Below are 125,997 nucleotides of genomic sequence, written 5' to 3'. Positions count from 1 at the left end.
TACTGTGTTCAAAGTTACAGTAAAATAGAAAAAGTTTGGTAGATTAACAAGTTTTAGATTTAATTTCATTAAATGTTTTTTTGTTATTCATTTCAGCCAAAGTAAAAAGGAATTCATCAATTTGTAATTCACAATGTTCAATTCCTTGTCAGAAAATCTCATACGAATCGCAAATTAGTTATTCGTCGCTATCGTCTTATATGGCTAAAACCATATCGGCTAGATACAGTCATGAAGAAACTCTGGTCTCCGACTATCAGACTTCAATGGACGCCATTCATCGGGTCGACCCGAAAATAAAAACCCAAGACCTAAAGATAATCGCAAAATTCAACAACGATTTGGTTGATACCAAATCACATATAAATGCTTTGTCGACGTTTCTGAAAGCTAATATTGATGTGGTCGACAATGCGTCAATAGATGTATACAATGCATTTTACACCATTGTGGAAGAATTGGAAAAAACCAAGAAAAACTATTTGAAAGTATCAGCGGTTGATCGAATTGAACCGATGATTCTAACTCCGTTAGCCGAATTCAGACAAGCCTTAAAGTTAGAAGTTCGTCCGCATTTAGATATAATGCGAGATTACCTGTTGTCGAGGTCAAAACCGAAAGATGACTACATTGCGAGCGCCGGTGAAGTTTACGAAATTTTCGATCGAGTTTCCGACGTTCAATATCGAGTTTATTACGAATTCTTCGACGTCTATTTGAGTTTGAAAGAAGAGAACGAGAAACCAGACGACGATACCGAAGATCCTCTGAGACGTTTTCCAGCGACGATTCTATCCGACGAACTCGGAAAGATAAAAGACACTTTAGACCAACTTTTGTTAAGGAGCGACGATATCGCTTGGGCGGCAGACAATACAATTCAACAAATCCAGAATTTCGACTCTAAACCACCGACCGCGTACGAATGGACAGAGTTTGAAAATTCGATTCAAAACTACACGAAATACGCGAGCGATATCGGCGAAACCGCTTTAAACCTTTACGATCAACTCGGGAATATTCTTACCAAAGTGCAAAACATGGTGGCTAAAACTAACACTCATCAATTGTCTATAGACTTCGCCTACACTAAATTGACAAATGCTCTAGAAGAAATTCAACCCGATCAATCGAGTGATATCGATCTGAAAAAGATGATGGACGACGCGGACAAAAACTTCTTACGACCTTTTCAAAATGTAACCAATAACGGTCACGTCATAGGGAGAATGACAGACGTTCTAAAAGTTTGCAATCATAGTATGTTTTACGTCGATGACCTGCTGTGGATTTTGGGTGAATTTTCATCTAACGATTTCCCGAAAATCTCGTCGGCATTCGTGGAACTAGAAAAGTAACGTATACACGATTGGTAGAACACTATATCCGTGTTGACGCGATGAGGAGAGAATCCCACAATGATAATAAAAAGTCCGAAAATGAAACTTCGAGATAGTAGTTTATTTCAACGTTTCGACTATATCCTAATAGTCATCTTCAGGAATAATGAAGATGACTATTATTCCTGAAGATGACTATTAGGATATAGTCGAAACGTTGAAATAAACTACTATCTCGAAGTTTCATTTTCGGACTTTTTATTATCATTGTGGGATTCTCTCCTCATAACGTATACAATTTCATAAAATATAAATTATTAGTTATCAATATATATATATAATATGATAATATGAGCGTTTTTTAATTGTAAAAATGTTTATCATAGAATCGCACGTGGTGTGTCTCCCGTTTGCGTGAACAAATGAATTTATAATTTCTAATAAAGAAATTTTTTCAAATTAATTTATTATTTTTCTCTACAGAACTTTTCAATCGGCGTTCGAGTATGTGGCTCAGAATGTTCAATCAACATTTCCGTCGACGAGTGACCCAGTGACGAAGATTATACCGACGATAACGACTAACATGATCACGTTGCGGCAACAAACCGAAGATGCTTTGAAGATCGACCTGGAACTGAAAGAATACCACAGAAAAAGTGTCGAATCGAAAAACAAACTGATGGAACACATGCTAAAGTTTGAAAACTCGATACAAATTGATGACACTTTCATTCAGTAAGCAATAGTTTGTATCTTTATTTTCATCTTATACACTTCATGCTCATTTTTAGTTTCATAACGTCTTCGTCATCTTCATCATCATCATCTTCGATATCATCATCGTCGTCGTCATCGTCATGTTTTGTATATTTTTGTCATTCTTCTTCTTCGCGGTAGCAACGGGCCTGTAGATTTTCTCAGGGGGAGGAGACGGGTTACTGAGAGTGGTTCATCTGAGGGTGGGCACGCGTACAGGCTACACATTTCATAAGGAGGTGGGCTACAGCCTGTCTGAGGGGTGCAGCCGGTTGCGCCTCTTTCATCCCCCACAGATTCATTTTCTAGTTCTATCATGAACTCTTTATAGCAGATTAAGACCTGTCTGATTTTTTCCTAAATTCAACTTTCAGGAACAACTTTGTTTATGTGAACGTATTCTTTAGAACGATGGAAATTCAGAAATTGTCGAAATCGGAAGCGTACTCTTGGTTCTCATTGGTTTGTAAGTAACAAGAACAAATAAACATTTCTTTCTTAATCTAAATTAGGTTTAGTTAATACATCACCAATCAGTGATTGATATCATCTCAAGGTTGTTATCCATATATGAAATACATGACCAATCAGTGATTTATACCAACTCGAGATTGTTAAATCTATATTTGGTTCATGTTTCATGGATTATTGAAATGAATTTATTTTACGATTCAATTCAGTTTTCATTAGAACTATATTCGAGTAATAAACCATTGGATAAAGAGAATCCCAAACTCAGAAAAGGAAAACGAGACCTAAAAGGTTTTGTTTAGTTAATGATTCATTTTCCATCTTTTGATTATATTAGATATTTTCATGAATATTGAGATAGGAAAGTATCCGATATTCCTGAAGATAACTATGATAAAGTAAAAACGTCAAAATGTTATATTTGTGTAATGTTTGATGTTGTATTGTACAGGTGATATTGGTGGAACTGCCGGATTGTATCTCGGTGCGTCTTTACTGGCGCTCGTAGAAGTTTTATTTTTCGTCGGGAATCAAGTGATCAATTCATTCACGCGAACCGGAAACAAACAGAACGAAGTTAACCAACATCCGGAGGATGACGTCATCAGTAAAACACCGGTAGTCGCATTCAAAACTTAACAATAGCGGAAATGGTGAACTTCCTCCCGGTTCAGGACTCCGTTCAAGAGGCCAGGCATCAGCTCCACAGTTCTGAATGCAGTTAAGGTTTGGTATTTCATTTAAAGCACTGGCAATGAGCTAACGGTATCTGGTCAAACTATGGGATCAGAACTATGGAACTGGAATCACGTTGGATACACATTTTAACAGTCAATGAGAATCAAACCAAACCTAGCTTCGTGGAACTGAGTCCTGTGGGTCAAAATCATGACTATTCTAACTATCTAAAAATGAATTAAAATTTCTCAGATTTGCGGAACTGACTGGTTCCTGTTCAACCCTTAAATTCCGTCCTGGCATCAGTGCTGATGTATTTAAATGTTAATCTTACGTTTATTTGAGATTAAATCTGTCCCTGGCTATTCATAATGATTTCAATTTTAGGATATGAATGTAACTCAATGTGTCTGTCTAATCGAGGTCTGTACGGATGTTATATACGTTCATTTCAAAGAATTCAAATATTGTAATATCATTAACATCATGGATCAATTATTCAGTATTCCGAATGATTAGTCTCCCGTTCATCTATAGACTCGAAATTATGACCACTCCCTAATCAAGGGATGGATCTTATTCAGATACTAAGCGATTTGATAATGATTTTACCGTGATGACAATAAATGATTTATAACAACCCCTAGTCCATTATCATTCGGGTTCAATTGAACTTCGACTCGATTGAAATCCATCATATCAGGAACATTATCAATGATTAAAATGTCACAATCCGCTGAAAGTATAAATAGTAACAGGTCGTACTCTGACCGCTGATAGGAACAGTAGTAGCCCGTACTCTGACCGCCGATAGTAGGAACAGTAGTAGCCCGTACTCTGACCGCTGATAGTAGGAACAGTAGTAGCCCGTACTCTGACCGCCGATAGTAACAGTTGTAGCCCGTACTCTGACCGCCGATAGGAACAGTAGTAGCCCGTACTCTGACCGCCGATAGTAACAGCAGTAGCCCGTACTCTGACCGCTGATAGGAACAGTAGTAGCCCGTACTCTGACCGCTGATAGTAACAGTAGTAGCCCGTACTCTGACCGCTGATAGTAACAGTAGTAGCCCGTACTCTGACCGCCGATAGTAACAGTAGTAGCCCGTACTCTAACTGCTGATAGGAACAGCAGTAGCCCGTACTCTAACCGCTGATAGGAACAGCAGTAGCCCGTACTCTAACCGCTGATAGGAACAGTAGTAGCCCGTACTCTAACCGCTGATAGTGGGAACAGTAGTAGCCCGTACTCTGACCGCTGATAGGAACAGTAGTAGCCCGTACTCTAACCGCTGATAGGAACAGTAGTAGCCCGTACTCTAACCGCTGATAGGAACAGTAGTAGCCCGTACTCTAACCGCTGATAGGAACAGTAGTAGCCCGTACTCTGACCGCTGATAGGAACAGTAGTAGCCCGTACTCTAACCGCTGATAGGAACAGTAGTAGCCCGTACTCTAACCGCTGATAGGAACAGTAGTAGCCCGTACTCTAACCGCTGATAGGAACAGTAGTAGCCCGTACTCTAACTGCTGATAGGAACAGTAGTAGCCCGTACTCTAACCGCTGATAGTGGGAACAGTAGTAGCCCGTACTCTGAACGACTGTCTGACACACGTCGCTGCCTTCCACTGTTTCACACTCCGTACGCCTGAGTCCGGCTTTTATAAATCTTGAAATAGGGAATTGTTCATTCTTATTATTTTTATTGATTGATCGTTTCAGATTCGATTTGAAATGTTGTATCCCTTATTAACCCGTAATCGGTCTCTCCTGTCGGGAGCGGAACAGCGGGTTTGATTTCGAAATAGGGACCATTGTCCTTCTTATCTATTTGCTGATTTGCTTGGTACACCGGCCGGAAACAAAACAGAGGGTTTGATTTTGAAATCGTAAAGCAAAATGCAGATATAGTTGTGTGATCGGTCCTTTTAATTAGAATGCTAGAAACATTTCGGGTGGTTCCTACCGCCCTTCTTTATTCTTAATCATATGTGTTTCTAGTATTTTAAATAAACTTGTTTAAGTCTCAAAAATTGTGAAATTTTATATTCATTGTGTTATCATGGATATCGTGATCTTTCAGATGATTCTCTTTGTTTTGGCTTCCTTTTACAATATCACTATAATTTGTTAACTCACACTTTTTCATATTCATATACATGAAAACCAAATATAATTCAATAGATGTTTTTTAGATAATACTTTATTTCGACTATGACGTAAAGCGATAACATAAAACCTTAAATGTTGACCATCTGAGTACATCTTATTTTTCTATATTTTTGTAACTCTGAAAAGTTTATGAATTTTCTGTCGAGTCTCGAAACATTAAAACATATTCATGTATTTATATTTCATATGTTCTTTAATAAACGGTTGTTTCAGACTTTTTTGTTGTTCGAATTATTACGCGTTTGCGAATAATGACATCAACGTCATCCACTGATCAAGCCATTGATGACACACTCTAAGATTCTGTATTGTTGCAAAGTTTATACAAAGTCTCTGCACATTCCGAAATGTTTCGTTGAGCTAATAGTTTATTAAGCTTTTCAACTATATCTTAATAGTCATCTTCAGGAATACTATTGTTGTCCTCATTATAACCATTGATGAAACACGCTGAGCCTGTGCTGTAAAGATGATATAAAATCCCTGCACATGAAGAAGAATTGAAAAAAGTTCGAAATGTTTCCTTGAGTTGATCATTCTTCGACATTTAGACTGTATCCTTTAAGTCCTCTTCGGGAATACAGTATTCCTGTCGGGTGCGTTGTGTGGAATCTTATAGCATCCACTGCAAAATTCTCATTGACCGCGCAATAACAAAAAACACTTTAATTGTTTTCGTATAAGGATTTATTTCTATAAGCCAACATTCATTCATTTATCCATTCATCCATAAAAACAACCACTTACACCGTTCGTATTTCCCATAAATACAAAATTATGCGTTTGCAAATAGTCTCAATAAATTACTCTAATAATAGTCTCTTACAAATTACTCTTTTTTCAAAATCATCTAAACATATGATATGTAGATTAGTTTAGAAGATGGGGTGGTGACACGGGAATATTTTTTAATTAAACACAATTGAAACCTAAAAATAAATGACTATTGCTCCAAAATGATTGTCAATGATGGATAAGATTGTCAATTTGACTTGTGTCTGAAGTCGATTTAGTGAGAGATTACGCTATCATGTTTGAATACCAGAAATTTGAAAGTTAATAAAACTGAACCATTTTATAAAGACCAACAAAGAAACAACTGTTGCTATGAATGTTTGTCGAAAGATTTATCATACGTCACTTTGGCGTGTGTCTAAAGTTTGATAGATTTTTAAATGAGATTTAATCATTTCTTAAGTTTACTATAGTATGAAAGTTAATGTAGAGACCTAAAAGAAACGATTGTCAGTTGCTTCAGCTAATGATTGTCAACAAAAACAGATTGTCATATGTCAGTTCGACATGTGTCTTAAGTTGATTAACATGAAAATTAGATATAATTATTCGTTTAAAAAACAAGAGGCCTAAAAAGAAACGAGACGTGTAGCTTTTAATGATTGTCAATACATTGACCTCGACCTGCGTCTAAAATTAATTCGAATTCAACATGAACTCGATTATCATGAACTAAAAAGACCAGAAATTGATAGGAGACTATCTTAGGGTGAATTGCACCCACGTTTTGAGAGAGAACGTCCTAAGGTTCCGTCGTTGATATAGTAGGATAACCTGCTATTTATGAGGTGTAGCAGAGTTCAGTTAGACTACTGAGATTCTATATTCCAGATTGATTCATCTGGGCTCGATGTAAACGAGATTGTTTCATGTGAATGTGGACAATATTCACAACATGTCGAAAGATAGTTGAACTAATTTACATGACGATGCCTCGGTCACGATGGAGGCAGCAGTTTTTTTTTAAATTTTAGATGACAAAAATAGACTCAGGAACATTTTTTTAAAAACAGATCTAGATTGATAGCAGATTTTCGATGGACATAAGCACCATAGAACATCTTCAGGGATCTAGCATTTATAACTCTAACTTTACAATACTTTGAGATGGCACAAACTTTACAAATTTTGTAAAGAACAAAATTCACGTTTTAACATTAAACGATTTATAGTTGAAATGAAATAATTCTGTTTCACAGAACGAACTGATTATTGTCTCTATTTCCTCAGAGCATCATCAGTTGTCGGTCGTGGTTACGTTTCATGACGTCAGCCAACATTCGATTCTGCCGAAAATTAGACGATTCGTATATACTACCGTACATATTGTCCGAATCTAGGCCACTAGGTGACGCCGAAGCCCGACACGACAGCCGATCTGAAACAGAACGTGAGAACCCCGCAGGTGCCCGGTCACCACCCGAGCGTTGGCGCTGATTTCGGCTGATTTCGGGTTTTTCCGTGGCAGATTGATTTCGGGAGGAAATCCGGTTGGTCACGTCTCTGCTGTAATAAGCGTCCATATTTACAGCGTTATAACAATCACTGCGGTTACTGGACGACGACGCGCTGCTATAGTTACTAGAATTTAAACTCTCCAATGAGCACCAACTGACCGTCTTTTTATGTCGATGACACGCGCCGTTCACGTGATGAACAGGAGGACGGCGACTCGCATTTTTTGGCACGAGGATCATCGCCTGTGAAATGTTCATTCCTCTCTGAGACCGACGGCGCTGATCCCCTTTTAAAGTTACGTTACAACCTTTGCAACATTTGTAATTATCATTTTGTCGGCTTCGTTTATCGTTGCAGTTTTGACAGTATTCCTGCGCGTCGCTGTCGACTGACCCGTATTCATCCGGGTACTCGCTACAGCTCGAACCGCCTCCGTCGATCGAACGCTTCAGTTCGCGCTCGAGTTGGAAGTTTTTCTCGGCTTTTATCAGATAATACTCGTATTCCTTCTCGCTGAGAATATTGTGCATTTCGGCATCGCTGAGATCGTATTCGCTGAACGAGAAATCGCTTTCCGAGCCCCTCCCGCGACGCATCGAAGTTTTATTCGTATTGCACTCATTAACCCCGCGTAGTAACTCGTTGGATCGTTGATAAATATCGTCGATTTGAAGTTCTTCGTTGCAGACCGCGTCGGTGCAGTTACCCGCGTGTCCGCAAGTAGGCGCTGTAGTCGCCGCCTTGACGGAACTCGCCGAATGCGACCGAACGCCGCATCGTAGACGACCGGACGCGGGATTGAGAATGGCGTCGGTTGACTTCCGGCGAGCTGGTTTCCGGTTTTCGATTGGACTCTGATTGTCCCGTTGTTTAGAAGCAGTGACGGCGATCCCGTGACGCTTTCTGTTCGATTGTTTCATATTCTGTCGCATCCACGACGGAATCGCGTTATATAAACTATTGCACTGATCATAGGTGGCGCCAGCGGTATTACTACTGATCCCGCTATCGGACGCGTCCGCTAAAAATACAGAATCGTCATCTTCCTCTTCCGGAAGTGAATTTCTACGTCCGCTTCCGGCGATTGGTACTACGAGGTAAGGCCCGACCGCGGCCGCTTGAGAAACGTCCGCATTCTCGAGAAAAACCTCCGCGGGGTCTTCGACGTCCTCGGGCAGTATCTCTTCGTAAATGTGGTGTTCTTTCATACGAAATCCGTATTCGTCGCTAGCTCCGCCTGGTGGCAGTGCCGGTAACTGCCGTACGATTTTCGGCGGTTTTTTCGTTTTTTCTTTGAACCATTTTATAACGTTGTTCATCGTCGTCATTTTCGTCAAAACTAGAATGATACAAACATATATGTTCAGTTATTACTTCGGTCAACGTTGGTACAAGCAATGCTTTATGTGTATATATGAAAGAGCATCTGGTAAATTGGAAGTAAAGTGGAAAACTGCTGTGTACGGAGTTACAAATCTTACGGAGGTAAAGGTTATGAATATAAACGACCCACAGGGCGCTGCGTGTTTGAGGGGTAATATCAATGACCCACAAGAGGGTTATATATTGCAATAAGCCGGGGATAAATAAAATTATGAGATTATCTGATCTGATATCAACTGACGCACTTATTGTTTTTAAACAGTCGAGTGATGTCAGAGGTAAGGGCGTGTTTATGTATATATCGGAAGGATCTATGTTGTATATATCGACATATTTCAACACTCAGTAGATTTACAGAGAACCTGAAAATATTCGATTAATTCATAAACGCGAAGAATACGTAATGAGTTGTAGGCTCTCTTCTAGAATGTATAATGTTTATAAGTACTCTCAATAATTCTTAGAAGTGAGGTACAACGTACAGAGTGCTTCAACATGTGGAAATAGTGAATATTGTTTGCGCGGAGTAGTTTTTTTTTTTATTCAATTAATCGATCAATCTACGTCATCGTTATACGACTCGAGATCAATTTGATAGCTGTTTTACACACAATAACAATATCGAATTGACTTAATTGAACTCGTGAAATTGGGCGGGAACCGTGCAACCGGGTTCTGAGTTAACTCTCATAGGTAAAACTAGTTCATTCTGGAATCAAATAATATGAATCCACAACTGGGGAACTGGAGCCAGGTTCCACAGTTGTGAGTTAGGATTTGACTAAGAGTTAACCTACAACAGTGGAACTGGATCCAGGGTCCTTATTTAGGAAATTCAACTTTATTGACGACCTATTTGCCAAATTTGAAAGCTTTATACAATAAAACCAACTCCGACAAATTTGAAATGTAATTATTTTCGTACCACTTATACATATTTTTACTATCCTCAACTCAAACGTCGATCACCTCGGACTAATCTTTTGTGTCCGAATTAGGCTAGGGTTTCTGTATCCCCAATGTATATTCCACATTTTCAAACTTAGACACAAAGTTCACTTGAACCCTATAACTTATAACCTATATCCCACGTTAATCCCACACATATCCTATGTCCTAAATCCTAATTCCGATATCCCATGTTAATCCCGCGCATACCCTATATCCGAAATCCGAAATCCTATCACACGTTAATTCATCTATTCAACCCACGTAAAAATACCAGTCGTGATACAATTCCACGACGAGTTATTTCTCTCAATTACCCGATGGAATTTTATATTGAATCGAGACTTAATGACTTCTAATAAACTGATTTCTAACAGTCGCCGCCGAAAGAGAGCGCGTTCAAATCGGCGGCACCCGAGCGTTCGACTGGTTCTACAAGTGTCATTAACTAAACCACAACATTCCGTCATCAATAACACCGCCGATCACTCTCGGGAAATGACTGTCGTGTATTTAGAAAAACCGACGGTCGTAAAGAAATCCGAATAATTAATGTTTTATACCAAAGGTACCGTCGCACCGTGTGTCCACTGAAGTGGAGGTTCTATGCGGACACGAGAGAGTGACTGTGACAGTAGAATAGCCCATCCCTCAAACGTGGAGAATTGATAATATGATTAAATACTGCTTTGAAAGGTTAAAAACTAAATTGAAAACACGACAACAGAGAAAATATGATAAATGATACAATCATGAGAAGATTTATTTAAAAAAACGTCAACGTTTGCAATAATGATGGCTGTGTTAGTGTCAACAGCCGAAATATTGAGGTTTCATTTTAGCAAATTCTATCGTATGATATCGTATTGTGGGAATTCTTAATTTATCTACAGCTTACACGGGATAGAGTGCTTTATTCGACTACTGGCTCCTCGCAAACATGTCTCCGTCTCTTGTCTCCGTATTCGACTGCGTCGAGCGCGTCGAGCATTGCAATGACAGCAGTACCGAGTGTGACGACGAGTAGGGCTACCGTTACGCGGGAGCCCACGCCGCGCGCGCTGTGTGGCGGTCACTTTTATCTCGCGGTGGACGTCCATGTGCTGTTCACACACAGCTGAACGCCTACCGAGAACCGCCGCCATTAATTACTGTCGGCACCTTTGAATTAGGATCGTAAATGTGGATTGTGGACGGAACAGTCCGGTCGGTCCCTGACACGAAAACAATCCGCCTTATATATTTATTATTTGTATAACGGGATGATATGCGCGCAGCCTGTCATATCTATTATTACATAACAGCGCACAAATTGTCAACGACATTTAATTCCCACGATACTTTAAACGGGTTTAATAACGGAAAAAGCGTTTTGACACTTAATGTTTACTGATCCTAAAAACAAAGTCATTAAAATGCGCGTGAATACATATACATAGACGTATGTTCTGATTGTATCTGTACATTTCTTAGTAAGAATTAACGACACAAAATGTATTTGACACATTTAAACATATGTTCAACGATTCTTTGCCTTCAACGATTATATATTTCTAATTCGAGAACAATGGATACCGTTCTATCGATCGAGCATTTTAAGGTTATGGCTGATTTCCAAGGTCCGAAACTATTTTCATTCAGCGTAAATTAAAAATGAGGGGGGAGGGAATGCAGTGGACATGTGAATAATCTCGTGGGAGCAATGATTTCACTCTGCGAGGCAGCATGTCTGTCACAGTTTCACTGGTCGTATTAAGACCGATTAGATGTGTATAATGTGGTCAAAAGATGGAGCGCAATATTTCCCAAAAAATTGATCCTAGTCAAAGAATCTAGTGCACCCGAGTCAGTTGGAGCGAAGATCGTTTATCGTCACATAAATTGGAGTCAGGAAATGTTGAATATGTTGTCAGCAGGCCAAGCGATCATCCAAATCAATCAATCAATTAACTCCAACTCACAAGTGTGGAACTAGATCCTGAGTTCAGAGTTTACCCTGACTTTAAAACGCGGAACTGGAGGACCCTGAATCAAAGAAAGTTTGATGATGTTTGTAGAATGGCCCGTCCACTCGGAAGTGGAGAATCGATACTAAGTTTAAAACCCATTGTATACCACTAAAAATCAACTTTATATAGTAGGTTTTAAACTTATTAATGCCTGATGATAATCAGATATATCAGATATATGTATTTAGGTAGATATGACTGGTAGAGACGATAAAACTGGTACAAACTGAATAGTTCATGTGAAGTCTCATAACGTCAGACGTATACAGTTTCATGAAGTTCACATAGCAACTGAGAACATCCATTCCATCGAATATCATTAATACCCGTTTTCGGGGAGACATATTTCAGCGAATTTATGTCGTTCGAACCGGACAAAACTGTTTGCTAAAATTTCCACTTAATTCGAATAGAAATATCCACTCGACTGACCTGAATATATACGGCGCACAACCGCAATCACGTATTCCATTTCTTCAGAACAGAATGAAACCTAATCTTTGTATTTGTCCACATGTAAATACTGCGGAAATATTCTAATGCGATAAAATTCCTTTATTTCAATGGTTTTTATGGCTGTGCTTATAATCTTAACATTTCATTTTGACGATTGCTTTTTAAACCCTTATTTCGGAGTTCATTCGCTGTATATATGAAATTCAAACAATCTGGAGAAGTAAACATTCGGCAGTTTGAACACGAGCGACAAGAAAGGCAGGGCCAGCCCCAGTCATAGATGGTTCCTGATTTCATCGGTTCAAAATAACGGTTTACACAAGTAAAAACAATCTACAGACGAAAATCTAGCGAGTCGCCTAGAATTTGGATACGGTTTCACCCATTGAGGTCCGTTTCACGATTCAGAGGCGATGATGTGAACCCGAATCCAGACTTTCAATAAAACTGAAATCTCGACTCGTTGCCTGAAAGTGTCCTTAGAGTTCAAATTGCTTTGTTCGTGTCTCAAGTTCGATGGTATAGGATCATATTATGCACTGATTTACACTGTAAACAATGATAGAATGTCGATACTCGTCCAGAAATATCACATATAGCGACCCCGTATAGAGTGCCACATGTCGGAATAATAATAATAATCATAATTGAATTGTTATTTCTCGACGGAGTTGCATGCGTGCGACTATTTCATAAAGGTCATTGAGTCCGTCTCACTCGCCTGCCGCAGCAAGACGCAGCAAGCGATCACAAGGAAAATACATCAACATAAAAACCATAATAAGCATCTTTGAAATAGGAAATCTTCCTCTTTGATTGATCGTCTTAGATTTTTTATATTCCTTGCAAGCCCACTATATTAGGAGATGACGAAACACACATGTATCTCACAGTCTTTGGGGTGAACAGTTGACGAGTTGAACTATCATGAAATACGTTAAAACCTGGGCGAACATTTCTCACAGTCTTTGAGTTGAACGATGAAAAATGAAATTCATTACATCCGCCTAGGACAAATATCGAATGGAAATATTCAAAGGGTTGAATAATTCGGATTAATAATCCATCTTTCCCGGTAATTTATAAACAAATTCGATTCCTATGAAAACGCCAAACGAAATAGAAATTCAAATTCCACGTTGATCTCTTATGCCTTAGTGAAGACTGACATATTGAAAGTACACACATAACCAGCTCAGTTATATTCCATATACGAAGTGTCACCTGATAAATCTATATTTACTTTCATATGTCTGTAAATGTCTGAAATATATGAAGTAACATCTGTTTATCTTCATATAACGACTATTACTGGTAGTTACGTTTATAACATAACTCAATTGGAGTTTCTATCTATAAACTAGTAACTTAGATACTTAACCCGCTTTAGTCTGCGAAAAAAAATGCATAAACCTAAGCACAATATTGCGACATTCAAAAAACCTTACACAAAATGGTCTCAACCCAAAACATGATGATTTTGCGACATTTAAAAACCTTAAGTTTCCTACCAAAAAAAACACAGCGAAATACATGTACATATATGCATTCATAGCTACGTTATTAGAATGTGAAATTGTGTATTTAGAAATAACACGGCATTAAAAGAACAGAATATATATATATATACTGATAACTTTTTGATAATTTGATAATTAATAACTTGATAATAAATAATGTTGATTATTTTTTCTTTCATTCCTATTTCCTTGATGAATTTAAGATATCATCAAAGATCGTTCACGAAACTGATAGAATAATGAATATAACATATATATTAAATTTCCACTGGGAATAAAACATCACTGTTTGTTCATCATCAGAAAGAATGAGCTGATAAACAAACATAATCAATATCATCATGGGATATCTACGCTGCGTCACTTATATCATGTTCAATTTCATCACTTTTCGCAGAGAATTATTCCTACCTGATATCTTAACATATATTACCGCATGAAATATGATATCCTGAATTGTCAGTGACTTGAAGCGGATAGATTTCCACGATCGCAGCCGCCAGCGACAGCACTGAATCCGAACGTCAACACAACCTGTGGCAATCTCCCGAGTGACGTTCGAGACGCGAACAACGTCTCTGAAGAGTACAGTCCGCACTATACCGGTCTCACCGGATATGACGTCATTTGGAACAGCGCGCGTAGTAGAGAAGATTTTATTACTCTTCAATGCGGTAATTAAACTCTGTTCTATTACAACAGAGGTGTATAGCCAATAAAATCTGGTTATTAGTTCCAGGTTAACAAACACTACTCATCGTGTATGTATTCATGTACGTACACTTTAACTCGAGTATTCCGATCTATTTAATGTTAGATTTTACTTAGAAACCGATGTGAACTCGCACACAAAGAAATAAAGGAAATGTTATCTTTATGCAGCATATTCCTGAAGACTATTATATGGAAATGGTAGAAATGTCGAGTTATGGTTTTAAACTCTTTATTCTTAGTGTGCAAGGATTTCATTTCATCTTTACAACACTGACGCAGAATAATTCGTCAATGGTTATAATGAGGACAACATCAGTATATTCCTGAATATGGCTATTAGGATAAAGTCGAAATGTTGATCAAACTACACCCGCTCAAGGAAACATTTCAGTAACTTTTTATTCTTAGTGTGGAGCGATTGCATAGTATCTTTACAGGACTCAGGATGTTTCAGTAATGGTTAACCCTGAATGAATGTCTAATGACGTCACTCATTCCCCGTCGCTGGTGAATAAAATCTATCAAAGATACGTCAGTCTAATCTCGTATTCTCCATCTTCTTTTATATGAGATAATTATCCCCGTCTCGGAGATGATAATATAGTCGGTGTAACCGAATAACGACGTTATTCACAATATTACTTATCACTTAATGACACTCTGATGTTCAGAGCGGATTATCATTTTTTTCTTATCATTTCAATCGATAGAAATAAACGCAGTTCCAAAGTGGCGGTTTCCAAGCTTATGAGAGGCGTGCAAACCCCGGCAAGCGAGGATGGCTTATACGCGTTGGCTAAAACCTCTGTATAGAATCAGAAGATTGCAGGTTCGAGTCCTGTCGCGGACGATTAACGTTAAATTTACGTACTTCGATTTCCGATTTCCAAATCAAACCCCCTGTTTCGCTCCCGGCAGGTGTCGTGGGTTTGTAAGGGACACCAAAACAGAAAATCAAACGAAATCTACCAATCAAATAAATAACAGGGTCAATCCCTATTTTAAGATCAAAAACCTCTGTATAACGATTTTCTGTATGCGTTTGAAGCCGATATTGTATGAAATAATGATTAATATATAAGAATCGGGTTGATCGAGTATGAGAGTCGATTGATCGATAGAATCTGATATCCGTTAACATACTAATATACTTCATCGTATTTACTCACACATAAGTGGACTTATGATGTGAAATCGAAACAAGATACGAACTTAAAAAAAATAAACCTATAAAACACGGCTTGAATGATTATGAATTCTCAATACACAAAGGATGATTTTTTTCTTGTATCATGATACATCGCCTATTCTCTGTTACATTAATTATGTTAAAATTCCCTTCTAAACTGCTCCATCATTATTTTTGGTTTTTTTTTCTATTCTCCATGTCTCTTGTTTGTCCTGTCCACTTTATTGAAAATTTCAATCCAATGATGTATATGTTGAACATTAAGGATCAATAAAGTTATTTTGAATTTGAATTTGAATTTGTTCATTTCACAGTGATCAGGACTAATCGACCACTCTGTTCAGCATTACAGCCTCATGCCTTGAACATGCCCTAGTTTATGCGTCCATGTTCTGAACGAGTCCTTTCTATTGGTTTCGATTAGACAACTGTCTGTCTAATCAGATTCAAGATTTCTGACAGTCTCCAAATTGAAGTAGTTGTAGTACGATAACCGCACTCAAACGTGGTGAACAGATGATAAGATAAAAAACCCACTATTTACAAATTAAAAGAAATCTAAAATCGAGAATTTATTTATTGAAACAATCTAAACCTGACGATGATCTCTAGGGTGAGATCGAAACGTCGTGTTTTTACATTTTAGATTGTTTCAATAAATAAATTCTCGATTTTAGATTTCTTTTAATGTGTAAGTAGTGGGGGTTTTTTTTAATCTTTTAAGTAGTTGTATTAATATTCATTAGATATATAGACCTACATCTCGTTGTCTGAGTTTCACGGATTTATAACTGTATAATTTCCTACCTCTTCAGGAACGAATAAGTCACGTTCTTGTAACAACTAATATCCGCGCGCTCTCTTGTCTATATGAATACTGTTTACTGTAGATACACGTGCCTAATTAACACGTATTACATACACACCCACTGATTCCATCGTGAATACGACACACGGAGTTTTAGTGATAATTATCCCTAGTGAATTAGTGCTTTCATCCCCCCGAGGGTATTCCGTACACGTAAACCCCAAATAGTTATATTTCTACTAATTCCGCGCCATGTTGCGGATTATGGATGTAATTAGCGGCGGATAGCGCGCCTCAACGATCTGTATTAAACATTTATGAGTTATCTCAAAGGTGACAATATGTTTAAAGGGCGGGGTTCTGCTGTTACTGGTTTACGTAATACAAAGGAAGCCATTAAAGCCATTTCATCGCATATCGTTATATAGTCTTGGGTCGAGTTACAAAGTTCGAGGTTTGAATCGGCTTCGGGGTAAAAGAATAATTGAACCACAAAATTCTCCTTGACAAATCTATTTTTAACGTTACACTAACAAAGATGATGGTTAATACCTACATTTCGACTCGTTTGGGAGTATTTGTTTAGAATATACAATTTCTAGTCTCCTTAATGACACTTTCGTGTTATTAAGATAAAATCCCACTATTTACACATTAAAAGAATTTAAAAACCAGAATTTATTTATTTATTTTAGGTGTCACCTGACGATGATCTCTAGGGTGAGATCGAAACGTCGTGTCTTTTAAATATTTTAGATTTAATAAATAAATTCTTGTTTTGAAATTCTTTTAATCTGTAAATAGTGGGATTTTATCTTATTATCCGTTCACCACGTTTGAGTGTGGTCATCGTTCTATTTCGTGTTATTGTTCCACAGTTTACTAATCTTAGATCCCGAACTGTGGAACTGAGATCTTACTCAGTAGTACCGAGGTCCGTTGACTGACGTCACGCCAAGTACGTATTCTTGAACGCCGATCTACAGAAAGTTTGAAATCTTGATAATTGCACGTAAAAACATGCAAGATTACATTAACTATCGCTAAAGTGTCGGTTACCGCCCGAAAATACACATTCTAACGTGCTTTATCGAAATTAATGAGAGCCCATAAATGCAACGTACTTAATTGACTTCTTAAAATACGTGTCCAAGGCAGAGTTCTGATTCGTGAACTTTCAATTGAATCATCGAAAAACACTTGAAACGATGATAATCTGTTCGATTGATGTGATGTATGAAATAGGCCCTCGGAGATAACGGGATGGTGCCGGAGTTGCCGAGCGGGTCATAAGTGGGCAATACACCCATTGAGCGAAGCCCCGCACAAAGAATCCTAATAATATACCCGCACTCATTTAGCACGAACAAGTTTACACATATAGGTGATGTAATTGAACTATAGGGCGGTTTAATAGCGTCGAGATTGACTCGTTTAATCCGTTAATTATACAATAAAAAGTCTTCCAATTATTGTCGGTTAATTGTGTCGATGTTGAACGCCTTCCCCGGTGAGCGAGTCGTTGTCATGCGCACTAGGAGACCGTTAACATCGCGTCCGGTTTCGCGAAAACAACGATCAATTCAAATTATCAAATTATCGAATCGTTCAATTATCGAATTATCGTCGATATTTCAAATTTAGAGATTTTAAAATCGATCGTTAGAAAGTAGAACCAGTGTTACTATGGACTATGAATACTTGGATATTTTCGCTATCGATATAGATTTTCGTTTTAGAAAAATGTTTCACATCCGAAACGAAGATATAAGATTTTGAACAATTGAAGTTTTTAATAAAGAAATTTCAATTTTTCTGACAGTTTCAAGATTTTTCTAAAATATAATCTCCAAATCAACATTCATTTTACTGTTTCTTTGAAGATCTCGAAACTAACAGACAAATAAATTTTGATTAACGAAATATCATCAATTGTCGTATCAAATGTTCATTGTATTCTACAATGAGAACTGACATCAGTTCATCTGTCAAACATATAAAAACAAATGATGCGTAAATGTCTAATACTCGAGTAAAGTACCTTTCAAAACACAGCTTTAAAATCATGTTAAAGCTCGTTGTGATCACAGGATCCTAATAATAACAGGATTATAAATATACTACAATTTATTCAGCCACTAATTCTCTGAGAGATTATTACAGCGTTTTGAGACCGTGGGAAAAACGCACCTATTGTTTCACAGCCGAACCCCTAACCGCTGTCCAAACGACAGCTGTGACAGCGGAGTAATTAGGTCACGGTCATCGTGGAGCTATTGGAATATTCAAAACTTGTAGATATGATAGATATTTGGAATTCACCGATGTTGACGACTTATTGCCTATTTCCCATGTAGTACAACTGTTAATCACGATTTGTTTTCCGATTTCTATTATTCTAAGCTCTTATCAAGGGTGCCCTAATCGTTTTGACAAGTATAATATTTGCCCTCTACAGTCAACGACGTCCGAAGAATGCGATTTAACATTTTGATAGCCCTTGACTCGATAAGGCCCCACACAATAACTGGTAATAGCGGGAAATACTTCGCACATGTGTCACATAACCCACATAACAAGACACATTTGACGCGTTCCTAAAATGCTTCTAGTGTGGAATCGAAATTCAACAAACATTTTAGTTTCCATGGATAAAAGCTGTCCATATAATACGATTAAAGAAAACCACGATTGTAAAGAAAAAATGAGCACGGTATTTGACGTTTAGACACCAATCTGTAAGCCATTTTAAACTAAGAGAGTCGTGATGTTTAGACTCAATTCAATGAGCCATTTGAAAAAAAACTTAGAGAGTAGTGCTAAAATTCAATTCTTTGAAAAAAAAATTGAAAATGGTACAACTATGATAATTATTACTCAGTCACAAATTGCTGTTATGTTTAGTCGATGCATGTTTCGTGCCGTTAAAAATCTTGTCACCGTGATGGATATGACGTTTACCCTAAAGCCCTAATACCGAGAGTCACAAAACCATAAAAGGTTTCTTGTTTACAATAATTTAGAAATGATGAATCATAATCATTCATAATTTTAAAACTTACCGGCTTCAATATTTCGATGTTCAGAACAGAATGCAATGAAAGACTTATGATAAAATCCTGTCGTGTTTCTGATGAACAAGTGACGATAGTTCCTTCGATCGTCTGTCGTCTGCACCGAGTTTCACTCAAACTGCGCATGCGTCGTACCGACACCGCGTATTCACTGCGCATGCGTCAGGCGTTTTGAAGATTATTTTTTCGGGAACGAAGATTGTCTGACGCGGTGTCATCAAACTCTTAGAGCAGATTGCGCTGCGGATTATAGGGAATCTTAATCCACGGGACGCCTAACAAATACCTGTAGAGATAATCCGTCGACTCTATACAGAAATTCACCTAATTCTAATCCCGTCGTTTAAAACGCAAGATAACAGATCGTTCTGTGTGATAACTGATTACGTAACAATATACAAGCTAATAAATCATCAATTTCGGATTTATGTCAATTCTGTTATGCGTAGAACAGTTGAACAGGTGGTCTGAATTTTAAAACTATCTAAAACAGGGTTGTTCAGTGTTTACGGAATCTCAATTTGCCTAAACTATTGTATCATTCATAATTGGCATTAATTTATCCGATGAAGCTTCTATACACTGGTAGTGAAACGAGTAATACCTAATAACATCTACACGGTACCTGTTTACTCATTTACCTGATGAAACTATCTTAGCACTAGCAGCGAAAGCTTGTCATTTCACACAAAAATCAGTCTTCACGTTTACTGAATATTGCAACCTCTCTACAACTCCCAACATATCTTAATGACGCTTATTAAATGATTTAACCGAAAATGAACCAAATCCATCAAAACTTTACCGAATGTCACTCTATTGGGCACTCTATGCATTCGTTAAAGTTGATTACGAAGTAATTCGCCGTGTGTAGTGACTTTATGACGCTAAGCACCAGTAGTTGACACTATTAAGTGTACTTTTTGTATAACACCAGAAAATCATTAAACAACTACAGTACATCAAATATTAACTGGTGTAATCACGAGTGAGGGTACGCCCGGTCTTTAAATACCTAACCTTAACACTTTACTAGGGCATGAAGTGTCTATCTATGGTACTAGAAATATACAAATCGTGTAAATATAGATTATATTCGGTACGAAAATGAATTTTGTCAATCTTTGTTTGTTTAACATGTAACATGTGACTTGTTTAAAGGGAAAGACTCTGGAGTATCGAGCCAGACTGCTGAAAATATCTATAATTTTCGGTGTATTGCGAAGTCTTTTTATATTTGTGGATTGAAGTGAATTAACGGCTCTATAGACCTAATTGACGAACAGTAAGGGGACGAAGTGGCGTGAATTCGCGATACAGAGAAGTTGACTATCGGCAAATACTGCTAACAAGATGTCACAAAAATTCTCATATAAACGTTAATTCACAACCGCATTGAAAAGATTAGTTGTTAAATATCTGCGCACGTCATAGAATGCCACAGCCCGTGGGCTTACAGTCAATCTATACAATCCTCTAAATACAACAAATATTATTAAATCTAACCCCAGGCCTGGTGCGGCTATTGTAACAGAATCTTTGACTTTTACTTGTCATCCATATCCCTCAGCTGCTCACCACCAGCGGCTAAGGAAGTCTTATTATAACATTTCTAATCGTCGAGACAATAGTCTCATTAAATCTACGTCCACTCGTTATCTGAGATCTGTTTGATGTTTATTAAATTGTCACTGATTGCGATGTGACAGTTTCGCAGCGACCCGAACTGTGGTTAGATTCCCATTTCCGTGTTCACCGCACACGTCAAACAATATCATCATAGTGTGAATTTCATCCGTATGATCATTTATGTGCTGACATCATCCTGGGTCAACCTAACACATTCTCTTCCTTCAGATATTCATGATAACCTGGAAAACTGCTTATTTTCATGGATTTTAAGAAAAATTTTAAGTCATTAGTGGAGCATTGTACTAATGACTTGTTATTGATTATTATAATCCAGACTATTCTTTTAGTAAATCATGTGTAGAATTCAAATTGAGTTCTACATCAGTCGAATTATCGCGGGAACTCTATCAACAAGAATCAGCCTCGGATTGTCCCCGACACTGCACCCAATCTAAACAATTTTGTAACGGGGACAATGAACTCCGAGGTCACCTTAACGCGGGCACACGAGCACCCATACAACCGACATTAAAACTAAACAAACCTTTCCGTGGCGAACCTTTCAACTAAAACAACCTCTCTCCACCCAATCGACCTTTACAAAGAAAGTCAAACACGTCACATCCTTCGCAATATTTACCAAAGTTTAATATTTGACCTGGTTATTTATTAGTTCTGTAAGAGATGGTGGCATAGCCGGTTATAATGGCAATTTACAGGCGTATTAACCATTGATGAAACACTGAGTCCGAGTTGAAAATATAATACAAAACCCCACAAACAGAATGAAAAATAGAGTCCAAAATGACGAGAGAAATCCCACAATGATTCAGTCGAAGATGAAAAATTCTTGAATAGAAGTGTATATAATTTGAGCAACGTTTTGGCTAAACACAATTAGACTCAGAGTCAAAAATGTTTCCTTGATTGGATAGCTCATCATTTTGTTATATCACCAGTGCTCCTAAAGGTAACTCATATTCAGAGCAATGAAATAAACTAAAATTCGCTCAGGGAAACATTTGGAAGTTCATTCCTCATTTCTATTGTGGAATTTTATTTTATCAAATTACTGTATATTTGGATCCGTGTCTAGTTTTTCTGGCTCAGTAATTTACTACGATTTCTGTGGGAGATTACATTCGAATACAACTCGTCGCTTTATCATAGATCGGTTTATCTCGAGCCTTCAGGGGTAAATTGAGTCAATTAGTCAATGTTGGTTGTTTATACGTAAAAACTGTATGATGCTAGAACAATTGCAATTCGGAGGAAATAAACCGCAGTTTAGAGTTTATCGGATATAGCACCTTGACAACAGCCGTAGCTTATACATTAATAAAAGAAATTTCATTTGCCAAATGCATCGACAAAAAACACCATCTCGTGAGTGAAAAATACCGGTAACAATAAATGCCAATGATGGAATAGAACGGAAGAAAGATTTGTGAATGAATACCAACGATAGATAAAATGTGTTCATGGTGAAAATTCATCATTGTCATTAAAACCTATAGAATATATATATACACGAATTCAAAAGAAAACAATTCATTTATCAGCATTTTCAAATTTGAATTTCAAATTTGTATATAATTGGTTTAAATCGTATCATTATCCGTTTTTCACGTCTGAGTGTATTGGATATTAACTATTTATCAGGGTAGAGTTCACGCCAGATCCTGAAGATAATTTCTCATAGATCATCGACTTGATAAAACGATGGAAGTGCCATTGATGGTCTCGAGTTGACTCGAGTCAATGATGATATCGATATAAATTCTAACATTCATTACTGTTTCTCTCTGAGAAAACATTCAGATAAATAAACTCTGAAATATCATCAAAATATTCGAGAATACATCAGATTATTACTCAACCTACCTCGTATTTATTTGCTTGGTAAAAGCTGTGAGTTCAAACTGTCTATCTATCTCACGCGGTTATATCCGAGCTCTGGATTGAGAAATGCTTTCCCAGTAAATATATAATGTACCAGGCTCCGGCTTACAAAACTAATATCAATCTTAATCCTCGTAATCCAAACGACAGACGTTTTATGAAGATAACTTCAGCCGTTTTATGATAATGTAAACAATCCGAACAATGAACCCTATACACAAATAGTTAAAGAACAATATGAATAATGTTTGAAATTACGTAACCGGATGAACACAAGATTCGATACCTCGAGTTATAAATCTGATAATATGTTAATTGATTTATTATATTAATTCCTCGTTAATTAATCAGTATAGACTGAACTCGCAGAAATCATTTCATTGTTTCTTGTCATTTGTGGATTCTTCAATGTCTACGAATACAATACAATATCTGATCGAATGGCGTCTGATATTTAACGCTTATTTAGCCTCAATTTACCGGGCGCCGAGAATTTGTGAGCTGGAATTTATTGATTATTGGGTGAAAATGTCAGATAATTCACGATCATAAAATTCCTTTCAATTTTCTTGTATGTGATTGACGATATCAAAAAGTTACGAGACTCCAACTCAAACTGCAATAAACAACTGAACTTGCAAAACTAAAAGTTCTAATAAGATAAAATCCCACTATTTACAGATTAAAAGAATTTAAAAACCAGAATTTATTTATTAAATCTAAAATATTTAAAAGACACGACGTTTCGATCTCACCCTAGAGATCATCGTCAGTGTGAGAAATAGACTAAAAACAGGGGTATATATACAGAGGAGGACAGGTTAATTGAGTAAATTGGTGAGTGAGTAAATAATTAGTGTTTAGTACTTTTAAATATTTTAGATTTAATAAATAAATTCTGGTTTTTAAATTCTTTTAATCTGTAAATAGTGGGATTTTATCTTATTATCCGTTCACCACGTTTGAGTGTGGTCATCGTTCTACTAAAAGTTCTAATTCTATAATTTTTTTGTTTGTTTTTCCATTACGAAAACTGGGGTTTTTCATGAAATGTTCCTAAATATCAACATTAGATCGACACAAAATTGTTTTTAGTTTAGAACTGAAAAGAAACGAGTCGTCTCTCAATGCATAAAGATGCCATCTTTCCATGACAGTATAAACTATTGAAAACTGTCAATCTTGATATATTTTTCCTTAAATTTTTCTACACATGACTTGGTTACTTACTTTATTACTCTATTGTGCGGAGAAGAGATCGTCACTTACAAATAGCAGAACTTTTCGTTCCTTGTCGCTGTTATCCCATGTAGTCATGATTACACCAATCCTATCAAAACTCAACTCTCACTGGTGGCCGGACATTGAGAATTCCTTTACAACTATTTCTAATAACTTCGAAAACATGGTTCACACTCTTCATAGCGGACCTTGAATAAAATATCTCAGTATTTTCTCCGAAATAGAGAAAAACGCGTTAGACATCTTGCTTTTAGAGTATATACATATTTAACTTGGCTTCAAGACAACCGCACGAAAAATCAACAACGAGCAATTACAACTCGTTAAAATACAGTCGTTTATTTATCTAACCCCTCGAGGGAGGTCGCATATTCTTTGCTATACATGTATTACAAGAATTTGATCGCAAACTTAAATTCATTAAGAATTAGTTTGCTGTATAGAGAAATTCGACGACAATTTTCAGTCTTTTGTTCTGATATTTCCGTCGACTTCATCCCCACTTTTACAGATTTTTAAAGAACATTTCTAAGCAAAATATATTTCTCCAATTCCATTCATATTAGTTTTCTGGCCTTTTGGTTATCGTGGAAATAAAGGATAAAAGAAATTTAGAGAGTGGGGCAGTAATAAGAGAATATTGAGTGACCAGGGTTGTAATTAAGAAATTAACAAAATGTACAAAACCCCAAAAAACTCCGATCCGAATCCCGACTAGGCACCGGCCGCGAGACCATGCGAATACGAATACGAATACAAATACGAATATTTATTACACCGTGAGGTGCTGCCGCTATGTTTATCGATAGCGGAGTTTTCATACACTAACAGGAACATACCCTGGCAGTCAATGTGTGCTGCTTCACTGCCTTTGATGTAACTATATCAAGAACCGACTGTAGTGACATTCTTTCGCGCTTTATAACGAAAGATCTGGATGATTTATGTATTTCTGATAAGAAAAGCTTAAATTGGTGAACAACCTTGCTATCATGAAAATCAAGGATAAGCGATGAATCTGTTCACATTAGTGTATGAAAAATCCGCTAAAGATGAACGTAGTGGCAGCACTGTACGGTGCAGTGGGCAGTGAGTTGAACTTGCCAGGGTCGACTTATGTTAGTGTATGAAAAATCCGCAAACGATGAGCATAGCGGCAGCACCTTACGGTAATGATTTACCCATATACCTCCAATAGTATGTATATAATAAATAGTATGGTGTAAATAACGTTTGTTGTGTTTTAAAATACTATAATTTCCTGCATTATGAGAATGCCGGTTTGCTAGCGTATCTACTTAACACCCGTATTGCTCGGGTTAGTTTTACTATCAACGGGTGGCGCTGTATGTAAATTTCACATAAATCAACGACTTTCGGCTATTAGCGGTATAAAAGCCCAATCAATGTCAAAGATGGCAGTACCCATGAAGCAATAGTGCAGTGGAGAGCTCCAACGGCTGAAACTGGAATTCTCCTATTTTCTCTGTCAGTTATCCGATATGGACCCTCCTTTTTGTGAGACATATGTATTAATGTGTAATATATTCATTTCTGCAGTCAAAAATATGTTTTAGGCCCTCCTCTACGAGAAATTAAGCTTTTTAGTTGGTATTTCCTTCAAAATTTGAATCTTTGAATGACATAGAGGGAGGAGTTATCCAGTGAATTAGTGTAGCTCACAGAGCACATTAACAGTAATTTGATACCTATAGTCATCAGTATACATAAACAAAACATAGCCTCATTCATTGTACCAAGGCAACATCAAAACTTTTTCTATGGTCAATGGATCAGTCTGAAATTTCGTACACTTGTTTAGCTATCTACCATCAATGTTGTGTCCTAATTTCATCGAAATCGGATAAAAATTGACGATTTTCAAAAAATTTGAAATGTCTCTAAAATTTTTAATCTTGGCCCTATCTCTACAAAAAAAGATCGCTAGCATCAGTTTTTCATTCCCACTATGACTAGATTATTTAAAATTAGTTTAGAACTTGATATGAAAACTTTTATGAATTTGTCAAATTTTACTGTGTGTGACCTGCTTTTCTGTTGTGAGCCAACCTCGCTCACTCAAAACATTTTAAACAAGATACTGTAAAAGTGGGACGGCCGATCTCAAGTGTTTGCCACCCGGTTAACTAGCATCCATACTCCTCGACCACTTGAAAACATCATAGTCAATTACGGTAGTAGTGAAAATAAAAAGATACAGTACAAAGATACAGTACGGTGTGAAAGACGGGTGTTAGTCACCTTGTGATTTAATTGTTTTTCATGCATCGATTAATTAATCTTATTATAACTTATTTGTAGGCGCATCCCGCAAACATTTTCTATTCGTTGAGTTTTCAAACGCAGTACTGTTCAGATGATTCGAGTCAAGTAGTAAAAAAGTTTATGTATTAGCATTACTATGCAGTGAAAATAACGCACTGCGGCAAGTGAGGTGCTGTGATCCAGACGTGTAACCCATTTATGGGTAATAAATTTCCATCATATCAACGCCATTCAAAACCAGTAGCAAAACTTTCTGCTGGTTTCTAGAAATAGCAATACGACGACAAGCACTTTCGAATTCGACCACGATATTTGAGAAGTTTCACTGGTGGTCAGTGATGGTCAATTTATGAATTTTAATGGCGAATCCTTTCTAGTTTCACACCAAAAGCGGTACCGGTATATCGTTCTTTCAAGAAGTTTCAATTGGTCAGTGGTGGTCAGTGATGGTCAATTTATGAATTTTCAATGGCGAATCCTTTCTAGTTTGACACCATAACGCGGTATATCGTTTTCATATTCGAGAAGTTTGAATTGGTCATTGGTGGTCAGTGATGAATTTGCAATGATGATTCCTTAGTAGTTTGAAAACAAACATTACATGATAAATTTCCGAAATTCGAAGTCAAGTGTTCAGACTCGGGGATATCTCAATTGGTCAGTTACTGACCATCATGGTGTCACCATTGTGGTCTATAGCTCAAATGAAACATGTGGAACCGACGAAGGGGCCCAAAAGCGTTAAGTCATTTCCTGGAGTGACGTGATCCAAAAATGCCCTAACTGGAAAAGGCAGTCTCTCAATTGGATGAAACCAAATCGGACAGGACAATTAAAATTTGGGAAGGCCACCACAGGTAGTGGTCTTTCTACGAAGCCCACGCGGTGAGCGTATTAGTACCACGAAGTAATAAGCATCGTTGTAAGCACCAGCCATTAACCACTTGAAACTGCCAGATCAAACATCATACCGCATCCCCGCAAAGAGGGGTGGTTCAGCAAACCGGGGTTTTCATTAGCCTCTCTAGACTACCCCGCCAGTACGGGTAGCCGAGCAAACCGGAAAACTCATAATGGTTTTTTTTGTAATTGTGTAAATATTATTTTTCTATGGAAATGGTTGGAGTGTAAATAAATTCCTAATTAGATTTGTTTTTCATTACGTCAGACGGAAGGATTCCGCTCTACGATTAGCCCCACATCTCTGGTCCCAAATCCTGGATAGGCCCGCCTAAGTTTCTTCGTTTCCTATCTCATTAAACCTTCAGTTGAATTTCACTAAATTATCTTAAGCTTTAACTCAGGCACCGCCACGCGTAAACTTTATTGCCAAAGAAGAATACTTTTATGACAAATACATAATTAACAAAATTTAGTATTCTATCAAATCCCAATGTCTCGAAATTTCGAGACACCGAAACCCCAACAGATAATACGGTAACTGTCCAGACTATAGGAAAGACATATGTACAAAATACATGTTTATATTTCTATTATCATATTCTTTATTCGAGCGATTAAAACTAGAAAAATATGAAAATGAAATACATGGTCGGTTTAGACTACAAAGCGACAAAAACCATGATAAGATATAATAATTTCAAGTATATCGTCACAATCCACGTTACATTACCCACAGGATGCTTCACGAATTGTTAATACACGTCATATTGGCCGTCAATTAATCGTGACGTTTTTATTTCTGAAAGCGGGTCCTATTCTTCGTTCACAAGTCAGTGAATTTTACTAGAATCTAGTAGAAACAACTTTCAGTCTATTCCATTGTCAACCGGGGTGAAACATTTTCATCAGTCCCAACAGCTCGAGTCCCAGCGAGTTCATTGATTCTCAACTCGGTGAAATATTTACAGCGGTCTCATCGTTACTTCCTTGATTGTCATCTCGGTGAAATATTTACAGCGGTCCTAGTGGCGCAGAGGGCAGGAAAGGCGCAATCTACTGATGGTTCGCATATAACTTATTATCGTAAATATATTTATCAGTTTGAGTTTTACATGGCGATCACCTGGGTCTTTCTCACAACATAGTCCGGATGTTGGTTAACTTCGTTCGGTTTGTTTCCGGCTCGCGTGAATGAATTGATCACTTGATTCCCGACGAAAAATAAAACCTCAACGAGCGCCAGTAAAGACGCACCGAGATACAATCCGGCAGTTCCACCAATATCACCTGTTCAATACAACATCAAATATTACTCAAATATAACATAGAAAATCACAAACTCAGCAAAGTAAAACAAGAAAGAAATGGTTTATTTTAGTTAATGGTTATATATCGGATACTTTTCAATATTCATCTCAATATTCATGAAAATATCTGATATAATCAAAAGGTGGAAAATGAATCATTAACTTAACAAAACCTTTTTGGTCTCGTTTTCCTTTTTTGAGTTTGGGATTCTCTTTATCCAATGGTTTATTACTCGAATATAGTTCTAATGAAAACTGAATTGAATCGTAAAATAGATTAATTTCAATAAACCATGAAACATGAATCAAATATGTATTCAACAATCGGAAGTTAACTTCAATCACTGATTGGTCATGCATTTCATATATAGATAACAACGTAGAGATGATATCAATCACTGATTGGTGTATATTTACTAAACCTAATAGAAAAGAAAGAAATGTTTATTTGTTCTTGTTACTTACAAACCAATGAGAACCAAGAGTACGCTTTCGATTTCGACAATTTCTGAATTTCCATCGTTCTTAAGAATACGTTCACATAAACAAAATTGTTCCTGAAAGTTGAATTGAGGAAGAAATGAGACAGGTCTTAATCAAGAGAAAACTAGTAGATTTTAATTTTGTTGCTTTTTGAAATATCCCCAACTCTCGCTTACTGGATGAAGGAGTCATCGATTTGTATCGATTCGTTGAATTCTGCCATGTGTTCAATCAGTTTAATTCTTGATTCAGTTACTTTTCTGTGCTTTGACTTCAGCTCACGAGCCATTTCGATAACGCGTTTAGATTGGGCTTTGGTTTTGCTAACGTGGCTTTCTATTGTCGGCATGATTCGAGTTACTATTTCACTTGTTGATGGAAATGTCGAAAGTACTTTATCATTCAAGTATACATCAGCGGATTGAAAAGCCCTGTATCAAAGATTCAGTAGCTGATAAACGTTAAATGAAAGAATAATGATCTTGATTTTCTAACCTTAGGATTTTTTAATTCAAAATTGCCGAAAGCCAGAAAACAGCATTGTTACATGGGAAAAATGAAACTCAAGTGAATACAAATTTTAATATACGTTACTTTTTAAGTTCCTGATAGGCCGAGGTGATTTTAGGAAAGTCATTCGTTAAGAATGCGTTCAGATCCCACAGCAAGTCATCAATATAATACATATTCTCACACGCTTCTAGAACGTCTGTCATTCTACCTATGACGTCACCGTTGTTGGTAACATCTTGAAAAGGTCGCATGAAGTTTTTGTCCGCTTTGTCCATCGTTATTTTCAGATCGATATCAATATCAATGGGTAGATCGGGTTGACTTGGTTGAATCTCTTCTAGAGCATTCAGCAATTTAGTGTAGGCGAAGTCTATAGCTAACTGATGAGTGTTAGTTTTAGCCACCATGTTTTGCACTTTGGTAAGAATATTCCCGAGTTGATCGTAAAGGTTTAAAGCTGTTTCGCCGATATCGCTCGCGTATTTCGTGTAGTTTTGAATCGAATTTTCAAACTCTGTCCATTCGTACGCGGTCGGTGGTTGAGAGTCGAAAGCCTGGATTTTCTCAGTAGTTGTCTTTGAACCCGCGGCCATAGCGTCAGTCCTATCCGATAGTTGGTCCAGAGTTTCTTTAATCTTTCCAAGTTCGTCAGATAATAACTGAGCAGGAAAACGCCTCATGGGGTCGGCGTCTTCTGATTTTCCGTTTTCTTCCACCAAATTCAAATAGACGTCATTGAATTCATTATAAACTCGGAGTTGAACGTCGGAAACTCGTTCAAAAATATCGAATACATTTTCGGAGCTCTCCAGATATTCATCTCTCGTTCCTGTTTGTGATAGCAAATAATCTCGCATCACATCTAACAGCACTGGAACTTCTAACTTTAAGGCTTGTCTGAATTCGGCTAACGGAGTTAGAATCATCGGTTCAACTCGATCAACCGCTGATACTTTCATATAGTTTTTCTTGGTTGTTTCCAATTCGTCGACTATGGTCCATAACGCGTCATAAACATCAATTGACGCATCAACGACTCTATCATATTTACCTTTCAAAAATGTTACCAAATCATTTATCTGTGATTTAACGCAGACCAAATCGTTATTGAATTGTGAGATTATCTCAAGGTCTTGGGTTTTTATTTTCGGGTCGACCCGATGAATGGCGTCCATTGAAGTCTGATAGTCGGAGACCAGAGTTTCTTCATGACTGTATTTAGCCGATATTGTTTTAGCCATATAAGACGATAGCGACGAATAACTGATTTGCGATTCGTATGAGATTTTCTGACAAGGAATTGAACATTGTGAATTACAAATTGATGAATTCCGTTTTACTTCGGCTGAAATGAATAACAAAAAAAACATTTAATGAAATTAAATCTAAAACTTGTTAATCTACCAAACTTTTTCTATTTTACTGTAACTTTGAACACAGTGATGTTAATGCAAATCATATAGTAACTATGTCCGAAGTTCCGTGTACAAATGTATCTGTTCTGATAGTAAAACATAGCGATGATTACAATTAGTGATTCATGGTGAAATTGTTATGGAGATTCAAAAGAAGTTTAACAGACTGACAGAATATTGATTTTGTGTATTCTACTAAAATCGTTCTATTTTTACTGTGTCGTTGCTAAGTACATAACACAAATCGTTTAGTTTCACTTTGCACGCGATTTATAAATCTGATCTGATGGTTATTCAGCGATTCATGGAGATACGTTACGGAGGTTCAAGTGTAGCTTTACATAGTTGAACAGATAGAAATATGAATAAATGTTTGAATGAATAAAGCGTACACAGTTCTAGTTGCATACAGTCACGGTTTTTGATCATGCTACAATAAGGCAATCCATCGAATAGATTTTGTTCCGCGTAATAAGGCAAACACTGACAAACATCGGCAGCTTTTCTAATGTGACATTGTCTTAAACACGTTTCCAACGGAGCGACGCCATGTTTACAAGTACCGTGAGGATATGGCAGTTCAGTCGTCTGAAAAATCAATTTATGTTTTTCTTGTTTTGACTTCCCATCACACGTTTAAGTATTCTAAACTAGATTTAAGACCAGTCTAAGACTATCTAAGTTCTATAGCCAATCTAACAACTTAAGATCCGCTTTAAGAGATTGCACAACTTTGCGCGATTGTGCAACTGGCCCCAGATGATAGACAGCACTTCTAAAGGAATTCTCAAAACAAATGACGATTTCATTCTTCAAGTTTTTAAAAACAAATCACTTTCAATAACAATGTTAAGTTCATCCTTACCTGTAGTGTATTGATACCAATAACGGCCATCATTTTTGCCGGCACAAAAAGTCCCAGGTTTTTGACTCGAGGAACTTCGTTTTTATCGTGAACAAGAACTCGTAATCCTGATGACTTGTGTTCACCGCTCATTGTCTGATACGTTTCCATATTTATCAATAATCTCAATCCGAATGCGATACCTAATGAATATTCATTAAACTTCATTTAGCATTTTTCTATTTGCATATCTATTAGATAGATTAGTGTTTTATCATTTGTTCTTTCTATTATGGCTACCCTCTATCGTTAGTAAAGTGCTGATGGGCTGTGGCCGAATGGTCAGCGCGCTAGACTCGTCCTTCCTTGCATGTGCGAATTTTATAAAAATCTATCAATTCCATGTACTTCCTATTTTGCCACCTTTTTATCTTTACTCTCATTTTATCCGTAATTGATTCTAAATGAGATAATATTCCTCGTTTTTTAGAAGCCCTCATCGGACGTTGTTGAGGGTTAGGATTGTTGTCATCGCATCACATCGGGTTCGAATCCCACGTATAGTAAATATTTTTTCTAGCTTTGACTTGGCGAATTCTGACACAGTTTTACGGGTATACGTTCTATAAGAATACACAAAGAAGATCCTCTTTGTGTATTTTTGGTTATATCAATATTGATTTTTCACCTGTGATTCCCTTTCGAAATAAACATTTTTGTTCTTGATATTCAAATTTCTAAAACCTACCCGTTCCGTATGAGGAAACGTTTCGTGATTGGTCGATGTTAAAACTGTAACACAAGCCGTAATCAGTGAATATTGCTGTGAAATTATTCGTATCTAAATATTCAGATTGAAACGACGCTTCTTTGATTGAATCTTTCATTCTGTGGCTCATGTTTAACATCAAATAACGTAAATCCATTTGTACGACAGTCGATGATGAAGAGTTGTAGGTTTCATCGCTGTAAAATCCTGATATCTGTTCATAAAACCCGGCCGCCTCTACATCAGATAACCTTTAAACGAAGACAGTTTTATAGGTTTTAATTCTTAAAAAATCGTGAGGAAAATCATAGTCTATTTTATTTACAATTTTATCATAAAATCTACTTGTAACAAATCGAATCAATGTTTTGAATTGTATCGTTTTGATAAAGTCAATGAATTATTCGCCGATGAAAATTCAAAAAGATTTCTGACACTAATATCGTTGATAGATATTTCCTGTTCGCTAACGTTCTGAGTCTACAGTTCTACATTTTACTAATTATTTTACCTAATTCAACATTCGTAAAAGAAATAAAGTGGCTACCTGAAAGTGTTAGTGTTACAGATAGTAACAGCAGGGAATGAGAGTTCTCCTGTTTCTGGTTTTCCCACTGTTATATCAGAAGTTACAGGCCACGACAGATAATACGTGGTACGGTCATATATCTGATAACAAAGCACGCCAGTCATACCCAAAAATAAAATCAACCAAATCAACCTGAAATATATTACAATTAGAATAGATACTTTACAATCATCCGAACAACATGTCGCAGTTCTACAATTCATGGTTCGTGAAGATTTGAATACCCGGAATCAGTGGTTCAAAGGTTCAAAGGTTAAAGTTAATTGATTTGATATTAAACCAACCCGAAATATGGACAGGGTTTTCTAGATACGGTCATAAACAATGAACTCTGATGTAATTCATGCGTCTTTATTCTCACTAAGGACCAAGTCCCTCAGAAATAGAAAAGCCGTCTGTGCCCGAGTAGAAATCAAAAATGATGCCTTTTTTCTCCGCAGCGGCCGGGTCATTTTTGTAAATATGATAGAATTAGTAATCAGGGTCCAGTTCCACAGTTCTGAGTTAAGATTTGACTCTGGGTTAAAACATTGAAAATGAACTAACCTTAACTCAGAGTTAACTTTAACTCACAACTGTGGAACTGGGTCCAGTTCAATTCTAGCTTCCGGGTCTGTTGGTAGAATTGATCACAATTTCAAAAAAGGTAATGTATGTACAGGGTAGATAGGTGGCCTGCCGCGTCAAGTTTTAAACTCAGCAGAGCGCAGAAACAAGGAATCATATTATAAAAGCCTCAATGGGAATGTGTCTATATGTAAGATATAAGACCGATCGTCCGTGGAGCACCTTATAAATTTCCTTTTGAGTCGGTTATTATTGAGCTGTTGATTGCCAGCAGCAGCTCAGGGGTTGCAGTATCAACAATAGGATAATAGAGGGCGCGAAATCTTAATTATATAGTGTTATAAGTTTTACTTGTTTAAATATTGAACTTTTCAGGAATGATTACTATTTCTATGACAGTTCCTTCTAAACCCGAATTCAACGCTGTACAAAATATTGTTGTAGAATATTATCCTCATAACTAAAATACAAATCATCGAATCCCAAAATTATGAATATTTCGAGTGGTTTCTATCCGCGTCAGTCTAAAATGAAATGTGAAGCGGAACAGAATTATGAATTTCGGGTTAATTTTTATTTCATTTTACATCGAAGAAATATGGTAGCGAGCGTCCGAATATTTCTACTTTTAATAACCTAATTACTAATTATCAGACGAATGACTTGGATTTCACGTTTTCTTATCGCATCACAAATATTTATAAGTGATTTAGAAATACAAAGTACATGAATCTAGAAAAATGACGGCATCGATATACAATCCAAGTCCGATAAATATGCCATTCATAAGATTCCATTGCTCGCATCTAAGTTTGGGTATAGCGTCTTCTTTTATTGGCCCAGCAGTTTCGTTCATTAACATCGAACCAGTTAATAAAAAATATACACCTAATTTAAGATCACTTACCTAGCGCTGAAGTAGGTTGGAGAATGAGCTACTTACCTAGTGAAGTAGGTTGGCGAATGCGCGATGTATTTCACTCCGTGGAAGTTTGTTTCATTAGCGAAATCAAGAGCCGCCGTTTTTAAACTCTCTTTCTCTTTCGCGTCTTGTTTTTCAGCCATTATTTCAAGTTATTGAAAATAGTTGAGAATAAAAGTTGTTTTAACGATTCAAACTCACTTTTCCTTTTAAGATTTACCCCCGAAAACTCATGCGAAGTCCGCAGAACGGAGCGGTTATAATATCAACTAAATCCTCCTTAATAAAAACTATTCCCGATTTATGACGACTGATCGCGATGGTTTAAAAAGGACTGTGACACAATGATGCAATTTTAATCAATCCAAACTGCAGGCGCACAAACGTTCAAACCCCGTGAGTCTGCTGTAACACGCGATATCAACAACTGGTAGCCATGAAACTGTATCGGCTGAAAGAACGATTTTTTCCATAAAACATTTACTAATTCACAATATTCATAAGGGATGTGTATAATAAAATAAAGCCATTATCAGATGCTGTCCCGGTATCAATAAATATCTATAATATTTTGCATGTAAACACACATTAGCGTCAATTCAGCAACCAATTAAATTGAATAACTCATATTCTGCACTAACGCATCTACCATTTGCGTTGACGTTGAAATCCACGTCTGTTCTGTTTCAGCTCTCCGTCACCGCTCCGGGGATTTATAGACTGTTCTCTGTATGTGTATTGTAGATTAGATTATATTTTTTGGTTTAATTAACGTGTAATAGGAAAACAGGACACTTAAGTAAAGTTCTTAGTTTCAGTTAATGAAACATGGGATCTGTTCGGGAAGGTATATAGGTTAACAAAGTTGGATATCAACTCCCTGTTTCGCTCCCGGCAGGTGTGGTAGGTTTGTAAGGGACACCAAATCAAAACATCAAACGAAATCTACCAATTAAATAAATAGAAGGGTCAATCCCTATTTTAAGATTTAGAAAAAGTTGAATACGAACTCGTTGTTTCGCTCCCGGCAGGTGTGGTAGGTTTGTAAGGGACACAGCATTCAAATCAAATCAAAATTAATTGAACAATTGCATGGACAAGTACATGGACAGTTCATATTTTCAGATAAAGAAAGTTAGATGTTTGACTTGAATTGTTCTGCAGTCTTAGTCTCAGTGTGCTCATAATCTGATAATCATTGATAGTTTTAACCGAGATGTGAGTTATGACTCTCTAGTTTATACAGTCGGTAAAAAGCCAGTTTTCAATATTGGGTGGATAAGAGTGTAAGGAATCCTGATCGCTTCGTTTAAATATGAACTGTAAAATGAATTCAACTAATCGTTTTTTAGAGTTCTTGCTATAAGAGAATGTCCTGCTAGACTAGTAGTGATCCCGACAGAATGGTCCATTTCATGCTTGCCTGGTCAGAGACGAGATATTGTCGAGAACTGGAAGAAGGGTAACAGGATCATTTTATCCGGTTATACGTATATCACTGCTTGAAGTGAAGATGCAGCTTTTATTGGGCCTGTATTTTTTCCTATTCATTTGGTTTCCTTTTTCGATCAACATATATCCAATACAATGAACAGATTCTAAAATAAATCAAAACAAACTCAATTTGTTTAAATGTTATGTGTGTTTATTCTGTGGGATGCAATACGTATACACGTTAATCAAAACAATAATCATTTTATATGATTTCAGCAAAACATTATAATTTCTGAACTAGTAAATCAAGTAAATACATTGCAAGCAAAATAAGCAAATATCGATAATTCATGGATACATATGTGAAACTTAATTAGAATCCAATTTCTATATCTTTTCGCCTTTGCGTATTGAAATACGACAGTAGACTCGAGGCCCTTCTCGAACAAGACGGGTAAATATCTACCAGCCAGGTTCTCCGTACAGAGACAGCGTTTTGAACGATAGAATTCAAACATTACGAGAGCGAACACAATAAGTCAATATCATTTTTAAAACATCATTTACATAAATTTAAATCTAAAATTTCGAATGAAATGTACAAACAAGTCTAATCATTTCACTTACAGGAGAAATTCTACCCTTAGTAAAATGCAGCGGCGTTTTATTAAAGACGATTTAAAAATCCCACACCAAGAACGTAAATAAAATGCGAAGTAGTTGTTGAAATAAGATGAATAGATGTAGTTCACTTAATCCCAATAGTCATCTTCAAGAATACAAGATAGTCAAAATCTTGAATAACCTGCTAGCTCAAGGAAATAATTCCGAACCTAGTTTTTCTTAGTTTGAATTTATGTTGTCATTTCAACACGGACTACGAAATTGAATTTAAGGAATATAAAATTTGCTACTCAGTCGGTTTAACAAAGTAGAAAAGCTTTCTCAAAGATGACATAAACACAGGCATCTGTTTGTCTCCTTTAGCTGTTCTATGCTCGGCGACCCTCCTGTTCACTGTTGTCAGTATGTCCGATACATGACGATGTTTATTTTCCTTCAAAACTTCCACAAACTTCTGAATGAACCAAGTTCCCTGGTTTCTGTCTCGAAGACTATAATAATCTAGAAATAAACAAAGCAACTCTCAATTCCGAAAAAATTAATTTCCTGAAATTATTATAATCATTCTTGTGTACGGAAGCGTCCCGGGGATATCTATTTCAAAAAGATTTTCGAGGTTAATTCCGAGTTTGTAACTAGGAATAAACTAGTTTTCTCAGTTAAATGTGATTTTCGAGGTTGGAGGTTTATTCCTAGTTACAAACTCGGAATTAACCTCGAAAATCGCATTTAACTAAGAAAACTAGTTTATTATGAGTTACAAACTCTTTGAACAAAAATTTTTCTTGATATCCCCAGGACGCTTCCATAATGTATACTGTCTACCTCCAATATACCGCCCACTTTGGTGCTGAACGATTTTGGCGGTATGTATTTATATTTATATTGAGATGTACATTGAGAATACCTAGCGGTGGGCGGGACTGGCGGTAAATGGGAGGGCTGTATATAGGGGATTGACTTATGTATTTACTAATTCTCTGGGAGTAAGCAGTCAGAAAATCAGCTTCATCGGGAATGGATAGCGGCATTTCATCATGAATTTCATCAGTTGCGCATTCACTATCTTTTTCAGTGGCTTCAAGCATATCCTTTCTACCGCGACAAGCTTGAACTAGAATCATCTTCGGTTTGCCTAAAATTACAATCATCATCATCATCACTCCCATGAGCTGAGTAAAATGAAAAAAAAACCTTAGTTAATAATAATATAGTGTATTTACTATTCATAAAAGTAATTAGATACTTAATAATTGTATGAACCTATATACTTTTGATATACACGCATTTTTGAAACCCAATTAGATATGAGAAGGATCTATTTGATTCAATAGCATTTGGTTACTGTTGTGTAGCAGCGTCTAATGTGGAAATTATAAAATTTTCAACCAGAAATTGGCAGCAAAGATTTTATTCTGACCTGTCATGCTTCTTAATTTGGAACATGTCAATTTTTCTTCTAATTCAGCAATGGTAAGTCTAGCACAGACCGTTTCTTCTTTTTTACCATCTACGGGGGTTTTTTCAACCGTCATTATTCCTTCCTGCAAAAATTATCAAACCTTTTTATAATAAGAATATCTGCAGCAATGATTTTAGAATTTATGTGAAAACGTCAAAATCATTGGTTTTTGCTTTAAAACTGGAAACTTCACTATTGCGGGTTTTTTTGACGCCTTATAAAACGTTACCATTATGAAACCTGAACAATGTTAACCATTCAGCGTCATTTTACAAACGACAACCGTAAATCGATGTGCAAAACGTCACAGGTTTATGTGTACACAAACAAGCTATCTGGCAAAATATTATTGACAGAGATGTAGAATGGCTTCCTGTGATTATATGATGACCTATATTTGAACGTCGAAATGTTATATTGCATTGAATATCATTAGAAGACGTATTGTTATAGTAAAGGATGTATGATTATATCAGAAGCGGCAGACATGAATAGAAATGAAATGATAAGTAAATCAGATTATTCGGTTAAATGGCGGATGTATACACGATGCGGGAGTCTGATATAAAAGTCAGACCCTGACATGGGGAAACTGGCGGAATGACGAAGCTATATATGATGTGTGTAGGGCCGGCGTGAATTTCATCAGCGGCTACAAGTGGTAAATATGAAAATGTGTAAACATATAATTTCAAAATTCAAATGTTTTAGAAAATATGTTCGATATTAGGCGTATGCAGGTTTCAGAGATTAGCAATTTATGATAGCATAGCTGTCATATACGGCTCCGCATCCTCTGATGGCAGGCCTTTTTATGAACCAGCAAAATCGAAATAGATTAGCTATATAGATTATATAGCCGATTAGTGTCAATTAGCATAACCGGGTATGTTGGTTGATAAAAACGCCAGGTAGAAATTATTCAATTATGGCCTACTCAGCAGCGACTTCTACCGAGAACACCATATCGGTCGGATTAGATAATCGGCATACTTGCTCGCCGAGCGAGTATGCTGAGTATGCTAATCGATTATGATAACCAATGTTCATAAAAATGACGGATTATGACATAATCCATGCTCATAAAAACGTTTTGCATACTCGAATATACTAATCGAGTGTTCATAAAAAGGCCTGTGTAGGTGAAAATTCAATTCAATTTTTTATTGATCCTTATTACATTGAAATTCTGGGATAAAATTCCCAAATTCAATAAATACAATTTTAAACAAGAAAATAAAACGTACAAGACACACGGGTAATTCATACAGAATAACATAAACAAGTTATTTTAAATGACAATGTATACTTCAACCCAGACTCAAGACTAGGGTCGATCGAGTGACAGCCAAACCCGGGGACCGGGCCGGCTGGCTAGGCCACACGATATGCTCGAAGTCATGATGAAGCAGACATCAGAATGCTCTTTCCTCAACCATGGATGCAATGAAGTAGCAGACCAGCTTAGAGGCATAAGTAAATGAAGTTGGTCGCAAGTTATCAATTATTGACAAAAAATTAAACCACTACTAGAGTCGAAGACCTGTATCATCTACCCAATCGCCAAACCTCATAATTCCCCAAATTTCTTAAAACTTCGAATTTCAAATTTGCAATTCCACATTAGCTATTCCCAGAAATTCTACATTTTTTCGCAGGCGTCAAATAATTTATTAAGATTAATTTTCTTGTTTACATTTGTATTAGTCAAGACAGTCACTTGTTTATGGGAACCAAAATAGACAGACATGTTACAGACACATGTATAAAAACTACATGTATTTACCTTATTAGAATTACATGTACTTACCTCATCACCATGACTAAGAATGAACAAAATAAATGAATCATACGATCCTTCTTCGAGTTTTGTTTTCATTTCATCGATCTTTTTAAGCGCTGCATCTCTTGATTGATCCTGTGCTTTTATTACTTCGTACTTCAATTCATTCTCAAACAGGTCTACTATATCACTTTCATCTTTTTCGGTACCTGTTGTAAATCGATTTTCTATAAAATGCTGTCGGTTTTGAGACGTTTTGCGCAAGAGCATATCGCCTACTGGTACAGTCCTTAGGCTCAAATATGTATTTTCCAAAATAAAGCGGAAATAAAAAAGTAAACATACACATGTGTTCTGTGTGCTCATCATTATCATATATAATGATAATGATAATAATAATAATTTTTTCTTTTATAGGGCAGTACTATGAAAATAAGCACTGTACAATGTTTACCATAGAATGAGGACAATATAGAAAAAAATGAACAGTAAGAAAGGCACAATTTATAATGAGATCATGGGAAATAGGTGCGTTTAAAAAGATATGTTTTAAGATTTGATTAAGAACATTCGAGTGTGAGACTAGATTTAACTGAAAATATATAAATGTAATCAAGAATAGAGAATCCATTATTATTTTTATCATCATCATCATCATCATCATCATCATCATTTATATTATAATTATCATCATCATTTTTATGATAAAATCACTGTTATAATGATAAATATTTACCTGTACGATTTACGGTAAACTGGTTGATAATCAAAACTAAACCGCGTTTAGATCCTTCATTAAACTTGTAACACTCCTGATTTTGATCTCGGTGGCGATGGCATTCGATATCAAATCCTAAGACAAATATTAGTTATTTTCAAACATAAAAACGTTAACAAATGATCATCCAAATTATATTCAAGCTCAAATGTTGAACTCACGTTTTGGTCCTACAGATTTGGAATCATTCAAACCCATCAATGGTTCATTACCTGTTTGACCTGAAAAAAGAAGAGATAACTTCTATGATGATTCACAGCTTACCCTATCACAAGTGAAAAAAACCGAAACCTATTGTGGTTTCTAAAAATAGAATCTCACACCAAGAATGAAACAAAACGTCTTGAGCTAGTGTAGTTTATTCAACATTTCGACCATATCTTAGTAGTCATCTTTAGGTCAGGGGTGGATCAAAGGACTCTTCTGAAGTGTTGTGACGAATTAGGACATTTTTGTCATCATAAAGGCGTATTTTGAAGCAAATATCATTGGTTTTGAAAATTCGTGGACGGGTTTGATGCATTTTACTAGTTTATTCTTGGAGTAATCATTTGACAACTTCGAATGTGGAATGATTTTTCCAAGGTTTATTTTATGTTATTCTTTATTTATTTATTCGATGTTAAAAAAGCAAATATTCCCGGTAAATCAGACATGATCAGATCGCTACAGCATCAAATTGAAACCAGTTGTAACATCATTCGTTTCGATGTTCTTTCCGGATCAGATCAAATCAAATAAAAATTATAAGCATTCATAATACATTGTTTTTAATGTACAGCATTTTTTCCTCTACTGCAGCTTACACAATATTTTCTTTTCTCCATTAGAGAGCTTGTTTAGAACTCTCTTTTCTCCATTAGAGAGCTTGTTTAGAACTATCTTTTCTCCATTAGAGAGCTTGTTTAGAACTATCTTTTCTCCATTAGAAAGCTTGTTTAGAACTCTCCCATTAGAGAGCTTGTTTAGAACTCTCTTTTCTCCATTAGAGAGCTTGTTTAGAACTATCTTTTCTCCATTAGAGAGCTTGTTTAGAACTCTCTTTTCTCCATTAGAAAGCTTGTTTAGAACTCTCCCATTAGAGAGCTTGTTTAGAACTCTCTTTTAGAAATCTCTTTTCTCCATTAGAGAGCTTGTTTAGAACTCTCTTTTAGAACTATCTTTTCTCCATTAGAGAGCTTGTTCAGAACTCTCTTTTAGAACTATCTTTTCTCCATTAGAGAGCTTGTTCAGAACTCTCTTTTCGCCATTAGAAAGCTTGTTTAGAACTATCTTTTCTCCATTAGAGAGCTTGTTTAGAACTATCTTTTCTCCATTAGAGAGCTTGTTTAGAACTCTCTTTTCTCCATTAGAGAGCTTGTTTAGAACTATCTTTTCTCCATTAGAGAGCTTGTTTAGAACTATCTTTTCTCCATTAGAGAGCTTGTTTAGAACTCTCTTTTCTCCATTAGAAAGCTTGTTTAGAACTCTCCCATTAGAGAGCTTGTTTAGAACTATCTTTTAGAACTATCTTTTCTCCATTAGAGAGCTTGTTCAGAACTCTCTTTTCTCCATTAGAAAGCTTGTTTAGAACTATCTTTTCTCCATTAGAGAGCTTGTTTAGAACTATCTTTTCTCCATTAGAGAGCTTGTTTAGAACTCTCTTTTCTCCATTAGAAAGCTTGTTTAGAACTCTCCCATTAGAGAGCTTGTTTAGAACTATCTTTTAGAACTATCTTTTCTCCATTAGAGAGCTTGTTCAGAACTCTCTTTTCTCCATTAGAAAGCTTGTTTACAACTCTATCTAATGTTCAAAGTTTGGGCCCATTTAAACAAATCTATCTTTCTGGTGTCAAAATTATGATTAAGTAGTTCCCAGAAAACAATTACTTTTCATAGAAAACTTCGATGCGGAAAACCAGAACAATTATGTTTGATAGACAACTCTACCTTCCAGGAAAAACCTGAGAGTAAATTTACAATTTTTGAGAGAACTAAATTTTTGTGAGATGATTTATGATAGGGAAGTTAGTAATATTTAAGAGCTTTATATTTTTGCGAACATGATTTAGGATAAGGGAAATTAACAGTTTTTGACAGAATATCTGAAATATTTGATTTTTTGGTGAATGAACACCAGTATGATAGATCTAGTTTTTTATATGTATAATTACATACCTATAATGCGACGATGACCGCGTCGTCAAACCAGTAAACATTTAACAGGTTAGACATTACATATATAACCACTGTGTTTTAATGATTATTATTATAAATCGAATCAACTCTGAGATTTTTCTTCGAACTGATTGTTTATAACATGGATTAAAAAAGCAAGGATGAACTATGGCGCTAACTTTTCAACTATCAGGCACGAATCTAGGCAATAATGGGTAGCTCCCCAACGCAGGACATCCATATCTCTGCAGTGCTTTCGTATCCAAACCGGGAAATATCTCGTGGAATTATTGAATTCTATCGCCAAAACGTTTTATTAACTACGCTATTTCGCGTTGCACGTTTAAAAACAACTTGTAATTATTACAAGTTGTTTTTAAACGTGCAACGCGTCATATTTGCTAATTCTGACAATTTTGAAGCATGTCTAACAGATCGCGAATGGTTTGGGATTCAGATCTCCCCTCACCATATAAGATTAGAATGTACTTAAACCTAATAATGATAATTCAAAAACGAAATTTATCTATCAAAAATTAAAATCAGAAATTCGAAAAGACATATTTTAGGCTCCCGTTGATCTTTTTTAACGATACCAAATATATCATGGCTGCTTACAAAAAGTTGTGATCGTCTATCAAAAAAGTATTTTTTTCTTTTCCGTTGGAGATATTTCTAAACGGACCATTGGAGATTTCCGGGAGGAACCGAGATGACGTGAAATAACAGGGCGTTTTGATTGAATTATTTTCCATTTTAATGACTGCAGAAATAAACTTTCTGCCGATTCGTTATACGTTTACAAACCGGTCTTTCACTGTACGAACGTATTCATGTAAATACCATATTTAGTTGTAAGAAAATTTGTCTGAAAAATTAAGGCTATTGTTCTCACCTGTTGTTCTGGTAATGCCGCTGCGGTCGCCATCAGTAGACACTCCCTCTTCACTATTTCTATGTTTTTGCAGGTGACTATCCACAATCTGTGCTAACTTAACCAAACCGCATTCTTTCATGTGTGTCTTCAGGGTTTCGAAGTCGTTGCGTTCTTCTGAAATGATGCCTTTGTCAGCAAGTATTTTTCGCAGCTCAGACATATTCGGACATGTGTCGATATCGTGCACGGTTAGCCCTAATTGAACTTCTCCGGGCCCAGCTCGAAATGAATCTCTCAATTTTTTAAAATCATCATCAGTAGCTGCATTATGCAAATCTCTCCAAAGCTCGTTGTATTTTCGCATCGTTAAGATTAACTACAATCTGACATGGAACGCCTCTCGGAGTCGAACTGTCAAGAAACCAAGTAAACTGCGCTTTTATATTCAAACGCTAAACGGAAAGCTAGACTGGTTGCCTGTTGAAATTATTGCTTTCGCAGTCACAAGTCCATCCTCGCTTGCCAGGGGTATCACTCCCGAACTCGCTTCCACCAGCTGTTCGGGGAACAGCTTTAGCGTAGTGGGTTCGAATCCCTTGACGGGTGAAGTGTCACAAGTCATGAACATAGAGACTGGCAACCAGTCTAAGAAGTAAATCTCTTAAACCGCCATGTGCTGCCCCTTGGTTAATCGATAGCGGTGACAGTCTGAACTAAGTTATTACTCGCATGCCACTGCTTAGCAATAAGTGTACCTACGTAGGAGTTCAAGTAATCCAAATATCCATAGAAGAACTGTATAACATAGAACGGACGTTAATATATAACAGAAGTTATCATCAATAATCATCAATCGGATGAAGCTAAATTCATATCTATCGTATCGTATCATATGTACAATGGTGTTGAGACCAAAATTTGTCCTCCAAAACAAATTTATACACATTATTTTCCTAAAATGGTACATGTACATGTGTCATGAACTTGTGCAATGTTGGTACTTTTTATCTTATTCTTATTTTATTTTGCAGTACCAAAGACTCAGATAAGAACCCCTGTGGTGAATATTTTTGAAGAAAATGTATACATGGGTTTCTTTTACCCTTTCTCTTTGAAGAACATCTCGAAATCATTATCGGCAAATCAAGTCTGTAAATAAGATAAAATCCCACTATTTACAGATTAAAAGAATTTAAAAACCAGAATTTATTTATTCAATCTAAAATGTATAAAAGACACGACGTGTCTTTTACATATTTTAGATTGAATAAATAAATTTCTGGTTTTTAAGTTCTTTTAATCTGTAAATAGTGGGATTTTATCTTATTATCCGTTCACCACGTTTGAGTGTGGTTATCGTTCTATCAAGTCTGTAAATATTTGACTTATGCGTCACTAATTCTCGCTCTAAACGAATTTCCGTGTTTTCAAACATCAAAAAACATAAACAACGTAACATAAAATGCCAATAAATAATATGAAAATGGGACATATTTGGTAATTTAGATAACTGGCAAAAACCCGGTGGAAACCACGAGTCTTATCGTTCATTGTCGGCAAATAAAGTTTGTGGGTAAATATTTGACTTATATGAAACCCTTATCGGTCTGAACGAAGGCATTTCCGTGTTTTTTTCAACAAACAAACAAAACATAGATAAAGTTTGAATAACGTAATGTTCGAAAATAAAACTTGAAAAACGGTCAAATGACCTCATGGCATATCTTACGTCATCACGTGCTTGAAATACACATAAAATGTCAATAGATAATATGAAAATATGACATATTTGGTGGTAATTTAGATAACTGACCCACCCAGTGGAAACCACGGCGTTTTAAAGTCCGAATGAATGAATAACATGGTCAATCCAATCCATATTTCAGGTTTTAAAAAAAAATCAATGAGAAAGAAATATCATTTTTTGCCTCAGTTAATATGAAACATCTATACCTGGATCAGGCGAGAAGTCTAAACTACTTGAAAGTAACGGGAGGAATTGAGCAACTAAAAACGGGAGATAATAATACTCGCTGAGTCTTGATGTATTAATGAATGAATTATAAACAGTAATTTTGAATGTTGTTGATAAACAACAAAAATGAAAGTGTTTGTTTAAATGTGCTTCGTACTAATCATGCAATGAGAGGTTCTAATAAATGATATTATTTTGGAGAAACTTTCTGCTCGTGTAGTTTCATGTTTTGTGTATTGCATTTGAAATTATACAAGGGATTAGAACTAGGTCTAAATAGAAGGGAAGATTTCCAATTTAATAAATGAATTTTTACATGCAATATATTTCTATCATCGATCTATCAGTTCACGTTATTCCTGGGGTTTTTGGTTTCCTTTGTAACGTGGTTAGCTTCCTCATCAGGGGTCGTAAATCGACTAGAGAAGAGACGAAAAGAGAAATCGACCGCGGACACAATATTCATTTGGTCTTTTCCAGTTTTATGATCAACATAAATCCAATAAAATCAACGGGCTCTAAAATAAATCAAAAAACAAACTCAACAATTCTTGTTTAAATGCGACCTGTAATGTGTGTTTATTGAAGGGATATACATAACTAGAATAGCAATACGCGAAATCAATAAAATAATCATTTTATAAAATTCTATCAAAACAATCTAAATTCTAAATTAGCACATTTTGTAAATAAATTGTAAGCAAAATAAGCATATATGAATAATTCATGAAAACATACGTGGAATTTATTTAGAATCCAATTCCAAGATTTCTTTCGCCTTTGCGTAATATATATATGTATAGAAAGCAGCTGATTCTGAGACATTAATATAGTTTTAACAGTGGATTTAAGAACAGGCTATAAAACGTGACAGTAGAATCGAGGAGTTCCTCCAACAAAATGAGTAGGGCTAAAAATAATACATCGATAAATGATACATGCTAAAAATGATACATTCTCCTGATCGAGCGGGTCATTTTGTAAACTGTAATAAAATAAGTAATCAGTTCATTTCTATAACTGCCGGGTCTGTTATTGTTAACTTGATCATGATTTTAAAAATTCATGTACAGGGTAGATAGGCGGCCGGGCGGGTCAGAGAAACAATGTATCAATTACTTTTATTCTAAAAATCTACCAGCTAAGATTAGTTCATCATACAGAGACGGGGAGAAAGCGTTTTGAACGATAGAATTCAAACATTACAAGAGAGAACACAATAATTCAATCTCATTTTTAAAACATCATAATCATTATAGAATTCATATTTGTAAGTGTAACATCAACTCTTCATGCAGGTATTCAAAACATCTTTCAAAACTATAAATTTTTCATTATATTGTATGTTATAGTCATAAGGTTTACGAAAATAGATATATTACATGTCGTATTGTATCAAAAATCAATACATAATAGCATATTAATTTTAAGCAGTTCATTCTGACTCTAATTCTATGAAATAACAATAAAATAACTAAATGTTTATCATCAATTATTGAAATCAATTATCATCAATTATTCTTAATAATTAGTTCCTAGTTTCCACAAACCGGCGATACATAAACCAATAGAAATAGTGAACGAACAGTTAGAAAACTAAACATATTAGCATCACGATCCCTCTTACAATTTCTGAATCTGTAAAACTGAATAAGATTTGAAATCTCTAATAAAATGTATATAAAAGTTTAATTATTTCACCTGAAGGAATGAAATTCTATTCTAAGTAATATATGGCAGTGTTTTATTCTATTTATAGACGATATAAAAATCTGACACCGAGAATGAAAAAATAAGGTATGAAAAGTTTCCTTGAGCCCAGACTATATCCTAATAGAACTCTTCAGGAATACGAGGCTATCGTGGAAACGTTGAATAAACTACTAATCTGTCTGTTTAGTTCATCTGTTATCGATCTTTTTCGGATATTTTTCTTTTGAACCCATACCAAAAGTGTTCAAAGATCAAGAAAAATATCAGAAAAAAGATTGATGTCAGATGAAAATTAATAGACACATAGTTCAAGTTAGATAACCCACTAGCTCAAGGAAACATTTCACAATCTTTCTATTCTTTAATGGTGTTGGGTTTTATTTACCATTTAAACACGGATTATGCAATTAACCCTTTCAGTGCTGACTAATTAATACCCTATAGTGCTGGAGAAAATTTGAAAATTCTAAAAAATTCCACCCTAGTGTGTTGAACAATGGAAATACCACTATAGTGCGTCTACACCGCAGTGCGGTGTATCGTTAGTTACTAGTATTTCACTATGTTTGACACTTGCTGCCATTTTTCAATAGAGATAATTACAAATTACTAATTACATCAATACACCGCAGTGCGGTGTACTAGCAAAATCCATCACTGATTTATACACCGCACTGCGGTGTAGACGCACTGAAAGGGTTAAAGGAATGTACATTTTTTACAGAGTCGATTCAACGAAGTAGAAAAACTTTCTCAAAGACGACACGAACACAGGCATCTGTTTGTATCGTTTAATGCGTGTTTGACGATCAGCGATGTTGCTGTTCACCATCGTCAGTATGTCCAATACGTGACAATGTTTATTATCATTCAAAACATCCAGAAATTCCTGAATGAACCAAGATCCCTCGCACGTGTTACGATAACTCAGATATTCTACAAGTATAAAAATAAACAGAGCAAGTTTCAATACCGGAAAACATGATTTTACAGATTATATAAAAATCGTTGTATCATACCATTTGTTTGGGAGTAAGCTGTCAGAAAATCGGCTTCTTTGGGAATGAATTGTTTCTGGTTTTGTGTTTCTTCATTAGTTCGACTTTCTTTAGTTTTACATTTATCATCAGATTCAATATTTCCACTCATCTCCTGTTCACCGCGACAAGCTTGAACTAGAATCACCTTCGGTTTGCCTAAAATTACAATCATCGTCATTATTACAAATTCATGACTGGAGTAAAATGAAAATATAGTTTTATTCAAACCTGACATCTCCGGTAAACTGGAAGAATTCAATTGTTTATGTAATTCATCGATTTTTAGCCTAACATCGGGTTCTTCATGGCCATCACTGCCAACAGTCTTTATTCCTTCCTGCAAAAAATTCTCAAACCTTTTAAATGAAAAATCTCTGCAGCAGTGATTTGAGAGTTTTAGTCAAAACGTCTAAATGATCTCTTAGTTTTCAGTTTTTCAGTTCGTTATTGCGTGTTTTTCTTCATTTCTTTTAGAAAGTCACTTGTTTATAGAAACGAAAGGCAGACATATTACAGGCACATGTTGAAGACCTACATGTATTTCGACATTACCTTATCACCGTGACTAAGAATGAACAAAACGAATGAATCATGCAATCCAGTTTTTAGTTTCGATTTCACTTCCTCGATCATTCTATCCGCATCTACTTTCGATAAATCACGAGTCACAATTACATCGAAATTTAGCTCATTTTTAAACAGTTGTTTTATGTCGTCCTCGTCTTTTTCGGTACCTGGAGAAAATTTATTTTTCAAAGAAATATCAATTAAGGGGAGACGAGAAGATACACAATATCAGTGAATAGCGAGCGAAATCCCACAATAAATTCAGCCAAAAATGATAAGTTCTATAGTAAAATGATTATATTTCGAGCAACGTTTTGGGTAAATACTATTAGCCATCATCAGGCGTACTGATGATATTTACTATAGAACTTTTCATTTTTGGCTGAATTTATTGTGGGATTTTTCTCGTTATCAGTTAAGGGGAAAACTGAAAATGGTTTTTTAAAAAGTTTGCGCCGTCTGGCCTTGAGCTTTTCTTAAGTTAGAATAAGTAAATAAATGAAGATATGTAGACGTGTACATTTCTAATTCGAAAGGAAATGACCTTTTTAATGTGGTATCTATTTGGTTTTTATGTTATAAAGCGCGGCGATTATCTTCGTATTGTTTTGCGCGATATAAGCATAGAAGTCCATACTTCTATGCTTATATAGTGAATAAATTATCATGATCTTATTATCATTATGTAGAAAGATATCATTATCATAATCATTATCACTATCACTATGAATATTAATTTTACCGAGTCGATCTTGTGTAAACTGGTTGATAATTAAAACTAAACCGGGTTTAGATCTTGTACGCTTGTAACAGACGTGAGTTCGATGTCGTCGACAGTCCGATATAGTTTCACCAGAATCTACGAAAAATATTCATTATTTCTAAAGCAGAAAAAAAGCGTTCTTGAAAATATCATGAGTTTAAACTGAAAAATGCACTCACTGCTAGATTTAGATCGTTTTGCTTCAAAGGATTCAGAACTTGGTACTTCGAATGATTTATTACGTTTTTGACCTGAAAAAGAATAAAAGTTTCTATGCAGTGAAACGATGATTCATCCTAATTCTCTCATATCACGAGTGGAAAAACCTGAACTGATTATGTTGTTTTCAGACAATAGATCATCCAACAATGAGTCGAATAAAAAAGTGGTTCATTCAACATTTTTCTTTGTAAGATACCCACGCAAATGTCTGATCCTGGGAATACTCGCGCCAGGAGATTTTTTAATCAGATGCAACAATTTCACAACAGATGAAAACGAAAATGTGTGGATTTGGTTTTAAAGATGCATAAATTACAGCGTTTCCACGTATGAACTTTTCCTCATCATTCTACCAGATTCCATATGAGAGAACAGTTAGAACAAGTTCACAAGAGTTCATTTAGCAAAGGGCGCCGTGAAACATTTTAGAGTCCCACCAAATTGCCATGGACCCCGCATTGAAAAGCTACTGTTACTAATGTCTATTTCAACCTGACTTGAGAGCATTCCGAGTGGCCTAGCTCGCTCATTTTTGATAGTACATACCTGATAAAGGTCTTATTAGGACCAGAAAGGACTGGCAGTCGACCTAAATCATCATTTTTTAATCCATTTGAAACTGTATTGAAGGATATCCAAAAAGTCTTCACTGAAAGGGGTTAAATGAAGAGAAGTGACTCCATGACTTGAAAGATTAACAATATGTCTCCATGCCTGCCAACTGAAGTTTGGTATGTAGGCATGGAAACATATTGTTAAACTTTCAAATCATGGAGTCTATTTCTTTAATTTAACCCCTTTCAGTGAAGACTTTTTGGATATCCTTCAATACAGTTTGAAATGGATTAGAAAATGATGTTTAAGGTCGACTGCCAGTCCTTTCTGGTCCTATTCAGACCTTTATCAGGTATGTACTACCAAAACTGACTGAGCTAGGCCACCCGGAATGCTCTCAAGTCAGGTTGAAATAGACATTAGTTCATTGTCTAGTTTATTTGATGTTATAAACAATAAGCTCAAAGATTAAGAAACATTTCAGACTTGATTATATACTATCAATGAAATACAGAGTCAGGAGTGTGTCATCCAATGGTTATATATGTAATGTCTAACCTGTTAGATATTTACTGGTTTCAATTTGATCCTGTAGTGATCTGATCATTCCGAGTGGCCTAGCTCGCTCATTTTTGATAGTACATACCTGATAAAGGTCTTATTAGGACCAGAAAGGACTGGCAGTCGACCTAAATCATCATTTTTTAATCCATTTGAAACTGTATTGAAGGATATCCAAAAAGTCTTCACTGAAAGGGGTTAAATGAAGAGAAGTGACTCCATGACTTGAAAGATTAACAATATGTCTCCATGCCTGCCAACTGAAGTTTGGTATGTAGGCATGGAAACATATTGTTAAACTTTCAAATCATGGAGTCTATTTCTTTAATTTAACCCCTTTCAGTGAAGACTTTTTGGATATCCTTCAATACAGTTTGAAATGGATTAGAAAATGATGTTTAAGGTCGACTGCCAGTCCTTTCTGGTCCTATTCAGACCTTTATCAGGTATGTACTACCAAAACTGACTGAGCTAGGCCACCCGGAATGCTCTCAAGTCAGGTTGAAATAGACATTAGTTCATTGTCTAGTTTATTTGATGTTATAAACAATAAGCTCAAAGATTAAGAAACATTTCAGACTTGATTATATACTATCAATGAAATACAGAGTCAGGAGTGTGTCATCCAATGGTTATATATGTAATGTCTAACCTGTTAGATATTTACTGGTTTCAATTTGATCCTGTAGTGATCTGATCAGATCTGATTTACCGGGAATATTCGCTTTTTTAAACAAATCGTGCAACACATCGTAATTGCCAATTTTGACAACTCCCAAATTTTGAAGCATGTCTAACAGACCGCGAATGGTTTGGGGTTCTTCAGTGTATCTATGTCTCAGTCTGATCGGCTCGACCACATTGCGTAGAGCTTGAAAATCTTCATCAGGTAAATCTTGACTGAGCTCTTCCAGTAGCTGACAGTGCAGATAGTGATGCCTCTCCAAATCATTCTCTATTAAAACCATATTAAAGTGAGTTACGTCATTAGAGGAGCGTGGAGACTGCAGCGGTGAAAGCATCGTATGAATGACGGTTTTTTCTTTGAATACCATCATTTTTGGCGAAATTGAAGTAAATATGCCGTGGCAATGCAATCAAACATTGTTTCCAATTCAACTCTCACCTCAAACTGTACAATTTCATCAATTTCCCTCAACATACACGTACTCAGTTGTAAAAAAGAAATGAAAAAAATTGGTTGCAAATTGATAATTTAGGCAATTGTCCTTACCTGCTGTTTTCGTAGTACTGTTGATGATACTGCTGCTGCTGCTGGTGCTGGAATTAGGCACTTGTTTTTCATTAAGTTCAACTTGTTTCTGGTAGTCTATCACACTCTCTGCGTGCCCAGCCAAACCGCACTTGTTTAAATGCTCGATCAGTACCTCGTTATTAGCTTTTGAAACGATGCCTTTTTTGACGAGGTTTCCTCTTAGCTTGAAAACATTCCCACATTTGTCGATTTCTTTCTCGGTTAGCCCAGATTCAGCTCCGGATTCAGCCCGAAATGAATCTTTCAATTTTTCAAAATCATCATTCGTGATTTGATCATTCAAAAGCATCCAAACGTCATTATATTTGTATCTATTCTCTCCAGCATCTGATTGCTCCATCGTTAAACTGCGTCCAAAACAGAGAAACCTGTCAAAACACCTCCGAGAACTGTCAAAAAAACACGGAAGTAAACAAATATCACTCGCATGCCACAGTATGACTATAGATCTGTGTCAGGTCGCAAGCCGTCAAGTGCTGCCCCTATGTTAATCAATAGCGATAAAAGTGTGAACTATTCTGTTACTCGCATGCCACAGTAGATATATCTTCAATTTTACGGCGATTTGTTTAGTTCACGCTTTCGCCGCTATCGATTAATATAGGGGCAGCACTTGACGGTAAAAATCTGACAGCTCGGCAATTTCAATTGACATTTTATTTCGTTTTCTATTTTTCTTTTAAACCAAAGTTATTGCGAGTCGATGATAATGGCATCGAGAAAGATTGGTAGCATATTTCGTGCTGGTTTATTTCGTGATAAAGTAGCGATTGTCACTGGAGGTGGATCTGGTATTGGTCTGGCTATAACGCAGGAACTGTTACATTTAGGTAAGATTAAGAAGTTAGGGAATTGACTCAGTACAAAAATGTTCTTAATCTGTTTGTTAATGTTAAAGGCTAATTCAAACCAGTCCTGATAGTGGCTTGTTCACGCTGCAGTCATTGATGTCACAGGGACCTGACAAAAAAAAAATGTTTGACCCCAGTATCCTAGGTACTTTATATAAAATGTTTTTTTATATATAGTACCTGACAGACAGTAGGATACTGGGGTCAAAATTAGGCTATTGGTAATAGAGCCACGAGAGGATGAGAGGATGGGAGGGGACGCGCGTTCCCAGGACTCCTGTTTAGCAGGTAGCAGAGTTATATATCTGTTCATCCTAACTCTTTATCTTCATTAGGCTGTAAAGTAATGATAGCTTCTCGCAGTGAAGAGAGATTGAATAATGCTGTTAGTGAAATTAAAGATATTCTACCATCTGAACGTAAAGATGCCATACAATCAACTGTTTGCAGTATCAGAAAAGAAGATCAGGTAAAGATTTAATCCTAAAACCAAGTGCAGATCTAGTTAGAACTTACCTAATCGTTGGTTATTAAGCTTTTATTATCAGATGATGGGCTTTTCTGAGCATGAAACTAAAGCACAGAAAGATTTTTGACTAATAGTGTCTTCAGTGTTATTAGTGTAGATCTAGCTTTCCTCCCTTTTGAGATTCATGGAATTAATTGTCATTAATCAAGGTAGACCTGTTCTGGTATGAAAAGCCTTTTAAGGGAGCTTGCAGCTCCCAAAAGTAAATTTTTAAAAATTGATCATTTGCTAAGAATCTTATATCTAGAATGATTCTGAATGATGAATCTATAATAATGTTATCTTGAGAAAAATAGTTGGGCCAGACCTCCACCTAAATCTGCCCTCTTTTCACCCGACTGATACCGAATTTGTTTTCAAAACAGGTTAAAAATTTGATGAGCGAAACTTTGAGTAGATTTGGTCAGATCGATTACCTGGTTAATAACGGCGGTGGACAGTTTGTCGCGACGGCTGATAATATCAGTTTAAAAGGATGGAACGCGGTGGTTGAGACTAATCTCACCGGAACATTTCTGTGTTGTAAAGAAGGTAAATAATCAAAGTTTCACTTAGGGATCATTCATTTATTACGTACGCATAAAATTTGAAATTTTCAACCCCCCTCCCCCTCAAATCGTACGCAAAATCGGCCATTTTTTCATATACATTAAGCATTACAGTACGCAATTGTACTGACCCCTCCCCCCTCCACTAATGTGTACGTAATAAATGAATGACCCCTCAGATCACTGTATAGTATGGAGAACTTCACCTTACTCGGACATGACCAACTCAGACAGCAGAAAACCTCGCCTTACTTGGAGATGACCAACTCAGACATAAACGAAATCTTATATCCTAACATATCTCCGACTTCACTTACCTCAGACCAGTTCAAGTTCATCAGAGTTAGGCAAGGTTTACTGTAATTGACTGATCTAATGGATTTTCTATGATGATTTTTTAGCATACACGCAATATATGAAAGATCACGGCGGATCTATAGTGAATATAATTATCGATAACTGGAATGGATCACCCCTGATGCTGTAAGATATTAATGAAAATGATTTGATTTCCAGTTAAAATCGGCAAGTAGATGATCTGGATTAATCATTGTTATTTGCAGACATTCAGGAGCAGCGAGGGCTGGAGTGGAGAATATGTGTAAAACACTGTCTATTGAGTGGGCTGCGAGTGGTGTACGCATTAATTCAGTAGCTCCTGTAAGTGTTAACTTCACCTCAGTCTTCAGAGTCTTCAGCTCAATCTAAACAAGCGTTAAATCACGATTTTTTTTATCTTTCAGGGAAACTCGATATATTCGGACACTGCGAGAGCGAACTACGGAAAGATTGATAACATATTCAAACGTTATTTGCCGTGTATTCCGATGAAACGACTCGGGAAACCTGAAGAGGTTTGTAGTAACACGAGATAGAAGAGAGAGTGATGAGAATTAAGAGATAAATGGAGACGTGTTTATAATTGTTGTAGGTATCTGCTGCTGTTTGTTATTTACTGTCTCCCGCCGCTGCATTCGTTACTGGAACCACTATTAAAGTAGATGGCGCCGGTAGTCTGAACGGTGCCAGCCATTTTCCGATACCAGGTCAGTTCTCGCCATCTCGCGGCATTTCTTCGTCCATTTTGGACTCGTAAGTGAATTATTGAATTATATTTTCAGATCACGATAAAGCGCCGGTTTACTCGTGGGATTCCAACGATGATGGAAAATCGAAGTTATAAAATATGATTAACAAGACTTTTTGTAATAATAATCCTCAATAATTCATTAATTAGATATCAATATAGATATTTTGCTTGTTTGATAGTTTTGAGTTTGAGTTATTATTTGGATGACGACTATCTCTGGTGAGGTTGGCAAAAATGTTGCTGGAATTTTTGTTGCTGTTAACAAGTGGCACAAGGAACTGTGCGAAAAGAAACAGCCACCACTGAGGATATCTCATAAAAATAACATATATCAGGGCATCCCTAAACAGTAAGAGATCTGAGACTGATTCAGACTGGGCTGTTCACAGTGAAGTGTTCCTCTCCTCCCCAACGATCAGTACAGTTACATATTTCACGAATGGTTTCCGAAGTCGTCGAAGAAAGTCTTGAAAAAAATCGATCTCTTTAACAAAACTTTAATCAATTCTCATCAGAATTATATAATACACCGTTTAAAAATACATTTATATATGATATATATTCCTCATACACGATAATAATAATAATATTATATTACACAGAATGACTATTACTTATTACTTACCCAAGCATAGATTATACAGTAAAAGCCCCGATCACACACACACACACACATACAGATTATTTTATACGGGTCACGTTTGGCCCGTGTTTAATAAGAGACTGTGTTCGCATACATCATTCACTCCTTACTTATAAATGCTATCGAAAAGGATGCTGTGGCAAGTGAGTTGAGTCTCACTTGCAGAATCAGTTGGCATTTCACGCGCGATAATTTGACCCGTACTAAACCAAATTTGACACAAGCCAATAGACTCAACTCAGATCTAACAGCACTGATGAATGTTCTCCAGGGTGCTGTGGCAAGTGAGTTCCGTCTTACAGAATCAGTTGGCATTTCACGCGCTATAATTTGACCCGTACTAAACCAAGTTACAGGCCAGGTCCATCGCGCCAATTAGAGTCCAATCAGACTAACGAGTGAATGTTCTGCAGGGCAGTCGGAGCCAGAAGTGAATTCAGGCGCAGTTGGAGCAACGATGATGGGTCGTCATCACAACAAACGGAGTTACGTAGAAAATGTTCATGATTTTGTCGCCGATAATTAACGTTAATCCGCGTGAAGAGCACAGTTTGACAGTTGTACTAATAAAACACTGGTGATTATTTGAATGAAAACTGAAATTACAGTTAAACATGTACCTTACATGTAATAATGATAACGCGTGTTCCAGGTTAAATTGACTCGAATCTCGAGACTGTTTTAATTATAGAAGACCTTTTTTACCGGGGTTAACACGAACGCGTTCCTCGTTACAGATTGAAATCACGTCGTTTCCATTGTTGTCGTTTCTATAGTTTTTGCGTCCGTTCCCGAATTGCTGCCGTTATCCGAATCTAAATCGCTGTCCGCGTCCGATTCATTGTCTTCGTCGCTCGCGACAACGATTTTCGTTTTAATATTTTGCAGACGCGCGAGAAGTTTGTCAAATATGAATTTTCCACGTTTTTCACCGAACGGATCCTGAAAGCGAAAGTGAGAGTGGGGAAAACCCATAAATTCCTCATTTTTAACATTCGAACCATAGAAATATCATAATCTCAAACAGATTTTCATATAAATTGTAGCAGAGCAGCTACAATCATATGATTACAGAGAGGACAAGTTGGATCTTTTGCCTCTTGTGACTGATTTTGATGATGCAGTAGATTCAGCTCAAGTCTGATATTTTGACTTGAGAGCAATATCTGAGTTCGATGGTACAGTAGACTCCGCTCAATTATCAAACTCGGATATCAGTTGTTTTTCTGATATTTAGATAACCAGGATTTAGGACATTTTGATATCTGTATTTATCTAGGAGGCTACTATACCTGCATTGTTTGTCCGTTGAGCTTGGAATTTTTGTGACAACATGACGAGTAATATTCGTAGTAAGCCGGGAATGATTTTTCCATCACTTCGCTGCAATGAAATGAAAATAAATTGGCTACTAGAAATAAATCGGCTCGAAAGCATCACCAATATCTGATACTAGCAATAAGATAGATTACCGTAATCCTTTAGGACAAGAAACTCTCCCTTCTAACATGTCACATACACCAACTCTAAGAGTCTCGTGACAGATTATGTCGTTATAACGTTTAGCATCACCAGAACGTCTTTCCTATCAATCAAGTTATGTACAATTTACACACAATGCAAAAACATTTAAATCACTTTCAAATTTTGAAATCAATAACTACTGGTGTATGTAGTGAGGGCTGAGACTGACCTGTTCAAATCCGGGTTCGTTATGGTAAGGTTTTTCATTAAGTAAAGACTGTATCGATATTAATACACTGGATAGTGATTGTGCTGGACTCCACGCAGGACCGGACCATGTTCTATCGAGAAAACATTCTATTACAAACATTCTATTACAATTCATCTAAATCTAAATGTCGGATTTGACTCGAGATTTGACTCATTGAAACTGGATCCTGACTTTAGATTCTTAATGTAATTCTCATTCAAACTCAATGAACTAAAAATGACAAATAACTTACCCCAAAATGCTTAAACAAACTTTTCCATTTTTATATAAATTCGGGTTGAATCGCACCTGACCGTCGCCGGTGGTAACGAGTCTGACACGCGGAGCTCTGATTGGATAATCCGGCGGACAGCGAATTATAAAATAGAAAAAGCCACCTTCGTACGGCGTATCGAACGGCCCCGTGATCAACGCATGAACCTTTAATTAGAAATACATCGGTTTTTTATTAAAATGAAAATAATTGAATTCGAATTGAATTCGATCAATATTTACCATAGTGATATCTTCTTTCTGAGGTACGATACACATTCCTGGAGGTGGTTCATTGTATATACTCATTATATCTCTGCAAATAAAAATACTCTATGACTGCAGTGAACTGATATAAATCTCAGGATAGTTAACAAATAAAAACCCACAGTAGATTTGTCATTTATTGTATTATTTTAGTTCCTCTGAAGATGAGGTTTAGAATTAACTTCGAAACTGTTAGAAAATAACATTTTTCTACAAATCTACTGTGGGTTTTTATTTGTAAACATACACAAACATTAAGAAGTTTCACATGGTATGGACGCCCCCCTTGGAAGAGATGTCACATCTCTTCGAAGGGGGCGTCCATAAACTTTAAGTTATTTATTGAAAATGAAATCAGTGACAATGGACGTTGTTATTGCACTTTCACACCCCCTCCCAAAAACATTTATTTCCGCTCTGCATATCATCTATCAACAATGTAAGGAATATAAACCGAGTGACGTTGTCGGCCGAGTGAGCAGAGCCCGGAGAGAGCTCGAGTCAGTGAAAAGTGAGACAAACCTTTTTATTCGGAGTATACATTGAGTAGTTGGTTTCTCTTTATCCCAGTCTGTTGAGTGACACGGATCCCACACTTTTAAACTACCACCGCCCATTTCTGTAGTCAGTAACATATCCATCGTATGAGCAGCAGCAGCAACCGCCTCGTCGTCCGTGTTCGAATCCATTTCAATCCCTGCCATTTTTTACGTCAAAATTGTCAATATCGGGTATTTCCCATTTACGTCATTAAGCAGGGGAATCCTTTACAAGTCTAAAATCAGGCCGCGGCTTTTGGGTAAAACAAGGATTCGGCTATTCAATTCAATTGAATCTCAATTTATTGGCATAAAACGGACTCGGCGCGAATAAGAAAACATTTCTGTTTATACCGATCCCTGATAAGAAAAAAAACATTACTAAAATACGTTTCGATTTTTTGAAATATAGTTATTTTATTACAAATCATAAATAATCATATTCTATTAGACCAAAACGTGTACAATTAAATATATATATTAATTTAATTAAATTAGAATAAGTAAACATCTTCGAAAAATTAATTAGTAAATTATGAATGGAATGTGAATTTCCAAGATTCTATGTACAGCACACATTGTCATTGTCAATTAAATCATTTAGAAATACTATAACATACTCTTATACATGGTTTATACATGTCATATATATTACTACCTTACAATAAATGTAAGACATTTGAGACAAATTAAAGTTTCTTCAAGCAATCATTTAACAAATAAGTCAAAACCCGAATTTTATTTTTACTTAATGCACGACTGGCTGTATTCTAACGTTGATAGCCCGATGCATGGTTTTCTAATACATACAATCTAATCAATGAGTGGGCCATGTGGTGAAAATCATCAACAAGGCCCAGTTATCAACAAGAACTCCTCAATCGATTTAGAACAAACCAAATTGATGAACCGAGAAAATGAAATGATCCAAGATCAAAAGTTAAACTAACTTTGCGGACAACTGTGAACCCAGAATTTGAGGATACACAGTTGTTAAATACTTGCTCAAACACTAGGAGCGGCAGTTGCTCAAAATTTGATTAGAGTTAATCAGCAGATAGTTGACATTGTGAAAATTAAAACATCATTCAACTATCCATCTGTTAACTCTCACCAACCTTTGAGTGACTGACCACAGACCGGTGAACATAGCAGAATACAGTGAAATTGGCCGTTTAAGTCTATGTTGCAGACGGATCATTACCCAAATGATTATTATGGTGATTCATCTATCCAGGGCCCGGTTTCATAGACCGAGTTATCCCTAGGGGTAAATCCTCAATCTGGGTCCACTTCCACATTTCCGACTTAAGATTTAACTCCGAGTTCAATTATTGAAAATGTGTTCACATTTTTCTTCAAAATCTACGAAACCCACCCCAGAAAATCAACCAACTTTTGAGTAATAGGCCCAAGTTTATGGAAATAAATCCATCGATTCCAATGAACCGTCCTATAATGTGGTTTGATGGTAAGCGATACGATCTTTAGAAATGAGTTCACCAGATCGTCCCATTATTACGATCTCCTTGGTAATCGGATGTCGAACTACGAACATAAACGGGCGATCTACGCGATAAACGAGCACGTATTCCACGTCGTCCTCGTCGAAACGCTCCTCTTGAGGTTTCGTATTCTTGTCGCAAACGTCGAAATGCAACGAATGAATATAATGAGACAATCGTAGATTATTATTATCGTTACGGTTGCTTTGGTTACCGGTCTCTTCGTCGTCGCCCATATCTACGACGGTGGTCATCGCGGATAAATCGGCCTCGTCGGTCAGCGCACCGACCAGTCCTAAACCAGACAGGTACGTTTCTAAATCAATCGCGTACGATAAGTGGATATCGGGGATATAAATACTGGACTGACGATAAGATAGATTATTAGTGACCGAGCTCAGTTTATCGGAGATCTCTCCGTTTATTATTCTACGCTCAACGTCATTTAAACTCTCAGATTTATCCGGTAATAATATACACAGAGTTAACGGACTGTTATCTAACGGTATATCGAGCACCTGACAGTTTAAACCGTGATCGAATCCGACGAGAAACGAACCGAGGAGATGAGTGGCGTGGACGTCTGTCGGCACGTCCGAGTCCGGGAACGAGAACGGCATCGTACTGACGCGATCGACGTCCGTTTTACGAAACGTCGCGTGCACGTACATCGCCGTGATCAATAACATCGATACATCCGCGTGGATATCATCCACATCGACGACGTTATCGATACCGGCCGCGTTACGACACCATTCGTTCACCTCGTGTCGTACGTCGTGTCGGTTGCCGTCTCGGTAATCGACCGAACGCACGTATATACGATAATTCCGTTGAGCGGACGATTTAAACGCCGGCGTTAATTCGGTCGTCGCGGCGACGAACATTCCCTGTGCTAGTTTATACGTGTAGTTACGATTGTTCGGATTTCGGTTGATCAGACGATTCAACGATTCGAATTTCAAATCGAGATTTTTGACGGCGTTTATTCGGATGGTTTTCTCCAGCTCGTCGGCGGTCGCGTTGCGAGCTCCGGTCGATATCGCCGACATCATGTTCATGACAGCAAACGGCGAAAATAGAATCATCGAATCCGTGTTTATCATCGCTATTCGAGAATATAATCGTTCAGCGAATAAAGTTGTCGCGGAGACGATGTCGTGGAAATACGCTTCTTCCACCGATGCCGTCTGCTCTTGCGGAGTTTCCATTTCGGAAACGTAAGCTTTACGCATCTTTTTGCCTTTCTGCGACATGCACAAGTCATCTGTGGAAAGAGAGAGGGAGAGTCAAAATCAATTCTAAAACAGTGCAACATATCAAAATAAAGATAGCCCCAGCTCTCAAGAATTTAATACTCTTCAACACTCCAATTCCACAGTTCTAGGTTTATTTCTATAGATTTAGAGTTAGTTTTAACTGACAATTTTGGAAATGGTTACGAAGCTATAAACTATATAATATACAATCATCTTCATCTCAATCTCTGTGCCAGGACCTCCTACCCTGTAGGTTTCTGAACCTTTAGCCTCTCGGCTGGGAAACAAAAGGCATCCTAATACTAGCATCTTATCACTATTACTTCTGTTATTGGGAAGATTAAGTCCAGGGCACTTTTACAATGAACTGTCATCGAAGTCCGTCATAAAGACATCCTTTTCAATGCCACTTCTCACTCAACGCTAACACTTTTCAGAGAACACTTTTTCCCAATCTTACTCAATACAAATTCAATGAAATTACCATTCTTACATAATGCCAAATTTGTTATAACATCCAGGGGCCAGTTGCTAAAAAATCGGTTAAAAATAACCGGCCTTTAAATACCATAGTAACAATGAAATTTCAATTGTCACCATATCAACTCTCCACTGGTTAACTCTAACCAACTTTTGAGCAACCGGCCCCTGTTTGTTATCGATCCAAACGGTAGCATCATAAAGGACTCCAACTGTACAGGACCCGCACAAATATAAAATACCTACTTGTAGAAGATAGTTTTTGTTTTCTCAAATGTAAAACGATGGCGACAATAATCGAAGTCACTATAGCAACACCGGCAGCCGTTCCAATAATAATCGCGATCAACTTCATATTACTCAAACCGTCAACTAGAAATAAATTGAAAAAATAAAATCTTGTTAGCAATTTATAAGATATGAGGGATTGATTTTGAATTCTGTCTGTTGCTCAAGATTCCTCTGGTCGATGACATCTCTGTAGCTCCATATCTTCTGTTTGTTCTGTTCTCAGCAACATCAGTGATCCTCTGCTATGGTCCAGAGTAGTCCAGAGTAGAGAATGCATTCACTTCTACCTAATATATTCATCATGCACAGTCGAGAAAATCGACGAAATAAAAGTAATCGATTACATCAGATTTTTTATCTTTATTTTACTTAAAATTACTTTAATATTTTGTTCACAATAATGACAGGTAAATTTAACGTAAAACAAACGATGACAGAATGAGGGGTAGATATGAGGGGCAGATATGAGGGGCAGACATGCTTGCTTCACAGAATGAAAATGATAAGAGAGTGCAAGTAAATATTAATAATGAGCTGCAAATCTAAAGCTTTTAAAATTCTGATCATCATTTATTCAGAATAGAATTCTCTGCAGTTCACTGAATATACTCGATCAGATCCACACAGCTGTTGGTCATTATTTCACTCCAGAATTGAAATATTGGAAAATTTATCAATTTCAACTAATGCAGTCTAACTAAAAGGTGATCTGTGTTTCCAAAACATATCTGAGCTTTAGATTATTGATTTCTGAACCGAGTCCAGAAGTTGATAACAGAGTCATATTTGTGTCACAACTTCAAAAACTTTGATCCTGGTTTACTGGAATTTTTCAGATTATTCATACTCTAAATAATAAGATGGAAGATCAGAATTTTGACTCGTTAGAAGTAATAGATACTGATAGAGAGAGAGGGAGAGAAATGATGGGTTTTTAACTCTTACGTATTTACAAATGTATTATGGCTAGAAATGGATGTTTGTTGACTTGAGTTGAAATGTGAATATTCATTAACGACAAGATACATCAATAGTCTAATATTGTGCAGCTATGAACATGTCTTCAAACAAAAATGCTATAATGCTTTAATTTCTAGGGCTGCTCTTCGCATAATTTTAACATAAATAAATACACGATGTAATATTAAATACATTTCATTCGGGATATGCGCTAAGCCCAAGCTGTGTACATCTGTGGGTTCGTTGTGTATCTCATGATAACTTCAATACATATATACTATAGGATTAAACAGCGGTATTGTATTATTAAAATCTAACTCGCATTCACAAATTAACAATAATAATACCACTGTTTGCTTAAGTCTAATCGAGCTTTTGGAATTTTGAGAAACCCTAAAAGATGGCAAAATATAACTTATCAATCAGTTATTTTCTTCTTTTATGACAAAATCTTGTGAATCAATGTGCTTTTTTCTGAACCCAAATGGTTTACTAGGTATCTGGTAAATAAAATACATCAATATAATACATTAATATTGCATACAAACTTGTTTATTAGTTCTTCCACATTTATATGGCACAATTCAAGACAGAGAGGAAAGCTTATATATGAATGAAACTGACATCGATTCTTAGGTGCTCAAGTATTTGATGTGATTTACAAATCTGGAGCCAGTTACTCAAAAGCTGGTTGGAGTTAACCAGTGGATATAAGTGATAACAAACTTTCAATTCTCACTGTGTCTGCTATCCAATGGTTGACTCTAACCAAATCAGCAATTGCAGCCCTAACGCTTCAGTTGCTTAGTTAACCAACAGGTGACCAACAAGTGATACAGAGCAATGATCAAAACTGTTATGTTTTGATCATTGCTCTGTTTTGTTGTGCAACTCCATCACATAAAATATCAACACGGAGATCATGACCCTAACACATGCTAATGCTGCGAGCGCGGAGGGGTATGACATTATATTTACATCACAACAACTAAAATACATGTTTAATGATGTATTGGATACATATCAGCATGGGACTACATCGATTTACATCAATCAGCACCGAACTATTACAACTATACATTCACTAAAATTCAAAGCGTTTATAAATTAATATCTGCACAAATTTTATATAAAATTTATTCCCATTCATTTCTTTCATCATTTCTCAAGCCACAAATATTTTTTTTTTTAAAGCGATTTCTTATTTTTTAAGTTAATATCTTTTTTCGAACAATTTACAGACATCAGAATATAGAGGGCTATACGTGTATTTACAAAAACAGTCATTACCATGACAACCCGCGTCATACAGTAGTCATGGTAATCGAATCTGATAAAAAGATTTTTTCATTCTTAGTGTTGACAAGCGTTTTAGGAAAAAGGCTTTTATTAGAAATGTTAAAAATTCGTATTTCTAAATTACCTTAATGCTGTCAGAAGCAAAACCCACAATCACTAGAAGTAAAACAACATATTTAGGGTTTGGGTAGAAAACTTCCATCAATCCAGATGAAGTCTATTGCCCGCAACCTTAGAAGCATAAATGTTGTTATTCTTCTAATGATTCTGTGAATTTCTGTTTCTACTTTCAGCTTTACGACTGCTATTTGTCTATTATAATCTCTACCCTAATGTTCTTATAATGATATTCCTAGAAATCATGACAGCCTAAACCAGATGAATCATGTAAAATAATTTTTTGAATTCTCGTGAGAACGCGCTAACACGAGCCAAGCAAGTGAAATAGATATTGCAGACTGCGGCAAGCGAGCTTTTAATAATACTGAGGGTTCATTTCAAAATTATCACACACAATCGAACTAGGAATGCTGCTACACGCACAAAAAATAAATAATTTATACATTTCTTAAATAAATGGAACTTTGTTGGTTGTAGCCATGCAGGATTCCGTCATTTTAACATCACCCTAAAACCCCTAATAACCTTGTTTCTGATCAGCTAAAACATTTTAAAATTGTTCTACCTCATTAAAAAGATCCATTGAATAATGGATTTATTTGGTAATGAGCCTCATTGGAAAGTCTCGTAGTTGAAGCATGTTAGTGAGTAGGACAATCAGTCGACACACCTGACTGGTCACCATGGATTAATGGTCATCAACACTGACCAGACAAACTTACTAACAACTTATTTCACTAGAGCTCAATGGTCTAGTGGTTAGCACACTGGCTTCCAAAGAGAGAGACCCAGGATCAAATCCCGGGAGGGACTGACATTAGGGTTAGGGTTATGAAGCAAGTTTCATGGGTAAAGAATTGAAAGCATAAATCTTTTTCCGATACCTAATCACAAGTCTTTCAATTTTTTACCCATGAAAATTGCCGTAAATATGTGCTTTTTTGGCCCTGAAACCTGGCTACAAGTCCGGCTTGGATGGTCGATAATTCCTCACAGATTCCATAGTGAAAACCTACGCAAAATACACATACAGACCATGTCATGGTTCGCCGCGTGGATGACTTCAACTGAGCTGAGCAAACGAAACTTACAAACTACATTGAGCTAACCAAGTACTCTCATCAGAAAAAAACTGATTCTTCATTTTAATAATAAGACTAAAGACTGGGGGTAATATTTCTACGCTAATAACATTATCCCAATTTTGATTGGAACCCCATAAAAACCCTGTCTACAAAAACCGGGAACCACAGATTTCTAAATACAGTAGCCAAATTGATGAAATTATTCTATCCTATGCTAGAGACGACTTTGGAATTGAATGGGGGAATTTCAACGCTGATGCGTTCAAAGTTGATTTCGATAATGAACTAACGTTGACAACATAAGACCGAGTCTCGTTACGCCATCTGGTGGGATAGGCGGCATCACCGTACCCCATTCTAACGCTAAGTACGAAGTCTTGTGACCGCATATTTTGGATCTGTTTGCGATTGTTTTTGCGTTGAATATGACGACAGTTAATTTCAAATATTCAAATATTACGAGTTAACTGAAAATCAAATCTTTTATTATCAATCTTATAGAAATATTAATCAAGTTTTTTCATTTGAAAAATTGATAAAGCAATTCTAGAATTTTCTAGTTTTCTTTTAAAGATAACGTATTTACATCGCGTTAAAGAAACTTTCATATTTTTTCGTTAAAATAGAAAATGCATTTTTAAATGAACAAATAATAGGCGGTAAAATAATTGCAAAATCCCAAAATCTAAACCGACAAAACATTGAAAACTACAAGACACTGAGACCGTACGATTCTGCAACCAGTTCGACGGTTGTGGGTAAACATTCAACTTATTGAAAACAGACTAATTCTAACTGAAATTAACTCACAACTGTGGAACCAGATCCAGATGACTGATTCACTAGATTCATGAGATTTACTGAGACTCAATAACTTCGAATAAAATTCTCAGATTCTTCAAATGCAGCCATTGAAATCCGGTCTCGATACTAAAACACTAAAACATCAACGCCTAAAATATATATATATATATATATATTAATTTCAATCAATGAACGAAATTCATTTCTTCCTAATAATTCTGAGTTTAATGACAGTTGCTACTGTCAGTGAATGTGTCGATTACAATCATCTCTAAAGCAGAGCATGAAGATCAAGAGAATATCATAGAACTTGCAGTAGACAGTAAACTGTACGTCACTCGGTGGCGTTAGCATCAATTGCTTTAAAGGGAAAAGATTTTGAGTAAAATTCAGCGACTTTTACCAAGTAAGAACTCCTCCTAACTCTCGGTACACCGACTATATCCCATTGGTAATAACTTGTAATTGTACATTCAGAAACCTCATTATTCCATCTATATAATAATAAACATGCCTCATTTTATATAGAGTGCAAAGATTATATTCTAGATGTTGTGGTGTATGAGAAAATACATTACTAATACTATACCACCGAGTAAAGTAGAGTTTACTACTGTTTGAAATCTGGTGTTAAATAGTGTGAACATTCCTCAGATCAGCAGCCAATGAGATAAACCTCTTCAAATCCTTATCATTCGCTTAAAAACGGATACTTTTCCACGACTCCTTTCCACAGAGAACTTGAATCAATTCTTATTTTTTTCGAATGCAAGGGGGAATTAGATTCGATTAAAGAATTATGAATTAAGAATGAAAGCAAAGATTAATCATTGATTCATGAGGTTTACCTTGTTAAGTGCGTAACCTGGCCTGTGTCTTAAAGCAGTGTTAGTAAATCCCGGGTGAGGTCTTTTAGGACAAAATTTGTCTTAACTTGCAAGCGATATCTGAGCTAAGCAGTTAAGTAGATTCTGCCCAAGTTGGATCTCTTTTCACCGTGAAAACTTGTGATGATTATTCAGATTATCTTCCGAGTTATCTCTCAATTAAACTGTTTTTTCTAAGTTATACTGTTGTTTCTGAGTTTAACAGTTATCTCTGAGTTAAACAGTTATCTCTGAGTTAAACAGTTATCTCTGAGTCAAACAGTTATCTCTGAGTTAAACAGTTATCTCTGGGTTAAACAGTTATCTCTGAGTTAAACAGTTATCTCTGAGTTAAACTGTTGTTTCTGACTTGAGTGTAGTCTTCTCTAACTTAAAACCTCTATCATCCCGGGACAGACTAACACTGTTTCTCCACTTGCAAAAGCTTGATAATTAAACAATCAAGATTAATTAGATAACGTTAATTATTAATTAGATATATTAATCAGAGGTGCGTCTAACGAGAGAGATAGAGACTGAAGGCGGATCAGTAGAGAATTCTCCTCTAAACCAAAATGCTGATCGAAAACGTAAGAATAAACATTTGATGACGAAGATACTCGATCAATCTTTGTGTAAAATTTCTCAAGAAAGATTTATTTACATATTTGCGTTGTATACAAAATCAAAACTTAAAACGGGGGGTTCGATGATCACTGATCGCGGGCCTCGTCGCATTTAAACCCCCTTTAACAGACGACCACTGATTAATAAGAGTACATATCTGACTGAACGCTAGAGACGACCGAATCCTTCTTCGCGCGTTTTAAAATAAGTCTCCGTCGTTCGTTACCATCCGAGAGTTTCTTGTCGTCTTCATTTTTAAAAAATGGAATGAAAACAGAGATAAAACAATCTCGTAAAATATCGATCTCGCAGTATTCATCGTCCGAGCGATGAGAACATTTCTAAATTAACGCCGTCGCGATTTACAGCGACGAAATTCCACATTTCGGTATCAAGATTTTTTCTCAGATCATCACGAATATTCTACGTGTTTTAAAACGTGTAAATTAACGCAAGGTGTTTTTTTTTAATCGTTTGTAAAAAGTTGGTCGGGATTTTTGTTTTCGCGTCGATGTTCTTCTTTCACACGTCCTGCGCTTTTTCGGCCAGCGCCTCCTTTTGTCCGTTATTTTCGTTTTGAACGCGTTTGTTACGTAAGAAGATGACTAACCCGATGAGTAAGAGCGCGACGGCGGCCGCGGCACCGATCGCGATACCGGCGATCTCGGGGCTCGTTAGTGGCGCCGCCTGGTTGTGAGGTGAAGAACTTCCACCGGTACCTACAAATAACAAGAGGCAGAAAAAAGCCGGGGTTAGTGTCCAATGAGGTTAGGATTGATTCGTCTAAAGACTGGTTGCGAAATTTACATATATTTTCATAAATTTACATAAATTATCATGAATTTTCTTTTCAAAAATATTCCGGACGTTCACGTAAACTTTGCAACCGAGTCAGTCAATTCTACGGAGCTACCAAGAGTTTTTCGATGTTAACGAATTCAGAAAATAGGAGCGAAATTATTAATCCTTACAGCCAAACTCATCCAAGTCATCCTAGTAAGAGTAGGGGATGGTCGATATATTGGCAACTTATCCAAATTACGACTTATGCTTATCTAATTGAATTGCAAATTGGGACTCAAAAATAGAGATGACTTAAACGACTTCATCAATTAAGTCATTATTAACACTTAACGACTTAAGTATATTTTGATTACTTTTAAATGAGTTTTATGGTATCGTATCTGAAAATCTCTTGGTACCTTTTGTCAATTAGGTTTTTGATTATGGAAGCAATTAGCACCGGCGAGGCAATTACGACCGACCTCCAACAGCCTCGTGAAGAGGTCACTGAGAGAGGTTATCGTAACCTCTTTGATTAGAATTCGATATATAAATCAATGTAATTAGATTAGAGCTGTTCCAATACACCGCCAGAACCGGACGATCAGTAATTTGTGTGCGACCCACAACCAAATTCATTCAATCAAACTCTAAATCCCATCAGCCAAATTCAATACATATATATATACATCAGCATGTTACAGTGTGCAATGTGTGCCTCAAAGAGAATATAAACCCAACTGAAACGATGACCCATGATTGACGTGATATAAATCTATTGTTCTAACGAGATTTTGATAACTAGATCTAATATGAAATATGGAAAAAGACTATTGAAACTAAACTCTCGACCATCGTCCAAAAAACATATTTCATCTCAGACTTAGAATGAAAATTCATTCTATGAAATGATGTTAGGTTTTAGCAAAAATACATAAAGAGGATTTACGTCTATCTTAATGTATTTTTGGTTTTAGTGATACGGTTAATGATCTCCTCCCCCTCCCTCCCCCCTCCCTCCCTCCTCTCCCTCCCACATGCCCTCATTATTTCACACAATTTAAACACGCACACACGTGTGAAGCAGTCTTTATCGTCCAACGATTTGATTCATCATTCCATACACTAACGACTCCGTCCACTCCATCCGGAATAACTGAATATCGCTAACAAAATCTACATTCAAGCATAGGCTACACATATACATGGTGGACTGCATAATCCGTAGACTAACTACTACTTTAGTCCCATGTGATCATCACACTCGCACAGATATATAAATCCTATAAATCCGTCTAGAAATTCAAATCTAATTCGTCCCTTAATTAACACGAAATCGACGCCGTATAAAATTCATACCATCATCCTGAGCGAGAACGGTCGCGAACACGGCGGCTACGAGTAGAGAATTTAGAAGCATCGCGGACGAGCGGAATGAAAACCGTGTGAATCCCATCATCGACATATTGGATATACACACACCACACACACAACAGCTGCTTCTTCCTACTGCCTGTATGCAATAGACGACGCGCTGCGTTCAAGAGTCCATGGTTCAATCAACTAGTTTCGGAACCAGTTATAGCAATGAGAAGGACTCTAGACTTGACCTATTCACCTATACGCTATTATTCTATACAAATCATCGAATCTAGCCTCGTGATAATAAACTTTAACGACCTGAATTTGATTACACAAGCCCACCAATAATACCGATATATTTTCTCTACTAAAGCAATAAAAGAAAAGTATTCGACAAAAGTCGTAATCCCGCATCGAAAATGAAACGAAAGGATTGAAAGATTACGTGGTTGTATCGCTGGTTTACATGAAACTTGAATGAACCAGGGATTAATTGAATATGAAAACACATGAATACTGTAAACACTATCTAACTACTGACTAATAAAACAGTAAACGTACAACACTTAAAACAACAACGGTTTATAACTGAAAAAAAAACTAAACCCAAAACCTGAAAAAAATATCTGAATGATTCGTTTGAACTACGTCGAATCAGACACCGGCTCGAAAACCGAGGAGTTTATCAATGTGTTAAACTACTAACTGCGTAAAAATACTGTCAATCATTAAAATACCAAACCAGGGGTGGGATAATCCAGCCCCAGGACCAGGGTAACCCAGGACCGGGGTAACCCTGGCCTGGGTTAACCAATTCTCTGAGTCCATGTTGTTATGATGATATAGAAGGTTCCACAAAAAGAAAGGAAAACAAGGTATTCCTTCAAGGCTATTCACGGCTTGATTTCTGCAGTATCGCGAGGGAACTAATTTTCATAGATTTCACCATTGGAAAATGTTTGATCTAATTCTTTCCGGCGTTTTCTTGATTAAAAACATAAATCAAAGGCAAACTGACAAACTGGCAAACCAAATATGACGCGGCGGGATACTGTTTAAATAGAGGATCTTGTATCCTAAGAGACCACTCTAATTGCTATGAGGATGAAATTGAAACGTTGAATCAACCATTTTTAGCCGATCAGGAAACATTTCAAACTCGTTTTTCTATCTTATCGTGGGATTCTACATCATCAGTTATTTGAAATAGTTTTAAGGTTTCAGTTTTAAATAAAAAAGGTGGCGGGATTTAAAGAAATGATTGACAGCCGGCTAAAACACTTGAATCGTCTATAACTAAAACCGTAGTTATAGACTTCATCAAGGAAAGAAGCAAAAGAGGTAACTGCAACACAACAAACCACCTTCAATTTCAATTTGTCTCTAATGAATCTTTCACGCGTTACCTTTATTAGTACTGGCGCCAGTTTGTGGTTTCTCATGTACAGTTTTACTATTCGTGTCGTTTTTGTTGTTTTCTTTAAAAACGAAACCGAAAAAAATGTTTGAAACGGATTTCAATATTTCGTGATAAACACAAATTAAACAGCGGAAAACATTTTCAAATATTCAAATATAGATTTTTGTTTGAAACTGTTCGCTGTATCCACTTGCTTGCAAATAATTCATGTTTCCGGATCCAGTTCCAGAGCTGTTGGTTTGACTCTTGTTGAGATTAGTTCATTTTCAATATTTTAACTCAAAAGTCAAATCTCTACTTAGAACAGCAGAACTGGATCCAGAATTGTGGAACTGGATCCAGAACTGTGGAACTGGATCCAGAACTGTGGAACTGGATCCAGAACTGTGGAACTGGATCCAGAACTGCGGAACTGGATCCAGAACTGTGGAACTGGATCCAGAACTGTGGAACTGGATTCTGAACTGTGGAATACATGGACAAACAATACATTTTTAACAAAACAGAAATCAAAATTTTGAAGTCACAAGTCGTATATACTATATACACATTCATTGATATAAATAAATATAAAAATGTGTAAATAAAACAAACATTAAAACATGTCGACTCAGTTCAACAGTTTTGTGAGTTAGAATTTGACTCGAACATTAAAAAATAAATTAATCTTTGTAATTAGAGTCGAACTAGCCACAGACTGTGAAACTGAGTTTCAGGTGGAGGTTATACATGAAGGGAAAGCATTGGATTGAAATACTGAAAATAAAGAGATTGCTGCCAGCCAACTTAACAAAAGTGGGGAAAAATAATCAATTTATCATACATCGAGTTTGAAAATAGGAAAATGAGAATGGATATTAGTAAAATCTAGAATATTATTCTGGAGCAAGTTCTACAGTTTTATTTGAATCTATAGAGTTAAAAAAACATTGGAAATCAACTGATTTTAACTTTGATAGATTCAACTTTAACCAGGAAACTGTGGAACTCAATCCTCGGTTTTAACGAGACACAACATTTAGATAATTATAAAAAGCGGACTATACCTGCACCAGTCTTTGCTTCTGTAGATGGAAAAATAAAATAAGAAACCGATTAGCATTTTAAAAGCATCTGATATATCATATAAAAGCAACATGCAAAAATTTAGGCAAAATAATTCTATAAAATCGACCTTCGATTCAATATCAACCCTTCGATTTTCTGCCAACATTCGGGATTACTGATTACAAACATCTAGATAGTTAACCACCTCAAACACGTCTGTCCCACAAGAGGTATTCATCCATTTCTTAAAACTTTTATTTACAAAAATAAAATCATATCAAGTCACAAAGGTTTGCAACTGCAAACAAATTTTCTATGAAGAGGATGAAATTGCCAGAAGGCATCAAAGAGTTTTCAGAAATCAGACAAATTTTTCAGAAAGCTGCCTCAGTAACTCAGACAGTGGTGTGAGGAGTGATGCTGTAGCATTCACTATCAGTGCTCAGGGACAAGCGGGTTCTAGTCCAGCTGTAGCATTCACTATCAGTGCTCAGGGACAAGCGGGTTCGAGTCCTGCTGCTGCTTACACTGTGTCAGTGGACAACATTTCAGCAGCCGTGGTCAGGATGTGAGGTCATACGAACAATCCGATCAGGTTCGTCTCGGGAAACAAGTTCCGAACGTAAAACAAGATAAAACAAAAGAAAAAGAAGTCATCACTACACGGACGACTAGCGATCTATGAGGTGCCGCCACCTTCAGTTATAAACTACAACTATAATCATTACCCGCCCTATTCAGAAAGTTCCGCTACTATCTACACAATTAAACGAGGGGCCATATCCACATGTGAAAACGGTATGTGATATGAGCCACCTGTGCTCGAGAGATACGATCCGATAATTAAACTAACCATGTGTTCAATTTCAAGAGCACTTCAAAAACAAATGCCTTACTTAAAAATTCCCTCCTAACAATCAATGTTACTATGAAACATCAGTTTACAGTGTAGAGATAGGTGATAGTTGTGTAGGTGTGGGTTGTGTACAGTGTGAGGACTGAGAGATGAGTAAAAATATATCGGAATTTTTCAATTCATAAACGATGATGATGATGGTAAAAACCGCATTCATCGTCTCAAAACCAATCCTCAGATGAATCATTCTCCTCAGAAATATGAATGTATCGCAATGAAAGGAAACACCGTGGAGTCTGCGGTGTAAACTAGAGTACCACAATCAGAATGAAAAATAAGAGTCTGAAATGTTTCCTAGCTGGTAGAATAAACTTCTAGCTCACTAAAACATTCCGGACTCTATTTTTCACTCCTAATGTGAGATTTTACGCTAAAACTTTACAGATAACATCAAAATCGTGACGATTTTAACAAAAACATCGCACAATTTTTAGCCTTTATATCCAAACAACAATTTCAGATTTTTATGATGTGTTCCAGTTTCAAACTCAGATGATTTACTAGATTTTACTGTATGTCAATAGAGGTATATATAGTATAGTCTAGTAAAACGCATGTGATCTCTGACCTGAATGTAAAGGACACTCATTCATATCTATCTCTAATTACGGAACGGTTTAATTATCATTCAGGAATGTATCCTAAAATTATACAGTTATTCCTACATTCGGCATAGCATTCATACAGTCAAGCTCACCGAAGTCATCGCCGTTTTTGAGTCCTAATTTGTATTTCTAATTCAATTTACTAAGCGTAAGAAGACATCATTAGGGTAAATCATCACATTACTAAAGTCGTTTCTATTTTTGAGTCTCCAATTGTATTTCTAACTCAACTTACTAAGTCTTTTGGATAACAGTCAATCTACTAAGTGTAAGTCATTTGGGTAAGTCATCAAAATGATGATCATCCCTTATACAAAGACTCAAGGCAACTTCCACTGTATTTATTGACATGTTTCACCCGTAGTTTAGTCATGGACTCTAAGAGTCTTAAGAGTCCATGGTTTAGTCAAATAATCAACTCAATGTTACGTAGATTTCTCTGGTCTCAAGTATTTTCATATATGAACCAATATTTGACATTACATATGTCATATGTATACACTGACGAGATGGAAGTTTATCGGATACGAAATTGCCAGACATTTCAAGTAGAAACTATTGAGAAATAGGAAAGTGACAATGGATGAATGTCAATGATGGTAAGAGGAGATATAAAATATAGGAAATATGTTCAGGTTTATTTCTTGTAGAATTTGATTTATCAGTAGACAAATTTTGGCTTGAATAGTTAGTAATGAATCTATGTCATAAAGACTGATTTTATTTAAAATAACAAATGCATTCGTTCAAATACCGGTAACATTTTCTGATATGTGAATGAACACATCTTGACATTGAATGTTTTATTGTATTGAACTATATGGATATCAGTCGAGTCTTTACTTGATTTCTAAAAGCATTTCTCCCACTAATATCAATTATATAAAAAAAACATTTATTTGACTTTATTCTAACTGGAGTGTGTGTGTACTAGGCTTCAGGGGTGAATTCAAGGGGCAGACTTCGATGGGAGCAAAAAAAGTAATGAAAATGGTACAAGTGTCTATGCAGAAGCCAAAATTGGGTTCTGGAAAATCTTGGAAATGTCAGTGCATTTCAATGCAACTTCCAGGCACTCAAGAAAAATTGCTATTGTTTTTGAAAAGGGCACCAGAGATGGGAGCATGCGCTTGTTGTTGTATCGCGACTGGGTTCAAACTGCTATATATACAGGGTGTTTTATGAGGTGATAGTTATTGTTTCTATGTGACTCTGCTGCTGAAGTCTCTCTCTAACTGAAGTGAACCGACTACAAGTCACTATATATTACTACCTCACACTATAAACTATAAACACTAAACATCAATTTCCAGAAATTACTCATGAATGACCTCTGTAATTATGAAGCGACATTGCAGCAGTTTTTGCATTAGTTTAGAATATTTTTGGTTCAACCTTCAACACACTAGTTTCCTATACATTTAGCGTATTGTTAGTGAATAGAGCCCTAGTTACCACAGCTGACTGGTCACCACAGCCAACTGGTCACCAACACTGACTGGACAAACTTCGAGACCTTGATAATTATCAAAGCACGGATGGTCTAGTGGTTAGGGCAAAGGATTTGAAAATAAGAGGTCCAGGTTCAAATCCCGCTGGGGGCTAGAGTTATGTAATGAGGATTAACCCAAGGGTTAAGGGTTATTAAGCTGTGTTTAGACGAGTTTTGGTCCTTCAAGATACAAGAAAATTTGAAATTTTTGAGGTTGTTTATTAATTATACAACTTTTTATCTTACACATCAAGCTAATAAAACGTTAAATGGAGTCTTCCTCGTAAACAGGAGCCTTATAAGCCCGGGCGAGGTTAACATGGTTTTTTGTTGTCACAAATTCTTAGTATCACCCAAAATTGTCAGAGCACAGCAATAATTAGAGGCAAAACAGTTTAAGACACGACAGACACATGGAGTGAAGGACTCAGGATTAAGCAGAAATTACCACGTAGATTTGAACAATAACATTCGTCGGATATTTGAAGTCAGTTTTAAGTGTTTATCACTGTTATTATCAGTATGAACCAGTGTGACAATAATCCTACCAATTAATCTACGATTGCATTCGAAAAAAAAAACGACAATAAAAATAAACGCGCCATTGAACTTTTCAGACCGTTTCAGACAGAGTATTGTATTTATAGTCGGAATTCACCCAGCGAAAAATTAAGTATTATATTTTTCTGTAAGAATGTTTTTTGTGAAGAATGAATAGAGGGTTGACGCTCGCGGGGGGCTTCCGTTCGCAGGGGGCTTCCGCACGCGACTTTCTGAATAGAATTCCACACACTTTCCCCTGATGTTAAACCCCTGCTGTACCGCGCTTAATAAAACTAGTGATTTAACCGGGGAATTTTTACTAATTAATCGCATTTTGAACTCGGTCCAAAATCACTTTTATTTCGCAGTTAGTGACAAAATGCCATGTCTATTAAACTTGCAAGGTTATAGAATTATTTCATAATAGTAAACATAATCGAGTTGGAATAACGTGTTGTTACTCATTAATTCCCTGATGAAGATACTGTAAACAGCAGTGAAATATAGTTATGAAAGCTTGTAATTTCTAATAAAATCAGTTAAACCTTCACAGTGACTAATTTCTTGTTTAATTCTACACCATGTTATGAACATGGCTTCTTTCTACAACTGTTCCGTTTTTAGTGTTGAAATAGCACAAAAGAAAATCATAGAACTTTATGATGAACTTAAAGTTGTCAATAATGAAGAAAAACATTTTCAATATTTCTCTTATTAAAAAAAACAACAAATAAATGAACTTTATCTAAACTGTTTCAACACTAATTAAAATGCTTTCAGATTTTTTCATTATTATTACAAACACTAAGTTGGAATAAGTGTTAAAACTGCCAAAAAGTGATACCAAGAAATCGATATAAATAAAATGTTTTGATAAAGAAAATGCAGAAGATAACATATTTACTGAGAACTGACAAAATATTGATCCTTTTAAGTGCTATTTTATTCGGGGAAAAAAGATATCTCAAATTACTGTAGGTAATCAATGAGGGGAAGTGTGTTCGGTGAATTCACGACAAAACGACAAAACAGTTTTTATATTTGTCAAACCGGCGTCTATAAATATCACAACAGCGTAAAACGGGTTCCAGTCGGTTTTTACTTGTGTAGATTGTGTCAATAGGAATTAATATTGAAAAGAAGTGTTCTTTCTATAAACGCAAACACACACGCGACATTCTCGTGCCAATAAATACCAAGTTTGAACGAGTTGTAAAAAAATCAACTTTCACAAAATGAAGTTTGTAAACACGTCGAGTCAAGTTGAAACTCAGCCAAATATTATAATTTCGCCTCAAAATCCTAAATTCCATGATATTTTCCACGACGCTTGACCAAAAATCTGCTGATTAAATTATAAGATATCCCCAATAAAGGCTGTTTCTTATTAAGAGGTTCGTCACCAGCAAGAACGAGACTCCAAAAATTAAAATTCCCCAACTTTCTTCGATTATTAAGAAAAGAGCCAGACTTCGCAGATTTTTCCTGATCTTTATAGTCACACTTCAGTTATCAGAGGAAAACCTATATATGAATTCAATTTGACCGTAAACTGTATTTGCTCCTCCATTTATTTACCCAACAAACGCCAGATCTTTATTCAGATTGAACCAAAATAGAAACTTTCAATAAGGTGTTCTTCAGATCGAGACAAAGCTATCTAAGATCAGTCCAAAACTTCCTAACACACTTCTTTTGATTATCTCGAATTTGAAATAATATCTCGAAGATCTGGAATTTCTCTTCCGAGTTTGACATCGCTTTATACAAGTGATTTAACAAGTTAATCGAGAAATGAACAGATTTAACGGACCGGTGACGGAAACGAATGAATTCACAGAAACCTGTCAAACTGTAATTAGATCCGCTTGTAAAACGTTGATTGAAATTAAAATCTTCCTATAGAATATATAATTATCACGTATAATACACTATTATAGTTAGAATAGTTAAAGTCTATAGAAAGACGTGACATTGAAGGTGATTGTGTTAAAATAAACATCGTAGAAATCACTTCTGATTTACATGTAAATATTAGGACACCCGAGTTGTGAGTCGTATGTCAGCTGATCCCGATACCCGCGGTACCCGCGCACCCGCGTTTCAGTCGTCACTACTGATTGGGTATCGATTCCGGAAAAAATTCCGATTTATAAAAAAACTTGTTTTAGAGATATTTTTCAAACTCTGCCATAAGTGTTTACGCTTACTGGATCGAGGTGTGCGACTATTAACAGTAGAAATAGGTTACGAAGGTAGGACTTTATTTAATTAACTCATAATAAAAATTCTTATCGTTAGTAAAAGTCCGAGGTCCGATTTCTGAAGCCGTGAAATGGCAGAGTGAAGTGTACTTGATATTAACGTACAAGTTTTCAAGTGGATCTCGTCAAATTCTAAGATATTCAAAAGTAAATAATTCACACATATTCAGCTCTATATAAACCAACAGATAGACAGAGAGAGAGCTGTCTTTATAAACTGATAGAATATGAAGTTGTCTGAACAATTTTACACAGGGTCCCTACAGATCAGTCATTCCTGGATATACAGGGCCCCTACAGATCAGTCATTCCTGGATGTAAGGACATGGTACCTACAGATCAGTCAATCCTGGATATACAGGGTCCCTGCAGATCAGTCATTCCTGGATATACAGGGTCCCTGCAGATCAGTCATTCCTGGATGTAAGGACATGGTACCTACAGATCAGTCAATCCTGGATATACAGGGTCCCTGCAGATCAGTCATTCCTGGATATACAGGGTCCCTGCAGATCAGTCATTCCTGGATGTAAGGACATGGTCCCTACAGATCAGTCATTCCTGGATGTACAGGGTCCCTGCAGATCAGTCATTCCTGGATGTACAGGGTCCCTACAGATCAGTCATTCCTGGATGTACAGGGTCCCTGCAGATCAGTCATTCCTGGATGTACAGGGTCCCTGCAGATCAGTCATTCCTGGATGTACAGGGTCCCTACAGATAAGTCATTCCTGAATATAAGAAGTTTTCAAGAAAAAGTCAAATTTCAAGGAAGTGTCTGCATCACTTTCAGACAATATCCCAATTACTATAGACTCCTCCTATATCGGTACTGTTTATCTTACAAATGGCTCTCTAAGCTATTAGTTCCTACAATTGTGCCCAGAATAATGAGAAACTCCATTTTAGAGTTCATCCACTGACCACGTCAAATGAACAATGTCATATTATTAATTCATCCAGTTTGAACACGTTAAACAGTGAATGCTCCATTAGTAGAATCATAATGACCAAACACATCTACAGGTAGTAAACCTGTGTCAATATACGTCTAATTGAGGGGGGGCCACCCGAGGGTCACCGTATATAAAACCAGAAAATGTCGCCACAAAAAGTCTATGAACTGGAAATATTGCATTGAATTTTATTAAAGCTCCTTTCAAAAATTTATGATAAGATCTTTATATTACTTTTAGAAAAGACAACATTTTAAATTTAATTCTCCAGAATTAAGACTATTAATTTGTTTATTGGGTGATTAAGTATAATTTTGGTTAATTCTAGGTATATATGTTCTATTATCATTCCAAAGTGGAACATACAAACACTTAAGTTTAAACACATTTCTATTTCACTGACCATTGGCTAAACCATCAGGGTTCAGTTCCACAGTTCGTGGTTAAGATTTGACCCTGAGTTAACTCATTGAAAATGAACTAATTTTAACTCAGAGATAACTCTAACTCACAACTGTGGAACTGGGTCCAGGGTTCTTACAGATCAGACCCAGCTCCACAGTTTAAATTACACTCTTAAATTACAACCATAAAATGATTACTTCAAGGTAAAACTTGAGAACTTATAAACCCGATCCAAGAATCGAGCATCGATCAGCAAAGAGTTATTAGTTTACCACATTTTAATGAATCTTGAATTGTCCACTTGTTTTAATCTGATACTAGAACGCGCCGTAATCATAAAACAATGTAAATACTCGTGACCGTGAAGCATGTTTCAAAATTTCCCGGGCAGCCGTAGAAAAAACTAGCAAGTACGTAACATGACAGAGCAGTTGGTAAAACGAGAGTAAGTGCTCGATAGAATTTGTGTCAAGTCGACAATAAAAAAGGTTTAACTACAATTCGACATTGACAGAGATCACACTCATGAAATACCGGGTATCAAAGTCATTAATTTCCCACCAACAGCCGAGAAACAAGAGACAAACAAATATTTCTCTCAATATCTGCGAATAGAGTTAACTTTCATACTAAAGTTTACTTGCTTCCCTTTGCCACCTTTACCCTTACCCTGGAGATGTGTAATTCTCATTTCTCTACCTGGCTATTGTTATATTTTCAGAAAGAAATATCTTTTATTGAAACCTTGTTTTTAATCATTCCTATAAGGATAAAAGCGTTTTAAATACTCTGTGTAAAATGTGAATGGATCTCTCACAACAACAAACGGTTTTGAGAATAAATATCCCACATTTCAGATTATCTATTCAACTGATAATCCTAGGCTTATCACCTGCATGAGGATAAGTAATGTTTGTATCAAATCACTCGACTCAGATATCTGTGGTATTACATGAATGTAGTCTATGTTTTCACACACAGTAACCTCACAATATTTGGGATAATAGAGGAAGGATTTATCATACATTGATAACAGACTCCAGTTCCCTTCTCTAAGTGTTTTATCAAAAACAATGCCTGGCAAAATATCAGACTCTCTCGGTCTACATCAGGGATTTGGGATTTCGTGCCAAAATATCAAACATTTTTTTTTCTTTTTGATGAATATCACCAGTAATTAGAGGTGATTCCAGTGAATTCACAAAGGGAGAAAGGGGGGACCGAAACACAGACGATGGAGTGCAATTAATTTCTGAAATGTTCAACAAGTTTTTACCGTCCAGTCGGACCGAAGCTCTATAAAACAATTTTTATGGCTCTAGGGAATCTCTTCGTTTAGGGATTTGGGGATATCATCAACATGAAAAGCTGGGAAACTAAACTAATAAGTGTTTAGAGATCAGAGAGAGAAAGATGATAGACTTCGATGTTGTTCGTATTCACTGGTGTTTTCATTATTATCAATGATAATCAATGTATACATGAAGGCAGAGGTTTTTGGTGCAATCACCAGACATAAACTGATTCCCGATGTAACAGAGTTTACACAGACACAAACTAGGAATTAATTACTTATGAAAGTTATTTTCATATTATTGTTCTTTTTTCTGTAGGAATCATTTTTCTGGTTGATACAAATATGTCAAGTAAACTGGATATGTCTGCCTTGATTTCTGCATCTAACCCACATATTAACGTATGATGAAGCAAATATTATTTTTGTCCGACAACTAGAAAATTATACATAATCTGCGAGAACATACTAAATTTAGCAAATACCTTAACTCCTCCTCAGTAACGGTCACAGTCTCAGTGGAAATATTATCTTGTTCCTTTTTTGACAAACTCATTAAAATCTCGAAGGCGGATTGAAAAAATTGTTAGAGTTAATTCTTCTAAGTAATCAAGAATATTATTAACAATTATTTTCTTCCAAAGGTTCCGTCAAGCATCAGATATAGTAACATAAGTTGGCAATAAAAATTCAGGACCCAGTTGCAAAAAAAGTTGAGTCAAATCTTAACTCGCAAGTGTAGAACTGGATCCAAAACTGTGGAACTGGGTCCATTAACTGTGGAATGTGGAACCAACTTGGGCCAGAATTGTGGAACTGTTTGCTCGATATATCTTTATCGAATTTCCATAATGAGAATTAACTCAGAATGTCGTCAAAAAGACAAATTCATATTTAATGTCGTAAGAAAATGTTTGCGGTTCAAAGAAATATATATTGTTAGCAGCGTGGCCCGTGGCCCGGGGGCCGCGCGCGCGTTGATTAAAAAATCATTTATCATCGAAAAAACCGAACAAAACAATTTCATTGCGCCAACGAATTTTCGTTGAATGAAAAAATAAACGGCCGAAATATTTTCATTTATCATTCGGCGACAAGTGTTTTATAAAAGCGGTTATAAATCACACAAAACAACAACAGACGACGAAGATTTCTGTTAGAATTCACTGTCACAAACAATCATTCAAAGTTCACGCACACATTCCTGTACGCGCTTGTCTCGAGCACAGTTACTACTATTAATCGTGCCAGGCAAAACTAACTGGCTATAAACTCGTAAACCGCTGTATCGCGTAGACTTCAGTACGTGCTGCCATCTACCGAGTGATTGCGGAATTAGTCAGTCTTTATTATGCTGACCGGTGACATTAACGCGTGCTGACATCTACAGTGTGATCGATAAACTACTAAATCAGTTTCTAACACTAGTATCGTAAAGTAGGGTCAATAGACCTGATGTCATTCGTTCTTGGAATTTAACGATACTTCAGACTGTGACCAGAAAATCTATCAAAAACAACCTTTATTAAGCTGTATCCACAACTATGGAACTGGGTCCGGGGAAATAAAGAGTGTTTCCAAATAAATATTGTGAGATTTACAAGACCTAAAATATATAAAGATGATTTCGTATTCGAGCTAAGAAAATGTTATATGACATTGAAATAGTCTTAAACTTGGAGTTGATAATGATGTTTAAACGAGCTTCCACTTCAATACCGTATAGGGTCAATAAACCTATCGTTGATTCTCGGAATTATTAAGGAATGTTTCATTGAAATGTTGATCATATTTCCTGTATTAAAAGTATTCGGTTTCCTGTACGTTCTATATACCGCGTGGTCTAGTCATATTTATCATTCCAAACAGTTATTATCATCTCATTATAACGAGATACTTTTTTTCGAGAGATTGATTGCGTATACACTTCGAAACCCCCGGTCGATAATTAACTCTGAAAAAAATCAGTATCCTTGACATTCATCGTTGTAATTTGCGTTCAGAGATTTATATCATTGAGTGAAAACTATAATGATAAAACCGAATAAATGGCTTAAAGAGGGAGGCGGATCTGAAACACAATACTGACTGCAGAATGACTATATTACACATTTATATTGCTGACAAAAAGGATCCAAATTGGTCAAGAGAAAATAGGATAATACCAGTTTCAACTAAGATTGAGCTTTCCTGTGCTCCATTACTCCGAGGACCGACAGACTCCAGTGGGTTTTAGGAGAAACCAGTACATTACTAAGGGCAATTCTTTGTCCATCAAACAAGGATATTTTGTTAATTTGTTTGAGAAATTTCGCATATGATTCTTGGACATATATAATGAGGGTAAGCCTGATGTGAACAGTTAAATGTTCCCCAATAAAAACAACAATGTTATCGCTTAATAGGTAAATATATCATATAAAACTAGTGATAACTGGCTGAAATTATCTCTGCTTCTGATATCAACATCTGGTTCAAATAAGGGACAATAAGGAGCAGTGGTTTATGACTATGAGTGCATAAATATAGAATTCATTATGTTGGCAACACTCAAACACTGACTTCATTAATATGATAACTTATCAGACTATAACTAAAAGAGTTTCAATAAAGGATACTTTAAAGAGAGTCCAATTGTTCATAAAGACGCATTAATATTTCTAATGTCAGAAATAGAATCATTGTTGAATAGTAAACTGAGTTTGTCTGTACGACAGATACTTTCAAATACATCGTTATTGTTGGTTGAATTAATGCATTAATATTTCTAATGTCAGGAATAAAAAGAAACGACACAAATTAATTTGTTTTATGACGGTTTTTGCATTAATTTGCTGTCGCGATAAAGAAAGAGAAGATGGGTTTCTTTCTTTTCTTCTCTGCTGTCGTTATAATCTGTTGCTCAAGAGAACGAATAAATCATGTTTCTCTCTCCCTCTCTCTGAATCTCATGGGTAAAATCAGTCTTAATCAACAGTGTTTTTATAGCGAGCAGGATGTGGTGTTTGAAGACTCAGATCCGTGCTGTATTCAAACTCGCAAACGGTCCTAGACTTTCTAGTACCCTTCGTTCAGTTGACTGTAGAGTATAGATACTGGACTATGAGTTAACCTACTGAAAATGAGATAATTTCAATTCAGAGTTAACTCTTACCATGGAACTGGGTCCTGCGCGAAAAACTCAACAAGCATTTTCAATTCAATTACCCACTAATAGCCTAAAACCCTGATTAGAAACTATACACCTAAATTAAAGTATGCCCGAGCTATAGGTATTCAAGGCGGCCCATCTCCCCTTATTGTATGGTTCTCGGGGAGATATCTTCAAGATCTAGTGCCCCTCTCATCCAACAATCTGAACATACATTATTTCACAGCTCACACCTTCATATTTTCATCCATCTGAATAATGCTAATTAGCAATCAGTAAATATGTGTTAATACATTGCATTACATTTCATAGTAATGAGTGTAAAATGCCTTTAGTAATCAGTGGAAACAGGTGCACAACAAACAATGGCTTTTATTCATATTCATACAAATAACTCATGAATAAATGACCCGTACAGTAATGTACTGTTACAGTCCTCCTGACGCTGACATACAGCACGGTTCATCTGAGTAGTGAAGTTGAGGCAAAAATTAGCACTTATCATAGAAAAAGTTAGGCAAAATTGTCGCCTCATCCTAATACATAACGCATACTTGACCAAAAAATAATTTGGGATCCCATAAGTCAAAAGAAAGCACTTTGTAAACACTTAATTCTTGTGAAAAGTAGGCACTATTTAAAGGCATTACTATTGTCTAAAAACTAAGCACTTTGTACAAGCAATTCTGAGACTCAGTGTGAACCCTGTACAGTAGCAGCACTTTCATAATGTCAAAGTTTACTAAACACTTGACATTACTAATATCTTACAAATACACACCTCATACAGGAATAAATACCCTTACACAGGAAATATCTTTACTGCAGTAAATGAATACATGTCTGATTAATTCAACCCGTGGGCTAATTCCTTAAATTCCAGACAGTGCAAACAAAGGAGGTGTGTTCTAATAACGGTAGTAGTTAGTAGTCTGTATCTGTTATTAGATCCGATCAAACTAAACTGAAATCAAAGCGATATTTAAACAAATTGGTTTCCAGTTTAACTCGTTTAACATCGAACCCGATACCAGCATCAGTGAATGTATAACAACATTTTCACCAGGTAAAAATTACCCCTTAACATAAGCTGATAGTAATCAGTGAGTAACACTTGAGGAGTAAAACATTGTTGCTTATCCCTGTAACAACTTTCACCCTACAGTGGTTAGAAAAAATTCCCTTCATCTCCGAGAGTCTGAACGTAAAGAGCAGGAATTTACAGCACTTTCTTTGAATGTTCAGCAAATGTTCTCGGTGTTGAGATGCTGATGACTTGTTAGTCCGGGAACCCTGAACAGTAAAAGTATAGATTGACCAGGATACTAAGGTCCTGATACCTTAGCTTAAAGACCACTTACCCAACTGACGACTTACACTTAGTAAATTGAATTAGAATGTACAAATTGAGACTCAAAAATAGAAATGACTTCAATAATGTGACGACTTATCCAAATGATGACTTACGCTTAGTAAATTGAATTAGAATGAGATGAATAGAGATGACTTCAGTAATGTGACGACTTATCAAAATGATGACTTACACTTAGCATATCATATTTTGAATACAAATACCCACAAACTCTTTCCCAGTCATTTCATTCATCATTGAATTCAATGAAATAACTAAAACTATGAAACCTATGACAAACAAACAAACAAACATGTGTTTGACACACATTCCGCCCGGAGTCAGAATTCAAACTAAATCAATTACAGAAATATTAAATTACATGAAACAGATGAATTCCTGTATATTTACAATTCAACATATCAGAGTTATCCGTCAATATTTGAACCGTTTAACTGACGAGAGACAGTCACAGTACTTCATCTGAATTCATACCCCCCTACGGCTATCAGGGCTACAGATTAAGTGTACAGTTTAAAAACATTCATGAACTGTTATATTGTTATATCACGTTCAGATAAACTGAATTCAATTTGAAGAAAATAAATAGATTTAAGAATTCCACCTTTTTATGAAACTGGGCTCAGAGTGTTACTAAAACTAACAGTATTCTACCCATCGACAGCTCGGGGAAATCCACAAGGGTAGCGTGCGACTCTATGCAAAAACAGAAAGGTACTGGACCTTGCACCAGATATCAGTCACATCAGTTGTATTATGAGATGAGCTTTAGGTTTTGTGACATGAGTTGAAAACACTAGTAGAGTTTATCGCTCGATATCTTTCTAAGGAGCTCAAACAATCTAGGCAATATACGTTGCCCAAATATGGAAATACAGTTTGACTGCAAGCGACTACACATGTTATATATGAGGTAAAAACTGTAGATAATGATGACGTTAATTCAGCTACAAAGACATGACTGAATTAACATGAAATCCATTAATCCAATCAACCATTTACCAAACCTACACAGCTACAGTTCACTACTCTCCAACTAGACACGCTGCTGCTGCTGCTACTGGTGATTTGCTCATTTTTTATCTATTCCCAACAGCAGCAAAATACCTGATGACTCATTTTATAATCAGCGACACTAATGAACACAATAACTGACCATACAATGGTTCCAACAAACCATCGACTCTGTTTAAGCTTCCATGAACAAACCGACTACAAGAAGATCAGGCTCGTAATGTAAATCCCATAATTGAAATGAAAATAGGACCCAAAAATTAGCCTCGAGTTATCTGTAGTTTATTCCAAACTTTTTCCTGGGCTAAAGAAATATCTCAAGAGTTAATCCCATCATGGGATTTTACATCATGGTTTCAACATGGGCAGAGGTCTAGGTTTATATCTGACTGACGGCTTAAAACATTAAGAACGAACTATAGTAAGTCATCTTAACAGAGATGTTTTCAACTGGTTCCGAATCAAGATCTCACGCGATTCTAAGAGGACCAGTGAATATTCTGAATTAGCAAATTGAAAGAACAAAAATAGATTCTTCATGAACTTCAAATGAGAAAGAACCCAGCTGTCTGTCCCGGGTGTCGTCCCGGGTGTCGCCGTGTCGTGGGTCATGTCCTCTTAACATATGTTTCTCATTGTTCATTTGAATTGAACAGAATTTCAGGAGCTCAAAGACAAAACATAATCTTATTAGAAACAGTTGATGACCTGATCACAGTACACGTTATTACTAATCAGGTTCAGGCTGTAGCACTCACTGCAAGGGTTCAGTAATCAGAGTGAGTATATCTGTAAACTGAGTACCTGGAACCGTTGATGATGAATACTTTTGAGTCTGTGTTCTAAATATCTAAAATATACGATCCCACACTAGGAATGAAAAAAAGAGTAAAAAATATTTCCATGAGTTAAATCCATCGTAAATTGGACTGATACTGAAAACATGACACTATATCACTAGTCAAAAACGTTTCTCTCAGCTATAGTCGAGAAAGTTGTTTCCTTGTATGAGGAGCTATGTAATTGGACTGATACTGAAAACATGACTACACAATATCTCTACCTCCGTAATACTTTAAGGTAGGGAGAGGTTGAGATGAAGTATTCATAGAGCGAGCCTGTGAATGATGTGATATATTACTGAGTCCTGCACCCAGGAGGGTTAAACACACGCTGCATATAGCTCTATCTCTCCATACCCAAACTATTACTCGTAAATATACCATTAATTTACTCATTCAAATTCACTATCGTTAATTGTCGACGAAATAATTACTCTAAAATTCCAGGTCGTTTAATGAATAGGTCGTTCGGTCGTAGTATATTGACATCAAATAGGTTTTACTCCTATCAACCTCAACAACCACCACTAGTAGTAAATGATTATATCATTCCTCAAAACCTAATCAGAAGCAGTACTGATTGTAAGCAAATGAAGCCGTGCTATTAACGTTGAAAAAATCTGCATCCATGGCAGCAGCATCAGCAGCGACATCAGCAACATCAATGAGAGAATTGGGAAAAGCCATCAATTTCCAGTCCTCAATATATTCAACCATAGAAAATAATTCATAGCAAGCGCACAGTGAAACGGAATGGACCAATGAGGTCTGTATATCATAACAGCTGTCGATACTTGAAATATATAAAACAAGTCTCAATATTCACTGGAATAATGTAACAACTGAACACGATTAAAATTACTGAGATCAATAGATCCTGATATGTAAAGTGAACCAGGAATGATAGAGGTGCACATTACTGTACACTACAGAATCTGAGCAGGAATGATTGAGGTGCACATTACTGTACACTACAGAATCTGAGCAGGAATGATTGAGGTGCACATTACTGTACACTGCAGAATCTGGATGCCGTAAATATCACTGAACTCACTGATAGAGATAATGTAGTGTTAGGACAATCAGTATCTATACATCATAATTGACAGAGAAAATAGTGAGGAGAAACTGAACTGAATGTTCAGCATACCGCGTAGAAATACTGGGCTTAATCTCCCAATAGATCATAACCGCTACTATCAACCATGAAAAAACAAAACTGATTTTATCAGAAAAATGAAGCTCTGCTCAATGAGAAGCCACTACAGGGGTATAATGCCGCTTCTCAAAATGACAAAAGCCTCGTGTAACAGCTTTTAAAGAAGCATTAGAAACCGTGGCTTATTCTAGAGGACGTGTAATAGCTGATCCCGAATTCCTAATAAAGGGATGTTACATGAACAACGAGCGTTGAAAACAATCGATCTCTTTCTGTTCGAGAATGTACACGAGACGACGAATGGAACTGACTGCGGCGACAGATGTTTGAAAGCATTATTTTACATTGTAAATACTCTAAAACCTGTTCATTGTCCGTAGATCTATGATCTCATACAGTCATATACATATCGCTATAACGACCACAGTGGACATATGTTCCCGTTCCTAGGTTTGAATACGTCCCGCAGTTTTAGACTGAATAAACGCACATGTGCGTCCAAAATGGCCCCTCAGGTGAGCACGTTTTGGTCAAACAAACCTTCCTTTACAAATATAACTCTATCTCAAGTTGCTATGTTGATCTTGATATAGGAGTTTTTTAAAGCTAACAACAAGCCCAGACAGACCAAATAGAAATTTTACTACGATATCATAAGTTGCCATGTCGAATGCGGTATATTATGCCAGCATTTTCAATCGTCGAGCCCAGAACAAATAGAAATTGTAAAACCTGAATTTACGAGACTATCGTTATCTGTTTTTACAGTTAAGGCATTCGACCATGTCAAACATAACGAAGGCTAATCATAAATTCCTTTAACAGGTTCGCATTATTGAAACTAGAAACAGAAAACAAGGCTTTCAACACAGGCCCCTACAATTCTTTGTGTTGTGATGATATGAAATCCCATCTATACATATACACATGGACCTAACAGATCAGAGAATCCAAAATTCCCCGACCCTTGACCAAAAATTCCCCGTTTGAATTACAAGATATCCTGTTTCTTATCAAGAGGTTCCTTGTGTCGCTCATCACCAGCAAGACAAACGAGACACCAAAAATTCAAATTCCCTGATTAAACTCTAAGATATCCTCAGTGAGGGCTGTTTCTTATCAAGAGGTTCCTTGTGTCACTCGTCACTAGCAGGAGGACAACACATTAAAAATTCAAATTCCCTGATTAAATTATAAGATATCCTCAGTGAGGGCTGTTTCTTATCAAGAGGTTCCTTGTGTCACTCGTCACTAGCAGGAGGACAACACACCAAAAATTCAAATTCCCTGATTAAATTATAAGATATCCTCAGTGAGGGTTGTTTCTTATCAAGAGGTTCCTTGTGTCACTCGTCACTAGCAGGAGGACAACACACCAAAAATTCAAATTCCCTGATTAAATTATAAGATATCCTCAGTGAGGGTTGTTTCTTATCAAGAGGTTCCTTGTGTCACTCGTCACTAGCAGGAGGACAACACACCAAAAATTCAAATTCCCTGATTAAATTATAAGATATCCTCAGTGAGGGCTGTTTCTTATCAAGAGGTTCCTTGTGTCACTCGTCACTAGCAGGAGGACAACACACCAAAAATTCAAATTCCCTGATTAAATTATAATATATCCTCAGTGAGGGCTGTTTCTTATCAAGAGGTTCCTCGTTAGTGTAGGGATTTGACTAGTACACGGACACGTATCAAATGTTTTGCTTATATCGAACATCAACTGTTTGTAAAAGACGCATCAAACGAGCTATCAATAAATCGAAAAACAAATCGATGATAGATTATCCAAGTTCTGATCGTCGTCAGAGCTATAAATCATAATAAAACGAAACATCAATTTTACCCGATGAGAATGTCATACAGTATCAGCATTAGAGGAGTAAGTGACCGCGTACATAGTACGCCATCCTAGTCTTAGTTACACTGCTAGATCGTTACTAAATTTCAGGACCCAGTTCCACAGTTGAAAGTAAAGATTTGACGCAGGAAAATTGAAAATGAACTTATTTTAAACGAAGAGTTAACTCTTCAACTAACAGTGAAACTGGATCCATCCCGGACCGACCCCGTTCTGATTTGACTCATCGAAAATGAAACTCTTAATTCATTACTGTGAAACTGGATGCTGTCCATTTTTGTTGCTTTTCAAATTAAACCGCAGCAGAACATCAGCAGCTTTGAGTGGAATATAATTATATACAAATGAGACAGGTTTATTTACCTATTCTAAATGAATAAATGGAATATATTAATAGCAATATATTATACAACAACAAGAACAGACGTCAAATGAATAATCTATATACGTCTCTGTGTCTGTAGATGATGATGAAATTATGGATAATTTTTAGTGTATAAAATCGATATACGCGAACAGCCACTAGACAATGATTTAATAGAAAGAAACCTCAAGACAACGCGCAAGCTGTGTCCAACCCGGGTAGGGATAATACGATTACAGCCTGACTACGGATCAATAGATAGATCAGTTATAAATAGAAGCAGGGGTTTGACGAGGAGAGAGAGAGCGCGGAGAGCGCGCGGTGATGCGTGTGACATTATAACAATAGCTACAATGATCTGTGACTGAGACTAGAAACCTCTGCATCCCACAATAGAAACCTACTGTTTCAGACTACAGAATCAGACTACAAACTACTGTATCAGATTACTGTAGGCCTATCAGGCCATTACAAGACTACTGTATCAGACTTGAGACTGCTGCCCGGCCACTGTTTAGTTGTATCAAGACTACTTTAGGCCTGTCAGGCCACTGTGTGCTATATCAGACTGCTGTAATGAAACTGATAATCAAACCCCATCAATTAACACCATCAAACAATTAATCAGTTCATGTTTAACGTACACATCATCTTCAAACATCTTCATTAAATATCTCAAAAACTGATCGATCATTTTTGACATAAAGTGTTTGATCTGCCGCCCCCATTAAAGGTAACCTCAGGTTTTAATATAGATTACCATGGAAACCTGTGTATTTTATATGAGACCACTTCCTGAGATGAGTTGCTGATACAGTACTTTAGCAGCAGCAGCAGCAGCAGCAGCAGCAGCAGCAGCAGCAGCAGCAGCAGCAGCAGCAGCAGCAGCAGCAGCAGCAGCAGCAGCAGCAGCAGCAGCAGCAGCAGCAGCAGCAGCAGCAGCAGCAGCAGCAGCAGCAGCAGCAGCAGCAGGCTAGTAGGACTCACAGGACATCATAGTTTGTAAAGATTATCGTTGATTGTATTATCAAATCTTCACGCTTGGAAACACTGTATTTCAAATTTCTAAAATATCAACTCAAATATATATCTATATAGAATATAGTTTCTAGATTCCAGCTTTTAGTCTTAAAGACAACCTTGTTGGTTGTAATATAGTTAGTTTAGAATATAGAAATGCAATTGAAAATTCATAAAAGGCCTGTAATCAGGGAATGAATAGATCATCACGCCTAATTGGTCACTGTACACTGGTCTGACATAAGACAAACTTCTAAACTGTGATAACCATCAGAGTTATATGGCCCAGTGGTTAGAGCACTGGCCTTGAAAGCTAGAGAACCGAAGTTCTAATCCCGGTGGGGCTAGGGTTAGTGCAACTGGTGACCTAGGGCTAGGGTTAATGGCGACCTGGGTGAGAATTTTGTGGAATTTTCTCGGTAAAAATTATGAATAAAAAAAAATTTCTCACAGCTTTCAGATAAAGCTGCACTGCTTCAAACATATATATTTTTTCCAGGTTAAAAATATTATATTAAGGATTTGTTTATGGTGTTGGTCTTATGTTGTTATATATATTTCCAGCCCTGGTAGCCTGTTATTGTGCAGTGCTGTTTTTGTTCTCTGTAATGAGTGAGTATTTAGAGACCGGTCTGTATTTCATAGATTAATGATGAATACGATATATTTCTCTAATCATCTATTATTAATAACCGACCGACAGAGACTGATTTCATGAAGATAGATCACGTTTTCCTGCGAGAGTATCTAAAAAAACCTAATCTGCTTCCTAAAACTTCCGATATAACAACAGAAAACTGTATCCACCCTTCTCACTTCAATAGAGGCATATAATATTCATTCTAAAATGTTATCCAAGGTTCTTACAGATTACAGGAATACAAAATTCCAAGATATTTCCATGAATCCCTCATTAATTTATATGATATCCTTCCTCAGTGAGGGATGCATGTGCCACTCGTTACCAGAAACACAAAATACCAAAAATTCCAATTCCCAGACTTTTCCACGATCTACAGTCAGAGCCCCAAACCTGTGAGGGTGGTTACCAAAGCAACAGGATTAATCATACTGTATTAGTATTAAGGATCAGTTACAAATGAAATGGTCAATAAACAAATTTATATATAGGGGTAATTGTTTGTCTGGGTCAGGATCGTGAAGTAAATTACAGTGAGATCACGGAGGGTGAAGGTTCATCTAGTAATTCACAGAATATAGAAATCATGAGTTCCTGTTATTACACTATACACGTACATATATAACAGAGTCATTCATATAAATTACTGAGTTCACTTTTTTTTTGTATTAAGCAATTTGCGACTAACACGAAAATAGTAACGGAGTGTAATCAGATACATATTACAAATTAACTCAATCACAACTGTCCCGGAATGTCAAACGTCCCGGAATGTCGATGCTGTTTTATATGATGTTATTATTGACTTCGGGTCAAAATTAGTAATTAATTAAAATAGGACAGAAATCTCAGCATACAATTAAAATGTAACAGTTTATATCAAAACCAGGAAGTTGTTGGCATTAGTCATGATCATCAGTTTTGGCCAATATACAACCTACTACTAGTAAACCTATCTCACTTAATCTTAAATATGGTGTTTTCTAAGAGCTAGCAGTTTATTCGACGTTTCTACAATGTTCTAAGTCGGCCCTCCCTGAATATGACTATGAGAATAAAGTCGAAACATTGAATAAACTACCAGCTCTTAGAAAACATTTTCGGACTTTGTTTTTCGTTATTACTGTGGAATTCGCTTTGTATTATCGTCACAACACAGATATAGTGTTTTATCAATGGTGGTTTAAGCGAGAAATTTTACAATTTCAGCTAGGCCAGATGATTTTCTATGCGATTATGATGAGTCATCGAGTAATAACTGATAAACCACAATGAAAGCATGTTAAACAGTGAATTATTACACAGTGATTGCGTATAAGGGGCGGGGCTGATATCTGTCACTGCGAGATATTATAACATTAATCTCTAATCTAAACCTGTGTGAACAGTGACTGATACTAATCCTATTGAACCACACCTCAGATTACTATCAACCATAAACCACGATTACACCCAAAACAAGTCAAAACGTATCTTAAATCAGGAGCAAACTTCAAACTTCATTTCACACAAAACACAAGCATCGAAATCACCGTTTTAAAGATGTGCGCAATTCACTAAGAATCGTTGTATAATCTTTGTTGAGAGTCTCTCAGTCCAATAGGACACAGTACTATATAAATACAGGTAGATTTTACCGGTAAAGGTACTGTGTAGGTGTTCACTGATTTTGATAGAAATCTAGAGCTTTTGCAACATTGCACTTAGCGGCAAAAACTTGTAATTTCTAATAAAATCTAGTTTAACCAACATTGTACTATTTGTCTTCAAGTTCACAGATTTGACACCAGGTTCACACGGCTCATCTTCCACTGAAACACAGATTGAAATTCTTACCTGGAAATTTGACTGTAATAGTTTTAGTCGCCGATTCATCGATTCTATCCTTCATTTTAACGACGCACTTTACGTCCTGAACTCCGTTGAACTGGTCACCGCTGATGTTTATATCGCTGGATGTTCGGTATTTCGGCGGATTTCCTCCGCAATCTACAGGATTATTCACTACGCCTTCCGTGATTTCTTTTTGCTGTAAACCAATTAGAAATTGAATCAAGTCCACGTATTGAGGATAATGCAACTACAGTGTAGCCCGAGCTCATTATTGCATGCCTCAAGTGACAGAATGTTTAAAATGATCCTACTCCCAATTCATGTCTCTCCGAGTGCTCTGGAATTTGCATAAACCCTGTGAGATTTGATGCAAACGCACAGTCTACTGTGCAGTGCATACCCAAACACAGGGTCTGATCTAAGGAATAAGAGCCACCGGCCCTGAAATTTTACTTGCTCCCTCAAAAATCTACTTGCCCTACACAAGCAGTCCATTTGTTGTATCGATTGGGAAAACTTGGAGACATAAAACTGCACTAGCCCAGTGGACAAGTGATAATGATAATGTGCAGTGCATACCCAAATACGTTTCTAAAATGATGAAATTAAACGTACCCCGACTATCCATTGAATCGTAGGTCTCGTATATTGACATTCGTTATTATTAGTTCCCGTGTCGCAAGTGAATTTAATTTGAACCTCAGGTTTTAGAGTCTGATCGCTTCTGACCATCGGTTTAGAGACGAGTTGACCAGTCGTTACTCGATCTGAAACACAACTCAAAATCATCAGAAAATCATCGTTAACAATCGGAATTGTAGAAAGCCTTATGAATGTGGAACTATAGGGCCCTTCTACCAAAACAGGTGATAACTTGAATGCAGGGATAATATAATATAACGGAGTGAAGGGTTTCCGCAATCATGTGTAGTAACCAAAATTGGTTGAATAAGCTACAAATTTTGGTTCAACTAAAGAGAAAAAGATTTGCTCTCTTCGCATTCATGAATTGGAAACAGCTCAGTTATATTCTTTCAAATATCAAGATATTCAGCTGAGTTTGTATAAAGAATAAGAGCACAATCAGACAGCTGCAGCAGCAGCAGCTGTCTCAGTCTACTCTTCTGAATTATGTTGCCTTCTTCAAATTACTTACACACTTTTACACAAATGAGCAACATTTACACAAATGAGCAACACTTACACAAATGAGCAAAATACAGAAGACTCAACTCCAAGTAGCTTTAGCATATAGGTCCATTATTTCAGAGGGACTTTGAAGGAGCTCTATGGAATTGGGTCCTGGGCCCAGTTTCACAAAAATGATTAAAGCCTAGGATAAACTGAATGAAGAAATTAAATCGATTTAAGAGTTAAACCTTTTTATGAAACTGGGCTCTGGGTCAGGTTTTCAAGCTGGTATTATTTTGAACTAACCAAATTCATTTTCAATTGAGTTAACCCCGGGTTAAAGTTAATACCAAACTTGCCCCAGGACCGGGACTTCAAGTAAGCTTAGGATATTGGTAAATTAATTGTTTAAAAAACGAACCACATACCGAGTAATGTGACATCAACACCTTCAGGATTAGCGAGTAACGCGCAGTAGAACATCGGTCGGCCATTACTGTACCACTGTCCTTTAGTTTTAACCGTCATATTCAACCACATGAGGGAGCCACCGGCATTTAAATCAGCGCCCGGACTACACGTAACCGATAACGATTCGATCGGAAACGAACCGAACGAACTCATCGGGTACGCCATACAATCGTGGTTGAAGTTTATCGGTTGGGTTTGACTGTCGATACGCCAGACCGGGTGCGTATTCGGAGGAAAATCCGTCAGTCGACAACTAACGTTTACAGATTCATCGCGGAATAGTTGAACCTGTTTCGGGAATACTTTGGCTTTCGTCGATAATCCATAACCTGGAAAAAAGGAGAAACAGTCCAACAATTATGACACTAAAGCCAGTTGTCTCGTCAACTGGATTCCGACAACTTGAACAGCTAATTCTTATTAATAGTCTTTAAAGCTGCCTAGATCATGGATGATGTATTGATGTGTAGGCCCGCGCCTATATTTTTGATACTATTCCAATACAATTTTTAGGCCTATATTTGTAATTGCAATCATGACATCTCTGTCTCTGTCTCTGTCTTTCCATAACAGCATCCCAAACAAATATGCATATAAGTATCATTTATTACTAATCAATTGAACAGACTCTGCTTTGCTTCAAGTGTAAATGAACGGGCTCTACCACGGGTCCTCCTTATTAACGAGATGACGTAATTTACCGAGATGAGTTATGAATAAATATGTTATATTTCATGTCATCTCGGTAAAATACGTAATCTCAGTAATAAGGAGGACCGTCTACCACCCCACACTCTGTCTACTCTATGTCTCTATGTGACAATACAGAAAACTGAATATATGAAGACTCATACACTGTCACTCTATATGTTTACTGTTAACAAACCAAACCAGCTACGACATAGGCAGTATATATTCAGCAACCGGCGAGAGGAGGGCCGGTCCGTCTGTCGTAGGTTGTTTTTTAACCGGCGGCCGCGCGAATCATTCATTCAATTCGTGAATTGAAATATATTGATTTGTTTGTAAACAAAATACGTTCACAGTAAAAACTCCTACAGTTAATAGAATACTCACTCGTTTGAATAATGTTTACAACAACTAGATAAAACAATGGAATCGTTTTAAATGATACTGGCGCCATTTTAATCCGTTTAAATCCGTAAAAACTGTTATAATTTCTCCGATATATCCAATTAAAGCATTTCGGCAGCCATTTTGTTTGACTCCACACACACACACACACGTTGACGCCCTCTGGCGCTTAGTCACCGAGACCTCGCGTGCCGAGGCATGATCGAGTCTCACGTGCCGGGGTTGGATTAAACCTCGCGTGCCAGGGTCCGGTGTTTTGAGCGTGTTAGTTTTGCCTGGCGCGGGTTGAGGAGATCATTCAGTAGTGTGGAGTCGTCTATGGCGGATCCTCTCTCTCTCTCTACTCGACCTATCGATCTCTGCGGTTTAGATGAATTTTCTGGATTAAATCGCAGTTTTATGGATTTACAAATATATTTGACGTCATGAAGAAAATGTTACACGGGTTTTTCGCTAAATTTGATTAAAGTTGCTGCAGTATTTTTCTGCGGTAAGGAGCGTCAAACTGTCAAGTGTGAAAAGTTTTCAGTTTTGGATACGGTCCCCTCCTGTCAATATCTGACACAACAGTGTAATAGCACTGCAAACCGGTGTCACGGATTATTGGATTAAAAGATTAACGGATTTTATGATTCTCTGCGCATCAGGAATATTTGATGTTTTAATCAATTTGGATTAGATCTGTGAATATTGATTGACAAAATGCTATTATTATTGTCAAATCCTACCTTTGGCTTCTTTTTCGCTGGTTCTGAATTTTGAAATTCTAATTTTCAGTTTGTGCGAGCTTTGAGCTGCCTCGTGTGACTCACTGATTCAGGAGACAGTTGTTAGACTAGCAAAGATGGTGGCATCAAACTATTCGATGACGGAAATTATTTTACGATTTTTTATTTTACTATTTTTATCCGTTCAACAGATTGAATGCAGTAAGTAAAATATTCGCTGATAGGGGTTGAATTCACTTGTCTTCATCATGTGGAATAATCAGTAAATAGCTGTCATGTGATCTCGGCTCTAAATAAACTTCCGAATTATTGAATCATAGGCGCCCCTGAATCTAGTATCGAAAATTCCTCGAATGATGAATAGAAATCATGCCATAAAAGATCGATATGTCATCGCCAAGATTTGCCTAGTTTTCGGAAAATGAAGACGATAGTTCTATTACACATGTATTGATGTGACGCCATCTAGTGAGCTGTCTGCACACATCCTCCGCGTCAGGGCGTAGCTCGGATAGCGTCATAATTAGCCGATCAGAAATCCTGTTTTAACCCAGGTTTTTCCATAGTTTACCTGTGAACTCCATTATCTGAATGCGATTCCTAGTGATCTTTACTTGCCTATTTACGGGGCCTCATCAAATATTGTCAAGAGTAAATTATCCCATAACTGGAAACTGAGAATTTTAACAAATTCGAAGTTTATTGAAACCAGAATTTCTTCACTCATTCCGGGAATATATTTTCATGTATGATTTTTAATTGTAGATTGTTTAGTGCCGGCGCAGTCAGTAGTAGGAGTTGTTAGTAACTCTGAACCGGGTATCGGATCTAGTATCACACTCACGTGTACGGTAACTCCGGCTGTAGCGTCAACCGAATGCAAGTTTCCCGTCATTTGGATCCGCGCCACGACCGACGTTTCACGAGATTGCGGTCTGATGCTCAACCGGCCGCGATATTCCGTCGTTTGCGGCCAAAAAAACCTCGGCATTTATAAACTAGTGATCAGCGCGGTGACACTAGAGGACAGCACCGATTGGTCGTGTTCGTTCTTGAATCGAGGAAATAAGATTCGCGTAAAGGTTTTAGGTGAGTTTCAATTCTGCTCGTTTACTGTAACTACCCCATAAATCAATTGCACATGACTAATACTGGTATCAATCCGCTGCCCGAACCCTTCAGATATATTTGTTGTTTTATCACCATTCTTCCATGATTCACCATGTGTTCAGGATTTCACTTGAAACATTTTTAATTGAAAATGAACTACAAACACCTGACATTAGACATTTTATCAGCGCGCTTTCAAAAACTGATCGTCCACACTTCACATGTGTTCAGTGCTTCACCTGAGACACTTATAATTGAAAATGAACTACAAACACCAGACATTAGACATTTTATCAGCACACTTTCAGAAACTGATCGTCCACACTTCACATATTGTATTCAGTGCTTCATCTGAGACATTTTTAATTGAAAATGAACTACAAACTACAGACATTAGACATTTTATCAGCACACTTTCTAAAACTGATCGTCCACACTTCACATGTGTTCAGTGCTTCACCTGAGACACTTATAATTGAAAATGAACTACAAACACCTGACATTAGACATTTTATCAGCACACTTTCTAAAACTGATCGTCCACACTTCACAGGTGTTCAGTATTTCACCTGAGAAATTTCAAATTGAAAATGAACTACAAACACCAGATATTAGACATTTTATCAGTACACTTTCAGAAACTGATCGTCCACACTTCACATATTGTGTTCATACTTCATCTGAGACATTTTTAATTGAAAATGAACTACAAACACCAGACATAAGACATTTCATCAGCACACTTTCAAAAACTGATCGTCCACACTTCACATGTGTTCAGTGCTTCACCTGAGACATTTCTAATTGAAAATGAACTACAAACACCAGATATTAGACATTTTATCAGCTCACTTTCAAAAACTGATCGTCCACACTTCACATGTGTTCAGTGCTTCATCTGAGACATTTTAATTGAAAATGAACTACAAACACCAGACATTAGACATTTTATCAGCACACTTTCAGAAACTGATCGTCCACACTTCACATGTGTTCAGTGCTTCACCTGCGACATTTCTAATTGAAAATGAACTACAAACACCAGACATTAGACATTTTATCTGCACAGTTTCAACTCTCATAAACTGATCGTCCACACTTCACATGTGTTCAGTGCTTCACCTGAGACATTTCTAATTGAAAATGAACTACAAACACCAGATATTAGACATTTTATCAGCACACTTTCAAAAACTGATCGTCCACACTTCACATGTGTTCAGTGCTTCATCTGAGACATTTTAATTGAAAATGAACTACAAACACCAGACATTAGACATTTTATCAGCACACTTTCAGAAACTGATCGTCCACACTTCACATGTGTTCAGTGCTTCACCTGCGACATTTCTAATTGAAAATGAACTACAAACACCAGACATTAGACATTTTATCTGCACAGTTTCAACTCTCATAAACTGATCGTCCACACTTCACATGTGTTCAGTGCTTCACCTGCGACATTTCTAATTGAAAATGAACTACAAACACCAGACATTAGACATTTTATCTGCACAGTTTCAACTCTCATAAACTGATCGTCCACACTTCACATGTGTTCAGTACTTCATCTGAGACATTTTTAATTGAAAATGAACTACAAACACCAGACATTAGACATTTTATCTGCACAGTTTCAACTCTCATAAACTGATCGTCCACACTTCACATGTGTTCAGTGCTTCACCTGCGACATTTCTAATTGAAAATGAACTACAAACACCAGACATTAGACATTTTATCTGCACAGTTTCAACTCTCATAAACTGATCGTCCACACTTCACATGTGTTCAGTACTTCATCTGAGACATTTTCAATTGAAAATGAACTACAAACACCAGACATTAGACATTTTATCAGCACACTTTCAAAAACTGATCGTCCACACTTCACATGTGTTCAGTGCTTCATCTGAGACATTTTAATTGAAAATGAACTACAAACACCAGACATTAGACATTTTATCAGCACACTTTCAGAAACTGATCGTCCACACTTCACATGTGTTCAGTGCTTCACCTGCGACATTTCTAATTGAAAATGAACTACAAACACCAGACATTAGACATTTTATCTGCACAGTTTCAACTCTCATAAACTGATCGTCCACACTTCACATGTGTTCAGTGCTTCACCTGCGACATTTCTAATTGAAAATGAACTACAAACACCAGACATTAGACATTTTATCTGCACAGTTTCAACTCTCATAAACTGATCGTCCACACTTCACATGTGTTCAGTACTTCATCTGAGACATTTTTAATTGAAAATGAACTACAAACACCAGACATTAGACATTTTATCTGCACAGTTTCAACTCTCATAAACTGATCGTCCACACTTCACATGTGTTCAGTGCTTCACCTGCGACATTTCTAATTGAAAATGAACTACAAACACCAGACATTAGACATTTTATCTGCACAGTTTCAACTCTCATAAACTGATCGTCCACACTTCACATGTGTTCAGTACTTCATCTGAGACATTTTCAATTGAAAATGAACTAGTAACATCTGATATTAGACATTTTATCAGCACACTTTCAGAAACGTCCACACTTCACGTTTTTAGTTTGTTTGAAATATATTTTATGTTTTAGTTCCTCCGTCGGTGCCGATGATTACAACCAGCCCGGCGACATCAACGAATAAACTATCGATTAAACAGACTTCGACGGTTACATTAACGTGTGACGCTGCGTATAACAACGCGTCGCCACCTATAAACTATTCGTGGAAACGAACCGACGGTGAAATGGTGACGGGAACTATGACCGATTCGAGGAATACGAATATTATGACGTTTACGGCAATTCGGAAAACGGATGCGGCTTCGTACACGTGTACAGCTTCAAACAAAGTCGGTTCTCAGTTGAGTTCTCCTTTAACTATAGAAATATACTGTAAGTCTTTACTCTTATAACCACAAATATAAAGCGATATAATCGAGAGAGATTCCTCAATAATTCAGCCAAAAAATGCAAAGTTCTTTAATATTAGAAATGTATATATATATATGAGCTCATATATATATATATATAAATATATATATATATATATATATATATATATATATATATATATATATATATATATATATATATATATATATTAAAGAACTTTTCATTTTTTGGCTGAATTATTGTTTGATTTTTCTCGTATATTCCTTATTCCTCATTAATTGTGTATCTTCTTGACTTATATAAAGCCATCCTACAAACTTAAATTTTTACTATTATTCCAATATTTCAGATCCGCCCGATCGAATTGAATTGACTCCACCGGGCACCGGTGTGTCGGTAGGTTCGACCGCTAGGTGGCGTTGCGTCGCGATCGGCGGTAACCCGGCGCCGCGTCTGTCGTTGTTTAAACAGCGTCGCGGTTCGGTAGTTTGGGATTTATTGCGCGATGTCGCGAACGGCGAACTCATTCACGACGAGTCGGCTAAAGTCGAAGATAACGGAGCTAAAATGAAATGTTCAGCGGTGAGCGCCGGGATTACGAATCAGATCGATTCATTAGTCAAAGATTACGTCGTTTATTGTAAGTTTTTCCGCATTTTTTTGCGATTATTTTTGCATTTTCAAATCTGTTTGCGATGTTACGCATTGGAATCTCGTTTTAATGAATATTGACGTAAATATTGATCAGATAGAAATTAGTTTAAAAAGCCACTAAATGAGCAAAATTTAAGAACAAACTTTATTCATCAAAAATCAAGACGCAACTTTTCAAACTCTCTTAAAAGTATCAGGAAATATAATCTTCAATGATCGATTGTAAGAGAGCTCATTTTGAAGGGTATTGATGGCGGTTAAGCCTCCTTTGAATATCGCGCAGCCAAATTATCTATTTTTTATAACTACTTTATAATGGTACTTGTAACTGTTTGAATACACCCTACTGATATACATACATACAATACCTCCCTCTCTACAGTAATGTATAGATAGGCATTAGAAAGGCTCTATCTATCTCCGTTTCACATTTTATAACCTTATGTCATCATCCTGTAACTTACTAAATCAATAGATCCTAAATTCTAACCTCTGATCTATGTATTACTTAAGTATTCAAGTACAAACTGTTTGGAAAAGATAAGATTCAATCTTCAATGTTTCATGTTGTTGGACTCTCATTTAACAAAGTTCCATATTTGAGTCTCTTACCATGAAATTAGTCAAATGAATGTCGTCTTTAAAAGAGCATTTTAAAATGATTTGCAGTTTGTTTTTCTGCTTCTGGCGATCGTGTTTTTCCGCATGATTTTATCTCATTCAAAATCGTTGCCGTGGTCGCATGAAACCGCCGTGTGCATATTGTTATTGTTTATATTGTGTAGTCATGCCGACCGATATCATCATGTCAAAAACGCCCGACCAGCCGACGGACACGGCGGACACGAAAAAAACAATCACCTGTCAATCGACGTCGAGTAACCCGGCGACGGATATCGTGTGGGATCGTACGGAGGAGGGATCAACGCAGACGAGTCGCGTTACTGCGAGTAAAACTAGCGGAGAGGGAGCGAACGGCGGGATAGTGACGACTAGTACCGTCGTAGTCGATCTACGAGAACAAGACAATCGCGCCACCTATACCTGCAGAGCCAAGTATAATAATACAAACCTCGGATATCAACGATCTTTAACGCTTAATGTTTTGTGTGAGTAGAATTTGTGAATTAAGATTTCCGCTTAGATAGGGTGGCGCCGCTGACCTTGAAAACTCGGAAGATTCTGAGAGTGCTAGATGAAAATCAGGAAAATGCGGGCAGTTGGTAAATGGGTGAAAAGTGGCACCATCCTGTCTGAGATATTTTCTAATTGTTGAAAAAATTCTAATCTCTTTTCATAAATTTTGAGAACCATTTATTTCTGTAATCTCAAAATTCTGGATATTCTTGCAAATAGAAATCAAGGAATGAAATTTTCAAATTATCTCCAGCATCGGTTCTAAAACTGAATCAGCGCTGAAAGGGTTAAAATAGAATTCATCTGTTCATGTTTTTAGTTCCTCCGTTAAACGTCCATTTAACGCATACTCCGCACACGGCGATCCCGATCGGACAACGTAAATCACTGACCTGTATGACGGACAGCAGTAATCCGACGAGCACAATCACGTGGTATCGTCGACGTTTACCGACTAACCAATCAGAGATCATCACTACGGGCGTCGAGACGGAAACCATCGGCGCGCACAGCGGCAAAGTGGCGACGCATACCATCAATTTCAACGCGACCCGAGCCGATCATCGCGCCATCTATACTTGTGTCGTTAAATATCAGAATAATAATAAATACAAGGAAAAATCAATCACTTTGAATGTTTACTGTAAGTTTTTATAAATTATCATATTTCACGACAAATGTTGATATATTTTTATCCGTAATCATCAAATAATTCGATTCATCGGATTTAACGCATATTTTTTAGGATTTAGGCATCATTTATTTAATACCTTCACAAAAAAATATTGATTGCCGTAATAAGATAATCTAATTCCTTTTTTGTTGAGTTCATCGGTATTGTTAAGGCATAATCTATCTGTGTAAAGTAAAAAGTTTGAACTTAAAGTCTTGTATTTGGTTTAAGGTGTTCTTACACAATAACTATAACTAATAGCTAATCTACTGACATGGTAGCTCGCTTGTCACGTGTGAAACTAACTTCTTTACATCGCTTTTTACCTCATAAACATGCGCTTTGCATGAATTGGAAAATTTGTTTTCTTAGCCTTGCATTTGTGAGGATGAAGCTCTACAGTTGTGTCACTCAAATCAAATGAATATGTTAAATTCTGAGTGTTAAAACTTCATGAACCGAAAACTCATAAAACTCAATTTATAATAGAATGATTTTTGGTTTGTTTTTTTGCAGATCCACCGGTGGATGTTTCTGTGAAGTCGACTCCCGGGAGTCCGGTCACCGAGAACGACGTCGTCACGTTGAAATGCGAGGCGTCGAACGGTTTCCCGATGAACGGTCTCGTCTATCAGTGGGAGAAACACGAACCCGGTAAAACAATCGCCGTCGGTGCGAATAGCGCCACCTACGTGTTAAACCGAGTTAAACCTGAACATTCTGGAGGATACGTGTGCAAGGTTACCAATTCAGGAGGAACAACAATTAGTTCCGTTTTCAATTTGGACGTTAATTGTAAGTTATACCTGTGAACTGTCAGTTGAATATGGATCACATATTTGCTCACAATCACTAAGTTCTACAGTTCTAGATTGAAATTTGACTTATTTCTGAGAAAAAACATTGGAAATTAACTCAAGTCAAGTCAAAATAAATTGTTTCAGTGCCTCTACCCTGCAGTGAGGTGTATTCATCTCATATTTGTTAAAATCTCTATTGAAAGATGTCAACACCTGTCAAGTAATGAAGTATCAGTAACTTATGAACACTGCAGGGTAGACAAAATATAGTGTGATACGTGCGGCATACACCGAGAAATGTGGAACTGGATCCAGAAATTGATCGTATATTCTTCTTGTTTGTCGTTTTTCAGACGGTCCAAAATTACAGAAAACTCAGAGTAAGGTCGTAATCGCCGGTAAGATAGGTGGCGCCCTTGAATTTACGTTCGTGTTCGTGGCTAAACCGAGGATTACGGCGTGTACATGTCGTAGAAAGGATAACAACGCGGGATTACCGTCAAACGCTGTAATCAGTAATCAGAATAACGCGAACGTCTGTAAACTGAAGTTCCAGTCGATTAAAACGTCTGATTTCGGGACGTACGTCTGCAGCGTGATAAACATTGTGTCTGATTTATCGTTCGACGTTGAACTCAAAACGCCGGGTACGTCATCTTTAGGGGGCATTCATTGTAAGATTCTGGGGGCCGGTTGCATAGTCATGACAAACTTAGTTCTATAGCCAATCTAACAACTGAAGACCAGTCTTTAGATTTAAGATGACTTTTGGTCTTAAGTCTTGACTAGGGAACCAGCCCCAGGGGCTGGTTGCATAGACCAACTTAGTTCTATGGCCAATCTAACAACTTATGACCAGTCTTAAGATCAAAGACCACTTTTGGACTTAAGTCATGACTATGCAACTGGCTCCTGGGTTCTCGTGAAAGTTGAACTCAGAACTTTTTCAATGAGGACAACAACTGAAAGGCTGAATCCAAGAACATGTCTATTCGCACTTTTGAGCTCAAACATCTACTTTTACTTAGTAGCCACTTGAGAACAATGAGCAATTAATGATATCAGCTACTTTTCCAGCAGTATACATTTTTAAAAGCAGTCACTCTGAGATAGTATTCCTTTCACATCGTTTGGCTGTTTGAAGGAGTCTGCTAATGACAAGTGACCTTTTAATTATTCAATCTTAACTTTTTCCATTCTCCCTGTCTAGCTGATGGTGTCTCCTATTGATGAAACTGGGATTTCTGTCTTTCATGCATTTGTGTCTAATATTCATACAAGAATTTCTGCTGATATATTTCAGGTCCTCCCGATAAACCACGACTTCAAACACTCCTCGATCTGACTTCTACGTCTGCTACTATTCAATGGCAGGCCGGTTTCCAGGGCGGATCGCCGCAAACGTTTACCATCGAATATCAGACACTCGATCAGACGAAATGGCAGCAAGTTCGCAATATTCCCGATCCGGGATTTGAAAAGATCGTCAAGTACAAAGTAACGGGATTGGATCCGGCGTCGCAGTACCGATTTCGTATACAAGCTATTAATAAACAACCTACACAAAACTGGAGTCCTTACACGGATAAATTCTTCGCTTTCACTAAAGGTAGGTTTGATTTATATTCAGATTCAGGGGCCCAGTCGTTTAAGTACAAAATCTGAGTTGTTAGATTGGCTATATAACTAACATGGTCTAAAGCCCACACAACACATGGCACCGAAAAAAAAAAGTTTTTTCCTCGTGAAGATGTTTTTTGTCAAGCCGTGTGCGGGGGAGGCAAAACAAAAAACGCCAAACTTAAAAACGTTTTTAACGAGCAAAAAACGTTTTGTGAAAAACGTGTTTTCTGTTTCGGCGAAACAAATGTTTTGCCGCGTGCGTCGTCTCAGGCTTTAGACTGGTCTTTAATCTTAGCCATGACTGTAGTACTGGGTCCTGGATCCTCATTTTATACCATTATCTGAAAATTTTGGATTCTCTGATTTGTAAGAACTTTGAAAAGAAATTACAACAAAGCCGTGAAGATTTTTATGACAAGTTTCTTGTTGTTTTTCTGAAGCTGCTCCGACGATGAAGAGTAAAGAGATCAAGGTGACTAAATCGGGACCGAGCGTAACGATCAGCTGGAAGGATATAAACTACGGAGGAGTGAGCGGTGATGTTATAGATATACGTATAAAATACTGCAACGACGCGGCTCCGCGCGACTCTGGATGTGATTATCATCGAATCAGCGAATTCGATAAAACTCAGAAAAAAACCACGTTCACCGTCGACGAATCGAAGAGTTTTAATTATTACCTGCAGATTTTAGATTCGGAAAAGGCCGTTTTTACGTCTGAGACGCTCATCGATAAAAGCGTTCGTAAGTATTCGAAAAAACAATCAATGATTCTCAGGCTTGTATTTACGGGGAAACTTAAGAAATTTTGAACGTCGATTTCAAAAGAAACAAATTTTCATTCGTTTTCATTCAAAATATGTGCATACTTTCAAACTTACCTGATTTGAGGTCAGATTATAAGAAAAAAGCAAAATTTTCACCCAAAATTTGCTGGAAGTTGTGAAATTGCTTTTCTTTGCATCTAATTTTTTCGGCGCAAGTATTCCCAGGCACCCTGGACTTCCGTAAGCACTAATGCAAAGTTCCACTCTCATGAACCACCCCCCCCCCCCCCTTCTGAAGACATGGCTGGCTTACGAGCCTGATTCTACTGAACTCAATCTTTACACGTTTTCGTCTGATTTTCTAGAAGCGGCCGATATGCAGAATATAATAATCGGCGTCGTCGCGGCGATCGTTGTTATACTGGTTATCGTAATCGTAGCCGTTGTTTGTTTGCGTCGTCAGCGTTTAAACAAGAAGAAAGCCGGTGCCGACTGCTCGAAGTAAGTATCAGCAGATGATCATTGTTTCACAGATTTGTTTTCATAAAACCACTTAATGGTTTTCATTATTGGTATATAGTATTTCATCATTGTTTAACATGAAATCGAATTAATTTAAGGATATCGTATTAAGTTTAATTTCAATTCCGTCGACAGTTGTTATAAAATGTTGTTTATCATTTTGATGCATGATATTTTCATCGCACACATGTCTGTCCTCCACTCATTCATTGTTTATACCTCGTGTTAAGCTTGCTGTGTGCAATGATGTCTTCAGAAGCAGCGATGGTTTTAAGGCTTTTTGTCAGTGTTTAGTTGTATATATAATGCATGCATGCTATATACGTATAATAATTAGGTTGTTTTTCTGTATTTTGTGGAGAGTTTTCTCTGAATATCGTTTTAAAGCTCCACAAATTAGAAAAACAGCCGCTAGTATTTAGACGAGGTCGGCGAAGAGCACAATATACAAATTGCATGCAACACTTGTATCATACCGTGAATGTATTAAGAATGAATATTGTCATGTTGCGTGTCTGAGGGTGAGCAGGTTGCGCTGTGGGGTGGGTTCCAATATTTTGAAATGAAGGAATCAGGATTCCTCTTATTAAGTCTCACATCAGATTATTGAATAGTGATTCCTTCAGTTAGATACTTACAGGCTTCCTACAGACAGGGATCAATTAGGGATTTCCAGACTTCTTATCCCTGCATGAATTCTCACTCTCCGAATCAGGGAAAGTCGAGGAACAGCCTCGCCTCTGCTGAGGATTTCTTGTAATTCAATCAGGGAATTTTTGTGTCAGAGAAACGTGATCGGATTTTGGATAAAACCTGTCGTGTAGAAAAAACACTGTGTGTAAACGTATGTGTTACGATGTATGGGGTGAATGAATGTTTATTGATTGTTTTTGTGTCTTATAAAAAGTCCGATGGTCGGAACGCATGAATTAGCACCTACAGACGGCATGCACAATACCGGTTTACAATCAACTCCTACTCATTCCGAATACGGAGAGTCATCATACAGTGGCTCCATCTACGGTGGTAAGCAGCTGGATAGCGGATACGAGTATCGCGGCTTATTCTATCTATATTCACCCAGCACCTGCACTATATATAAACATGTACATGTATTGGATTACATGTGCATGTACATGTATCGGATTACATGTGCATGTACAGTAGAAGCACTTTTTCGGTAGTGTCTTTTCGCGATTTTCATCATCTTTTCATTTCAAACTTGGGATCGGTTTCAGTTACGGAGTTAGAGATTAAAACCGATCCTAATGCGTGAGCTTGGTTGTAAGACTTTGCACAAAACTGTGTGGCCAGTTGCTCAAATGTTGGTGATAGTTGACGTAGTGACAATTGAAAGTACATTGTAACTATAGTATTTATCCGCTGGTTATCTTTAACCAACATTTGAGCAGGTCTTTTAACCTCTGACTCTGTAAGTTTTATCTATGCTTCATCTCTCTGTCTTCGTCTCTCTCCTCTCTAATCGATGATTTTGACATTCAATATCTCTAATATTATAGGTTAACCAGTAAATACGCTCCCATAGCAACCGATACATCGTCAGGCGATCACTCACCGAGTGATGGTAATACTCCTCTTCTTGAACTCGGTAATTCATTAATTGTTGTCAATGACTTCGATGATTATGATCATAATGATAATTATGACTACCCAACTTTCAATATTCAACATGATTTCGATAGAATTCTTGGTTTTTTGCTGCTCAAAATTGTCATTGAAGTTAGATCCAGGGTTCAGTTGCATAGTCATGACTTAGACTTAAGACCAGTCTGAGACCAACTTAGTTCTATAGCCAATCTAACAACTTAAGATTAGTCTGAGACCAACTTAGTTCTATAGCCAATCTAACAACTTAAGACCAGTCTGAGACCAACTTAGTTCTATAGCCAATCTAACAACTTAAGACTAGTCTGAGACCAACTTAGTTCTATAGCCAATCTAACAACTTAAGACTAGTCTGAGACCAACTTAGTTCTATAGCCAATCTAACAACTTAAGACTAGTCTGAGACCAACTTAGTTCTATAGCCAATCTAACAACTTAAGACTAGTCTGAGACCAACTTAGTTCTAAAGTCAATCTAAAATATTAAGACTAGTTTTATGATTTAGGACAAATTTTGGACTTAAGCCATGACTGCAATTGGTTCCTGATTTCTGTTGGTTGGTTTCATATACATGGTCTGCTTGCTCAAAAGTTGGTTAGGTGAATAACTCCCAGTTCCACAGTTGTGAGTTAGAGTAAAATCAGTTCATGTTCAATGTATCGACTAAGTAGGTCAGATTTAACCCACAGATGTGGAATGAGAATGTTTAAACCAACTTAGGAGCAATTGATGCCTCAAATTTGCAAAATGATTTTCTGAAGTTGAATTATGACTGAATGTATTATGAAACTGAGCCATGATGTTAGTTGAATAACAATAATCTTATAAAGCTAAACGAAAAAATCGAATTTAATAACCTGATTGTAATTATTTACAAGTTTTCTTATCACTTAACGCTACATTTTGCTAATTTCATTCGTATTTAAAAATCTACTTGCTTTTTTTTATGATATTCAAACAGCGCAGTCTAAATAAAGATCAAATATATTTCGTTCAGATTGTGTTATTGATTTCTGCAAGTCCCGAAATAAGGAAAATATTTATTCGATTAATCACATTTTTCAGGTGCACGGCCTAAAGTGTCTCCACGGAAACGAGGGAAAGGTAAACTATTTCTCGACTTAAACGTACAAAAGTTAAATTTCATCACGTGCGATTCTGAATTTTTCGAAATTTTTTTTTTCATAGCTTCATCGCCGATGTACGAGAATCAACCATTACCAAATCCGGACGTTATTCCGGATGAAAGTCCGTATCAGAACGTCGGGATGATGGTCGGACCGGGATTCGGACCGGATTCTTACGATGAAAATCCTTATCAAAATGTTCGAATGTCTTCGCCTAAACCTGAGGTAAGTGTGTATCCTAAACTCAAGGACAGAACTCCAGAACTATTGAAGAGATGTTTCTACTCTTTTTAAGAACTCTACTATAAAGAAAAATATCAAAATACTCTCAAAATCAGAATAACTCATAGTTTTTGGACAAATGTACTATTTTTGATATCAAATTACTCTTCATTTTTGTAGACCTGCCTTCCGTAACTATTTGACTGTAGTTATTAGTCTTTAGGAGCTCAAATTCTCCCAAATATATCAAAATATTCTCAAAATCTCAAATTCAGAATCATTTCTAGTTCATTTTCAATTAAACTTCTATTTTCGATGTAAAATTACTCTCATTTTTCTCGTTGAATGTATATAGGATATCGGAGCAGACGGAACGGTTTACGCGGATCTCGATATTCCGTCGTTATCTTCTAATTCGCCGTCTGCCAATCATCCATTCATCACCCCCGGCAACAACGGGCGTCCGAAACAGATTCTCGGCGATTTAGACGCGTCGGAATACGCGATCGTTGACTTCACGCGGCCGGGTCCCGACTTAAAAACGTTAAATTCTCAAATGGATAAAAGTCGGGCGACGGTCGTGTAACGTGAATAACTCAGGATTCGAGATAGACAGAGACAGAAACATTCCAATGTGTCAGTCACACGGTTCGTTCGTGCTAGTCCCGGAAAATACCAGTAAACTTACGGAATTAGTAACCATTTTTCAAGACGTGGAAAAGTTATGAAATTTTAAAGTTTCTTGTCTGAAGCTCTGGAATTTTAGGAATGTGGTCTTGATAATTTGTTACCGTAATTTTTTGGACCGTGGACCGACTATCTGTTTTCATGAGCTTTCAATTCTGCCTTAGTCAGCTGTGGAAATTTGGATATTAAGCCCTGGTGAAGATGTAGAAAATCAAAGACCGCAAATAGTTCAAACTCAGGAGTGATTGAGCATGGATCTAGTTCCAAGATTGCGGCGAAATTGAACTAGAGTGCGTTACGCGACCACCACCGAAGTTCACTCGAGGCGTAAGTGATCAGTTTGAGTTCCATTCAATTCAATACAATGTACTTAGTTCCGATTGCTGATACACCTACTTGGGCAAGTGAACGGGCGGGGAATATAGATGGTGCTACTTTTGTTTCGAAAGGAGAATTTTATAATAATGTAATTTAAGACGTGTAAATATCGAATGAATATCTATTATATCTATCTGTGCAGTTTGAAACCTGAGTAAATACTCTCTGGATGCAGTTCTATGAGATCCTAGAGTCATTCCTAATGCTGTAATGCTAGGGTCAAATTCTAAGAACAGTGGAGCTGGATCCTGTACTTAGGATATCATTAGTTTGTCTAGAAATCGATTACAGTAAACCTCGCCTAATGATGCATACACTGGGACCAGCAGTATTGGTCCGCAGTAAGCCAAGTACGTGTAAAAGGATAGAAAGTCAGAAAAATGATTTTGTTTTTTCTTCCAAGTTAGTCAAAATCTCGTCGGCCATGTCTGAGTAAGGAAGGATTGAGCTACGTTGAGAAATAACTTAGATAAGCGAAGAATATATCCCTGATATTACGTAAATGGAAGGTGTATTTTTACAATACTGCGTCTTCTGTCATACACACACATGAATTCCATGTCTTCCCCAACCCGCCTTTATAGTTATCTTATGCGTATTCATTCAGCTTTGACATTTCTAGATTTTTTAAATGAATTAAGCTTTACAAATATCTTCCAGCCACTTACAACAAAATATTTCTCAGCCTTCTCCGACCCAAATATACCACATCAGACGTGATCAAGTATTTCCATATTTTTATTACGCGTATTATTTATTCGTTTTATTTTGAAATGGAGAACTTCCAGCGTGCCACATATTTGGTATCAAAATACAATACAATGTATGTGTTTTTATAGAAAGGTACGATTACGTATTTATGCTATTTGCCTTAATATCTATTGTAGAGACTTCTGAACAAAGAATCTTGATGACATTTTTGTGTGTGCAATCATTTCGTTTATCATTATTTATCATTATTTAAAGCTTAACGTTTAATGAGTAACTGGTGTCAGGGACCATTGTATTTCCTAATTGAACCTCGCAATAAGAACTAGTTAAATTTCTATATCTCTTCACGGTATCGTAAGCTTGAATATATATTATCTCCGTGTACAGGCATTTATCAAATGCATTGTTTATTTAGTATTTATCATAGTTAAACTGTTCGAGGCTCATTCAGGCATTGTTTGTTAAGTACATGCCCGAGGGGCGGTGGAAAACTCTACCTAACAGTTCCTTTAAACCTTCTTAAGGTGCTTAGTAAGAAACATGTCACCACCAATACCAGTATTTCATTTACTGAAGTAATCATTCAATGTTGAGATCAAAATGTGGAAGAAAAACCTAAATAGATTACCAGAGCAGTTGTTGTAGATGTTTCACTGAAGCACGACCAATGTACGATTTTGAATACATCGCACTCACAAACCCTTAGAATTGATTTTGTATATTTTGTATATTTGTGACACTGATTTGTATTGTGAATAGATGTAGCTATATTTCGTGTAAATAGAGGTAGTCGTCATGGTTACTATTAATGGATGAAACGCGCACTGGCGAGTTAGGGACTCGAGATTGTTATACAATCATTACGTAGATTTGAGTCCTTGACTCGCGGTTAACTGACTGCTTAATCCACGCCACACTGATTCATTATTGTACAAAAACACTGTTTTCAGAGTCTAAATTTTCCATGTTTATTCAGGTAATTACAGAAAATGTCCAGGAGTCAAATGTGGCTGATTTGGGGCCATATTTAATCCTGTAAATGGCGTCTTGTAATTTGTGTTTTGTTGTCGTAATACATTAATTTTTTTTTTCTATGGTGTGTTCCTGCCACCTGGTGCCTCGCTCATGAAGCTTTTTTTATATATATGTATATTTTTTCACAAAATAAGAGATGTTTTTATCGTAAGATTTTATGTTCCGAAATTAAGCTTAGAAAAAGGTCACATTCATATTTTTCCAGTAAATTAATTTTGTTTTCATATTCTATTTTATTTTTTTTTTTCTTTGTCAACGGATCGAGGTTCGGTATTTGATAATAAAAATTCTGTTGCATGAATTGTTGTAATGTTTTGTGATATGACGATGTAATTTTGTACCATTTACGATCAAATGATGTTGTTGTGATGATGTTGTACGTACGCAAATATCAGGGATGACAAAGTTATATTCCTAAAATAAGAATCGCAAATAAGTCGCGCGGTATGATAAGTTAATCATAAAAACATCACAAATGTCAATTTACTTGTATTCGTTTTATAACCATTTTCTTAAAATTCAAGAATTCATTATACATTTTTCTACAATTGATTGAAACTTTAAAAAGTCGTAATTAATCTGAAGTAAATAACGAGGTCAGAATTAATCTGCACGTATTGTTTTTTTGTACATAAATATAAGAAATATGGGAATAAAATTCTTGTTATATAAAAAAATATCTTTCTAAATTTGTGTCTATGAATCAAAAGAGGATGAAAACCACGTATAGGAACTGGATAAGAAAGACAAGACAACATTGAGTCATCCCTCTACGATAGTTATATGACCCAGTAATTACTGATACTGATTCAGAGAGGTCCTATGATGTTGATTAGATGTAAAAGAAGGGTGTCCCGGGTTCGAACCCAGTAATTACTGGCACTCGTGAAATAGACGTGACCTTACACCGTCTGGTGCAGCCGCTATGCTCAACATTAGCGGATTTTTCATACACTAACGTGAATCGTCTCTGGCAACCAAGGAGGGACTACTGCCAGAGTCAGTTGGTGTTAGTTCATGCAAAATGCGCTAATGTCGATCATAGCGGCAGCACCGTACGGCATAATTTACTCACACTAAATCAGTGGCGCTGAACCCGGTAATTACTGATACTGATTCAGAGTGGTACTGATGCTGAATACAAGATGTACAGGGGGTGTTGCGAGTTCGAACCCATCAATTACTGACATTGATTCAGAGTGACCCTGATGCTGAATAGAGGATGTACAGGGGTGTCTCGGGTTCGAACCCAGTAATTACTGACACTGATTCAGAGTGGTCCTGATGCTGAATAGAGGAATATGGATTCCACCCCCAGTGATGTGGTCATCCATACCCCAGTCATATGGTCATCCATACCCAGTCATGTGGTCATCTATACCCAGTGATGTGGTCATCCTTTCCCAGTCATGTGGTCATCCATACCCCAGTATTGTGGTCATCCATACCCAGTGATGTGGTCATCCATACCCAGTCATGAGGTCATCCACACCCCAGTGATGTGGTCATTCATACCCAGTGATGTAGTCATTCATACCCAGTGATGTGGTCATCCACACCCCAGTGATGTGGTCATCCATACCCCAGTGATGTGGTCATCCGTACTGAGTTATGTGGTCATCCATACTCCGGTGATGTGGTCATCCATACCCAGTCATTTAGCGATCCATCCATCTTGTGCTCAAATTCCTCAATGATGTGTACTAGTATGCAGTTCTACTCAAAACTAAGTCTAAGAACAATCAATGTTCAAATATGTATTAACTTTATTCGTGTTTATTGGCAATTCAAAATATATAATGATATAAAACAGCATCATCAACAACTCAAATAATGTATAAATCAACTTAAAGAAATGTGAAAACATAAAAAATCTATTACCGGTGTAATCATAAATATAGAATTTGAACATATTACCCTCGTTTTTTAAAACTTGAAGCTTCTTAAAAATTATCATGTACAAAAACTAATTTGATATATCGTAACGTCATAAGAACATATATTCAACATTCACTCCTATATAAATAATGGAACTAATTGTGGTCATACTATACATGAAAATAGGAATAGAATAAAATAGAATAGTGCGAATTGCACCTTTTCAGAGTCTGGAAAGTTTTCCTCATGGACGGAACCCTAATACTATGATTACTACCATTACTATTATTCGATAGATGCTTTAGCTACATCTACACGAAATATCACTACTGATTCAATTCCAAACCGATCAAACAATTCATTCCACATTGAACAATTTCGAAGATAAATCATGAAAACGGGTAAGAAAAATGATAATGACAATGTCTTGGGTAGTTATGATATATCATCAATAGTTATGATATATCATCAATAATTATTATATATTATCAATAGTTATGATATAGCATCAATAGTTATGAAATATCACCGATAGTTATGATAATTCATCAAAAGTTATGATATATTATCAACAGTTATGATATATCATCAATAGTTACGATATATTATCAATAGTTCATAGAATTTCTTTGAAATATAAAGAATTTATCACAGTTTCTATCAACAAGTTGCTGCCATAAACGAAGCCCCTGGAAAAATCAAGTCTAATCAGCACCTTCAAATATGCCTCTTACAAATAGATAACTATTTACAAAAATTGAAGCAGTAATTATACATATACAATTATGAAATTATTAGGTGAAATTTGGCAGAAAATTATGGCTTGTATATAGAAAATACCACACTTAGAAATAAAGAAATTCCGAAATGCTTCTTTGAGCTCATTTATTTTACTCAAGGAAACATTTCAGACTCTTCACTCTAATTCTAAGTACGATATTTTATACTATTGTTACAATTCAATGGACTTAAAGAGTGTTTCATCAATGGTTATAATATGGCTTATTGTGTTCGGTTTTAGTGCGATTCTAATTCAGGTTCACTCGCGTCGTCATATTGACTGTTTTCATCATCCGCTACACCGTACTCATCGTCGTTCTCATCATGCGCCTCCTCCTCATCTCCTTCGTGGACCGTTTCAGCAGCAGCTGTATCCGCGGTATCGGTAGTCGCTAGTAACATTGATCGGTTGTCTTTACCTGCACGAAGAAATATCGAAAAAAACATATGAAATCGAATTCAATCACCCTTCGTATCCTACTAATGCTAGCATGCGGTTTTGTCATGGAATAGATTCTAGAAATTCTGTCCAAATAAATGAGTACAAGCTTGACATGTTAGCCGCTAACTATGAGTTAACTTGCAGTTCCAGTTCAGCCATCATTGCCACTATGAGATACCTCATAGTTCCAATTCAGCCATCATTGCCACTATGAGATATCTCATAGTTCCAGTTCAGCCAGCATTGCCACTATGAGATATCTCATAGTTCCAATTCAGCATCATATCTTGTAACTGATTTTTTTAATTCACAGTTTGATATTTAAAGGCAAAAGGATTAACACAGTCCCGATGAGTTGCTAATGTAAATGAACTCTGCCTCATTATTGATGTCCATTGGGTCATTTTGAACAGTGACTTACTATTGACACTGTATTATGCCAATATGAATACGAATATGAATACGCACTACAAGAAAAATACACGGGTAGCGCCACCTGGGAAGAAACAGGGCAGCAGGACTCTCTTTCAGAGCTGCTACAGTATAGTAGAAACAGACCGTTAGTCTGAGTGAAAACCGCTTTAAGCAAACAAAGAACAAATTCTATAACATACAACGCAGAACTTTTACCTTTTGTCGGGAATTGATATTAGTTCGGTGGTTTTCAATGTTAGATTTATATTAATAATGTATAAGTACAACAGCACAAACTCATGGTAGTATGAACATATCCTCTAGCCTGTTATTCAATTGACAATAGTTTTCATGTCATTGGTAATTCAAAGTTTTCAGGATTAAATGTATTCAAATTCAGTATATCAATTTGTGACTGTACAATTCACAGCTTGGCTTATAAAAGTCTGACTATTCTGCAATGAAATCAGTTCTACATATATCAACAACCAGAGTTGACTTCTGTCTGTCTGTCTATACCGCCACCTAAGGAAGAGGGTTACAGTCAGCCACCATACCTTTATCTTGTGAGAGGCGTTTTTTCTTACGCGGTAATTTCCACGCATTCCACATGCGGATCGATTTATCCCACGAAGCCGATACGTATTGATTACGTTCGGGTATATGCATGATGCTGCGTACGGCGTCTGTGTGTCCGATATTAGTCTGTACGAGTCTGTGATGTTCAGGATCATAAACTCTACAATTAATCAACCCAAACATTATTACTATTATAAATGAAACATGCGCAGTAAATAAGGTTTTACATTGGATATTGTTAGTTGTATGATGTAAGTTGTCGAGAGAAATCCCACAATAACGAAGCCAAGAAATTCTATATCAGAAGAGGTTGTATGTTGTATGTTGTATGTTGTATGTTGTAAGCTGTAATCAATAATACCTTCATAATCAGTGCAGAAAATAAGATTGTACATTGTATGTTGTTAGTTGTATGTTGTATGTTGTAGATTGTAAAAATAAAACAGTCAAAAACCTTCATAATCAGTGGAGAAAATAAGATTGTACATTGTATGTTGTTAGTTGTATGTTGTATGTTGTATGTTGTAGATTGTAAAAATAAAACAGTCAAAAACCTTCATAATCAGTGCAGAAAATAAGATTGTACATTGTACATTGTATGTTGTTAGTTGTAAGTTGTAAGTTGTACCTGATATATTGTTGTATTCCGGCCACTACGCTTCCATTGATTTCATCAACGCACATGCTACAAACAGCGCCTTGAGTCGATAAAATAGTTTCACATTCATTCATACCATCTCCGGCCTATAAAATATAAATCCAGTTCAATAAACTCCACACTACCAAATAAGGCAGAGTTCATCAAAATCATTAGAAAAAAATACAAACCCAAATTCGTATGGTTCCATCTTCTGACCCTGTAACCCATTTACTTTTCACTTTATTCCACAATACGCAGGTGACCTCTCCTTCGTGTCCTTGAAGTGTATTCAATAAAACCATCTTCGTTCCTGTTGTCGAAAACTTGCGAATATAAACCATTTTATCGCTGGACGAATACGCGAATTCCCCCCTGAAAAAAACATTGTATTAGAAATACATCACGTGAAAATTGAAGATAAAACCCACAATTACAAAAACTATGCTGATGTTTTACTCAATTCTACGAGCCATTCTCAATGACAGGTCGGATTTAGAAAAATTCCAGGGCTCGGTTTTATAGATTTTTATATCAATTTTAACCGAGGGGATTTACTTAATTGAAAAAATTAATTCAGTTAGCCCCAGATTTTAAAGTTCAAGTTAATACTAGTCTATAAAACCAGGTCGAGAAGAACGGAAAAGGTATTTCTCGGATAAAGCATCAATGTTAAAGGCCACTAGTCGGTCCCACCATTAGTGTTAAGATATTTTTGAAATTCATCCTAAAAGATACAAATTCCAAGAGCATGAATTTACAGGTTATAACTGTTACTCATTGTGGACTTGAAACTGTTAATTACTAGGAAATATTGTAATTCGATACCGCATGAATTCAATGCGTTTATCAAAATATTCAACAATGGAAAAAATGGCATTGCATGACGTTTCAAAAAACAATACGCGCACATTTTCTGCGTGTTTTAAAAAAGCGAATCTGATGTCATCCAATCTGATATTTCATAAACTTGCACGATCTACTATTGTTTTTAGTTTCGTGTTACTCCCCCAACTGCGAGGACCGGTTCGACCAATCGAGAGCTTCAGGGCAAAAGAGCAGCTTCACATGCAGCGAAATCGATTTAATGCCTTCGTTTTCATTCGGTTCGTGCAAAATTAAAACATGAAATCGTCGAAATGTGAAGAGTTTTAGAAATATCGAAATACAAACAGATTATTTTCTACAGCTATCACAGTTATCATCTGACAAGATATAACTGAGAAAATGCACGAAATTCAGCAGCACTAATGATATTAAATTAAATAATGCCTTATCTTTTGGTGCTGTGTTCACATGTCACCCCTGAAGGACTGGGTTCATTGCTGACCCAAACTTGATTTTGCCTATTTCTGTTAGATACATGTACAACTTTCTTATCAGGCTAAACAAAAATGATACCTTGTTTCTCCGCAGCGGCCGGGTCATTTTTGTAAAATATGATAAAATTTATAAACAGTTCATTTCTATAGCGGCCGGGTCTGTTATGGTAAAATTGATCACGATTTTTAAAAAAGTAATGTATAGGGTAGATAGGCGGCCGGCCGGGTCAACATTTAAGCTCAGCAGGGCGGAGAAACAAGGTATCAATTTTTTTTAGCCTTATGATTGATTATTTAGTCTCATTGTTCTGGATTGCAGGCGCGGTTCAGACAGTTATCTTTACAACACGGACTCAATGGACTCAATGTACGTGATGAGGACAAAATCAGTATTCCTGAAGATGACTATTAGGATAAAGTTAAAACGTAGTTGAATAAACTACACTAGCTCAAGGAATACAGTATTCCTGAAGATGACTATTAGGATAAAGTTTAAACGTTGAATAAACTACACTAGCTCAAGGAATACAGTATTCCTGAAGATGACTATTAGGATATAGTCGAAACGTTGAATAAACTACACTAGCTCAAGGAATACAGTATTCCTGAAGATGACTATTAAGATAAAGTCGAAACGTTGAATAAACTACACTAGCTCAAGGAATACAGTATTCCTGAAGATGACTATTAGGATAAAGTTAAAACGTAGTTGAATAAACTACACTAGCTCAAGGAATACAGTATTCCTGAAGATGACTATTAGGATAAAGTTAAAACGTAGTTGAATGAACTACACTAGCTCAAGGAATACAGTATTCCTGAAGATGACTATTAGGATAAAGTTAAAACGTAGTTGAATAAACTACACTAGCTCAAGGAATACAGTATTCCTGAAGATGACTATTAGGATAAAGTTAAAACGTAGTTGAATAAACTACACTAGCTCAAGGAATACAGTATTCCTGAAGATGACTATTAGGATAAAGTTAAAACGTAGTTGAATAAACTACACTAGCTCAAGGAATACAGTATTCCTGAAGATGACTATTAGGATAAAGTTAAAACGTAGTTGAATAAACTACACTAGCTCAAGGAATACAGTATTCCTGAAGATGACTATTAGGATAAAGTTAAAACGTAGTTGAATAAACTACACTAGCTCAAGGAATACAGTATTCCTGAAGATGACTATTAGGATAAAGTTAAAACGTAGTTGAATAAACTACACTAGCTCAAGGAATACAGTATTCCTGAAGATGACTATTAGGATAAAGTTAAAACGTAGTTGAATAAACTACACTAGCTCAAGGAATACAGTATTCCTGAAGATGACTATTAGGATAAAGTTAAAACGTAGTTGAATAAACTACACTAGCTCAAGGAATACAGTATTCCTGAAGATGACTATTAGGATAAAGTTAAAACGTAGTTGAATAAACTACACTAGCTCAAGGAATACAGTATTCCTGAAGATGACTATTAGGATATAGTTCAAATGTTGAATAAACTACACTAGCTCAAGGAAACATTTCAGAGTATTTTTATTCTTTGTGTGCAGGGATTTTATATTAACTTTACAACATGTGCTTCATCGATAATGGTTGTAATGAGGACAACATCAGTATTCCTGAAGATGCCTTTAAGGATATAGGCCTAGGCGAAACATTGAATAAACTAATTAGTGTGTAGGGATTTTATATTATCTTTAAAACACGGACTCAATGTGTTTCATGAATGATCATAATAAGGACAACATCAGCAGTATTCCTGAAGACTACAATTAGGATATAGGTGAAACATTGAATAAACTACACTAGCTCAAGGAGACATTTCAGACTCCTATCATTCTTAGTGTGCAGGGATTTTATATCATCTTTACAAAACGAACTAAGAATGTTTCATCAATGGTTATAATGAGGACAACAACAAGGAGACATTTCAGACTCTTTTTATTCTTAAGTGTGCAGGAATTTTCCATCAGCTCGGAATTTGCCCGATTTGATCAATGTTTATAACGACAGGCAACATCAAGGAGACATTTCAGACTCTTTTTATTCTTAAGTGTGCAGTGATTTTATATATTTCAGACCCTTTTTATTGTTAAGTGTCCAGGAATTTTACGTCAGCTCGGAATTTGCGCGCGTAAACATTTACAAAACATCACTTTCAGTTGAACGCGGAAATACGACAGACGAACGACGTATACCGGAAAATTCACTGTGTAATTGAATATGTTAATATGCGTACATAGCCAGTATAGATCTAACAGATTATCCATGTCTCGAGCGGAGACTAGGTGAGGATTACGCACCACGTAATGTCCGAATATCAACGCCGAGATCATCGGTAACGTGAACAGGATGAACATAGTCGAAACAAACATCAACGTCACGCTGATCGATCTCTCTTTACGACTGATGGTGGCGCCACCGCCGTGGTCGAACGCGTTCGCGCGTAACAACGCGTGACAGATAGACGCGTTTAACACGAGCAGCACGAACGCCGGGGTCAGGAAATACCCGACGATCCACACGACGAACGTCATCGCGTAGATAATATCCGGATTAACCGAGCGGTTCTCCGTGCATACCAGTTCGTTACCGGGACGATTGAACTCGGGCGCAACTTCAAACATGAAAACACTTCGCGTTTCTAACACGGCGATCACAACAGACGCCGCGAGCAGACGCTTTAAACGCGTACGCGGCTTCATCATGTGACGCTTCGAAAACAATGGATATCGCACGGCGACCAGACGCTCGAAGGTCATCACCACGGTAACGAACGCCGATAAAGACAACGTTAACGATATAACGTAATAGAACGATTTACACGCGAAGTTACTGGCGCCGGGGACGTCGAACGAGTACCGACCTCCGGTCAGCGACGACAGACCTTGATCGAACCAGAAAAATAACTGAGTAAAACAGACCGTCCAGTCGATACACGCCAGGTAACACAGATACACGACGCCCGGTTTATTCAGTTTACCGACGCGCGTGAATACGACGACCGTCAGGGCGTTACCGACCAGACCGCTGATTACTAGCGGCAACGACACGTAACGCACGAAGAAATCTTTAACGACGCGAACGTGTTCTAAACCGGAGAATCGATCGGTTTCATTCATCATCGCTAAAATGTAGATCAAAATTTTATACAGAAACGATGATGACGCGTCTAATTCACCACATTCATTATTGGTTCGAACCCTAGTTACCCCTAGAACAGTGTGAATAACAGTTGATCTTACAAAGCTTGATTCATACAATTCTTTATCTTAGATCTTAAGATGAGATCCTCCGTTGCCATCGCCGTGTCAATGTTTGGTGGTATACCAGTTTATACCAAACCAGAAAGAATTAAAATAAACATCTTGTGTGAATACTAGCTCTTACTGGTTACCCCTAGAACAGTGTGAATACCAGCTGATCTTACTGGTTACCCCTAGAACAGTGTGAATACCAGCTGATCTTACTGGTTACCCCTAGAACAGTGTGAATACCAGCTGATCTTACGGGTTACCCCTAGAACAGTGTGAATACCAGCTGATCTTACTAGTTACCCCTAGAACAGTGTGAATACCAGCTGATCTTACTGGTTACCCCTAGAACAGTGTGAATACCAGCTGATCCTACGGGTTACCCCTAGAACAGCGTGAATACCAACTGATCTTGCATGGAACCTGTGTGTCAGGAACAATAGCTACACACTACAAGTGCTACTCACTACAATACAGAGCGTGCATGTTATCACATGACGCATGTAAACTGACAACTGATCTCAGCAAGACAACTGATCTCAGTAAAATCCATCATTGCATTGATAACTTTCACAAGCGAGCACCTGACAACTGATTGGCTTAGATTGAAATGTCACATCATTCAGATGAATATGTTCACCTGATGAGTAGGATATTATAATTTAGTTGAAATGTTGTTGAAAAAACTACGTACTAGCTGAAGGAAAAATTTCACTCATTTTATCTATCAGATAAAGCAGTCATGTTAAAGGCCACTAGTGGGGTCCCAGGGGTCCCTTCATGATAATGATTGTGGTGTTATATCGCGTTTCCATAGACTAGTCACTGTCTTTTTAGAATCGAAAATGGAATTTTGTTATTTGTTAGAATCTTGTAATTGAGGATTTTTCAGTTTATACATGTAGGCAATCGCTTGGACGAAACCATGATTACCGAGAATTGTTGCACAAAACAAAGATTGCATGAATGAATGAATGAATACCTGGAAGGACTGTAAGCCATAGATATAATAACACCGTCACACGCTAGTTCTACATGTTCCAAACTAGTTTGAGATGAATTCCTGAACGTATCGTGCAGTTTACCCTTCTTCAAATCCCAGATACAAATTCTTCGGTCCCATCCGGCGGTTAACTGAAAAACAAAGCAATACCAGCACGTTTAAAAACCAGACCCAGTTCGACGGTTTATGGTTCAGTTTGACTCTTAGGCAAATCTTACGCAACTTTTCATTGAACTTATTCCCAACTACAAACTCCCTACCGGCCGCTTCTATCAGGTTTACAGATTACAAACTCTCTACCGGCCGCTTCTATCAGGTTTACAGATTACAAACTTTCTACCGGCCGCTTCTATCAGGTTTACAGATTACAAACTCCCTAGCGGCCACTTCTATCAGGTTTACACATTATACTATTCCGGATTAGGTAGAGTGTATTTTGGTCAAGGAATTAACGCGCCAAAAGAGAATTCCAAAATCGGTAGAGACCAATCAAAACCTGCCTTAGTTCACAACTGAGGATGAAACTCAGTCTCGTGAGTTCAGAATCATGAGAAATAAACTGTAGTTACTTTCAATGTGTGTATATATATATAAGAGTAACGTACCACGTATGTAGTGTTATATCCGCAAGCTTTACCGATCACTTCCATACACGTAACACAACTCATGTGTTCGGATAAAACATATTTACAAATAAATCCGGCGACTCGATTCGTTACTGAATCTTCTTCCTGCAAATAAACAACACGAAATATGCGATCGAACAAGACCTTGGGTTGCGCTAGTTGTGAGGGAACGTTTCAGTTCAGGGCAGCAAATTTTGTAATCAGAAATTACTAGGGTCAATGATGCAGAAACAGACAAGGCACGTCAGTTCTATAGATTTAAGCTAAGTTTGATTGTATAGAGTTAGAATTAGTTCATTATGAAATACTTTATTCAAACAGTCAAATATTGTAACAACTGTGGGACTGATTTCACAGTTTTCCATTAGATTTGACTTAAGAATTAAAATTAGTTTAATTTCAAATGTTTTTACTGTAGAGTCAAATCTTATATGAGAACTTCGGAACTGAATCCAGGGAAAAACGCACTAGATAATTGGATGGTTGTATCGAAGCAGTTGGCGGACAGGGTTTCCAGTGGTAAGGCCAGGACCAAAAGAAGTACTAAGAAGGACTTTTTCGGCAATTTTAGACCCAAAAGGAAGTCTGCTAGCTGCTAGGAGTCAGATCGGTGGTAG

The 125,997-nt window shown here is 36.7% G+C and overlaps 10 protein-coding genes and 1 long non-coding RNA gene across 16 annotated transcripts in view; 3 read left to right on the top strand and 8 right to left on the bottom strand.

The window, feature by feature from the left end:
• Positions 1–6,172: 6,172 nt before the first annotated feature.
• Positions 6,173–14,527, bottom strand: LOC141907440 (uncharacterized). The gene is made up of 2 exons (XM_074797083.1): positions 14,402–14,527; positions 6,173–9,013 (listed from the first exon to the last, which is right to left on the bottom strand). The coding sequence occupies exon 2, from the start codon at positions 9,000–9,002 to the stop codon at positions 7,443–7,445; it is 1,560 nt and encodes a 519-aa protein (XP_074653184.1). The 5' UTR covers positions 9,003–9,013; positions 14,402–14,527; the 3' UTR covers positions 6,173–7,442.
• A 13,927-nt stretch (positions 14,528–28,454) lies between these two features.
• LOC141907152 (degenerin-like protein del-10) lies at positions 28,455–33,845 on the bottom strand. The gene is made up of 8 exons (XM_074796726.1): positions 33,619–33,845; positions 33,051–33,322; positions 32,324–32,505; positions 31,851–32,046; positions 30,125–31,388; positions 29,707–29,961; positions 29,513–29,604; positions 28,455–29,027 (listed from the first exon to the last, which is right to left on the bottom strand). The coding sequence occupies exons 1-8, from the start codon at positions 33,762–33,764 to the stop codon at positions 28,849–28,851; spliced, it is 2,586 nt and encodes an 861-aa protein (XP_074652827.1). The 5' UTR covers positions 33,765–33,845; the 3' UTR covers positions 28,455–28,848.
• Positions 33,846–36,772: 2,927 nt separating this feature from the next.
• LOC141906881 (caspase-3-like) lies at positions 36,773–44,830 on the bottom strand. Of its 2 annotated transcripts, XM_074796335.1 has the most exons (7): positions 44,283–44,736; positions 41,392–41,451; positions 41,189–41,305; positions 40,480–40,661; positions 38,628–38,751; positions 38,181–38,342; positions 36,773–37,708 (listed from the first exon to the last, which is right to left on the bottom strand). In XM_074796335.1, exons 1-7 carry the CDS (start codon positions 44,626–44,628, stop codon positions 37,494–37,496), a joined length of 1,206 nt encoding a protein of 401 aa, XP_074652436.1. In that variant the 5' UTR covers positions 44,629–44,736; the 3' UTR covers positions 36,773–37,493. The 2 variants fall into 2 exon arrangements, with proteins under 2 accessions (XP_074652436.1, XP_074652437.1); XM_074796336.1 differs by lacking the exon at positions 38,181–38,342 and having other exon boundaries at positions 44,283–44,830.
• LOC141906883 (peroxisomal trans-2-enoyl-CoA reductase-like) lies at positions 40,955–56,121 on the top strand. Its single transcript, XM_074796338.1, has 9 exons — positions 40,955–40,980; positions 53,627–53,766; positions 54,123–54,256; positions 54,682–54,847; positions 55,266–55,347; positions 55,428–55,524; positions 55,608–55,718; positions 55,796–55,910; positions 55,986–56,121. The coding sequence occupies exons 1-9, from the start codon at positions 40,970–40,972 to the stop codon at positions 56,045–56,047; spliced, it is 918 nt and encodes a 305-aa protein (XP_074652439.1). The 5' UTR covers positions 40,955–40,969; the 3' UTR covers positions 56,048–56,121.
• LOC141906880 (caspase-3-like) lies at positions 46,805–53,374 on the bottom strand. Of its 3 annotated transcripts, XM_074796332.1 has the most exons (8): positions 52,895–53,373; positions 52,313–52,615; positions 50,502–50,573; positions 50,302–50,418; positions 49,545–49,726; positions 49,221–49,329; positions 48,972–49,148; positions 46,805–48,888 (listed from the first exon to the last, which is right to left on the bottom strand). In XM_074796332.1, exons 1-8 carry the CDS (start codon positions 53,274–53,276, stop codon positions 48,671–48,673), a joined length of 1,560 nt encoding a protein of 519 aa, XP_074652433.1. In that variant the 5' UTR covers positions 53,277–53,373; the 3' UTR covers positions 46,805–48,670. The 3 variants fall into 3 exon arrangements, with proteins under 3 accessions (XP_074652433.1, XP_074652434.1, XP_074652435.1); XM_074796333.1 differs by lacking the exon at positions 50,302–50,418 and having other exon boundaries at positions 52,895–53,374; XM_074796334.1 differs by lacking the exon at positions 52,313–52,615 and having other exon boundaries at positions 52,895–53,371.
• Positions 56,087–59,583, bottom strand: LOC141906882 (ubiquitin-conjugating enzyme E2 Z-like). The gene is made up of 7 exons (XM_074796337.1): positions 59,374–59,583; positions 58,828–58,900; positions 58,565–58,752; positions 58,291–58,402; positions 58,070–58,182; positions 57,890–57,980; positions 56,087–57,539 (listed from the first exon to the last, which is right to left on the bottom strand). Exons 1-7 carry the CDS (start codon positions 59,553–59,555, stop codon positions 57,342–57,344), a joined length of 957 nt encoding a protein of 318 aa, XP_074652438.1. The 5' UTR covers positions 59,556–59,583; the 3' UTR covers positions 56,087–57,341.
• Positions 59,584–59,900: 317 nt separating this feature from the next.
• Positions 59,901–97,855, bottom strand: LOC141907865 (leukocyte elastase inhibitor-like). 2 transcript variants are annotated; one of them, XM_074797611.1, is made up of 7 exons: positions 97,709–97,855; positions 96,589–96,960; positions 95,645–95,796; positions 95,033–95,225; positions 73,298–73,315; positions 62,881–63,006; positions 59,901–62,162 (listed from the first exon to the last, which is right to left on the bottom strand). In XM_074797611.1, exons 1-7 carry the CDS (start codon positions 97,773–97,775, stop codon positions 60,844–60,846), a joined length of 2,247 nt encoding a protein of 748 aa, XP_074653712.1. In that variant the 5' UTR covers positions 97,776–97,855; the 3' UTR covers positions 59,901–60,843. The 2 variants fall into 2 exon arrangements, with proteins under 2 accessions (XP_074653712.1, XP_074653713.1); XM_074797612.1 differs by lacking the exon at positions 97,709–97,855 and adding an exon at positions 97,486–97,598.
• LOC141907866 (uncharacterized) lies at positions 63,018–71,035 on the bottom strand. 2 transcript variants are annotated; one of them, XM_074797615.1, is made up of 3 exons: positions 70,829–71,035; positions 69,297–69,405; positions 63,018–68,933 (listed from the first exon to the last, which is right to left on the bottom strand). In XM_074797615.1, exons 1-3 carry the CDS (start codon positions 70,932–70,934, stop codon positions 68,909–68,911), a joined length of 240 nt encoding a protein of 79 aa, XP_074653716.1. In that variant the 5' UTR covers positions 70,935–71,035; the 3' UTR covers positions 63,018–68,908. The 2 variants fall into 2 exon arrangements, with proteins under 2 accessions (XP_074653716.1, XP_074653714.1); XM_074797613.1 differs by having other exon boundaries at positions 63,026–69,405; positions 70,829–71,032.
• A 185-nt stretch (positions 97,856–98,040) lies between the features above and the next one.
• LOC141907703 (uncharacterized) lies at positions 98,041–99,332 on the top strand. Its single transcript, XR_012619542.1, has 3 exons — positions 98,041–98,216; positions 98,504–98,655; positions 99,220–99,332. It is a non-coding gene; the product is annotated as an uncharacterized LOC141907703 (long non-coding RNA).
• An 86-nt stretch (positions 99,333–99,418) lies between these two features.
• On the top strand, positions 99,419–115,077 carry LOC141907464 (nephrin-like). The gene is made up of 14 exons (XM_074797115.1): positions 99,419–99,543; positions 102,171–102,473; positions 102,823–103,113; positions 103,913–104,236; positions 104,584–104,907; positions 105,454–105,732; positions 106,091–106,384; positions 107,041–107,346; positions 107,801–108,106; positions 108,495–108,630; positions 110,172–110,260; positions 111,343–111,381; positions 111,466–111,629; positions 111,982–115,077. Exons 2-14 carry the CDS (start codon positions 102,188–102,190, stop codon positions 112,210–112,212), a joined length of 3,069 nt encoding a protein of 1,022 aa, XP_074653216.1. The 5' UTR covers positions 99,419–99,543; positions 102,171–102,187; the 3' UTR covers positions 112,213–115,077.
• Positions 115,078–116,324: 1,247 nt separating this feature from the next.
• Positions 116,325–125,997, bottom strand: part of LOC141906930 (uncharacterized) — a 15,918-nt gene continuing 6,245 nt past the window's right edge. The window contains exons 14-19 of the mRNA XM_074796427.1: positions 125,360–125,485; positions 124,734–124,885; positions 119,359–119,542; positions 119,159–119,274; positions 118,509–118,690; positions 116,325–117,514 (exon numbers count right to left, since the gene is read on the bottom strand). Coding sequence (XP_074652528.1) covers positions 117,333–117,514; positions 118,509–118,690; positions 119,159–119,274; positions 119,359–119,542; positions 124,734–124,885; positions 125,360–125,485 — 942 coding nt within the window. The 3' untranslated portion in view covers positions 116,325–117,332. The remainder of the gene's footprint in view (positions 117,515–118,508; positions 118,691–119,158; positions 119,275–119,358; positions 119,543–124,733; positions 124,886–125,359; positions 125,486–125,997) is intronic.

Source organism: Tubulanus polymorphus, chromosome 6 (assembly GCF_964204645.1).
Source record: "Tubulanus polymorphus chromosome 6, tnTubPoly1.2, whole genome shotgun sequence".
NCBI classification, from domain to species: domain Eukaryota; kingdom Metazoa; phylum Nemertea; class Palaeonemertea; order Tubulaniformes; family Tubulanidae; genus Tubulanus; species Tubulanus polymorphus.
The sequence above is the reverse complement of the archived record's forward strand: the minus strand, read 5'-3'. Positions and strand labels throughout refer to the sequence as shown.

Excerpts from the sequence above, each read along its gene's own strand:
- LOC141907866 (XM_074797613.1), bottom strand. The coding sequence starts at position 70,934 with ATGTCGATGATGGGATTCACACGGTTTTCATTCCGCTCGTCCGCGATG. Across the intron at positions 69,406-70,828 it reads CGTTCTCGCTCAGGATGATG|GTACCGGTGGAAGTTCTTCA; the intron begins GTATGAATTTTA and ends TGTTATTTGTAG.
- LOC141907152 (XM_074796726.1), bottom strand. The coding sequence starts at position 33,764 with ATGACTGGCGTGCTTTGTTATCAGATATATGACCGTACCACGTATTAT. Across the intron at positions 33,323-33,618 it reads TGTAACACTAACACTTTCAG|GTTATCTGATGTAGAGGCGG; the intron begins GTAGCCACTTTA and ends CTTCGTTTAAAG. Across the intron at positions 32,506-33,050 it reads CGTTTCCTCATACGGAACGG|GTATCGCATTCGGATTGAGA; the intron begins GTAGGTTTTAGA and ends AATATTCATTAG.
- LOC141906880 (XM_074796332.1), bottom strand. The coding sequence starts at position 53,276 with ATGGAGCAATCAGATGCTGGAGAGAATAGATACAAATATAATGACGTT. Across the intron at positions 49,727-50,301 it reads GTTTACACAAGATCGACTCG|GTACCGAAAAAGACGAGGAC; the intron begins GTAAAATTAATA and ends AATTTTCTCCAG. Across the intron at positions 49,149-49,220 it reads CAGTTTACCGGAGATGTCAG|GCAAACCGAAGGTGATTCTA; the intron begins GTTTGAATAAAA and ends TTGTAATTTTAG.
- LOC141907464 (XM_074797115.1), top strand. The coding sequence starts at position 102,188 with ATGATTACAACCAGCCCGGCGACATCAACGAATAAACTATCGATTAAA. Across the intron at positions 104,237-104,583 it reads TTTAACGCTTAATGTTTTGT|TTCCTCCGTTAAACGTCCAT; the intron begins GTGAGTAGAATT and ends TCATGTTTTTAG. Across the intron at positions 107,347-107,800 it reads ATTCTTCGCTTTCACTAAAG|CTGCTCCGACGATGAAGAGT; the intron begins GTAGGTTTGATT and ends GTTTTTCTGAAG.
- LOC141906883 (XM_074796338.1), top strand. Across the intron at positions 55,348-55,427 it reads AATGGATCACCCCTGATGCT|ACATTCAGGAGCAGCGAGGG; the intron begins GTAAGATATTAA and ends TGTTATTTGCAG. Across the intron at positions 55,525-55,607 it reads GCATTAATTCAGTAGCTCCT|GGAAACTCGATATATTCGGA; the intron begins GTAAGTGTTAAC and ends TTTATCTTTCAG.
- LOC141906881 (XM_074796335.1), bottom strand. The coding sequence starts at position 44,628 with ATGCGAAAATACAACGAGCTTTGGAGAGATTTGCATAATGCAGCTACT. Across the intron at positions 40,662-41,188 it reads GTTTACCGTAAATCGTACAG|GTACCGAAAAAGATGAAAGT; the intron begins GTAAATATTTAT and ends GATTTACAACAG. Across the intron at positions 38,752-40,479 it reads TTCTTAGTCATGGTGATGAG|GAAGGAATAATGACGGTTGA; the intron begins GTAAGTACATGT and ends TAATTTTTGCAG.
- LOC141907440 (XM_074797083.1), bottom strand. The coding sequence starts at position 9,002 with ATGACGACGATGAACAACGTTATAAAATGGTTCAAAGAAAAAACGAAA.
- LOC141907865 (XM_074797611.1), bottom strand. The coding sequence starts at position 97,775 with ATGGCGCCAGTATCATTTAAAACGATTCCATTGTTTTATCTAGTTGTT. Across the intron at positions 95,797-96,588 it reads TGTTGATGTCACATTACTCG|ATCGAGTAACGACTGGTCAA; the intron begins GTATGTGGTTCG and ends GTTGTGTTTCAG. Across the intron at positions 62,163-62,880 it reads ACAAAAACTATCTTCTACAA|ATGACTTGTGCATGTCGCAG; the intron begins GTAGGTATTTTA and ends CTCTTTCCACAG.
- LOC141906882 (XM_074796337.1), bottom strand. The coding sequence starts at position 59,555 with ATGGCAGGGATTGAAATGGATTCGAACACGGACGACGAGGCGGTTGCT. Across the intron at positions 58,753-58,827 it reads AGAAAGAAGATATCACTATG|GTTCATGCGTTGATCACGGG; the intron begins GTAAATATTGAT and ends TTCTAATTAAAG. Across the intron at positions 57,540-57,889 it reads TCAACGGACAAACAATGCAG|GATCCGTTCGGTGAAAAACG; the intron begins GTATAGTAGCCT and ends TTTCGCTTTCAG.